We start from the raw sequence: 144,179 nt of genomic DNA, 5'->3' as shown, positions 1-144,179 counted from the left end.
CCTCCGCCCGCGTGGACCCCCGGAGGCGCGAGCGCCCGCCCACACCCACGCGCCATGCGGGGGTCGGGCCCACACGCCCGGAACGACCCCAGAGGTGACTGACCCAGGACCCCATTCCAGGCAGGAAGCACGCCCCCGTCAACCCCCACCCACGAGAAAAGCTCCTTCGAGACTGCTCCTCGCCCGCTCCAGTATTTCCTTGCCCGGGACTGTGGGAGTGGGCCGTGGACTCGGGCTGCCGGTCCAGGCCTCCCGCGCAGGCCAGCCCACGGACAGCACCCACTCGCGCGCGGCGGCGGCTGGCGGGCGGCCGCCCTTTTAAATCCCCGGGCTCATTTGCATGGCCCCGCCCACCCCAGTGACACGGCTGGCGCGGGCGGGCCCGTCCCCCCTGCCCCTGGGTCGCTCTTTTTTAAGCTCCCCTGAGCCGGGGCTGCGCTCCTCTAATTGGGACTCCGAGCCGGGGCTATTTCTGGCGCTGGCGCGGCTCCAAGAAGGCGTGAGTTCGCGGCCGCTCCGGTGGCTTCTTTTTTTTATATCTATAATTTAATTAAATTATTTATTTATTGAGGCCGCGCACGGGCCGTGCCCAGCTTCCTGCCCCTCGCCATCCTCTGGGGGAGGGGGGATATTTTTGTCCCCCCGCCTGGATGTGACATATAAATACCCCGCGGGGGCCTTGGCGGTGAGCACGCGGCGGCGGCGGTCTCTGAGCGCCTCTGCCCTCTCTCCCGGTTTCAGATCCGCATTTGCTAGCAGCGGCGGCGGCGGCGGCGGAGCCAGGCCGGTCCTCAGCGCCCAGCACCGTCGCTCCCGGCAGCCCGGAGCGCGCACCGCAGGCCGGCAGCCGAGCTCGCGGTGAGTCGTCCCCGGGGCCCGCGGCGGCGGCGGCCGAGGGGGGCGCCCGCGCCCCCGCCCGCACGCCGCCCCTCCTGCGAGCCGCCCGGGGCTGCAGCGCGCGCCGCCGGCTTTATTCCCAGGCCCGGGCGGCGCGATCCGCCGGCGGGGAGGGCCGCGCGGCGCGGGGGCGGGCGGCGGGGCCCGGCGGCGCGGGGAGAACGCCCGCACCGGGTCCCCAGCGCCGCGGGCGCCCTGCGGGGGGCGGGGACCCGGGAAAGGCGCGCGGTGGGGGAGGGGGTTGCGCGGCTGCAGCGGGCGCGAGTTGTGCACCCAGCGGAGCCCGGTGCACCTCGCGCGGCCGCCGCTCCCGCCCGGGCCGGGTGGGGGGCGGGGAGAGGCACGGGCTGCGGCGCAGTGGGCGAGCGGGGGGTCGAGCGCCCCCCGCATCCTGGGGAAGTTCTCGAAGTGAGGGGGAGGGGCGGGAGCCCCGAGATTCGGCTCTGCCCTCTCTCGGCCTTTCTCCCCGGGGCCGCTCCGCAGATGAGGCCGGATCGCGGGCCTGAGCTTGGGGCTTCACCCCGACCCTACCTCTGGCCCGGCCAGCGCCTCTTCAGCCCCCAGGGCCCTCCGCCCCCACAAACTGGTTTCTCTGCTTTGCTGGGCTCTGTTGGAACTAGTCCCTTTGACTCCCCGTTTCTGTTTTTTTTTTCTGGGGTTTTATTTTTCGGGAAAGGTAGGGAGGAGAGGGGGTTTTCTTCCTCTAGCGCGCGCCAGGTTTCCTGCCCCAAGGCGGGCTTGGGTGCCCCCTCTGGCAGGAAGTGGGGCCGGGTGCACCCGCGTGGCGGTGCATGCGGTCGGGGTGCGCTGGTTTCCCGCGCCTGCAGGAATGGCCTGCGCCCCTCCCCCCGCGTGCCCTAGCTCCTAGTCCGGCTGGCCGGCGGTTGTAGGCCGGCTGCAGACATTAGCAGAGTCACCCAGGGTCGGTCTGGAGCTGGGGGCAATCGAGTTTTAAGTAGCTGCTAGGCCCTGTACAAAGTGGCGGACTGGAAGGGCCACTGAGAACCTACTCCATCCTTCTCGCCAACTTGCTGTGTGACCTTGGGCCACTCATCGGGCTTCTCTGGGCCACTTTTTTTTTTTCCTGGATAATAATGGAGCTGCCAGATTTTTTCTGAATTATTTTTGCAGAATTCTAATCATTTAAGGGCCACACACACTGCACGTTGTATGGAGGAGATAGGTTTAAGGCTCAGAAGGGCTTATTACAAACGGATTGGTATTGGGCCCGAAATGTGGCTTCTCCAAGCCAGGCCTCCCTGATGTTCAGAAACAGGTGGAAAAGACAAGCCTTCCTTGGCCTCATTATTAATGACAGGGCCTGCCTCCTTCATTCAGTGGGGACCTAACTGAAAGGTGGGAGTGGGTGAATTAAGGGGTCCCTTATAGTCAGAGGTGGGTAGAGAAACCAGACAGCATGAGAGCTTCCAGAGAGACTGGTTCCCCACCTGAACCCCCTCTGAGAGGGCCTGAGGCAGACCTCATGTGAGGTCAGCACTCATTTAGCTGATTAATTTTGATGTTTAGTTTGAGGGGGGACCTGTGGTGTAATGTGAGATCCTAATCACTGCCTGTAATTACAGAGCAGAGCAAGCCACTAATGATGGAGCAGGATAAATCACCAACCACCCTGTTTAAAAGGGTCTCCCAGTCTGAAATATTATAAAATAGAATGATTACCAAAGTCCTGCCATCTGCAGGGTCTCTAAGTGCTCGAGAATGGGGTCGGAGCCCTTCAAAAATCAAGTTTCCAAAAATGTTTTCTTGTCATTGGGTTAAAATTGGAAATTGCCTCAAAATCTGAAAAGAGAAAAGAAACATCTTCAAAAAGTTTAGTTCTCACTGTGGTGAGTGAGATGTCTTTCCATCCAAGTCTCTTTAAATATTGCCTGGTTCAGCCTCAGCAGTCTGGAAAGATCTGGGGGTAGGGTGTTGAGGCAGGTGCTGCCTTGTGCCCATCTTACAGATGGGCAGACTTTCAGAAGTGGGGCCACTTGTGCCCACCCCTAACCAAGGACAGGTTGGTAGAGATACAGGTCTCCCAGGAAGGGTCCATTCTGGAGTCCCACCCCTCCTGTAAGTGAGCCCCATCTGTCTCCAGGTGGGCCAGGTTGGGGGGAGAGGACATCCCCATCTCCTTTCCCTCACCCTCTGCACATTCAGCCATTTCCTCTCTCCCTCAGTTGCCTCCATCTCTGAATCCTTTAGAGTTTGCCCTGGGAGAGAGCAGAGAGAACTGGCTGGTTGACATCCCCACACTCTGATTGGCACTTCTTAGCATCTGGTCCTCAGGCTTGGGGCCTTGCCAGATAGGCAGTGTCAGTGCAGGGGCAGGGGGATGACATTCATGGCTGCAGATACCACGGTTTCTTTTTTTCCACTTGACTTTTTACTCCCCTCAGAACTGCCTAGGCATGGTTTTCACAAGAGAGAGCAGCAGCTGCTGACAAGAGGGAGGGGTCCTTGGCAGTTTGTGGGATCCCATTTTCCCCTCACCTTTGTCCTTGGGCTGCCTTACCAGGTCTGGGCTGGCAGCACCTCATGGCACCACCCCTGTGGCTGCAGGACAACAAAGAACCCTTCTAAAAAAAGATAAGGAGCTGATTAGAACCAACGGCACTGCTCCACCCCTCCACTCATGTATGGTAGCATGTATGGGATGGGCAGCACCTTCTGTCTAGGGTAGGGTCGGAGTCCTGGGGTCCACTGGAAGCAGGCAGTTCCTGCAGTGTGTCCAGGGTGGGGGTGGTGAGAGGAAGAAGATTGCTGAAGCTGATGTTTTGTTTAAGATTTACTTTTTCTGTCTCCAGCATCCCAGCCTTGCTCTTCATCTGCTCCATAGTGAAGGAAGATGAGTGAGTCAAGCTCAAAGTCCAGCCAGCCCTTGGCCTCCAAGCAGGAAAAGGATGGTACTGAGAAGCGAGGCCGGGGCAGGCCGCGCAAGCAGCCTCCGGTGAGTCCCGGGACAGCGCTGGTAGGGAGTCAGGTGGGTGTCCAAAACTTTGCCTCGATTTACCCTTTGGGGCTAGGGAGGTGCTTGGTGGCTCGGTAAGTGTGGACATGGCATGGAAGGGTCCAGAATCATGCCTGCATGTCTGTGTGCTCATAACTTGTACGACGACTGTATAATCAGATCCTTCAGACATCCCAGGAGAGTGTCCTGGGGCCTGAGGAACTCAAGATAAGGTGGTTTTAAAGCCAGTGCCAGAAATCCAGGCCAGAAACAACCCAGTGGTCTACACAGAGGTCAGTGATTTATCTCCCAGGGTTTTAATCATAAGATTCAGTGCATATAAGATTATTCCTTGTCAATTTGCTGTACAAGTTTCTATACACTGTCAATTTTTGTCCATTTCAGGCCCATAATGAATTCCTGGGCCAGCACCTATTCGCAGGCCACAATTTAAGTAGTCCTCAGGTGGGCTTTGTCCCTGGCTCTGAAAACATTAATGAGGCCCAAGAAATTGAAGGTGTTGGGTAATTAGTGGCAGTAACCTTGGTGCTGCTACCCTATAATGTCCCATAGTGGGGTGGGGTGACTGCTTTGGCAGTGTTAGGCACCCTAGGGAATGTGGCCACCTGGTAATGTGGCAGAGATCTTGTCACAGGAAGGAAGCTGTCTCCCAAGCAAGGGATGGTTGTTGAAGCCTAGTTACTTCCTCTTCCTGAGGAACAGAAAAATTGAAGTTGGCCTCGTCCCTTCAGCACGAGGCAGGTTGTTACACCTGCAGGTCTTCCCAGCTGTAGCCAGGGAGTCTCAGGAGACTATGAATTAAGAAAGAGTCTGCTGGGTGCAGTGGCACGCCTATAGTCCCAGTGGCTCGGGAGGCTGAGACAGGAGGATCGAGAGTTCAAAGCCAGCCTTAGCAATAAGGAGGTACTGAGCAACTCAGACCCTGTCTCTAAGTAAAATACAAAATAGGGCTGGGGATGTGGCTCAGTGGCAGAGTGCCCCTGAGTTCAATCCCTGGTACCCAAAGAGAAAGAGTCTTGATTGTGTGGTGAATTCAGCACCTTCAGGACAGGGTGCTGGATTCATCCTCTTAGCCCAGCCCCTTTGCCTCCCTTATTCCACCTTTTGGCAGAGGTCGGGGGTTACAGGGCCATGCTTATAAAGGGCCCCTGGAGCTGCCCCTAAGAGTGTCCTTCTATGTGTTATGCAGAAGCTTTTTATTTTGTCTTGGGCTTTTAAAATTCAGCAACAGTGGTAGGGATCTCTGGAGTCTAGGCATAATTTCTCTAGGAGTCTCCCCAGTTTTCAGCATATCTTATGGGAGAAAGGTGATAATGATCAAGGCCAGTGCCAAATATTTGCCTCATATTGATTTGGTTTTATGGCCTCCTGTAGGGTGGAGGCTGAGGCTCCAACATTAAGTATTTTGCCCAAGATCAGGAGCAGGACCATCTAAGAGTTTCTTCCTGCCCATGGCATCTTTCCCAGAGGTCTTCTGGCTTCTTGTCATTTCATTGTCCCAGAAACCTCCAGGGAAGAAAGTGGTGGTGGTGGTGGGGGGGGGTGGAGGGCTTTGAAAAATGGTCACATTGAGGCCCTGAATCCTGAAGGGCTGGCCTCCGTCTGGCCTCCTGCCAGCCTCCTGCCTTGGTTCTGTTTGACTGGGTCAGGAATTTTCTTGCTAACTTAACCCTGCTGGGTGGGGCACAGGGGTGTCTTCTGAAGGGGCTTGGACAGACAGGTGGTGGCTATGACCCTGACTGCCTCCTTCTATCTCTGCAGAAGGAACCCAGCGAAGTGCCAACACCCAAGAGACCTCGGGGCCGACCAAAGGGGAGCAAAAACAAGGGCGCTGCCAAGACCCGGGTGAGGCTTGAGGGGAAATAGCCCCACCTGGGCCACTGGAGAGAGGCCCCTCTGGTTTTTCATGGGCACATCTATCTGTAGGGAGGCTGGGAAGAGACTGCTTGTCCTGATTCTTCACCCCACCCCATCCTGGTACATAGTGGGTGGTGGGTCTTTGCTAAGCGTGGGAAGCAGGGTCATGACTGAGGTCTCTTCTGTGGCCTTGGCCCTGTCACTGATGGTGGGGAAATCAAGTCAGAAGTTTGGGTGGCTTTCCAGTCTGGAGAAAGGTGGCGATATGGGGAGAGTAAAGGGCTTCTTCCAGCCCCAGGCCAAGAATGTCCCCTTCACCCTTGGGGTCCCTGGAGCCCAAAGAGGTGGGGATAAGCAGGGAAGGCCAGATTCCCAGTGGCATGAGCCTTTCAGAAGGGTTGTTTTGTGTTTTATTTTTTTCTGAGACACGACTCATATCCTCTGAGTCACAGGTGGAGGAGGGGGCAGGGGGTGTGTGTGTATATTGGGTGGGGGGCAAGTGTGGCTGGCCAGTCATCAGCAGCTGGACTTGGGTGGGCCTTTGGGGTGAGTCCTGGGTTGCCCTGAGCACAGTGGGTAGTTCTGTACCTCCCTTTCCTCTCCTCACTAATGGGCACTGGGCACTGAGTGGGGGCTTCCTAGCATTTTTTTACTTACGGGATATTTTCTCTGACCCTCCAGAAAACCACCACAGCTCCAGGGAGGAAACCCAGGGGCAGACCTAAGAAACTGGTAGGTGTTCTTGCTTCAGTGGCTCATTTTGGGGTGGGGGTTAAGAATTCAGTGTCTAGTTTTGTGCACCGACTCTTGTCCCTGACCTGCAGCAACAGGAATGCCAGGACATGACACATGTCCACATAGGTCCAGAGAAGGGAAGGGGTTTGCCAGGGTTTTTATAGGACTGTGCCCATGAGGAGTGGTCGCCCACACATTCTGCAGCCCCTTTGCTCCTAGCACAGACTTTGGGAGTCATCTAGTTGATGCTAAAGAAAAGCCGCGGGGGGGGGGGGGTACTAGGATGTTCTTGGAAAGAGCAAAAATGGCAAAGCAGCTCAGCTCAGCCCTGCTAGTTCCAGGCTGGTTGGGAGTTACACTGTGACCCCACCTCCCCTCATGGGGAGGCACCATTCATTTCTGGGCTCCAGGTAGCTGGTGGCAGGCTGTCCCGAGGAGTGCACAGTCTCCTCTGTTCCTCGCCCTTTCCTACGCTTCACCTGCCCCTCCACTCCCAAGGCACTCATTGCTAGAGCTGGGCCATGGGGTAGGGGAGGCTTAGGGGGCACTCTTGGCTAGGCCCCAGGAGTGAGTAACAGGAAACAAGTTGTTTTGGAGTCTGTGCCTGGCACAGGGGCTGCGGGCCCTGTGGTGTCGCAGCATTCCCGCCCAGTGAGTGAGCCCAGGCAGCCTGCGCTTCCCCTTCCTCCCCACCCTGGGCTGGGGTCAGCCTTTGGCCACTCAGGACTCGGGCCCAGCTCCACAGTTCAGGGCCTGCCCTGTGGGCCAAGGCCATCTTGTTTCTCTGCGCCCACCCCAGGGCTTGCCCTCTGCTGCCCCTTCCTGATTCCTCTCCCTCTCCAGGCTGCCTCTTCTCCCTCCTGGAGAGAGCCAGTCACTTCCTCTGCAGAGCCCTGCCCTCCCCTGGGCCGAGGGGCCTGGCTTTGGCTGTGTGTGAGCAGCATGTGTGTGTTTTTTTTCCCCCTTTTAAATTCTTCATTTTTATGAATGAAACCCAGGGCTGGAGGTTGCTGAGTCACCCACACACTCAGCCCTGACTCATCTCCCTTCTGGAGAGCCTGGGAGTGCAGGGAGGGGTGGGGACGGCCTCTGGGATAGAGGAGGGGTCCAGACCCAGAGCTGCTCTGCCCACTTCTGCAGGAGAAGGAGGAAGAGGAGGGCATCTCGCAGGAGTCCTCTGAAGAGGAGCAGTGACCGCCCGTGCCGCCTGCTCCCTCCCCAAGGAGCAGCTTTCTTCTGGGACTGGACAGCTTCACTCCGCTCCCACCGCCCTCCCCTTCCCCCAGGCCCACTGACACCTCTGGCCCGCCACCCCCCCTGCGCCCTCCCCACTGCACACTACACAGCACACCAGCCGCTGCAGGGCCCCTGTGGTCCCATGGGAAGCAGTTTTCCTCTAGCCTCAATCCCCAGCGACCCTTCCTACCCCTGCCCCATGCACACACACTTGCCCTCCTGGACAAGGCTAACGTCCCACTTAGCCGCACCCTGCGCCTGCTAGTCCTTACCCACTTGGTGGGGACATTGCTATCTGGGCTCTTGGTTTGAGGGCCCCTTCTCTGCTCCACTGTTCCTTCTGACTTCCCATAGAGGGGCCTGGGAGGGCTCCCCTGGCCTTAAGGGGTCCAAACCCCATCTCATTCTGACATGCCCCCCTGCTGGACCTGCACTAGCAGGTGTAGCCAATGGGGAAGGGGTGCTGAGCCCCCAGCCAAACTTGTCAGGTGGAACTCCCCACTCTCTTCCCCACCTGAGCCCTGCACTAGGTTGGACAGCCCCTTTGGGGTATGGGAAAGGGGGCAGGAGTTGGAGCCCCTGTCCCCTATCACAGGCCCTACCACCTTGTTCTCACCCTGGGATCTGAGTATATAGTGCAGGGGTGGAGAAGAGTCATCTACTGCCCAGGTTCCCTGTGGCAGCCACCCAAGGCAGGCCAGGGGCTACTTGCCCATCCTTTGCTTCCACTCTCAGCTGTTGACCTTCCTATGAGGGGGCGCTATCAACAAGGAGCCTGCCCTGCCCAAGCTGCCTCCCCCTCCTTCCCAACCCCCATGGTTCTGGTTCCATCTTTTCCTCTGTTCACAAACTACCTCTGGACAGTTGTGTTGGTTTTTGTTCAATGTTTCATTCTTAGACATCAGTCACCTGCTGCTACCAGCGCCAGACGCTCATCCCCATGCCCTCCCCCCTGTTCCGACCATATTCCCCTCCCCAAGGTGTTCCTCAGGGGGAAGGGGCACTGGGGTGCAGCAGGCTGGGTTACCTACTACCCCAGTCCCAGGGAAGGTGGGGTCCTGCCCCTAGGATGCTGCAGCAGAGTGAGGAGGGGGGTCTGTTGACCGTGAAGGGTGTAGGGGCCACCTTCTCCCCTTGTTCTGTTGGGGAGAGGTTGGCCATTATTTGTCCCAGCCTGGGGCTCCCCTCTGGTTTCCTATTTGCAGTTACTTGAATAAAAAAATATCCTTTTCTGGACTAGAGTCATTCTGTAATGTGTGCCCCTATAGCCAGGGTAGAGGGGTGAGAAGCAAAGTTGGTACTTGGAAGGGCTCTCTCTGCCCTTAGGCCATTTCTGGGAGAAGAAATGGCAATGACAGGAGCTCTAGAGGTAATTTAAACCCTTCTTGAAGTCAAGTCAACCACACCCCTAGCCACAAAACATTTTATTTACAAAATATATATACTGAATACTATACATGTGGGTCCTGTAACCATGGAAACAATTCCAAATCCCTCCTGGGGGTTTGTGCCAAGGCCCAGTTCAGGCAGGTTAGAGAAAGCAAAGCTGTTCCCAGCCACAGTACCCCCAAAATGAGATCTGTCAGTGCCTGGGGGTGGGTGGGGTCAGCCCACAAAGGGCAGAGGGTCTAAAGGGAGCAAGATGATGGAGCAGTGGGGTGGGGTGAAGACCACAGGAGCCTGCAGGACTCTCAAGGCTGGAGGTCAGGGCCTGGAACCAGGTCATGTCTTGACATCAAGCAAGGGCATCCGCTTGTGCTGGTAGCCACTCTGCCAGCCATGTACAACCTGTGGGGGGAGACACTGAGGGCTGTCACGTGGAGGAGGTGCCCCACTGGGGAAGCCCAGGGCAGGATGGGGTCTAGTATCAGGAGTATGAGGGACAGGATTGCTCTCTCATCTCCACCTGATTTCCCCTGCCCAAGAGTGCTCACCTTAGGGTCTCCCACGTCAGAGAGGAGCTCCTGCTCAGCCTCGTGCAGCTCCTCAGCAGGGTCGTAGCTGTACATGGGTAGCAGGTGATGGCGGAGCCGGTCCACCCTGGAGAACAGGGCAGGGGCTCAGCCCAAGCCCCACCTTCACCCCCATCAAATACCTGACTGCCTGGGGCCACTCCCCCTCCCCCAGCCAGGGCACTTAAGTGGGTGTCCTGGACACAATGTGGCTGCAAAGGGGCCTCTCCCGGGTGAGTTGCATGAGGCAAGGAGAACAGACTTTCAGGCTTGGTTCAGGCTGGCCGAGGGCGTTTTACCACTCACACAGACAACTCAGATCCTATGGGAAGAAATATCAGACTGGGGTGGGGACACTCACCGCTTTTTCTTCTGCACATACATTACCTGTAACAGAGACACAGCACTGTGGAGGCTGCTGAGCCCAGGAAGGCCCACAGTGAGGAGGCCCAACTCCACACCCTTCACTCCCTCAGAAGGACAGCTAAGATGCTGTGTGCACCTGACCAGGCCCACCCAGCCCCTGCCTGGGCACAGGTGTGTCTATGTGTGCATGTGGGGGGCTCCTTACCACAGCCACCACCACCCCGACCAGGGTGATGAGGAAGAAAGGCCCCAACACATAGCCCACCATGGAGTCACTGTTGGCCTGGGGAGCATTGGGCACTGTGGTGTTACTCATGACATCAGCAGCAGGAGGGCTGGGTGGTCAGCATGGGCAGTGGTGCCTCGGGAGGGTGCCTCCACAGGGCTCCCTGGGGAGGAGGAAGGGAGGTTATCAATTGCTCCTACAGTGACATCCAAATTCCCAGCCCCTCCCCCAGAGCCCAAGATCTGCAAAAAACGCCCCAGGTCAAACCCTGGGATGAGGCATCCTCTACAAAAACACACTGTGTGTAATCCTCCAATGACTCTTGGCCAATCCTGGGTGGAAAGGGCACCAAAGGAAGGTCCAGATCCAGGATCTGTTTCCTGTCCAGCTCCTATCCCTAAGTCAGGGTGGGGCCCAGCTCAGATGCTGGATGAACATTTGGGAGTCTCAATTGTTGGGGAAAGGGTAGGTGCAGGTTTCCAGGTCCTGTCACAGACCTGGACATTGGGCTGTTAGCACCCATCCAGTGGAGCAAAATGGAGATCAGGTAAACAGGAGGGGTGGACTGCACCTAGAGGTGAGATGGGAGCATCTGAAGGGGCCTGCCTCAGTTCTGGTTCAGTCCCCACACTTCAGGCTACAGGCTCCATGCGTAGGCTCTATGTCCTTCTTACCCCTGGTGTCACAAGAACCCGGACACCCCCTATCACCCCAGTCTCATGTACCAGTGTGTGCACAGTGGATAGGGCTGGACCTTATCTTCGAGATGATGTCATCTCACTCCGTTCCCCACCCGGGACTCCGCCCAGGTCCCTCCCCTCCTGGCCAGGGTTGACAGGCGAAGTGGAGAGGGTCAGTCCCCATACACAGAAGCGAGAAGATCGTCCTGGAGCAGCTGCACCAAGATTGTCCAAGGTCCCTGACCCATGTTTGCCTGGGTCTCTATCAGAGGGCAAGGTAGAGCTCCCTGCCCCGTGTCCGTGGGGTATCAGGCTTGCCCATACCTAGCGACAGGCTCCGCCGTCCCAGACCGAGGAGGCAAGCCAGGATGCGGAGCGCATCAGGCCGCTCCTAGGATGCTGGCCAGCAGCGGCGGGCGGAAGGTAGTTCCCACCGTGCTGGGAGGCTCAGGCCGGGGGCGTGGAGTATTGGGGGAACGTGGAGGGGCCGCCCCGCGCCTCGGCATCTTGGAATCCGGGCACCCTGACGTGTGGACCCGTGCCTGCACTCTGCAGCCCATCCAACCCTGCCATGCCTTACCTCCCGCCGCTGCAGCCCCGACAGGAACACCCAGGGTTGGCTCCCGGGCCCCGGAAGAGCCGGCGGGCGCGTGATCAAAGGACCCGGGGAGGTGGGCGGGGCCTCACCCCGGTGCGCAGCCAATCCGGTAGCGGAAGGCGAACTGCCCGAGCCTTCCGGAGCAGCCAATCCGGAGGCGGGGGTGGGCAGCGAGAAGGCGGGGACAGCGGGGTGTGCAGGGTCCACCCCGCGGCGGCAGGGGGCAGCCGAGGGCTGCGCAGCTGGGGGAGGAGATCACAGGGCTGCAGGCGGCTCGGGTGGTTCCCTCGCTTTCCGCGGGCGGGCCAGGGTTGGGCGCCTCGGTGGCCGAGAGTTGGAGTCGGAACTTGGGGGCGACGCCGGGGTCCGTCGCCCTCACCCTTCTGGTTGGATCCCAGGCCTGGTGTCACGCCACGCGCTAGCCCAGACCCTTCATGACAGGACCCTGCGCCCGGCCCACAAGGCCTCCATCGGTGTTTGTTGACAGGCTCTTGGGCTGTGCTCAGCGGGTAGAGGCGGGGGCGTGGGTTACTTCCTGCCCAGCGGCGGGACTCAGGCCCACCCACCCTTTCTGTGTCCAGTCTTAGTGTCTGTGAAACAGGCTGTCGTGACGATTAAACGATGATTCAGAAAAGGAGCCTGGTTCATAGGCCGTGTCCTGAATGTTACATTCCTCTTGTTCTCCTCTTTCCTTCCTGTGTCTTAGGGGACACAGGCAGCTCAGGAATCTTGGGTTAAAGTTTTCATGGTCTGATGGTACACACTGGAGAAACCTGAGTAAGATTGGTGAAGTGTACCAATGTCAATATCCCAGCAACTCAGAAGGCTGAGGCAGGAGGATGGCAAGTTCAAAGCCAGCCTCAGCAACTTAGCGAGGCCCTAAGCAATCTAGCGAGACCCTAACTATTAAATAGAAAAAAAAGGGCTGGGAGTGTGGTTCCGTGGTTAAGTACCCATGGGTTCAATCCCAAACACCAGAGTCTACATTTACCTCAAATGTGTGTATACATACCTGTACATACCTATAACTAATTTATATATGCATTCAGTTTTGAACCAGAGCCTCCTCTTCTACCCCAAATCACAAGTGATCAGATTATTCTAGGCTTGATGTTGGGGGAGCCACCAAAGAATATCAAATTTTTGGCATCTAAACCAGACTGAAGCCCTCTTTGGTCATCAGGTGGTAATGAGGATAAGGGATGGCCCGTGTCACCCTATTCTTGCCAGGGGAACCCTTAGGAGTGGGTGTGGAGTGCTGGGAACCACTCACCACTGGCTACCTGGCAACAGACATGGTGAGTGACTTGGTCTGAGCTGTCCTAGGTTTATTCAAGCCCCAGACAAGGCTGAATGAGGACAAGTCTTTGAGAGAGGCAGACCCACTGGGAACCACAGGGCAGATGGGCACTTTGACCTCTAGCCTGCCTGCAGACACCACTGTCAGACTCTGGCAGGGAATTGGGTAGAGAGAAAGAATGACAGAAACCCAGGAGCCTGGGGGCTTCCAGAATCTCCTGCTGCTCTCAGGCTTTTGAGTCTGGAAAGAAGGAGGACCACCCACCCAGGGCTTTGTCTTGCAAGGACATGGGAGCAAGTGATGAATTTGAGAACCCAGGCCCTCTTGGCTACCCATATGCCCAGGTTTGTGCTCATCCTCCGGACATCCAGCCATAGTTCCTGAGAGTCCTCCATGAGTCAGTCCAGTGCTCATGTTGTATGTGGAAATGGCCTAGCTTCCATGTCAGACTCAACATGTTTTACTTCCCTCTCTTCTAGGACAGGACACCTGTGCAAGCTACCCAGGGCAGCTTAAGCAACTCCAGTTGGTAACCAAGCAAGCTGACATCCTGAGAAGTGCAATGACATGGCCTGATCATTCAGGAAATGGTGGGATGGGGTGTCAGGTGACAAAAACTCTTCCTGGACAGTTGTTCCTCCAGCGCTGCAGGTGAGGCCCATTTTCTTCTGAACCCAGGCTTTGTATCCCATGAGCAACCAGAGAGCAGTCCAATTCCCCAATGCTCCCCTGACTAACGGTGTTGCTTCAGTCATTGCCTGTACTCATGCATCCCCTTCTCCAACACCTCACTCACCCTTGGGTTCTCCTGCTCCAGACCCCATGAAAACATCATAAAAAAACACTACCTGAAAAGACCAACCTGTTTTCAAGTGACTTAACTAAATTCCAGAACAAAGCTCAAGAAGATGTATAGGAATGCAAATATATTCAGTTCCAAGAGGTAAATTCATCATATCTGGCATCCGTTAAAAATATCCAGAGGTGTGCTGGGGTTGCGGCTTGGTAGTAGGTTGCTTGCTTAGCATATGAAGCACTGGGTTAGATCCTCAGCTCCACATAAAAATAAACCAGTAAGCTGGGCATGGTGATGCATGCCTGTAATCCCAGCAGCTCAGGAAGCTGAGGCAGGAGGATCATGAGTTCAGAGCCAGCCTCAGCAATGTCGAGGCGCTAAGCAACTCAGTGAGAACCTGTCTCTAAATAAAATACAAAATAGGGCTGGGGATGTGGCCCAGTGGTCACCAGTAACTGTTTCACCAGTAACAAAATAAATAAAACAAAGATATTATATCCATTACTTAAAAAACAAAAATCCAGAAGTATTGTAGAGGATCAGGAAAACACAACCAACCCCTATTGAAAATAATAAAAATAAAAACTCATTCAACTGAAATGAACCAAGAACAGATAATACAGATGTTAGGCCTAGCAGAAGATATTAAACATTATCATAACTGCATTCCATAGATACCAAGAGTTAAGTACGAAGTCACAGAATATATTTTAAAAACCCAAACTGAACTGGAGATGAAATCCACAGACTCAACTGAAAGTGTCTACCGAGTGGGATTCCTGGTAGATATTACAGAAAAAAAGAAAATGAACTTGGACACATAACAAGAATAAATCCAAATATAAATACAACAGAGAAAAAATTGCAGAAATAAAGAAAAGGAAGGGAAGGGATAGAAGAAGAAAGAAAAATATGAAAAGGGCACCAGTGAGCTGTGGAACAACTTTAAGGAGCCGCACTCTGGAGAGAGAGCTGGGCGTGGGGCGCACACTCGGGGTCACAGCTACTTGGGGAGGCTGAGGCAGGAGTCACAAAGTAAAGACTACAGGAGACATTTTATATTGATAAAAGGGTCAGTTCATCAAGAAGATCCAGAAATTGCAAACATACATGCTGAAAAACAGGGTCTAAAAATATATAAAAGAGATATTGACAGAAGTTAAGGGAGAAATTCTTTTTTAAAAAAATTTTTAGATGTTAATAAACCTTTATTTTTTTTTATTCATTTATTTGTATGTGGTGCTGAGAATCAAACTCCATGCCTCACACATGCTAGGCAAGGGCTCTACCACTGAGCCACAGCCACAGCCCGAGAAATTGCTCCATATTCTTGGAAATCTGTTTGGAATTTTTTATAAACATGAACCTATTTAAAAGCAAACAAACAAAAACCACACGATCCTATCTAATGATAGATAAGCAGTTTCACTCCCAGAAAAAAAATGAAAATATTTATCCTCAACATATACATACGTGAATGTTCGTAGGAGCATTATTTTATTTACTTATTTTTCATTTAATTTTTTTTTCAGTACTGAAGATCAAACCCAGGGCACCATACAAGCTAGGCAATTGCTGTATCATGGAGCGACACCCCAACTCTTAAAAAATTTTTATTATAATAATTATGATTTTGCTGTACTGGGGCTGGGGATATAGGTCAGTTGGGAGAGTGCTGGCCTCAAATGCACAAGGCCCTGGGTTCAATCCCCAGCATCATCAAAAAAAAAAAAAGATTTTGCTGTATTGGAGTTAAAACCCAGGGACTTTACCATTAAGCTATATCCCCAGCTTATTTTGGGGGATAGGAGGTACTAGGGATTGAATTCAGGGAGCACTTTCCCACCGAGCCACATCCCAGCCCTATTTTGTATTTATTAGAGACAGGGTCTCACTGACTTGCTTAGCGCCTTGCTTTTGCTGAGGCTGGCTTTGAACTTCCCATCCTCCTATCTCAGCCTCCCAGCTGCTGGGGTTACAGGGTTGCGCCCAGCCCTTTAATTTAATTAATTAATGTATTTATTTGGGGCACCAGGGACTGAACTCCGGGCACTCGCACACTGAGCCACATCCCCAGCCCTATTTTGTATTTTATTTAGAGACAGGGTCTCACTGAGTTGCTTAGCACTTCGCTGTTGCTGAGGCTGGCTTTGAGCTTGTGATCCTCCTGTCTCAGCCTCCTGAGCCACTAGGATTACAGGTGTGAGCCACCGCACCTGGCTTCCTTTAATTTTGTTTTGAGACAGGGTCTCACTGAGTTGCTAAGTCTGGCCTCGAATTTGCCATCCTTTTGCCTCAGCTCCCAGGTGACTGCATCTTAGGCCTGTGCTGTTGTACCTGGCTTCAGTGTTTTGTGTTGGTTTCTTTTCAGTGTCAGATTGAACTCAGGACCTCATGCATGCTAAGTATGTACTCTACCACTGGGTTACACCCCTGCCCCTATTTAAGGTTTTTGGTTGTTGTTGAATTCGAATCCTACATAATTATAAGGTACAAAGCAATGTTACATATATATAGTGTGGAAGGACTGAATCAAGCTAGTAACATATCCATCACCTTAAATACTTACCACTTACTCCTCCTTTCTGACTGCAACTTTGTATCTTGTGACCAACATCTCCCCATCTCCCACATCCCAGCCTCTTATAACCACTGTACTATACTCTGCTTCTATGGTTTGATGTTTTTAGATTTCACATACAAGTGAGAACATATTTAGAAATAATTCCACAATTATAGTTTTGGAGACTTCAGTACCCCATTTTCAATAATGGTTAGGAGATCCAGATGGATAAATAATGAAATAGAGAACTTGAAAAACACTACACCAACTGGATCCAATGGTCACATATAGAAGGTTCCACCAAACAACACCAGAGCATGAGTTCTTCTCGAGGCACATGGAACATTCTCCAGACATATGTTCTCCAGAACATGTCAGGCCATATACACAAAAATCTTTTTTTTTTTTTTTTTAGAGGAGGAAAAGTTCATATCAGGGCTCAGGGTTTCAGAGGTCTTAGTCCACAGAAGCCCGCCCCATTCCTCCAGGCTCAAGGGGAAGCAGACATCATGGCCGAAGACTGTGGCAGAGGGAAGCAGCTCCTGTGGTGATTGGGCTGCAGAGTCAGAATCTGCTCACCAGGTACAAATATATACCCAAAGCCACACCCCAGTTCCCACCTCCTCCAGCCACACCCTACCACTTCAGTTACCCCTCAGTTAATCCCAGTCAGGGGATGAATTCACTGACTAGGTTCAGGCTATAACCTAATCATTTCTCTTCTGAACCTTCTTTTTAAAAAAAAAAAAAATTTAAATTTGTTCTAATTAGTTATACATGACAGTAGAATGCATTTTGACACACTGTACACAGATGGCCCACAGCTTCTCCTTCCTCTGGCTGCACATGGTGCAGTCACTCCAGTGGTGTAAGCATACATGTGTAGAGGGTAACAATGTCTGTCACTCCACCTTCCTTGTCATCCCCACAGCCCCACACCTCCCTTCACTCCCCTCAAAAATCTTAATACTAAAAAACCTTCCAACAGCCAGGGACCCGGACATATGCCTGTAATCCCAGTAACTAGGGAGGATGAGACAGGAGGATCACAAGTTCAAGACTAGTCTCAGCAATTTAATGAGGCCCTGTCTCAAAGTAAAAAATAACAGGCCTGGTGGTGTTGCCCAGTGTAGAGCACCAGGTTCATCCCCAGCACTGCAACAAAACAACCAAAGCAAAAAAATAAAATAAAATAAAATAAAAAAAAATCTTCCAACTGTCTCGATGTCTTCTTCACTGGTGAGTTCTACCAAATATCTAAAGGAGAATTAACACTAGTCTTTCTCAGAAATTTTGAGAGGAGGGAATCCTTCCTAACTTTTTCTAACTCAGTATTGCCCTGATATCAAAGCCAAAGAAACATTCAAAAAAAGGACCCTCTGGGCACAGTGGCACTTTCCTGTCATTCCAGCTACACCAGAGGCTGAGGCAGGATGATCACAAGTTTAAAAGCCACACTCTGCAATTTAGTGAGACCCTGTTTCAAAATAAAAAGGGCTGGAAATATGACTCAGTGGTAGAGCACCCCTGTGTTCAATCCCCATCCCCCCACCCCAGAAAACAAACAAACAAACAAACAAAATTAAAGGTCACTATTCCTTGTTAACATAGGTGTTAGCCCACAAAAGCATTCTCAGGGCTGGGGTTTGTGGCTCAGTGGTAGAGCGCTTGCTTAGAATGTGTGAGGCCCTGGGCTTGTTTTCAGCACCTCAAATAAATAAATGAATAAAATAAAGGTTCATCAACAACTACAAAAAATTTTTTAAGGGCTGGGGATGTGGCTCAAGCGGTAGCGCGCTCACCTGGCATGCGTGCAGCCCGGGTTCGATCCTCAGCACCACATACAAACAAAGATGTTGTGTGCGCCGAAAACTAAAAAATAAATAAATATTAAAAATAATTTTTAAAAAACATTCTCAGTAAATTTTCACAATGATTGAAATTTATACAAAGTATCTTCTCTGACTAAAATGAAATGAAACCAGAAGCCAATAGCAGAAGGAAAACTGGAAATTTTGCAAATCTGTAGAAAATAAATACACTCTTCAACAACCAATGGGTCAAAGAAGAAGCCACTATGAAAATTATAATATACTGTAAGACCAATTTAAAACATCCCCAAACTTAAGGGATATTGTAAAAGCAGTACTCAGAGGGAAATTCATATCTGTTAAAGCATAATGATCTCAAATCAGCATTACAATTTAAGAAACTAAAAAAAGTAGATCAGGGCTGAGGCTGTAGCACAGTGGTAGAGTGCTTGCCTAGTGTGTGAGGCACTGGGTTCAATTCTCAGCACCAGATAAAAAGAAAGAAAATACACTTGATCTTAGCCAAAAGGCCGAGAAAAGACATGCTGTCCATCTACAACTACAAAAAAAAATCAAACTGAATTTAAGTCCTGCAGGAAAAAGGAAATAATGGAGCTGGGCCTGGGTATGGTGGCACACACCTATAATTGCAACTACTCTGGAGGCTGAGACAGAGGATCACAAGTTGGAGGCCAGCCTGGGAACTTCGTGAGATTGTGTCTCAAAATACAAAATAAAAAGGGGCTAAGGATGTAGCTCAGTGGTAGAGCACCCTTGAGTTCAAAGTTCAGTCCTTAGTACAAAGGAAGGAAATAAAGAAAAAGAAAATATGGACCAATATTCTCAATGAATATAGACATAAAAGTACTCAACAAAATACTAGCAAAATGAATCTAATAGCACATTAGAAAAAAATTATGCACTATATTCAAAGGAGATTTAACACAGGGATGTCAGCATAGGAAGTCAATGTCATACACCCTACTAATTGGACAATAGGAGAATAGCATATCCCATGTATGTTTTTTCTTTTAATCTACTAATAATCTCCCTCCCCAGCCCCTGGCCTCTCTCCCTCTCCCTTCCTCTTTCTTTTTTTCTTTTGCAGTGCTGGGGATTGAACCCAGTGACTCAGGCATGCTAGGCAAGTACTCTACCACCTTTTTATTATTTTTGTTTTGAGAACTTGAACTTGCGATCCTCCTGCCTCACCTTCCAAGGAGCTGGAATTGCAGGTGTGTGCCATCATGCTGGTCTCAAATTGGACATTTTAAATATGTATAGCCTCTTGTATGTTAATTTGATTCGATTAAACTTTTTAAAATATGGTGGATGAAGATTGTTTTTAAAAAAAATGGAGGGCTGGGGTTGTGGCTCAGTGGTAGAGCCCTTGCCTAGAATGTGTGAGGTACTGGGTTCGAGTCTCAGCACCACATACAAATAAATACATAAAATTTAAAAATTCATCAATAACTAATAAAAATATACAAGGCCATCAACTTCATTTTGGGACTTTCTACTTCATGGTCAGGTGCTTGTGAATATGGGTTTCCAGGAGCTGAGCCACCCGCCACAGGCCCGTCTCTGCTTAGCCCTGAGCTCGCTGTGACTTTGCCCAGCATCCTCCATGCTGGTCCTCCCAGGCCCCCAAGTAGAAAGGATTCCCACCCAAGCTGGTCATTTCTCAATAACAGGACAGTCCATACTCCTTTCAAAGCTGAGCAGTGTCAGGGCTGGGATAGGGCACCCAGGTGTTCCACGCTGGGGCTGCTGGGATATTGAGGAGGGACTGAGTGAGTCCTGCAGGAGTCAGTGGGAAGCCCTCATGGCGTCCCCTGGCAGCACCCGAGGCCTGATTTGCAGCCTCCCTAGCTCTCCTCCTCCCGACCTGGTTCTCCAGGGACCCAGCTCCCTTCTGCCCTCAGGCTCCTCAGGCTCTGGCTCCCTCCAGGAGAACCAAGTCGGGATGGAGGTGCCTGCCCCCGGGGAGAGATGTGAAAGTCCGGGGTCCTGTGCAGGAGCTCTCGGAATTGACAGGAGGGGGTTCTGGAGACTAACCGGGAAGCCCAGAAAACAGTGTCAGCTGTGAGGGTGGCCCTTCAGCTTCCTCAGGAAGTGACCAGCCTCTTGTCGCCTCCTGCCCTAGGTATGGGGAAGTTCACAGGATCCTGGCTGAGTTAGAGGGAGCAGCAGGAACTGGGGGTCTCCTCTCCCTGAAAAAGCACCTCCCCCATGTCCCCCAGACTAAAGGCAGGAAGAGAAAGATGGAGATGGGCTTCAGGGGGAGGCTGGACTCGGTGATGTTGCTGCAGTGGATGGGCAGCACCATGCCCCCAGGGGAGGAGCCTCCCACCTCCCCTGCTCCACATTCCTGCCCCAGGTCCCTCAGGGACCAGGTATTTGCTCCAGGGTTTTGGGGAAATGCACGGTGGGGGTGAGGGGTGGGGGGTGTGGGGTGCAGTGGGGAAGAACTGAGAGGGCAGGACGTCACCGCACACACATTCCTTGTGCTGTGGACACTTTCAAAATGCCAGTTGGCTTTTTGTCTCCTCCAACCAAATTTCCTGGGTACCAGCTCTACATCAGTCAGAGACCAAGACTGGGGAGAGCCTCCCTGTGTGCCTTCAGAGAGCACCTGCAGCCTGGGGGTGGGACTGAGGGGGCAAGATAGTGTAGGGAGAAGGATCTCAAGAGATCTTTCCCCCTAAAGGGCACAGACCCTGTGGGTTTGAACAGTGTGGTAGAGTTGTGGTAGATGATGCATCTGCAGAAAGTTCTGGGACACAGAGTGGCGAGAAAGTGGTCTGACAAGGTGGGCGGGGCCGACTAGCTAAAGGGCTGCTGAGCCAAGGGGTGGAACTTCCCCTGAAAACTACAGTAGGGAGAGAACCAAAGTGTGGCCAAGGACAGGGGGAGGGGGAGCTCAGGAGCTGGGTTCAGAACAGGTGAGTGGCCTTGGACTTGCTAATGCAGCAGTCACTGGCCAATGACAGGCAGCACCAGAGGTTGAATGGAGGGCAAGCATGAGCCCGCGGTGTCCCCTCAAGACACTGTTCTCTGAGCAGGACCAGCTCTTACCCAGGAGGGGAGAGGAATGGATGGATTAATTCAGGGTGATGGACATGGGGTCTGGGCCCCACGCTGGTTGGGCAGTTTGTTGGCCAGAGTAAGACAGATATTTAAAAATGCTTTCCATGACGACAAAGAGCAGCTAGCTGTTCTTTTTCTTCCTTCCTTCTTTCCTTTGTAGTATTAGGGATTGAACCTGGGGTCTACCACTGAGCCACGTCACCAGCCCTTTTTTATACTTTTATTTAGAGATAGGGTCTCACTGGGTTGCTTGGGGCCTTGCTAAGTTGCTGAGGCTGACTTCAAACCTGCAATTCTTCTGCATCAGTCTTCCAAGTATCAGGGGTCACAGGCGTGCCCCACTGCACCTGGTGGCCTCTAGCTACTTATGGAACTTAGGGTTTCAGTCCAGAACACTGGTGAAAAGTCCCTTCCCACTGTGCTGTTTCTAGAACTGTAAAACAGAGGATTGGACTAGACTATCCCTAAAACGTTTCTAACACTGTCAAGCGATGATTCGCTGCAACCATCTTATTTATAGCCTCTTCTACTAAGTGCTGTGACCACACATTCACCCACGGGTGCCTCACAGATGCCTGTCACTGCACCTGTACATCGTCAGTGCCTGCTGCAGTTTTTGATCTGGACTGTCCCCTACGGACTTGTGTGTTAAAGGCCTGGTCCCCACTATGACCCTACAGGGAGGCGGTGGAAGCCTTAGGAGGTGGGTCTTATTCGGGAGGCCTTCAGGTCATTGGGGACATGCCCTTGGTGGGGACAGTGGGATCCCAGCTACTTCCTCTATTTTTTTTCCCCCTCATTTGCTTCCTGGCCACAAGGCAAGTGACTCTGCTTTCCCATGGGCTCCTGCCAGGTTGTTCGGCCTCACCCCAAGCTGGCAGCAGAGTGCCAAGGATCAGGAACAGAAACCTCCAAACCGCAGATCAAAACAGACCTTTTCTTTTCGATATTTATTTGTTTGTTTGTTTATTTATTGGTGGACACAACATCTTTGTTTGTATGTGGTGCTGAGGATCGAACCCGGGCCGCACGCATGCCAGGCGAGCGCGCTACCACTTGAGCCACATCCCCAGCCCCCCAAACAGACCTTTTCTCTAACTTGGTTATTTCAGGCTGTCGATGCCATGGTGGGCGGTGAGTGCGGTGACCAACCTGTTGACTGAGTGATACCCAGGAAGCCCCTCCCTCGGCCTCCCTAGCCACCTTCATATGAGGTGTTTGGGGACAGGATGCCAACCCCATTCTCATTCACCACCTCCCTACTGTCCTGGCCCATCCTGCAGTCTAAGGTGACCATGACCAAGAGAGTACTGCCCATCGCAAAGAGGGTGGGTCCTATGGGGACCCCTCAGCTCGGAGTTCAGTTGTCATCTTGGATGTTACTTCTAGGTTTTCTCCTAAGGGTTTTGTAATTCATTTTTTTCACATTTGTGAACTCATTGCCCTGGATGGTGTGAGGCTGGGATCGGACCTTATTTATTTTTCCCATTTGGCTTGTCTGAGGCCCAAACACTGAGGAGCACGTGTGCTTCCTCTGGCTCTGGCCACGCTCCTGTCACGCAGGGTCTGTTCCTTGGCACCCTGCTGCGTTCTGTTCGACTTCCTAACTTACTTCTCCTGAGTGATCTTCTTTCAGGGCACCGAGTTACCTTTGTGTGTGCTGATAGGACCCAGGATTTCTCTTGCAGTCCAGTTTTTCCAAATTGTCTTAGTTATCCTGGGTATTTTACTCTTGTGATTCCAGAATGAACTTGTCTAGTTGTTTTAAAGTGGTTAGCTCCCCTAAGCCTCCATTTCCTTTCCCATGACCTACACCTCCCACGATGACCAAGACTCCGTGAACGCAAGGCCTGGGACTAAGCCCTGGAGCAGTGTGAGCACTCTGTAGAGAGTGGTATCATTGTCCCCAAATGCCCGAGTCAGTGCAGTCACCACTGCTTTAAAGCCTCGTTGGCTTCCCAGTCATGCGGAGTAAAGTTCAAACGCGGCCAGCCAAGCCACTGACCCCAGCCTACCTTTCCCACGGCATCGCCCGGCCCTCTCTCCTCCCAGCCCACTATGACCATCAAGTTCCAGATACCTGCCCTTCCCCAGGGGTCCCTTCAGCTGGGGATCCCCTCATCCATCCCAAATCCTCTCAGATGATGCCTCTTCTTTTGGGAAGGGGGAAGGGGTCGGTCACCCCCTCGGTCTTCTTTTCTTGCATGTGACTGTGTCGCTGTGACTCTATTTATATAGTAAACTCAGCACGCACAGCCCTGGGCATTTCCCAAGCAGGTGCAGCACATAGTGATCACACCCCAACTTTGGTGCCATATACTCCTTCACTTATTATTAAACACAGCAGTCATGGATGGCAACATGTCAAGATCACGGAGCCTGTCAGCAGTGGAGCTGGGACCCGCACCTGGCTGAACTCCAGCGCCCACACCTGTCACACTAGGCAGCCTTCCCATGAATGTGTCCCTCCCCCTTTTCTGATCTGCTCTCTGCCCATTCCTCCATTATCATCTCAACTGGGCTCTGCAACATCAGCACCCCACCCCCACCCCACCCCCGCCTCCTGCAGCTTATTCTACCCAGGCTGTCACCTCTCCCGTTTCACGCCATCTGTCATCCAAGCAGGTGCCTCTGCGAGGACTGTGTGTCCTGGTTTTAGCACATTGCTGGTATTCAGGACACAGAACATGAGGCCTCATGGCTTCACCTTCGGATGCTGAGATGTTAGCTGGGTGTCACAAGACCAAGGAGAGAAAACAAGCCCTTCACACCCTAAATATGCCTGAAACCAGGAAGCAACCAAGGCCCTGGCTTCCACCGCAGGCTTCAGGTCTGTGCGGAGGGGAGTCAGCCTGAGTGGAGGATGGGCAGGAGTTCTGCCAAATCTGCCTGGGTGGTCAGAGCACCAGCATGACAGCGAAGGCCACAGGAACGCATTGCCTGTCCCTATGGTCAGAGCTGCACTGGTGTCCTTCAAGACCATTTCCTCTCCTCACTCTTGCCCCAAGTTTTTTTGGGGCCACTTTTATGTTTCTCTCTTTAGCCACAAAGTCCTGCAGGCCACAGAATGAGGACTCCACACTCTGCCTTTACCCTGAGAATGGAATGAAAATCAGTTGACATGCAGTAGATGTGACATTGATGAGCCACACACCTGTACAGCGGTCCACGAGGATGTGACATGGGTAAGTGGGGTGTTTCCAGAACACCCCATCTGATTGGAAGTGGCCCTCTGTCAGCACCTACGGTCCCATGCTCACAGACTCAGGCACAAGGAAGACTCCTTTAACCAGAGCAGGGGGGGTGATCATCATGACATGGACAAAGGCAGCCTGCACAGTCAGGATTTACGGGGAGAGGTGCTCCGATGGGCAGAAGCCATCTGTCCCATGTGGAATGAAGTGGAATAAGTTCACCAATTTTCTGTTTTTGGCTATTCACAGACTGTCACTCACCAGCCATTCAACTCGGTTTGACATTTATCACCACAGAGACACTCTGACTTCATCTGGGCCCACACATGAGCCTCTGGGTTAGGTTTGTGTGGCTCTTGTCCTGGATGTGGCCCCCTTCCACTGACCACTCGGCTTTCTTGGCTTATGAACGCTGACCAGTGGTGACCCCAGTTTTGCCTTGAGAAGCCAGCCCGTGCCAGGGGGCACGTGGTGACCTGATGGTGATGAGCTGTTGATTCTTTTCCTCCCCCTCTTCTCCCCAGGTTCCCTCTTTCAGACTGTATCACCTCTTGCACGGTAGGTCACAGTGGCTTCCAGGAGGCCTCTCAAAACCCTCCTGCCGACACTTCCTCAGGGAGCAGCCTGAGGCTGTGAGACTGCCTTGTTCAGGAATATGTCATGTGCATGAAGTCAAATTTGTCCCTGGTTTTTATGGTGTGATTATCTATCAGTCATTTGGGGGGTAGCGCTGAGGCTTGAACCCAGGGCCTTGTACACTAAGAGCAAGAGCTGTACCACTGAGCTACAGCCCCAACTTTTTTTTTTTCAAGATATTTTTTAGTTGTCAATGGATCTTTTATTTATTTTATTTATTTGTGGTGCTGAGGATCGAACCCAGGGCCTCACACATGCCAGGCAAGTGCTCTATCCCTGAGCCACAGCTCCAGCCCCCCAATTCTTATTAAAAAATTTCTTTTGCTTTAAATATATCTTTTTAGTTGGACGTGGACACAATGCCTTTATTTTCATGTGGGACTGAGGATTGAACCCAGGGCCTCACATGTACCAGGCAAGCACTCTACCACTGAGCCACACCCCCAGCCCCCCCCCCCTTTAAAAACATTTTTAAGTTGTAGATGGACACAATATCTTTTATTTATTTTTATGTGGTGCTGAGGATGGAACACAGTACCTCACATGTGAAAAACAAGGCCCTACCACTGAGCCCCAACCCCAGCCCCAACCCCTCTTTATTGAGACAGGGTTTTGCTAAGATGCTGAGATTGGCCTCAAACTTGGCCTCAGCCTCCTGAGTGGCTGGGATTACAGGCATAAGCCACTGTGCCCATCTGTACTATTGACCCCATTGTACTATTTTTCATTATACTTCAAAGTGGTTTTCTTCCTGTCTGGGGCTCAGAGGGACAGCTCACTTACTCGCTCACAATATCGTCTGCCTGTGTCCTCTGCCTACAAGCCTTACCTGCTGTGTATCTTCAAAAAGTGGTACTTGTTAGCCAGGTGCAGTGGTGCACGCCTGTAATCCCATCAGTTAGGGAGGCTGAGACAAGAGGATCACAAGTTCAAAGCCAGCCTCAGCAACTTAGAGAGGCCCTAAGCAACTCAGTGAGACCCTGTCTCTAAAAGAAATATAAAAAAGGGCTGGGGATGTGGCTCAGTGGCAAAGCACCCCGGATTCAATCCCCACTAACAAAAGGTGGGGGCACTTGTCCTTTACTCCACCCCTACACAGGAAAGCTGCTTCTTGCTGTCTCCCTCATCCAGGATGAAGCCTAGCTCTTTCCACTTCCTGCTGACAGGCCCTCCCCAGCCCCAGGCAGCAGTGCTGGCTGACGCTGGCTTGTCCACTGTGTTCTTCAGTTTTCCACAGCTACCCTTGACCTCTGGGGCAATTGTCAAGAACCCCAGAGAAGCAGGGGGTGACATTTAAAGACTGATATGAAGGACTCGTGGTAAATCCTTTAGAGAAGAGACCGGATGCTAACAGAGTGTGAAATACTGGCTTTTATTGGTTGGCACAGGATTACAGCCCATGTCCCATGCCCGCCCTCCCCCATGGCTCACATGGAAGGAACCGGTGGACACAGGGAAGGGCGGCACTCACAGGCTCCAGCGTTTGTTTTTACAAAAAGGAGTGGGATTCGGAGTGGAGGGTGCGGGGAGTACCAGAGCTCTCCCTAGACTTCAGGGGAGGCTTGGTCCCTGTTGCAGGTGCCACATAGGGAGGTATGTTAGTGAAGCAGGGGAGGGCCACACACAGCTGTCCTGCTATGGGGGAGGGGGATGGCATCTGCCACGCACCTGTCTAGGGCTATTTCGGGGTCCGGCCAGCGTCCCTTTCTTCTCTGCTCCCCTCTCCTCCACAGTGACAGCGCGGCTGGCTGCACTGTGGGGGAGGAGACAGGAGGGAAGTGAACAGGAAACTTCACCGTCTCGAGGCCAGTTTCCATCCCCCCAGAGAGCACTGCTGTCCTCAGGAGCGCTGGGCAGACACTGTGGAGGAGGCCAGGCCTGTGGTGGCCATGTGCAGGTGGGAAAGTGCTCTCCATGCAGTGCCAAGCAAGGTTGTTTGGGGGACAGGAAGGAGGAAAAAAAAGAAAAAAACCCACAGGCCGGGCAGCTCATCAGTCCCAAAATGCATCTGGATCAGGGCAAGGGCAGCAGCACCCCAAACCCCCATTTCATCTCTCGCACCAGGTGCCGAGGTTCAGTGGCCACACTACCCTGTCCTTCCCTGAACTGGCTGCTCCTTGGACTCCCCAGTCCTGTTCCACTCCTCTAGGGTCATTCCTGCCCCCAGGACTCAGCCTGCTGGTCGTTCCACTTTCTACAACCATGAAACAGCCTGAGCGGGTGGCCCCTGGCGCTGCGTCTCAGTCCCAGAGACACTGGTGGACTTGGCCGTTTATACCTCAACCAAAATGCCTGAGCACCAGGGAAAGGGACAAGACAGACTTGTGTCTTTTGTGAAAAGTTGAACTCAATATATCTCAGCATCTCTGCCTCGATCCCATGGGTTCCGGGGAGAGGAGGCCACATCTGGACAGCAAGCCTGCGAGGCGGGAAGCGCATCTAGTGCTTCAATGGAATGGTCCCGGACCCTGACCTTTCTGATGCTGAGTGAGGTGCTTGTGGTGAGGAAACCCCTTAGGAGAACCTCTGACCCCACAGCTGTGGTCACACAGAGCTGGGGCCTTGTCGCTCAAAGCCTGTCCCTTACCAAAGTCATGGGACAGGATGGAAGGCAAGGTCCTTGAAATAAAAGCTAGGCTGGCAAAAGCAGGTATAAAGATGCCACTCCCAAGCTTCCACTTCACTCTCTCGGACAGGATAAGTGACACTTACTCATTTTACAATAGTCCCCCAACATCCCCAAACGTGCTGGCACATGGCCAACCAGCAGACATCTTTCTTGAAGTGCACAAACTGAAATTTTACTTATTTTAACTACCAATCTTTTCTTTGATTACAAACCAGCTTGAAATTTTTCAGACATAAAACAGTGAAACAACAGAACAGATTTGGCATTTATAAAACCGTTCCACATATTTCTTTTATGGTAGAGTGATATTTTATGATAGATATTTTATGATAATTTCCGAACTACCGAAGCCAAGCTAAGCCACGCCTCTTGCACCTGCACCTTGAGCCACACATCCAGTCTGTTCAGAGGTGGAAGGCTGAGGCTACGTGAAACAGTGGCGGCAAGTCACATTTCTGAAGGGAGAGTCCCTTTGGAAAACTCTTGAGCAAAAATGCTCCTAGCCACAAGAGAGGAAGTTTCTGTTTGGAAGCTGTGGTTTATTCAGATGCCTGTCATTCCCCTTGGACCGCCTTCAAATTCTCAGGATACAAGCCTCTTGCTCCCTGAGAAAGGTCTCTAAGTCCTCCCTGCATCCAGTGCTCTTCAAGACCCCCGACCCTGACCTAGCCCTGGCTTGGGGAGGCTCTATGTGGAGTAGCAGCCCTGTGCCATCCTGGGTCTTGACAATCTGCATTACTGCAGAACTGCATAACCCAAACTAGATGTCCTTCGGATTATTTTACCTACACATTTTCTCCATGACAAAGGGAGGATAAGGATCAAGGCTCAGGGCTGGGGTTGTGGCTCAGTGGTAGAGCCCTCGTTCCTAGGTAAACATTTTCAATTCAGCTTGGAGAGAGGCCCAAACCAGGATTACTTCCTGAAGGCATTTATAGGCAATCTCACTGGCAAAATGACTTCCCACTGGTGAGCTCCTTCACCCCGCACCATGGGCTGAGGGGCCCCCACTGGGACTGAAGCATCTTCATTGGTTTCTAGGGGTTATGAAGATTTTCATCTAAGTTTTCAAGCCTGAAACAGCTGTTGTACTATTTTTCAGTAGATTGTTGGGATGTTCTCTGCACAGTCCTCCCACAGACGATGAGCGATTTAGCAGGTAATTTATTCCAGACCAGAATGACAAGATGACAACGCGGCTGTTTCCACATCCTTTAACGCACCACGTCCAGGGTTTTAAATGTCTTTTCTGCTGTTGCCTGATAAGAAGTCAAGTGTTTGCTTTACATTCCCAGTTTTGAACACTAAGGAGACCTGAGTGACTGGACACCGCCTGCTGGAGAAATAAGCAGTGACACTCTTGTCACCTTCCAGGTACTGATCTTGGTTTTTTGGCCAAAGCATTTACTTCTTCAGCAGAGCCCCTCTGGCCTGCTGAATTCCAAGTCACTGCTTCTTTTGAGCTCCCTGGCAGAGGACAGTCCCATTCTCTAACACAAGCTCAGGCTCAATGGCCATAACTGTAAGGTGTGTTCCACACAAGAACCTCTTACTTCAAAAGCTTCATGTCAAAATCAGGTGATTGCTAGCCTCACTCAAGGAGTACAGCTAAAACCAACATAAAGTAATCTTCCTTTTGTTTTCTTACTTTTTGTAGTACTAGGGATTGAAAGCAGGGCCTCAGCATGCTAGGCAAGTGCTCTACTGCTGAACTACATCCCCAGCCTTTTTCACTGTTAAGTTTCAGACAGGGTCTGACTAAGCTGTCCAATCTGAGCTCAAACTTGTGATCCTCCTCCCTCAGCCTCCTGAGTGGCTCATTTTTTCTTTTTCTTTTGGTACCAGGGATTGAACCCAGGGGCTCTTATTTACTGAGCCATATCCCCAGCCCTTTTTATTTTTTTATTTTGAGGCAGGGGCTTGCTAAATTGCTGAGACTGACCTCAAACTTGCAATCCTCAGCCTTAGCCCCCTCAGCTGCTGGAATTACAGGTGTGCGCCACCATGGCTGGCTTCATTTATTAACTTTTAAAGGGAGTAAGACAATTTATATGATAATCTGAAGGTGAGAAGCATCATTTTCTCAGATGCCCTGATTAGGCTTCCTGCAGGGTTATTAGCTTATTAGCAAAACACAAGAGACTTTCTGGGGCTCATACAAACACTGGTCAAAATGGGATGCAGCCCTGTCAGAGGCAGGGATGGAAGGCCGTCAGGCCCATGGGGATTCCTCCTCCACCTCAGTGCCCCCAGGACCACAGTCACTCAGATCAACTTCGTGCATGGACTGCAGCATCTTTTACAGCTTGTAAATAATGCTCCCTGGGGCTGGGGATGTGGCTCAAGCGATAGCGCGCTCGCCTGGCGTGTGTGCGGCCCGGGTTCGATCCTCAGCACCACATACAAACAAAGATGTTGTGTCCGCCGATAACTAAAAAATAAATATTAAAATTCTCTCTCTCTCTCTCTAAGAAATTCTTTTAAAAAAAAAAAAAATAATAATGCTCCCTAATTTGCAATATTTTTACCTTAAAATCTCAAATGTCTCACTGGTTTGGATGACACCTAGAGTGACATGGAAAATACAGCCCTCCTGGACAGGGAAGTTCCCATCACAAAGTTCATCCCAGAGCTCAGAATTCGACTCTAGGGAGCTCTCTCGCCTACTCCAAATGAGGCAGGTGCCCTGGTAGGCGGCTGCATGGCCTCCAGGAGACAGGTCCTGCCCAGTAGGGCTCCAAATTGATGCCACCTCAATGGGGCAGTCTGAACTGCAAAGCCTCATGTCTGACCTCTTCCAGTCCTTAAAAGTAAGTACTAGAGGGCTGGGGATGTGGCTCAAGCGGTAGCGCGCTCGCCTGGCATTCGTGCGGCCCCGGGTTCGATCCTCAGCACCACAAACAAAGATGTTGTGTCCGCCGAAAACTAAAAAATAAATATTAAAATTCATTCTCTCTCTCTCTCTTTAAAGTACTAGAAAAGCCACTTTGTATTGCTCAGTCACCATGAAGCAATTTCCCCTCCCCCATAGCTGCAAAAGCTGACCGCCCTTCTGAAATGCAGGTGGGACAGGCCGGAGCTCTACTAACAGTGACAGCCAACTCCCATTTCTCTTACAGCCAAATGTCATATCACTGTGGAGAAGAGACTTCTCCAGATATTTCTTCCAATTCCGAATCAATTTCATTTGATTCAAATCAAAACAGAGGGGCTTAGAAATATGCTTCAGAAATATTAAAATCATATAGTTTTGGCAAAAATCGCATGTGGTTATTAAACCTTTCTTCTGAAGGAGAAGCATAAATGTGGCTCAGACTAAACTATTTTAAAAGTTGATGAAGAGGAGACTCCACCGAAGATGGCCGTACTGCATTGGATGGAAATGAGAAATACGCGAAGTTCAGCTGGCAAAACGCATACCCAGATCGAAAGACTGAGTACATTTCTGTTAGGGAGGCTTAGGAGGGGCCTCCAACAAGCACTGTCTGTGGAGAAGAAAAAGGGGAAGGAAAAAGGGGAGGAGTGGTTTTGCCCAGAACTTTTTTTTTCTTTTAAGTAAAAGCCTTAGGGACTTTACATGGGCCGACTCCTAACATCAAAACAGAATTTTTGCCCTGAAGAACTTGTCATGTAGCAACACATTTACAAAACTGCTGCACAACACCCCCAGAGGGTAGTGAGTGACCTACTCTGCTCCCCAGAGGCCACAGGAAGCAAGGCCTCGGTGCCCCCTGTTCCATGGGGCTGGACAGGCAATGCAGAGGGCAAAGCTCCCTGGGCCTTCTGTGGCCTCAGAGGGAGTGAGACTCCCTCACCCTTTGATCCCGTTAGATGGTCCAGCCCAGGCTCAGCAGTGAGGGAGGCCTCTCCACCAGAGCAGACGGGTGGTGGACACGTGTGAAAACCAAACCCATCAACCCACTAACTGTTCTATCCTGTCATATTTGCTGTTTTATGGCTGCATTTCTTTATTGTGCTGGGGATGGAGGCCCGGGTGTGAGTGTGCTGGGCGAGCGCTCTAGCACTGAGCTACGTCCCTGGCCCTTTTTATTTTATTGTTATTTTTTGGATACAGGAGCTCCCTAAGTTGCCTAGGCTTGCCTCAAACTTGAAATCCTCCTGTCTCTGCCTCTGGAGTGGTGGGATCACAGGCCAGGCTGCTGTGTGCGGGCTGCACTGCTTCTACAGAGAACCTCACATGGTTGACTCCCAAAAGCACCCCCCCCACACACACATACTCACACACAGAATTTTGTCCTGGTTCACAAAGATCACATGACCTCACTGGTGTTTCCCAATGGCTACAATTTATGAAGTAAAGAAATAATAATAATAATAATAAATTCCATTGCTGTGTTTTTTATCGAGCGTGGTGGCCCTGATGGTCGCTCCAGCAGCAGTCCGCCTCTCCGTGTGATTTACTATGAGCCAGAGACTCTGTACTGGCCATAAATATTCAGAACCTGTTTCCATCAAGCCTGCATGAGCCTAGCACTGGTAGAAATAACAGCAAATCAATGCCAACAAAATATTCTGTGTGTAGGACAGTTTTTGAACCTCCTTTTGTTTCTTTTTCCTTTTTTTGGAGAGATAAAGGATGTTGCGACCATGGCTCTAACCAACCTATCAGAAAAGGACTCCAAATATTTATCAGTAAAAACAGCCAGTGTTCATGGTGCCAGGGAGGGGAAAACACCAGCCTTGCTGTCAGAATCCAGTGCAGCAGGAAATAGCACCACTTCAACAATTGTGGAGTGGACAAAGCCTCCCTTTGTCAGTCACAAAAGCCTCAGCACTCTCCCTCTCCAGCTGACTGCATTATAGGACCCATTCATGTCACTGAAAAGTACTTGTTGGCACAGTGCACCTTCTTGATCCAGAGACAACAATCAAAACAGAACTTTTCAGGGTGGTATCTCTTTACACCAGCCATGCTGAAACATTTTCAGATCATTGAAAAATGCAAACTATTATTACCAATGAGGTTCCTTTTTCAGGAGATCTATTTTCCTGTAAAGCACTTTCAATCTGTATCAAAAAGGTAGAATTTTTCTGCAAGAATGTGTCTTTTTGATTCTACTTAGTGCTTAGTTAAATCTATTTTATCTTCCTCTTTTACTTATTTGGATAGAACTTTAGAATGCTCTGAGTCAGGCAATAAGAATCAGTGTTTACTTTTGGGCAGGACCTGTGAACAGCAAGTGGGCTTTTGGACATAAATTTCAAGGTGCTGTGTCTGTCCACTGGGACCCTGTCTGGCATACAATTCTTTCCCCAGAGGTAAGATGGCACCCCAGGAAAACTGCCAGCACTACTTTCTGTCTCTGTGGGTCAAGCCTGGGAAAAAGAATGCAAAACTAATGTCCACAGAAATGCTGAAGGCTAAATGACACAGGCCTACCAGAGGGACACATTTCTTTGAGTGGCAGGGAAGAGCAAAAGCTTTAAGGAGTTTGATGAATTATTAGAATTTTTAAATAAACAGATCTACAATTTTAATTTCACATGTTGGCTACCATCTCCTGTCCTAAGCCAGGGACTAATCCCAACCCACCCCACTCCCATCCCTGATTCTCAAGACCCTTCATGAGACCCTCTCACTTCCCAACAAAACAATACAACTGGCAAAGGAAGCCAGCAAGAACCTGTATCCACACACCAAGACCACCCGCAGCAAGCCAACGCATCACACGGCCAGGCTGGGGCTGACGCATGGCCTAGTGCTGCTCTTGCAGCAGATGGACCTTTCACATCCTGGCAGGGAGCAGGGTGCTCCTGCTGTAGCCAGAGGCTCCACCACATCACAGGACAAGTACACATACTTTCCTCTGGGTACCTTTCAGGACCTCAACAAGGTTACCATGTGTGGAGACAGGACTGAGCAGGGCCGCACTTGCAAAGTTCAGTTGTGGCTGCTCCAAGAGCCCAGGATGATGCCCATTCAGCGCGGTGTGAGGCCCACACAGCGAGAAGAGAGGCTGTTGTGGGCAGGACGTAGCACCGCGGAAAGATCCCCAGCTGGCAGGGCAGAAGCAGGGCTTGATGCTCCAGTTTTCAAGATCGTAATCCCAAGAATCCAGTTCAAAACCTACTGTTGACATGTAGGCCAGAATGCAATTGCTACCATTGTTTCTCTGGGTCTAGGCTGAGGCCATTTGCTCCTGGACTGGTAATTAAAAAAAAGGTTTCTTCCTTAGCATGGAGACGCAGCTTGAAGAGAAGACCGTGAGTCCTGGGAGCGCTATGAAGGTGGCCGAATTCCTCCTGCACCTAGGGAATGACAGTTCCAACTGGGGAATGGAGAGAGGGCAGGGAAATGTACCTAGCCCCTAGCATCAAAAATAAAATGTCAATTAACTATTAGGGTCTCCACACCAGAAACATCCCTAAATCAAAACCCCAAAACCTTGAAAAATTCAATGGTTAAATTCTTTCCAAAAGTCATTTATTTACATATTATATGTCCAGTATATAATGTGTAGATAAATGCAGCCTGCAGTGAAAGTGACCGACCTACTGGACTGAACAGCACATTATAGGACAAATTCTTGAAAAGTTTCATCTCACATTGGTATATTTTAATAAAAAAATTAAAAATCAAAGAAAATGTCTGGCCAGGGCTGGGATGAGACAGGAACACTTCAGAACCCCAAGTGGAGAAAGCTCTTTGCCCCCCTTCAGAGAGTGCCGGGTGTGGAGGGGAGGGACAGGTCATGCACAAAGGTACTTACGATCACACACCCAGCCCCCACCCCCTCAATAAAAAGAAGGAAAAGCCCCATCACTTAACACCAAACAGCAACGTCACCAGCACCCCTGCTCTGCTGCCCATCATGCCACATTGAAAGAGGAGGCCTGTGAGGAGAGGTGAGAAGAGCCGGGGGAGGGGGAGGTCTGCGCTTCAGTCTAGTTTCCACTTTCCATCTCTTACAGGAAGTCTTCAGTCATCTGATGCCTGACATGGAGCTCTGAGCAGAAACCGAGTACGTGGTGGCCACGACCGGGGTGCCGTTGTTGGTGGAGTAGCCTTGCCTCAACGTCTCAAAGTACGACGCCTGCACGGGTTTGTGATACTGAAGCACTTTTATGGCTTCTTCTATTTTAAACCATTCCCTCTTCCTTCCTGTGGAGAGAAATAAGTACAAGAGGGAAGCAACCAGGAGGCTTATGAACCTAGAACTTCTGAGAAAATGAAGAAGAAAACATTAAAGCAATGCTTCTCAACACTTTTGAAATGTGTATTTTATAAAATTTCCCCCTCTTTTCTTTCTTTTTTTTTTTTTTGTACCAGGATTGGACCCAGGGTCGCTTAACCACTGAGCCACATCCTCAGCCCTTGTTTGTATTTTATTTAGAGACAGGGTCTTGCTGAGTTGCTAAGTGCCTTGCTAAATTGCTGAGGCTGGCTTTGAACTTGCGATCCTTCTGCCTCAGCCTCCCGAGTTGCTGGGATTACAGGCATGCGCTGCGGTGCCCAGCTTTATTTTCTTTTCTTACAAAAGAAAAGGAAGCATATTTTATATGCTCCAAATAGTATACAAATGCTTACTGCAGAAAACAGGTACATAATTAAACCTGAGACTAAGAGTGACCATGCCACATGACCTCCAGTGTGCTTCTCTAGGCCCTGGGACTCCCCCTAGCTTGGGTGAAAGGTCCAGTAGTATTTCTACCTTCTGAAAAATTAACATGAGTATCAGCCGGCAGAATACTAGGATTGCTGGCCTATAATCAGTTATTTAATCAAAGACTTAAGTGGTATATCTACTTAATGGGAAATATAAAAGAAGCCAGGCATGGGGGAGCATGCCTCTAATCCCAGCTGCTCAGGGGGCTGAGGTTGGGGGGGCTGTGGTTGGGAGGCTGAGGGGGACTGCAAGTTTGAGAGCAGCCTGAGCAATTTAGTGAGACTGTTTCAAAAAAAGGGAAGGGGTCTGGATGTAGCTCTGTGACAGAGCACCTGCCTGGAGGGTTCGAGGCTCTGGGTCCAATCCATAGCACTAAAAACAAAACAAAACGACAAACAGCAGAACCCAACTCAACACAAGCATTATTATCTTCACAGTCTTTCTTAAATTTTTTTCTTTTGTGGTGCTGGGGACTGAGCCCAGGGCCTTATGCATACTAGGCAAGATACTGTTCTGTGTATGACTTTTAAACTATCAACTGAGGTGGTTAATGGTTGAATCTTTTACCTCTAACGGAAAGTATATTCTGGAAAAGTGTAATATTAGTTTCTGCTATAAACTGGCAGATGGATAAAATTCACCTGCCCAAATCCTTCCCTCTACTGTCAACATGCCTTGTCCCCATGCCCCCTCACCGTTAGTCTGGGTGGTCTGTAGCCCTTCAGTTCTTAATGGCTTTGTATCTCTTAACAGTGCAAGAAACTCATGTCAAAAGGTTCAGTGTGGACTGCTGAAAACTAACTCCTGGACTCCAGTGCTGGGGCCTGAGAACGAGACAGAGGTGAGTGCGCTGCGGCCCCGTCCTCAGCACTCTGTCAGGCAGCAGTTGCACACTTGTGATACTAATTTTTAAGGTGCTCTTGCTCTATTAATGTCCAAAAAAACCCTTTTACACCCACTTATGAGAACTGGTCCTAATGTGAGGGCTGGTCCAAAATGTGAGGAGTAAGTTTGTACTCTTTCCTTTGGATGATCTTAAATGTACATCTCAATGCAGACAAATGAAGGTGCATTTATCTGATGGAATGTTACACAGGTGTTCCCCTGGCTGTGAATCCTAGCAGCAGACCACAGGAAGGTGCTTATGGAATAGTGTTGGTGAAGAGCAGAGCAGGGTGTGAACGCATGTGCGCGGCACACACAAACACACAAACACACTAACTACAGCCACATTAAAATAGGAGGCTGAAATAAAATCTGAAGTGAGATGCAGGGCTTCACCTAAGTAACTGAGAAAGATGAAGAACAGGCAGCAGTGCGTGCTGAGACAGACACTGCAACTGACCCCTATGAGTGACACTGAGGGTTGGAACAGCCTTTCTGGAGAGCAGTTTCAATACACACCATGAACCCTTCAAAGTGTGGATGCTTTACTGAGGTAGTCCTTAGGCTATGGGTCTTTCCCTGGAAGGTTAAAATAGAAAAAAACAAGGCTAAAGATCTTTTTCCTTTTTTTTTTTTTAAATATTTATTTTTTAGTTTTCGGCGGACACAACATCTTTGTTTGTATGTGCTGCTGAGGATTGAACCCGGGCCGCATGCATGCCAGGCGAGCGCGCTACCGCTTGAGCCACTCTTTTTCCTTTTTATTTATTTTCTTGCTACTGGGGATTGAACCCAGGGGCACTTAACCACTGAGCCACATCCTCAGCCTCCTGGGCCACTGGGTTCACAGGTGTGCACCACCACTCCCAGCTCTAAAGATCTTTTTCTAATCATAGCATTATTTATGATAACTAAATTACAGACTGTTGATGGTCAATAATAGAGAATTAGTTAAATGTGATGTCATGCAGCCATTAAATGTCATATTTTTTAAATGATATCTCAGTCTCCCAAGTAGCTGGGGTTACAGGTATGTGCCACTGTGCCCAGCAATTTTTTTCAAATTGATGTTTTAAAATCTTTTATTGTTTTTCTCTTATAAATAAAAGTAATAAAATAGCTGGGAGCAAATCAAAGAAAATGGCTCCCTACAAGGAAGCTGGGTAGTATGAATAAAGCTAAACACTGTCCTCACTACTTTGCATCTATGGAGTGACTCTTTGGGGACAGTTGTATACCACCCAACAGTCTTTTCCAACAATACAAACTTTTTTCCCCCTAACACTGGGAATCCAACCCGGGCCTTTAGCTTGCTGTGTAATCACTCTACCACGGAACTGTATCCTCAGCATAAGTGAGCACCATGAGAAATAAGAAGGTCCTGCTCTCACTTCTGGTCCCCATGGCCAGCAGCAGGCCTCAGTCAGTATCTGCTCAGGAGATACAGATGCATAACCCTTTTGGGGAGGATACAATTTGATTTAAGAAATACCTCTACACTGGGTTCGATCCTCAGCACCACATAAAAATAAAATAAAGATCTTGGGCTGGGGTTGTGGTTCAGCTCGCCTTGCACGTGCGAGACCCTGGGTTCGATCCTCAGCACCATATAAAAATAAATAAGTGAAATAAAGGTATTGTGTCCAACTACAACTAAAAAAAAAATCTTAAAAAAAAAAAAAAAAAAAAAAAAAAGAAATACCTCTAATATGTATGGGCCATGTTTCTACTTGTTGACCCTATACCTGATTTTAGCACGTTTTAATTTTATTTTAAAATTCTGTTTTTTTTTTTCAGCTTGCTTTTAGACAATGCAAAATAATAACTTTCTCAAGTTCAAAATATATGTGCTTATTTTATTAAACACACTCTTTTATGCCAGGCATGGTGGTGCACACCTATAATCCCAGCAAGTAGAGAGGCTGAGGCCAGAGCATCTCAAGTTCAGGTAAGCTTCAGCAATTCTGTGAAGATTCTCAGCAACTTAGCAAGACTGTGTCTCATTAAAAAAAGAAAAGAAAAAGAAAAAAATCACCCTTCTACCATTTATTTTTTTCAACAGGCTCTTTTTTGGTTCTGAGTAATGCCCTAAGGGCAAGTGTCAGTTATGGGGAGCTCTTCCAAGGCAGTCAGGACTTACCAATGTTAACTGAGTCTTCCCAGTCTTCCAGCACTTCTGTGACAACCAGCACATAGACATACGTCCTGTGCTTCCTCTCCTGGTTCTGACAGACAAAAGAGAAGGGTAGAGGGAGAGTTTTTCCTTGGAGAGCGAGATCGCGGAAACACACTCTTATGCACACGTCCAGAGAACTTAGACATAAAGATTCCTTTCACTTTTTCCCATCCTACAATCATGGCCTATTTAAAACAAGTTATACCTGAGTTTTGGTCTATGTTAAGACTTTACACTCACTTTTCCCTCTCTTCCCTTAACTGCAACTTCAAAGGAATGTTGAGACCTCTCAAGAAAAAGGACCATGAGCCAGGCGTGGTACACCCCTGTAATCCCAGCTACTCGGGATGCTGAGCAAGTCTGAGGCCTGCCTCAGCAATTTAGCAAGACTTCGAGGTAGACCCTCAAAATAAAAAAGGAAGAGGGCTGGGGATGTGGCTCAGTGGTTAAGTGCCCCAGGTTCAATACCCAGTACAAAAAAACCCCCAAACAAACAAAAACCATGTAAATGTAACTAAATACAACGCCAGAAAAGAGACTATGGATGGCAGGAACGCCAAAGAGGTCTCAGCTTTGGTGGCCCCATCAGATTGGCTGAGTATGGCAAGCCTCCCCTTTTCCTATGAACTCTGTTCCTCTCTATTCCCATGACATCTCAGGTCCTTCACCTTCTTTCACATACCACAGCCAATTTTCTTGTGTTTCCCTCCTGTATTACAGACACCTAACTCCTATTTTTCTTGTTTTCTCTACACTTATCTCTCCTCCCTCCCACCTTAGGAGAAGAGGAAGAAAGGTAGGTATGGGATAAATAATGCCTAAAATTATTTTAGCTTTTTGGATGAAGACATTAAAGGATTTAAAAAGAAAGAATGGTGCCTGGTTCCGTGGCGCATGCCTGTAATCCCAGCAGCTCAGGAAGCTGAGACAAGAGAATCACAAGTTCAAAGCCAGCCTCAGCAAAAGCAAGGTGCTAAGCAACTCCGTGAGACCCTGTCTCTAAAAGAAATACAAAATAGGGCTGGGGATGTGGCTCAGTGGTTGAGTGCCCTTGAGTTCAATCCCCAGTATCAAAAAAGAAAGAAAGGATGCTATTCTCTGCTGTGCTTTGTTTGAAAATTCAGGAAAGCATAGCTCTTTCCCAGATTAGGAATATGTGGTTATTAATATACCATTTGTACCAAAGAGGTCAAGAGACTTACCTCAAAAATTCCAACTAATCTTCCCAATGTCCCTTTTACTCCAGCCTGAAAAAGGAAAAAGAAAAATTAACACAGACATTTTTACGTTGCTGGTCTCACTGAGTCTTTTTGAGCAGTCTAATAAAAACCAAAAGGACATGCTGGCAGAGACTCCAGGGCTGAGTAGGCTACCCCAAGGTTTCCTACATGTTACATCTAGACTGGTCACACCAGGGTACATTCCGGAGAAGAGGAGTTCCTGTTCCTCTCATCTCTCCTGGTCTCTCTCCCCACTAAATGCTGGCCAAACAAGTAAGATGATTAACCAAGTCAATGAAACTATATAAAAATACAGTGAGGTATTCGCTACTTATTCTTTATGTAACACACATACACTGAATGCCTGAGCTAAGCCAGAGCAGTGTTGTGCCAGAGGTGCACAGAGAACAGGCCGGGCACGACCCTCGAGAGCAAGACCCTCGCTCGGCTGGCTTGTTTGTGGCTCTCTATATACAATATACCAGAAGATAATGCAGGAACCCCCAGGACCTCAGCAAAGCCCAAGCCAACAGACACATAAACATGGTAATCCTAGTGTAGGGTATTGGGCCAGACATGTACTGAGTGATGTGACCAAGAGTGACAGGAAGAGGGACAACCTCAGAGATTATACCTTCCTAAAATATAATTTCCATCTTCCACCAGCCCTTTCAAATTTTAGATTTATGTCTTTCTTCCTCATTCACTCTCTCTCCCTCATCCCCATGCCTTTTTTTAAAATTTAGGATTTTTTAAAATACCTTTGTATTTATTCTTATGTGGTGCTGAGGATCGAATCCAGTGTCTCACATGTGCTAGGCGAGCACTCTACCGCTGAGCCCCAGCCCCAGCCCATCATCCCTATGCCTTTTAACTTCACTTTGATATAGGGTCTAGCCAAGTTGCTAAGGCTGGTCTTGAACTTGTGATTCTCCTATCTCCCTCCTAGGCTAGATTTGTTTCTTTCTGATGCACTGCATGTAGATTTTTTTTTTGGGGGGGGTAATGGGGACTGAACCTAGTTCAGGACAATTTACCACTGAATTAGAACCCCAGTCCTGTGCTGGGGTTGTGGCTCAGTGGTAGAGCACTCGCCTAGCATATATGAAACACTGGGTTCAACCTTCAGCACCACAGAAAAGTAAAATAAAGGTATTGTGTCTATCTACAGCTAAAAAAAAAAAAAAAAAAAAAAGAACCGAAGTCCTTTTTTATTTTTTATTCTGAAACAGGATCTCATTAAGTTGCTGAGGCAGGCCTTGAACTTGCAATCCTCTTGTCTCAGCCTCAGCTGGGATTACAGGTGTATACCACTGTGCCTGGTGACAGGTGAATTTTTCATGAGTATTTTTGAGATAGATAAAAAAACATGTCCCCAGAACAGATGAATTTTTCAGTCTGTTCTAATTCACTAATTTTCTGTTCAACTGTTTTCATTCCAACCTATTTCCATCATGTATACTTTTGTTTCCATGAAGTTACACACATATACTCTCTCTCTTGAGGTGCTAGGAAATTGAACCTAGAGCATCCTAGGCAAGTGTTTATATCTTGCAGTATTGGGGATTGAGCCCAGAGGCACTCTAACACTGAGCTACATCCATAGTACTTTTAATTTTATTTAAAAATATTTGTTTAGTTGTAGATGAATACAATACCTTTATTTTATTTTTCTGTGGTGCTAAGGATCAAACCCAGTGCCCACATGTGCTAAGCAAGTGCTCTGCCACTGAGTCACAACCCCAGCCCAGCACTTTTTATTTTACTGAGATAAGGTGTCACTAAGTTACTGAGGTTGGCCTTGAACTTGTGATCCTCCTGCCTCAGGCTCTGAGTTGCTGGGATTGCAGGAGTGTGCCCCTGTGCTAGGTAAGTGTTTATTCTTTTAAAACGTAAGTTATTCCTTCATTTACTAGTTGAATGTCTTGAATATAAATTTAAGTCACAAGTCATGCTACAAAATCCTCCATCTCTGATTAATTCCTCCTGCACTAGCTGAGGCTGCTTTCCCCACACTCTCCAGGGCCAGATCATGGCACGGTCATCTAGGTGATATGGGGCACTGCAGGGAGAGTCAGGGGTCAGAAGGTGGCATGGCTCTGTCCTTTGCTGGGCAGGGCACCTGTGTTCTCTCTCTGCCTAGGCCCAGGTCTTTCTGAACGTCTCAGCTCCTGGTGTCCTTTCATCCCACATCCCATTTCAGGAGGGGCACTTGGACTCTGCTTACTCCATGTGTTCAACCACGTGCCACCCAAGGCCAGACAGGCTTTGTCTTTTCTTCGCTGTTCTGAAATTCTGTTTGTGATTCATAAGTGTTCACCTTCCTTTTGGATAAGACTATTGTCTTTTTGGCAATGTCTTTTTTTTTTTAATATTTATTTTTTAGCTTTAGGTGGACATAATATCTTTATTTCATTTTTAGGTGGTGCTGAGGATCGAACCCAGTGCCTCACACATGCTAGGCCAGTGCGCTACTACTTGAGCCGTATCCCCAGCCCTGGCAATGTTTTTTTAGCTTTTATGTTTATCTCTATTTTCTGGGAGCAGAAGGGACGAGAGGGAAAGGCGAAGAGCCTCTGGAAGCACCTGGGTAATGCTATAACTTGTTTTCCATTTCTACTGCCACTTTTTTTGGGTAATAAATTAAAAATTAAGACAAAAATACTTTTTCTTTTTTTGGGGGGGCGGTACCGAAGAGTGAACCCAGGGGCGCTTCATTACCGAGTCTCACATCCCAGTCCTTTTGGAGACAGGGTTTCACTAAGTTGCGTGGTGTCTCGCTAAGTTGCTAAGGCTGGCCTTGATCTTGTGATCCTCCTGCCTCAGCCTCCTGAGCTGCTGGGATTACAACTGTGCACCACTGTGCCTGGTACAAAAATACCTTCTAAACACAATACTCAATAAGTTTGTACAGAATGAACAAAATTTTAAATACTCTAAAATTCTTAAGAGATATTTAATAACAAAACAATAAAAATGGATTGAAAGGCCTAAACTGGATGACTTACATTTTGACATTAATTTCTGCTAATTTTGTTCCTCTCTTGCCAACATGCCTGCTTTCTCACTATTTTATATCTGTTCCTTATATCCATGCACCCTGGTGGGTTTTAATCTACCTGAATAAAAACATCTACCTTTCTTTTACTTTAATTGCTTGTCTTACATTTTTAGAAATAATTGTTCTTCAAAGCCAGATAAAACTAGCTTTACCTCAGGAATTAGTCAGTGAGGCTGCCTGAAAGAGGCGGCACAGCTGGCAGGCACTGGACTAGAAAGCCCTTCTCATCACCTCTGGATTCAAGCCACCTGTGCTCTGGCCCCAGGTGTCCAGGGCCTGGGCAGAGAGCTGCTGCCACAGCAGGGGCGGGGGGAGGGGATAGGGGCCGGTGAGGAAAGATGGGTTTATAGAGGCCACCTTCCCCTCTCCCTTCTGGAAAGTGGAATATGTTCGCTGTAGCAGCTGCTGCCCACCTAATTTTTTTTTTTTTATAAAGAAGTAAAAAAATTAGAAAAGGAAACAACGTCCAAATTTTAAGGGCACAATCAAGTTATTATTATGACAACTCAATATATTCAAAACTTTTAATAGTAATTTATGCATTCAACACCAATGATTCTTTGTGTCAGAAGCATTTGGGTGAAATATAAAAGCACCTTTCAGAAGTAAAAATAAGTATATTTTTGTAAAATCTACTGTAAATCAAATAATGTTGCCATCTGTATATGAAAATTTCAGTGGCATTTGTTTACCCTTTACTTTCAACTTGTAGAAACTAATAATAGGTTTTTTATAGGGTGGGGCTCTGAATTGAACCCAGGGCCTCGCACATGCCAGGCAAGTGCTCTACCATGAGGCTACACTCCTAGCCTTCCTTATGACAGTTTTCTTTGTCCTTTAGTCTTTCAGACTTTTAGACTCATACTTAAGGGATTTACTTAGCAGAAATCTATTTAAAGTGATCCTACCACTCAGTCTACAATAAAAAGCAGAGAAATATTCCTACATTTACCGGTTTTCATATTGGGGGATTTGGCAGTTTCCTAAAGGAGAGGTCCCCTTTAGGAAAGAAGATTTCAGGGTCCGGGTTGTGGTTCAGTGATAGAGCGCTTGTCTAGCATGTGTGAGGCACTGGGTTCGATCCCCAGCATCATATGGAAATGAATAAAATAAAGGCATTGTGTCCATCCAGAAATAAAATTTGTATTGTGTGTGTGTGTGTGCATGTGTATGAAAGAAGGTTTCAGAGTAGGAGTGTGGTTCAGAGGAAGGGCTTGTGTCTAGCATGCCTGAACCTCTGGGTCCCCTCCCAGCATGTGGGAGTCAGTGTAGCTATGGCGCTCATCAGGAGCAAGACCCCTTGTGTGCAGGGTCCTCCTAGACAGGGCTCACTTGAATCATTTTACTTTTTCACGATTCTGGACCCTGAGTCCAACTTTTATCTCCTGTTCTTTTTCAAAAGCTGCCATGTGCAACCTGAGAGTGGGTTATTTTTATCTCTCACATGATTCCTACATGCAGGTCAAGATAGGTGTCAGGGTCACGGCTGACAGATATTTGGCTCAGGCATTTGGGGATAAGATTTGATTTAGGGTATGTATAAGTTTGGTCCAGTTAGTCTGCTGGTATGGTCCTGTTTATCTGAAATCATATGAAAGCAGTTAAATTTCAATCTTTATGTTAAAACCCCATAATCCAGAGAAGGGATCTGTATTTAAAAGCTAACAGTGAAAATTCAAAATAATATATTCTATTCGTCATTATTTGATCAAATGGAGGAAGTGCTTTCCCAAACCTCAAACTATAGAGTATGGATTCTAGAATTTTAGATCTAGGTAACAAAAACAATCTCAGCAACTTCCTCCCAAGCTGCTGGGACTATAGGTGTGCGCCACTACACCCAGCCTTTGACAGAGTTTTATACCACCCCTAGGTTCAATCCTCAGTACCAAAAATAAACTCCTGTGTGTTTTTATACTTTTACTACTTAGCTATGTATCCACTATTAACACTATATGGTATATGATACATATAGTTCTAGTTAATTCACTTTAACTGCTAAACAACTATGTTTTATGAAATTACCATGTTTATTAATCCATTTTTTTAGTTCTATCATTAATATGCTTTAAATAAACCTCTTATAGATCTCCTTATCATGTGTGAATTTCTATAAAACCTACATTAAAATTCATATTTCTGAGACACAGGGATAAGAATTCCCAATTTTCCCAGATACTCAGTTGCTCTCTGCAGTATATCAACTACAAAACCAGCCACCATTCTCCACCTCTTCTCACATCTGTGTCCTTTGAAAGGAGATTTTGCAGCTCTTTGTATCAAGAGATAGAATCTACTTACTCACCCCTGATCTAGTCTAATCATGACTTGCTTTGGCCAACAAAATGAGAATGATATACCAGTTCCAAGCCTGGGCCTCGAGAGGCTTTGCACTTTCCGTGATACCTGCACCGGAATTCTGCCACTGGCATGTGAATAGGCTTGAGATAGCCTCTTAAAGCGTGAAAGGCCACGGTGTCTCAGCTGAGCAGCCTACAGCCAGCCAGCCTCCAAACAGAGAGTACAGCCAGTACAGTCAGCAGAGTTGCTTACTTGACCCAGGGCTGGCTGCAGACATCTGAATAGTCCAGCTAACACCAGGAGCTGATCCATGGGCACCTAAGAATTAGTAAATACTTACATTATAAGCCAATGAATTTTGAAATGTTTTGTTATATAGCAAACTGAAACACTCATCAAAATACACATGTAGTGTATGAGCTGCCATCATTTTTTCTACTCCCTTCTGGTACTGGGATTGAACCCAGGCATACTACCACTGAGCCACATTTCCACACATTTCCAACCCTTTTAATTTTATTTTGAGATAGGGGCCTTGCTAAGTTGCTGCAGCTGGCCTTGAAGTTGTGATCCTCCTGCCTCAGCCTCCCAAGTTACTGGGGTTACAGGCATATGCCACCATTCCAATTATTACATTGCTTTTTAATTGAAATTGTGCACCTTAATGTTTAACAAACAGGGGCTGAGGTTGTAGCTCAGTGGTAGAGTATTTGCCTGGCAGGGGTGAGGCCCTGGGTTCAATTCTCAGCACCACATACAAATAAATAAATTAATTAAATAAAGGTCCATCAATAACTAAAAACATATTAAAAAAATGTTCAGCGAACATTCAGATGTTCCCTAATGGTAATTTTACAGTCATATCCTTTTCACACTCCACTACTCAGCTACATACCAAGCCCTGAGAGCTGGATTCCTTGATCTTCAGAAGTAATCTGTCCTGTCTTGATACACATTCTGTGGTAACTATTTTCTGTCACTCTGGTACTGGCACTTGTCTTTGGCCTTTTAAAAAAAATGTTGTGGTATTGGGGATTGAACCCAGGGGTGTTTTACCAATGAGCTATATCCCCACTCCTTTTAATTTTGAGACACGGGTCTCAACTAAGTTGCCAAGGCTGGCCTTGACCTTGCAATCCTTCTGCCTCAACCTCTCAAGTTGCTGGGATTATAGGCCTGTGCCACCATATCCGGTTTAGCCTTATTTTTGATGTACTTGTTGAACGTATTTTATTAGACACAATTGATTTTACTTTTAGTTTTGTGAGTTTAGGATCTTATTTTAAAAACATCCCTATTCCATGGTATGAAGTTAGTCTTCCAATTTTTTTTATAATACTTTTGAGTTTTTTTTTTTTTTTTTGGGGGGGGTACTAAGGATTGAAATCAGAGACACTCAACAATTGAGCTGCATTTCCAGCCCTATTTTGTATTTTATTTAGAAACAGGAACTTGTGATCCTTCTTCCTCAGCCTCCCAAGCTGCTGGGACTATAGGTGTACGCCACTACACCCAGCCTTTGAGAGAGTTTTATACTATGACTCAATTATATTTATTCTCCAGTAGCCAAGGACCTAGAGATTTCAGAATAGAGCCATAGGACATTATTCTTCTTTCCTAACCTAGTTGTTAATTTATGTACTAATAGCACATATTCTTCTTCTTTTTTTTTTTTTGGTGTTAGGGATTAAACCCAGGGGTGCTTTACCACTGAGCTACATCTTCAGAGCTTCCCACCCCTTTTTAAAAAATTTTGAGACAGGGTCTTAACTAAGTTGCTCAAGGCCTCGCTAAGCTGATGAGGCTAGCTTTCAACTTGTGATTCTCCTGCTTTAGCCTCTCAAGTTGCTGGGATTACAGGTGCGTACCACTGTGTCTGGCTTTCTTTTTGTATTAGTCCTCACAGGTTCATCTATTTTATTAAACAAATAATTCTGTTACTTTTGGCTTTGTTGATTCATTTCTATTTTTCCTACGATTTCTGTTCCTTTTCTCCCTGTTTCCATCCTTTTATCCTCTTTGGGCTTACTCCTGTTTTTTTCAGGCCTCTTGAATTGACTGCTTGATATACTTAATGTCTATTTTACTTTCTAATATAATATCTAAGGTACAAAGAACCAACTGAGCTGCATCCCAGAAGTTATGAAAGCAACTGTGTCTGAAAGCTTTTGTAGCTGTTCAGTTACATCTGCTAATTTCTATTATGAATTCTGCTTTCCCTCATGGATTATTTAGAGTATCTTTTTCTTTCCAAACATGTTTCTCTATTAGGTTGGCTTTCTCGTTGATTTCTAATTTTTATTGCACTGTATCAGAGTATATACAGCATATAATGTTGATGCTCTAGATTTTATTTCTTCCCAGTACTGGAGATTAAATCCAGGAGCATTCTAGCATGAGCTACACTCCAATCCCTTTTTTTACTTTTTTGAGACAGGATCTTGCTAAATTGCCCAGGCTGGCCTCGAACCTGACATCTTCCTGCCTAGTTTTCTAAGCAGCTGGAATTAGTTATGTAAGACAGCACTCAGGGGGATGCAATGGAATTTTTAGTACTTCATTACTTTACATAGGATTAGTTTTTATAACCCTTCCATTTGTGCTTAAAAACCTACGTATTCTTCTTCGTTTGGTACAATAGCTCTTGACACACCTAACTTCCTCAGTCTTGTAAATGATGTTATTCAACCACTGGTAGTCTTTTTTTTTTTTTTTTTGGTAATGGGGATTAAACTCAGCAGCACTTAACCACTGAGCCACATACCCAGTCCTATTTTGTATTTTATTTAGAGACAGGGTCTCACTGAGTTGCTGATGCTGGCTTTGAACTTGAGATCCTGTGCCACAGGGATCATAGGTGTGTGCCACTGCGCCCAGATTTCTTTTATGTCCCTCTAATTTCTTCAAATGTTTTTGACTTAAATTCTATTTTCTCTAATATTACAATTACTATCCAAGTTTTCTTTTGGTTACGACTTACCTGATATATCTGTTAATTAACTGTCAACAACTTACATTTACTGTGATTTAACCTGGACACAGTTTTTTAATACTGATCCATGTGAAGTCTCTTCAAGAGGAGAAACAATCTAGTTCTTAAATTTACTTCCAGACTACTTGCATTTGTAAATTTGATGAATTAAGAAGAAGCTGCTAAGTGGCACCTCAGCCAGATTGTCAGACACATCTAAATCCAGCGGCTTCTTGCAGTTTAATAATTGTGGACTTGCTAGAGGCAAGGGCTGTGTGTGATATTTGCTGAAGCCACTGTGAGCTTTATTAGAGTCAATGGAAAGCAGGCTGTGGAGGTGTTTCCTAATGACTAAACATTCTTTCCTGGAATGTGGAGCTGGATGTGGAAAGCAAATACAACTGTTTTGGAAGACTCTTCTGGACTCAATTCGTTTAGCAGAAGGCAATTGGCTCTTATCCCAGTAATTCAACCTCTATTCAGGGTTCCAACAAAAACTAGTTCAAATACAGCAGTATATTCACTAACAGGATAGATTCTAATCTCTACACTTAGCCACTGAATTAACTACTCATCAAGGGGTAGTATTCAATTATGTGTGATAACAGCTAATGTGCATAAAGGACATCATATTTTCTTTTATTCCAGTTTTTAAAATGGTTGAAAGGCAATTTAGGGATAGTTACTTGCACTAAAAATGTTCTAACAGCAAGGTACCTTTAAATTAGGCTCCATTAGTAAGTTTAAGATATCAGTTATTTGACTAAAGAGTGATTCTTTTGTATTTTATTTATTTATTTTTAATAAAAAAAAATCTTTTTTATGTTTTGGGTACTGGGGATTGAACTCCAGGGCAATTGACCATTGAGCCACTTCCCCAAGAGTGATTCTTTTTTAAAAGCCACAAGTGTTCAAGATAAATCCTACATAGAAATGACTGAATTTATAAAAACAAGACCTATTTGCAATCAGGGGATGAGTATCTTATGTCACTATAAGGTATGTCTCTAAGGTAGTGACATAAGATACTATAGTATCTTATGTCACTACCTTAGAGAAACAAAAATACTTCTATCATTACTTCAGAATCAAAAGAAAAGAGGATATGTAATTCTAAAACTTTAAAAAATATGATGGTAGACTGACAATGCATATTATCTCCTCTTTCCAGAACCCCACTAAAATAGGAGAGTAAGAAAGAAAGAAATTCTATCATATAAAATGTTCAATTAAAATCACAAAAGGCCCATAATCCCAGTTACTCAGGAGACCAAGACAGGAGGACTGCAGGCTTGGTGTCAGTGAGACTGTTTCAAAATAAAAATAATAATGGCTGGGATGCAGCTCCATGGCAGAGGGCCTGCCTAGACTACGAGAGGCCCTGGATTCTCCTATAACGAACCAACCAACAAACAGACAGACACAAAAGGCAGACAGAGAAGACAAAATAAAGAACAAAGAACATGGACGGTGACTAGAAAACAGCATCAAACATAGCAGATACTAATTCAGCTATATTAATAATTACCTAAGCAACCATGGATTAAATTCATCAATTAAAAGAGAATGTCAGGGGGCTGGGGTTGTGGCTCAGTGGTAGAGCTCTTGCCTAGCATGCGTGAGGCACTGGGCACTGGGTTCGATCCTCAGCACCACATAAAAATAAGTAAATAAAAAAATAAAGGTATGGTGTCCATCTACAACTAAAAATATTTTGGGAAAAAAAGAGAGAGAGAATGCCAGGGGCTGGGGTTGTGGCTCAGTGGTTGAGCACTTGCTTAACATGTGTGAGGCAATGGATTCAATTCTCACCACTGCATGTAAATAAATAAATAAAATAAAGGTCCACCAACAACTAAAAAAATACATATAACTTAAAAAAAAAAAAGACTGTCAGGGTGGATTAAAAAACAAGACCCACCTATATTCTGTTTATAAGAAACTCATTTTCATTTTTTTTTGAGAGAGAGAGAGAGAGAGAGAGAGAATATTATTTATTTTTTAGTTTTCGGCGGACACAACATCTTTGTTTGTATGTGGTGCTGAGGATCGAACCCGGGCTGCACGCCTGCCAGGCGAGCGCGCTACCGCTTGAGCCACATCCCCAGCCCCAAGAAACTCAATTTAATTATAAAAATACATATACATCAAAAGGAAAGGGATGGAGAAATATATACCATGCTAATACTAGTCAAAAGAAAGCAAGAATAGCTATATTAATTCAGACACAGGAAACTCCAGGGCAAAGAAAGTTATGAGGAATAGAGAGAGGCATTATATAACAACAAAGGAGCCAATTCTCCAAAAAGACATAATAATGCCTTATGTGCATGCACCCGATGATAGACGATCAAAAGATACACGGCGCCAGGCATGGTGGTGTGTGCCTGTAATCCTGGCAAGTTGGGGATTAAATTTAATCAAATTTAAAAGAACAGAAAGCACACAGTGAATGCTCTCAGACCACAATGGAATTAAAATTAAAAATAACAGTTGGAAAATCCAAAAACATTAGGAAATTAAGCAGTCTACTTCTAAATAACACAGCAAAGCAGAAATCAAGAAAAATTTTGAATTAAATGAAAATAAAAATACAACTTATCAAATCGTGAGAATCAGCAAAAGCAGTGCTTAGAGGGAAAGTTATAGTATTAAATACATATGTTAGAAAAGAAGAAAGATCTAAAACAAATAATCTAAGGGTCTAGTGGCACATGCCTATAATTTTAGTTACTTTGGAGGCTGAGGCAGGAGGATTGCAAGGGTTTATTTTATGTCTTTTCTTTTTTGGAACTGGGGATCGAACCCAGGGCTTCACATAAGTAAGGCAAGCACTTTACCACTGAGCTACATTCCAGCCTGGAGAATTGCAATGCAGGCCAGCTTGAGCTACTTAGTAAGACCCTGTCTCAAAATTAAAAAATAAAATAAAAAGGGCTGGGGATATTGCTCAATGGCCCAGTGCAATTGGATTCAACTCCCAGTACCACTCACCAAACAAAACTAAAAAACTTCTACTTTAGGAAACTAGGGGGAAAAAAAAAAAGAGAGCAAAATAAACCCAAAGCAAGCAGAAGAAAAATAATGAAAGCTAGAGCAGTAATCAATGAAATTGAAACAAAATATCAACTAAGATAAGCTGTGGTTCTTTAGAGAATAGACATAATTGATAAGCTGCTAGCCATGCTAATTAAGGAAAAAGAAAAGACACAAATTGCTAGTATCAGAAATAAAAGATGGGATACCACTACAGATCCCATGGACAGCAAATGGAAAATAAAGAAATATTAAGAACAAGTCTGTGCTCACAAATTTGATAACCTAGATGAAACGACCAATTTCATGAAAGACACAATCTGCCAAAACTCATACCAGAAGAAATATAATCTGAAAAAGTCTGTATCTATTACAGAAATTGAGTTTATAATTAATAATCTTTCCAAACAGAAGGTGCCAGATGGGTTCACTGATAAATTCTACCGAAAATTTAAGGAAGGACTTACATCAAGTCTCTACAATTGCCTCTAGAATACAGAAGCAGAAGTAATACTCTCTGGTCACTCAATGAGGCCAGCATTATACTAATACCAAAACGAGACAAAGACTTCACAAGAAAACTAACGACCAATATTATTTTGCAAATCAAATCCAACAATGTATAAGGAAAATCACAGCTATGGCTGAGTGGGATTCATCCCAGGTACGCAAGGCTGGTTCAACATTCAAAAGTGAAATAAAACAATCCATCATATCAAGAGGCTAAATATGAAAATTCACATATCAATAGATGCAGAAAATGATTAAATTAATTAATTTAATTAATTTTAAATAATTTTAATTAATTAGTAACCATTTTAATCATTAATTAAAATTAATTAATCCATGATTTAAAACCCTCAGCAAACTAGAAGAAAGACAATCTACAAAACAAAACCAAAAAAATCCCTATGCTAATATCATACTTAATGGAGAGAAATTAGGTTTCTCACTAGGAATAGGGACAAGGCAAGGATGTTCTCTCTCACCACTCCTTTCCAAAGTCTCACCACTGCTTTTCAACTTCACACTGCAAGTCTTAGGTAATGCAATAAGACAGAAAAAAGAAATAAAGGGTATACATATGGAAAAGGAAGAAATGAAACTATTTTTGTTTAAAGGTGACATAATTGTCATGTTAATAAAACAGAAGTCAACTGTTTTCTTTTATTCCAGAAATGAACAAGTGGAACTTGAAATTAAAAGCAGTATCACTTAATATTAGCACCCCAAAAAGTACATTTAATCTGACAAATTTAAGTACATTTAATCTGACAAAAAATTATGAACCAGATATCTGTATGAAGAAAATGCTGATGAAAGGTATCCAAGAAAAACTGAATAAATGGCAATACTCCATGTGAATGGAAAGAAGACACGACATCAGAAGACGCCAGTTCATCCCAACTTGATCTGTAAATTCAATGCAATCCCAGTTTAATCCCATCAAGTTGTTTTATAAATACTGACAAGTTGATTCTCAAGTTTATAGGGAGGTAAACACTTAGGTAACTCAATGAAGAAGAATAAAGTCAAAGACTGATGTTACCTGACTTCAAGACTTACTGTAAAGCTACAGTAAGCAAGACAGTGTGGTTTGTTCAAAGACACAAGAAATAATGGAACAGAAAGCCCAGAAACAGACCCAAATACACAGAGTCAACTGATCTTTGACAAAGGAGCAAGAGCAATATAAGGGACAAAAAAAAAAAGTCCTTTTGACAAGTGAAGTTGGAACCATGGCATCCACGTTAAAAAAAAAAAAAAAATCTACATACACACATCTTCAAACCTTCAAAAAAATTAAAACCAAATGGATAACAGGCCTAAATGTAAGAAGGTCGGATAACACAGGAGAAAATCTAGGTGACCTTGGGTTTGGTGATGGCCTTTTATTTTTATTTTATTTTTTAATTTATTCTATTTAGTTGTGGATGGACACAATACTTTTCTTTTGTTTTTATTTTTATGTGGTGCTGGGGATCAAACCCAGTGCCTCACACATGCTAGGCAAGTGCTCTACCCCTGAGCCACAATCCCAGCCCCTGGTGACAGTCTTTTAGATATGACACTAAAGGTGTGATTTTTTTTTTAATGTTTATTTTTTTGGAAGTATTTGGAAACAATACCTTTATTTTATTTTATTATTTTTTATGTGGTGCTGAGGATCGAACCCAGGGCTTCGCATGTGCTAGACGAGCGCTCTACCACTGAGCCCCAGCCCCAGCTCAAAGGTGTGATTTTTTTTTTTTAAAGAAAGAACAGCATAGTTCAGTGTAGCAGCAGAGTGCTTGCTTAGCATCATGCAAGGGCCCTGGATTCAATCTATAATATGGCAAAAAAAAAAAAAAAAAAGAGAGAGAGAGAGAGAGAGAGAGCATTATTAAAATAAAAAATTTTGGGCTAAGCTCTTAGTGTTTCCTGCACTTCATGAGGTGAGCAATTTTCCTCTGCCACCCCCCCTTCCACCATGAGGCTCTGCTTCACCTCAGGTCCTGAGTGTGGAGTTGGCTGACCATGGACTGTGACCTCTGAAACCATTAATCGCACTGTCAGAGGAAGACCCAAAATGTCATCGACTAGAGAAGACTAGGAAAATAGGATGACTAAATACAACGTGACACCCTGGATACATCAAAAAAAAAAAAAAAAAAAAAATTAGTGGAAAAACGTGAAATCTGAATGAAATTATAATTTAGTTAATAGTAATGTACCAATACAAAATTTCATAGTTTTGTTTCATGTACCATGGTCATGTAAAATGTTAACATTAGGAAATTCTAATATCTCTGCAACTTTCCTATAAATCTGAAATTATTGAAAAATAAAAATTTTTAAGAAAAAAATGTTGCTTTGTGAAAGACACTGTCAAGAGAATGAAAAGACATAAATTGAGAGAAACTATCTGCAAAACAGATATTTGATACAAAATTATTATCTAAAATGTACAAAGAAAACAGGCATGTTAGCACAGCCTATAATCCCAGCAACTCAGGAGACTGAGACAGGAAAATCCCAAGTTTCACCAACTTTGCAAGACTGTGTCTCAAAAATAAAACAGAAAACTGGGCATGGTGGCCCACTACTATAGTCCTACCAACTTTGGAGGCTGAGGCAGGAGGATCACAATTTTGAGGCCAGCCTAAGCAACTCTGGGAGATCTTGACTCACAATACAATAAAACGGACTGGGGATATAGCTCAGTGGTAGAGTGCCCCTGGGCTCAATCCCTAGTACTGTGCTCAGGGGAATACCGCACAAAGTACTGAGGTTGTAAAAGAGAATAAAATCATGGCATTTACAGGTAAATGGATGGAGTTAGAGAAGATAATACTAAGTGAAGTTAGCCAACCCCCCCCCCAAAAAAAAAAAAAAATGCTGAATGTTTTCTTTGATATAAGGAAGCCGATTCACAGTGGGATAGGGAGCGGGAGCATGGGAGGAATAGACGAACTCTAGATAGGGCAAAGGGGTTGGAGGGGAAGGGATGGGACATGGGGTTATTAATGATGGTGGAATGTGATGGTCACTACTATTCAAAGTACATGTATGAAGACACGAATTGGTGTAAATATACTTTGTATACAACCAGAGAAAAGAAAAATTGTGCTTTCTCTCTATAATAAGTATAGTAATGCATTCTGCTGATATATATAAATAAAAAAAAATTACATAAAAAAGTAACTCATAATTCTTTACTTCTAATCCCTGGTAACCTCTATTCTATTTGTGGCTTCTATGAAACCATATATTCTAGGAACTTATTAAATGGAATAATATTTTTAAAAAAAATAGTGTTGGAGCACTCACCTAGCACATGTGGGGGCCCTGGGTTTGATCCTCAGCACCACATAAAAATAAATAAAATGAGGGTATTATGTCCAACTACAACTAAAAAACAAATATTAAAAAAAAAAAACCCACAGTAACTAAACAACCTGATTAAAAGAGATGGCACATGCTTGTAATCCCAGTGGCTCAGGAGGCTGAGACAGAAGGATCTCGAGTTCAAAGCTATCCTCAGCAATTTAGCAAGGCCTGAGCCTGAGCCCACTGAGCCTGAGCAACTCAGCAAGACCCTGTCCCTAAATAAAATAGAAAAAGTAGTGGGAGGGCACTGGGGATATGGCTCAGTGGGTTAAGCGCCCCTGGGTTCAATCCCCAGTACCAAAAAAAAAAAAAAAAAAAAGGCAAAAGACCTAAAGACACCTCACTAAAGAAGATACACAGATGGGAAATGCGTATAGGATGAACCACTCTGTGCCACACTACAATGTAAATTACACAGAGATTTCACTACAAACCCACTAAGAGGGCCAAAATTCAGAACACTGCTGGGGAAGATGTGGAGCAACAAGAACTCTCATTTACTGCTGGTGGAAATGCAAAACAGTATAGCTACTCTGGAAGATGGTTCCTTTCCTTTCCTTTCCTTCCCCTTCACCCTGCCTCTTGACACAGTCTCTAAGTTGCCCAGGCTCATGATCCTCCAGCCTCAGCCTTCTAAGTAGCCAGTAATATGGGCACATACCACTGTACCTGGCTCTAGAAGAAATTTTTTTTTTTCAAAATTACAATCTAGCAATCATTCCTTGGTATTTCCCCAAAGGGGCTGAAAATATGTCCACAAAAAAACCTGCACACAGATGTTTATAGCACCTTTATTCATAATGACCCAAACTTGTAAGAACCAAGATGCCCTTTAATACATAAATGAATTGTGCTACAACCAGATAATGGAACATTATTCAATGCTCAAAGAAATGATCTATTAAGCCATGAAAAGACATGGAGGAGACTAAAGTGCACACTGTCAAGTGAAAGTTATCTATCTGAAAAGGCTACATACTGGATGATTCCAACTATGTGACATTCTGGAAAGGGAGAAACTATGGAGACAGTAAAAAGTTCAGTGGTTGCCAGAAGTTTATGGGGGCGGGGGGAGGGAGAGAAATGAACAGGCAGAGCACAAAGAATTTTTAGCACAGTGAAAATGTTTCAAATGACAATGGTGGCTACACATTATTATATCTTGACCAAGGATGTCAGCTATGGACTTTGGGTGATAATGTGTCAAAGCTGGTCCACTGACTGCAGCAACTGTACCATGGTGGGGAGGGATGTTGACAATGGGGGAGGTTATGCATGAGTATGGTTAGTGGGTTTATGAGAATTTTCTATACTTTCCACTTGGTTTTTCTGTGAACCTAAAAATGCCTAAAAACTAATGTTAAACAAAACTAAACTACTTTTAAAATAGAATGATTAAACAAACTATGGCATATTCATGATATCCTTCAAAACAATCACATGTATACCAAATAATATGAGTGGATGGTCACAATATAAGCAGTTAATCAAATGCCCAAGTTCCAGGATTAAAAAAAGACTTATTGGTCTGTATGAAATTACCAAAATGTTAAGTTTTTTTTTTTTTTTTTTTTTTTTTTGAGATGGTATTTCACTATGTTGCCCAGGCTGGCCAACTTTTGGTGTCAAATGATGCTCCTGTCTTGGCCTCCCAAGCCTCTGGGATGACAGGTGTGCACCACCAAGCCTGGCTCTGAAACATTTAATAACACATATATTCAATTCACTGAACAGAAAGTTTATTTGAAAGTGGCAATAAACTGCAACTACCTTTCTTACTCTCATTCAGCATCGTTCATTTTATCATGTTAGCTATTCTAATAGGTGTATAGTAGCATCTCACTTGTGGATAAAATTAAAGGTGACTTTTTAAAATTAAAAATTACTTATTAGATACTGTACCAGAGTATTTTTACAAATATGTACTCAAGAGGAAAAAAATGGAGGCTTAAATGTTGTAAAGGTTTGCTTGACTAAAACTAAGATTTAAACAGATAATCTCTTGATGCTCTTTGTAACAATGTGATTCTATGACCTCATAAAAATAGATTCCACTAAACATCACAGTCCCCAAATAGGCAGGCAGGCACCTTCCCTGCTCCTCGCAAGCTTCTCAAGCCTAAGGATCTTCTCAGCAATGTCCTCATTCAGCTCTGTACCCAGAGCGTTGCTGGTCACACAGCCATAAATAGTTGATTGCCATCTTTCAGCTCTTATAAATCTTAGTTAAAGCATGCCACGGAGGAGCTCTGGCTGTCTTGGTTAAAAATGATATGGTTCCACTCTTTAACTGCCTTCCTCTCCATTTTAAAAACCCACTTCAAAAGCTTAGCCCTCTGGAGAGTGGTTTTTTGGCTTACTTTGAAACCAAACCATATCGTTTGAGGGCCTGATGTGGAGCCCTACCAAGTTTCTCACCTGACAGAAGCCGCAGTGCAGACGGTGTACCAGACTGCCCCTTATGGTCCCTCAGCCACGAAATGTAGTGAAAGGAACAAAAATGGAGTGAAATGTTGGTCCTGGTGGTGCACACTTGGAATCCCAGAAACTCAGGAGACTGAGGCAAGGGGACGGCAAGTTCAAGACCAGTTTGGTCAACTTTGGGAGACCCTGCTTCAAAATAAAAAAATAAAAAGGACTGAGGATGTAGCTGAGTGGTATAGAGCCGTGGGTTCAATTCCCAGTTTCATCAAAAAGGGAGGGGGACAGCAAATGCAATGACCGCTTTAGTAGTATTCAAGAAACCTCCTAGAACTCCCACCTGATCTGAAGTCACATAGAAGAACTCTGAATGATCAAGAATGGCAGGGGATGGACTCTGAGTAAAGGTATTTAATATGGCACAGATAAAAATGCTTGGGCCTACCACTTACAATGGGAGCAGTCTGTTGTTGGAAACTGAATTTCCCATCCTCCACACCACAGCGTTTCTTTACCTATAAAGGAACTAATTATAAAACTATTAGGAAAAACCAGCAGGATGGAGTCTCTCTCCTCCAGGCTAAACACCTTAGACAGTATGTTAGACAAAGGAAATGGCAATTACAAAGGCCCTGAGTGGGAAAGGCCTGGTGTTGGAGGAACAGCAAGGAGGTTCAGGGCTGGCTGGAGCTCAGTAAGAAAGATGGAGTGAGAGATGAGGAGGCAGACCACTGGCCAACCTAAGAGCAGCAGGTCAGAAAGCCTGCGAATGACATGACCTGTCATGTCAAGTTGGGGGGAGCCCAGTTGGGCATGGATGATTCACCCACCCTTCTGTTTACCTACCCACCCACGAACTCAACCACTCACCTGCTCTTCTTTTTGCAGTACTGAAGATTGAACACAAGGATGTTTACCACTGAGCTACAATCCCCAGTCCTGTATTTTTTATTTTGAGGCAGGATCTTGCTAAATTGCCAAGGCTGACCTTAAGCCTGCAGTCCTCCTGACTCAGTCTCTCAAGTTGCTGGGTCCACTGCAGCAACCTGGTTCTTTTAAGAGAATCATTTTGGCTGCTGGATCAAAAATAGAAGAGGCGAAAGTTGTGGAGGGAACAGAGGAACTGAGGTAAGAGGCAATGGTGATTTGGACCTCGGTGGTAGAGACGTGTATTTGAAGGAAGAGCCAACCGAGGGACTAAGTATTAGGTAAGAGAAAAGACAGAAAACAAGGATGATTTTAGTTTTTCAGGTGAACCAACCAAAAGGATGGAATTGCCATTCACTAAGATGGAGAAGACTGCTGGAGAAGCAGGTCTGGGAAGGTCGTGGACTTCAGGTTTACATATACTGAGTTTCAGATGCCTGCTGGAGTTCCAAATGGAAATACCAAGCAGGCAAGTTGAGGAGAGCCGCGTTGGGGATGGATGATTCACCCACCCTTCTGTTTACCTACCCACCCACGAACTCAACCACTCACCTGCTGTATTTGCTTTTCTTTCAAGGTTACTGGGGGCTAAACCTTGAGCCTTGCACTAGCTAGCCGAGTGCTCTACTGCTGAGCGACATCCCCAGACCTCACCTACTATATTTAAAGCTCTGAAATCACCAAGAAATAAAGAGGAGGCAGATAAGAAGAAAAAAAAGGCAAAGGACTGAATTTTGGGGTATTCAACATTTAGAGGTGAAGAAATGAAGAGGAATCAGCAAACTTAAATAGATGTACAAGAAAAAAATTATTCGCAAGTCTCCCGGCTCCCAAAGGTCTTCTGCGCTCCGTCTGTGATGCTTCTGGCTGGGATCTGAGGGATTATGGAGCATGGCTTCACCTTGCATGAATTCATGTCTCACAGAAAGCATGAAATAAAAATGCTCATTTGTGTTTTAAGTTTTGGTAGGTAGTAATAGGTAATAGTTTCTAAGTTCATAAGTATCAGCATCACCAACAAAAGGGGTCCCAAATACAACAACATTCTTTAATTCACAGGCTGATTAGCATTTTTGATGATTCTTCAGGGAGTACTTCTGGACAAAATGTCTTTTACCCCTTTAAAAATTAACCTAGACATTAACAGTCTCACAGATTGCATGTGAACTATCCCTTCTCCAACTAACCTAATCGTCAATAAGCATTCTAACTAGGACAAAAAAATAAAAATTCTAAGAATTGGAAGATAAAGTTTTGAAGTTGAAAATAAGCTTGCTTCAAAAGCAAAAACAAAATCCTAACTAAAGTTCTTTGGTTTCATTTCTTTAGATCCAAGAAGACGACAATGTGGGAAAGAACTTCAGCAATTCTAATTTTAACTGTTCTGAGCTCAAAAATATCTCTTTAGAATTCTTGCGGGGAGGGCTATACCATTAAGTACTTTAAATATGAATTTTCACAACTGGATGATGGCTCATATGTCTGCCCTGACTCTAGAAAACACAACAGGATTATAAAAAACTGGTTGTTTTTTTAAGATAAAGCAAAAGTTCCTTAGGTCTTCCTTTGAGTCCACCTCCTTCCCCAAAGGCAATCACTATGATCAGTTTAATAATTTCTCTTTCCAATTCTATAAATATATTTACATATATATGAACACACACATGTATAGGCATTAGTATATTTCAGTTTATACAAATGGGACCACATTTGCCATCTTATTTAACTTCATGTCTTAGAGGATGCTGTGTTAGGATATACAGATTTCCTATCATCTAGTTTATTTTTAAACTAGGTGAAAATATATAATATAAATGTCCATCTCTTATTGATGGACATGTAGATGGTTTCTAATTTTTTGCTTTTACAAACCAAGTTTTGATGAGCCTCTTTACATGCTTCTTTTTTTCTTTTAATTAATTTTTTTTTTTTATTTGGGGATAGATTTAGGTAGAAAAATCGTGATGACTGTACATGCTTCTTTGTGTCCATGAACAAACATTTCTTGGCAGATGCTTAGTGAAAATGCTGGGGTGAGATATAACCAAGAGGCACAGAAAGTTACAAGATTTGGTCAATGTGTCCTTGACTGTGGTAGGAAGAGAGGGCTCCTCTGGGAGAAAAGGAATGGTAGGAAATGACAGCAAAGAGAAGTGCTAGAAAACCCTGTTTCCTCTTATATTTTTATGAAGCTCTCAATTCGTCCCAATATCTGATATTTGAGATTCTCCTTCGGAAGCCTGCAGTTGAGAAGGAACCCTATAGCAGGCTGGGAAAACACAGAATACATCAAAATGTTACAAGGTGGGGTAATAGCTCAGAGGCAGAGTATGTTTGAGGCCCTGTGTGAAATTCCTAGTTTAAAAACAAAACAAAACAAAACAAAAAATCCTAGTGGCAAGAAAAAATTAAATTTTCTTCTTTTTATTTTTCTCTTTTTAAAATGTCCATACTAAATACAAATATTGTAACCAAAAAGAAAAAAAAAAGCAAAATTTAAAGCCTACACTACAATGGGATGGTGAATAAAGCACTTTATACATCAGCCCATAAAGTCATGAAAGTTCCATTAAACGTAGTGACCAAGTTGAAAAGCCAAAGAGGGGGCAGGAGGGAACCATGAATCATGTTGCACGTGTGGCAAGCCATGACATGGAGAGCAGGTGGAATGACCACTTCACAGGGCCCAAGACACAAAGACATTCTTAAGGTTGTTAATATATGATGCCTCCTTCAAACTCACTGACAGAATTTATTTATAAATCTTGGCTAATTTGACAGAAACAAGACACCAGCTTGTTTTACTTTGCATTTACCTGATGATCAGTGAGATGGAATATGTCTTTTTTCAGTTATTATTTCCTCTTCGCTGAGTGGCGAATCCCATGGGAGAACCACCACTCCAGCTGGGTGCTGTGGCCCACGGCTGTAATTCTAGTTACTTGGGAGGCTGAGGCAGGAGGATCAGAAGTTTGAGGTGAGCCTGGAGAACTCAGTGAGACTCTCAAAAAAAAGGAATCACCATTGCTATCTTCCCCAGTCCATCCCATGGATTTGCAAGTCACTGAGCAGAACTATAATCTCACCACCACACCCCGGTCTAAGAACCTCCTCCATTGTGAACTTCTCTGCCGGGCTGCCAGAGCCCTCCGCCACCCTGCTGTACTCGTGACCCTTCTTTTCTTCTACTGTATCTACCATGTTCAGAAGCCCACAGCAAGAGCCTGGCAGAGTTACCAGTTGAGCATGAGTAATTAAGCAACTAGGATCTGAGGACAAAAGGAATTCCCAGATCTGCCAAAATGGCACTTCTCCACAACTGCGACTGCCCCCAAGGGCACTGTGGAAGTGTATGTCTTTTGGTTTTGGTGATGATGGAAGGGAGGCACATAATGAAAGGGACCAGGATTGCTAGATGTCTTGAACTTGGAAGGATGGTCTTACCATTCTGTGGTTCTGTGGGCTGGGCGCAGTGGTGCACACCTGTAATCCAGTGGCAATGGGAGGCTGAGGCAGGAGGATTACAAGTTCAAAGCCAGCCTCAGGAATTTAGCAAGGCCCTAAGCAACTCAGCGAGACCCTGTCTCTATATAAAATACAAAAAAAAAAGGCTAGAAATGTTGCTCAGTGGTTAAGAGCCCTTGGATTCAAACTCTGGTACCAAAAAATAAAAAAAATAAAGATTAGTTCTGTGGGACTTTTTTTTTTAAAGTCTTGCCACACATTTATGCAGATGGGAAACATGGATTTAACTCTTTAAGCCTAGAATAGACCCCTTCTTTTTTTTTTTTTTTTTTTAAAGACAGAGGGAGAGAGAGAGAGAGAGAGAGAGAGAGAGAGAGAGAGAGAGAATTTTAATATTTATTTTTTAGTTCTCGGCGGACACAACATCTTTGTTTGTATGTGGTGCTGAGGATCGAACCTGGGCCGCATGCATGCCAGGCGATCACGCTACCGCTTGAGCCACATCCCCAGCCCCTAGACCCCTTCTTTAGTTGATAAATATTAATACAGAAGAATGTATTAATTACAAAGCATTTATTATAGAAAGGAGGTATCAGGTTTGACAAGATTGAGAACCACTCTGATTTAAGTAATCATTTAGCAAATATACGAAGAGAAGAATGGTAACTGTGTATACAGGAGTCTACCACACAGTAGTACCTTTTTTATCAGCACAATAAGGGTATCTATGGGGCCCAGATCTACACAGAAGAAATTAATAATCTCCCTGCCCAGTTCTCAGATTGTTTCCTAACTTGTTTTATTATTTCTCTGTCTGAAAACAGCTCCCAAATGAGCTGAAGAAGCCACTATACTTAAAATAAATCAAACTAGAATCCAGGTTTAGAAAGAAAAGTTAAGCAACACCTTCCTGCTACTGCCAATTATTTCCTAATATTGTCTTTGTCATTTATCCCCAATTCAAAGCAACCCAGATTCAATTCCTAAATGACACAAAGCTGCACCAAGAGCTATCCAGTCTACTCCTACCAGTGCTCCTCCCTAAAAGCAACATTTTAAACAACCGAGAATCTATTCTCAGGTTCTATGACATTTCTCCTGAAAATCCTAGTGCTTCTGTTCTAATTTATTTAGTTTTGTGTTTTGCAAAACATGTATTACAAGCCAATTAAAATTTTACTGGCAGTTGCTGCTTTACAGCACTAAAATTTACATCTCTCAAGATCCCATGCTTTATGTTAGAACAAACAATGTTTTTAGAAGCCAGTAACAATAATGTTATCAGAATAATGTTATTAAACCAATATTTTAAGAGATACAAACAGAAAATGAAAGAAAAAGGCTTGTAATGTTAAATTTGAAGCAGAAATATTAACATGAGATCATAACTCTTAAAAAATGTTTTTTATTTCTGTCTCCTGAAAGGGCCTAGGAGCAATGGTACCGAGTAGCACCTTAACCTTGATGTCTATATAACATTTCTACACAACATTTTCTACTAAAAGGGAATTCACCAGAGAAATGGCTGATAACAGGTCTGGGTTCAAGAAAGGTCAAGGTGACGGGACTGGGATTGTGGCTCAGTGGTAGAGCACTCGCCTAGCATGCCCAGGGCCCTGGGTTCGATCCTCAGCACCACATAAAAAATAAATAAATGGAATAAAGGTATTGTGTCCAACTACAACTAAAAACATAAATATTAAAAAAAAAAGAAAGGTCAGGGTGAACCTGGAACACAATTCAGGGGTAATATATCATGATTACGACATTTACAACTTTTTTTTTTTGGTACTAAGAATTTAACCCATGAGTGCTTTACCACTGAGACACATTCCCAGTTCTTTGATTTATTTATTTAGAGACAGGGTCCAAGTTGCTTAGGGCCTTGATAAATTGCTTAGGCTGGCCTTGATCTTGCTACCCTCCTATCTCAGCCTCCCAAATTGCTGGGATTATAGGCATGTGCCAACATTCTGGTATCTATAACTTATTTAAATGGCATAGTTACATGCTGAAACAAAATATAGGGAGGTAAATATACAGAGATAAAGCAAAAATATGTAAGATCAAAAGATGTTATATTTAGAAGATAGTAGTTTTAAAAATAGTTTATTTTACTAAAGATTTTCTTGTATGTTTGAAAAGGTTCATGATTGAAAAGAAACAAATAATTAGCAATAGAACTGTAAAAAAAAATGTGCTTTTTGTCTTTTCATTTTTCGATGTATTATTTTTACAATAAGAAAAATGGTAAGCTAAGGTGAGCACCAGCTTAATCAAGGGGTCAACCTTGGCCTGACTAAAAGAATCACTAAGTGCTTTGAAGGAGCACTTAAAACCTCTTAGAATCAGGCTAGGGTTGTAGCTCAGCGGTAGAGTGTTCACCTAGCACGTGTGAGGCCCTGGGTTCAATCCTCAGCACCACATAAAAATAAATAAAATAAAGGTATTGTGTCCAGCTACAACTAAAAAATAAATATTAAAAAAAAACCTCTCAGAATCAGGGCCTTACAAAGATTATAATTTTGGGGGGGGGGTGTTTGTTTGCTGTATGGTGCTGGGGATTGAACCCAGGTCCTTGCTCATGCTACAGAAGCACCCAATTACTGAGTTACATCCCCCTTCCAGCCCTTTTTCTAATTTCATTTGAGACAGTCTTGTTAAGTTGCCCAGGCTGGCACTGAGGTTGCTTCCCTCTTGCCTCAGTCTCTCAAGCAGTTGGGACTACAGGCATATGCCACCACATCCAGCTTTCTCTCTCTCTTTTTTATTTTGGTACTGGAACGGAATCCAGGGTCTCATGCATGCTAAGCAAGTGCTTTACCACTGAGCTACATCCCCAGTCTCAGCTCTATTTTTATTATTTATTTACTTATTTATTATTTATTTTGGCATTGGGGATCGAACTGAGGGGGTCTTAGCCACTGAGCCACATCCTCAGCCCATTTTTATTTTTAGACAAGGTCTTACTAAGTTGCTTAGGGCCTGGCTAAGTTGCCAAGCTGGCTTTGATCCTGTGATTCTCCTGCCTCAGCCTCCCAAATCCCTGGGGTTATAGGCATGTGCCACAGAGGCCAGCTTTCAGTTCTACTTTTTTGTGTGTGGGGAGGCAGGTACCAGGGATTGAACTCAGGGGCACTCGACCACTGAGCCACCTCCCCAGCCCTATTTTGTACTTTATTTAGAAACAGGGTCTCACTGAGTTGCTTAGCACTTTACTTTTGCTGAGGCTGGCTTTGAACTCGAGATCCTCCTACCTCAGTCTCCCAAGCTACTGGGATCACAGGCGGTCAGTTCTATTATTAAAGCGATATTTTTATACATCACTCTAGTGGATATTCCTAGTCAAAATTATCTATATTTTTAAACTAAAATAGTCACTAACACAAATATGTAAGAACATTATGAATATCAGTTTTCATAGAGTCAATAGTGTCTACTAAGAGTTTTTGCAAAAGTCACAATGATAGTCACCAAAACTCAATCTTCCTGAAGATAATTCTAAAAGTAAACATGGAAGGAAGATAGGAGTAGATAGCTGCCATTTTCTATTCCATGTGGAATAGAGGAGTTCCTCTGAAAAAAACAGTATCCCCTGAGCTGAAATTTCACTTGGCCATATGAGCACACAGCAAAAGCTGAGCACAGGGATCTTCACAATTGTACCTCAGCCAGGCCTTTCACTGAGGACGTGTCTATGCCAAGATTTCTTTTCATCCCTGAACTGTAACTGAGAAGCCAGGTCCTTTCTAAGGTCTCAGCTGCTAGAAACAGAAGATTCAATACCGATTCACTCACAGGCCTGAAAGGTCCTGTGGGCTGCAGGATTCATTTTGTTCTCTAATGTAAAATGGCCTCACAACAGCTTGTACATCAAAACGTGGGATGTTTTCTCTGTTCATTTTATGTATTCAAATTTATTTCTTCTAAGAACAAGCTCTTAACTTCTTTGTATATATTTTTGTGTCTCTGCTTTCCTAGAAGGGCAGAATAACGAAGCTTCCTCACCAAAAAAAATCCATGTTTGCCAGGCATAGTGGTGCACGCCTATAAACCCAGTGATGCAGAGGGCTGCAAATTCAAGGCCAGTCCCAGCAATTTAGCAAGATAATGTCTCAAAATAAAAATATTAAAAGGGCTGATAATGTGGCTTAGTACGAAGTGCCCATCGATCAATCGATCAATCAATCAATCTCAAAACAAAACCAAACCCCCCCCCCCAAAAATAAAAATGGCTGGGATGAAATGAGTGACCCATTACTGCAGCCAAAAAAAAAAAAAATCCATGTTAGGTAAACAAAAGCTTTCTTGAAATTTTTATGACTATGCCACAGTTCCTAATAAATCCTTTAAAGAGAATAAATTATTCATGTAAAACTAAAATGTACTAATAAAAACATAAATAAACTCTAGAAAAGATTCTATACAAGAAAAGAAAGAGATGGCATAAAACAGAATAAAGCTATTTCTATCATAAAAAAGAATGAAATCTGACAAAACTTTCCTATGTACACATATGAATGCACTACAGTGAATCTCAACATTATGCATATCCACAGACTGGCATCCTAATTAGAATAAGATATACTCCGTTTTTTAAAAGAATAAAAAATTAAAAAAAAATTATCAGACTAAAATCAGTACATGTAGTGTACTAGGTGGCAGATACTTGTATTTTGTAATGCTGTGACTAAAAGAGCTTAAAATGTCTTTTTCCAAGTAAAAATAAAGTCATGGTGATCCTGATGAACACGCAATTTGCCTTGGGGAAAGCAGCGTCCATCATGTCAGTGCGCTTCAGTTTCCAGCTCAAGATGTTGAATATGGTTGGCATATAAGCATTTATGTCTATTTTGTACCCAGCCATTTTTTTTTTTTTAATGTCAAATAGAAAAATTCTTTGTCGGGCTGGAGTTGTGGCTTAGCAGTAGAGCGCTCACATAGCATCTGCAAGGCCCTGGGTTCAATCCTCAGCACCACATAAAAATAAATAAAAGTATTGTGTCCAACTACAATTAAAAAATAAATATTAAAAAAATTCTTTATATATTTTTGTACCTGTTTTATGTTTGTTTGTTTGTTTGTTTGTTTTTGGTACTAGGGATTGAACCCAGGGGCACTTAACCACTGAACTAGATCCCCAGCCCTTTTTATTTTTTATTTTGACACAGGGTCTTGCTAAGTTGCTGAGGCTGGCTTTGAACTTGCAATCTTCCTGCCTCAGCCTCCTGAGCTAGGGATTACAGGTGTACACCATCTGCCCAACTTATTTTTATACCTATGTTAAAGATAAATCTATAGGTCCAACAGACATACATGTACATTAAAAATTGGTAATTCATATTCATGTATTTAAAATCCTTTAAAAATTAAATAATAAGAATTCAGAGATGGTCATCTTAATAAAGCCTGCTTTTAAACAAACAAATGGGGTTAACTGATGGTCTCTTTTAATTTACAGCAATTTATAACTAGATATGCACTTTCTCATTTAAAATGTTTATTTTTTAGTTATAGGTGGACACAGTATATTTTATTTTATTTTCATGTGGTGCTGAGGATCCGGTGCCTCATGCATGCCAGGCAAGCAGTTTACCTCTGAGACACAACCCAGCCCTATACTTTCTCATTTTAACATTTCTGTTAAATATATTCCAAAGGTTAAAAACCTTCATTGGCTTTCACTTATTACTTAGGAGACTGAAAAAAGGAAAACTATCTTCTTCTAGGAGGCCAGAGTTTCAGTTTGAGCTCGAAATCTGGAACACAGCTGATTCACCTAATTAAGAACAAATTTTAGTTATTTTTCATTATTAGCCTTTCATTATTATTGTTGTTATTGCTTTTTTAATCCAAAAGCAACTTTAACATTTTGAAAAAACATTTTTTTAAATTAGTTGCCTACATTGAAAGATCAGGAGATCTCACTCGAGAACTCATCTTTCAGGATTCCCTGGAGACGGCTGAGGACCTGGCCATGTGACGTTTCCCTCACCTTCCCAACTTTATTAAGGTACAACTGCTGAATAAAATTATATATAGTCATGGTGCAGAACACAATGTTTTGATGGATGGATGTGTATACGCCTGGTCTTAGCTGCCACATGACAGCTGGCGGGGCCTGAGCAGGGGCTGCCGTGAGGTTAGGGCAGGCTCTCCATACTTTGCCAAGCCCACACACACTGCCAACTGCCTGTCCTCCTCCCTATAAGCTGGAGAGTCCTGGTCTATAACTTTACCTCTCCTAATTCCCCAAACTGTTTTACTTATGTTAAAATGATTGAAAATATTCTTAATTCATTCTTTTTTTTTTAAAACTAGAATTCAACTGAGAAGTGCTCTCACCACTGAACTACATCCCAAGTTCTTTTTAAAAAAATTTTTTTAAATTTTTTAGGTGTAGTTGGACACAATGCCTTTATTTTATTTATTTGTTTTTATGTGGTGCTGAGGATCAAACCCAGGGTCTCACACGTGCTAGGAGAGCACTCCACCGCTGAGCTACAACCCTAGCCCCTCCCCAAGTCCTTTATATTTCTGTTTTTTTTTAAAAATATTTTTTAGTTGTTGATAAACCTTTATTTTACTTATTTGTATGTGGTGCTAAGAATCGAACTCAGTGCTTCATGCATGCTAGGCAAGCCCTCTACCACTGAGCCACAACGTCAGCCCCAATTTATTTCTGATTTTGAGACAAGGCCTAAATTGCTGAGGCTGGCCTCAATCTTGAGATCCTCTGCCTCAGTCTCCTGAGTAGTACAGATTATAAGTAAGTATGCACCACTGTGCCTGATTATTATTCATATTTTAAAGTTTGCTACTAAATGACATATATTTTGTGACTAAAGTTCTAGATTTTTAAAATGTTTTTTTTTTTTTTTCTGGTACCAGGGACTGAACTCAGGGGCACTTGACCACCGAGCCACATCCCCAGCCCTATTTTGTAGTTTATTTAGAAACAGAGTCTCACTGAGTTGCTTAGTGCTTCGCAGTTGGCTGAGGCTGGCTTTGAACTCCCAATTCTCCTGTCTCAGCCTCCCAAGCCACTGGAATTACAGGCATGCGCCACCACGCCCGGCTTTAAAATGTTATTTCTTTGATAAATTCTGTGACACCCTACCATCTACCTTCTATTCACAACTGTTTGGGCCTGGTAAAAAGTAAACACATACTGAGCTTACACTGAACCTTCACTTTTTCTCATTCTACATCCAGTTAAACATTTATGAGCTTAAAAGAAAAAAAAAGGTGACAAAAGAATTTCTTAAATTACTACCAAGTAGTCACAGACTTTAAATATTATACTCTTGTGTAACAGGAGACATGAAATTCTGCTTTCCTGTTACAGACAATTCTGAGATACCATATGGACCCTCTTGATTGCTATAATATAAATATAAAACCAACCTTTTTCAGGGACAGGAAATGCATAATAGAGGAATTGGGATTAAATACACACACACACAATACATACATATATATGGGTCTTAACTGGATATATATATATATAGGAGGCAGGGTACTCAGTGATACTGCCTACCACTGAGTCACATCTCTAGCCTATTTTTATTATGAGACAGGATCTCACTAAGTTGCTGAGGCTGGCTTTGAATTTATGATCCACTTGCCTCAGCCTCCCAAACTGCTGAGATTATAGGTGTGTGCCATCTCATCTGGCATCCCCAGCTATTCTAGTTGTTTTTTTTTTTTTTTAGACATAATCTCACTAAGTTACTTAAGGCCTCATTAAATTGCTAAGGCTGACCTTAAATTTGCAACCCTTCTGCCTCCGTCTCCAGAGTTGCTGAGATTATAGGCATATGCTACTGCACCCAGCAAACATACAGATTTTTAAAATAAAGTTCACTATGGCATTTTCTATGTTCTTATCTGAAAATGCAATGAGACCAAGAAGGGTTACAATAAACTCTTGTCAGACTGCCATAAAACAGATTAGGAGGACTGAAGATAATTAAGAAGCAGCTCTGAATTCTTTTTGTGTGGTACTGGGGATTGAACCCAGGGCCTTGCGCATGCTTGGCAAACAATCTACCACTGAGCTACATCCCCAGCCCTTTAAAAAAGCTAAGTTACACAGGGTAGCCTCAAACTTACAATCCGCCCTGCCTTGGCCTCCCAAGTAGCTGGGATTATAGGCATGTACCACAGCAAACAGCAGCTCTGAACTCTTGAGGTCCCATTAGGGAGGTAAACTTGCTTCTTGGCAGTGGTTCACAAGTCCAGTGACCACTGGTCCCAGTGACTACAGTAATTGAGCCCAGGAGTTTTGAGACCAGCCAGGACAACATAACAAGAACTTGTCTAAAGAAGGGAAATGGTCTTAATAATAAATACTACATTAGGTATCAAGACTTTCAAACTTTTTCTTTAATAAGGCTGATTACGTCAAACATGCTGTGAAATTTTTACATACATACATTTTACATAAATTCTGACAGTCTATGAAAAGCTTAAGGGAGGATAGTGAGGTATAGGAAAGATAATGAGACATCACTAACTTGAAAAAATTTCCAAGATGATGAGTTTTATACAGCAAAGTGTATTGTAGTAAGAGAGAAGCACAGAGAAGTGCAACATTAGGGTTACAATTCAGAGACCAAGTACGCATTGTCTTGAGGTGAGCCTATGTCACAGGCTAATTAGGCTGTATACAAATGCTTTATGTACTTAATTTTCTCTTGCTTTGTTTTCAGATGTTCTCTATCTTTGTGATAATGCTCTTGGTTTGACTGAGGTGAGAAGGGGTGAAAGGAATGTAACAAGAACAGAGGCAGAGGGTTTCAGAGCCAGCTTCTCTTTCACCCTGTGATAAGGGTTTTACCTTTCCCATTGAACTTAGCAAGAAAGAACACCTAAGGACCACACAATGAGGTGCCTTTCTTTTGTAACTACAGAGACTATCATATGGATGTTCACACAAGCTTTTGCTGCCCTGGGCTAGGAATGCACTGTTGTAAGGCTCACAGCAGGCCCTGAGAAAAAGTCTGGTCCCTCTAACCCTGTGAGGGTCACTATAATAGGATTTTGATTGTGAGCAGCTAAAATGTGGAGGGCAGTTTATAAAGGAGAACCTTTTAGTTCTTCCTTTAAGTGTTGTTGATGATGTTTCAAATGTAAAAGATTTATGTTTCTGAATTCAACCAACATGCTGAATATTTTAAGCTGAGTTGAACAAGAATAGGGAGAGTTTAGTGATACCTAGGCCTGAACATGCCATGATAAACTACTTAATAATCTCATTCTATTCATGCTTACATAGGATTTTTTTTTTGCGGGGGGGTACTGGGGATTGAACTCAGGGGAACTTGACCAATGAGCCACTTCCCAGTCCTTTTTTGTATTTTATCAAGAGCCAGGGTCTCACTGAATTGCTTAGCACCTTGCTTTTGCTGAGGCTGGCTTTTTAAAATAAATAAATAAATAAATAAAAATAAAACAAACAAACAAAAAATAATAATTTTTTAATTTTTTTTTTAGTTTTTTAGGTGGATACAATATCTTTATTTTATCTTTGTGCTGAGAATCAAACCCAGTGCCTCACGCATGCTAGGTGAGCATGCTACCACTTGAGCCACATCTCCAGCCCGAGGCTGGCTTTGAACTTGTGATCCTCCTGCCTCAGCCTCCCGAGCCACTGGGATTACAGACACGTGCCACCGTACCTGGCAGGAATTTTTTTTTCTAGTAACAAAATTTATGTTCAATGCAGAGAATCTGATAACCTACAAGCTGACCCAAAGATAACCAATGTGAACATTCTGGTAAACATTCTTTCAAGGAGCACAGCATGAGGAGAACAGGTATTCAAGCTAGAGGTCCTGGATTCAAGTCCTACTGTGAGTACAAGGCACAATTTGGGCAGATCATTTAATTTCACTGAACCTTAGTGTTTTTCCCCTTGCCTGTCAAATGTAGATAATAACAGTTACAATGTCACTGCATCATACAAAATGCTTTAGAGCAGACTCACATGCAGTAAGTGTGTAATAAGTGTTAACTATTATGCTGTCTACACAAATGGATATACCCTTTTCTTTCCCACCAAATGGTTCCACATCATAAATCCTGTTTTATCCTGCTTTGATCCCTTAGAAATGTGTTACAAACATTTTTTCTGTATGAATAAACACCTTTACCACATACACAGAAGCCTTGATGAAGTTGCAGCAGTCAGTACTTAAGCAGGGTTGCCTGCTTTTATACCACATGACCTCACCACTGTGAGCACAGCTAAAGAGTAAGAAATCAGCCAGGCGTTGTAGCACACCCCTGTAATCCCAGCGGCTCAGGAGGCTGAGGCAGGAGCATCACCAGTTTAAAGCCAGCCTCAGCAAAAGTGGGGTACTAAGCAATTCAGTGAGACCCTGTCTCTAAATAAAATACAAAATAGGGCTGGGGATGTGGTTCATGTGAGTGCCCCTGAGTTCAATCCCTGGTACCACCCCGCAAAAAAGGAAAGAAAAGAAAAGATCAGTTTTTCTAGTGAGCAAACATCTTTCTTTCTTTCTTTTTTTAAAATTTTTTTTTTTAGTTTTAGGTGAACACAATATCTTTATTTTACATTTATGTGGTGCTGAGGACTGAACCCAGTGCCTCAAGAATGCTAGGCGAGCACTCTACCACTGAGCCACAACCCCAGCCCCTAGCAAACATCTTTACATCCTAGAAATATTATTTTAGAATTAGATATAGAAATGTTTAAGTGAATCGAAATAACAGTAAAATATTTTTTGTGTTAAGGAGACTAGAACATGAATGAGGCCCAGGTTCAGACCCCAGCACCACAAAACAAAACAAAACAAAAAATAAATAAAGGGAAGGAGACTAGACACATTTTATGATTTTGTGATGTTTGTAAGAATCAACCTATTTGTTAGACTGGCGGTCTTAGAATATCACATTAAAAGAGTATTACTGAATAATTTATTTATAACTTGTGATGTTAAGTTAGAAATCTTAACAAGCTTATATACAGTATGGGAATATTTAAAGAAATCTAAGACTTGGCCAGGCAAGAGGGCTCACTCATATCTGTAATCCCAGCAACTCAGGAGACCAAGGCAGGAGAATCACAATTCAAGGACAGCCTCGGCAACTAAATGAGACTCTCAAAAAGACTAGGAATGCTGGCCTGGGGCTGGGGCTCAGGCTCAGCAGTAGCGTGCTTGCCTAGCACGTGCAAGGCCCTGGGTTTGATCCTTGGCACCACATAAAAATAAATAAAAAATAGGGGATGGGGTTGTGGCTCAGTGGTAAAGCGCTCACCTAGCATGTGCGAGATACTGGGTTAGATCCTCAGCACCACATAAAAATGAATAAAATAAAGGTATTGTGTCCAACTACAAATAATAATTAAAAAAAAGACTAAGAATGTAGCTCAGTGGTACAATGTCCCTGGGTTCAATCCCCAGTGCTTAAAAAAGATGAGGAGACTTAGACTTAGACTCATTTGTAAGTTTAAGAGTCACAAGTTTTTGTTTTTGTTTTAATTAAAGAGCTTTGTAAGTTTTCTGTTTAACTCAGACAAATGAAGTTTTTCAAAAGCACATACACTAAATTAATTAATGCCATTTGAAATGTGAAGGTTATCAATTAACTGTTATAGGTATTTATAACAGTTTATAAGGACTTTTGAAAGCAATTATAAAATCTATGCTTAAAAACAAAACAATAAGATCTTCAAGCACACAGAAGAACTTAGGTTTTGAATATATCTTAAAGTAATATTAACATTTTGAAAACTGAATTTCTAAATATTGCTTTCTATTTTACAGGTACATGGTCTTAAAGGACAATAAAAAATACCTATCAAGATCTTCCCTGGGGGCTGGGGATGTGGCTCAAGCGGTAGCGCGCTCGCCTGGCATGCGTGCGGCCCGGGTTCGATCCTCAGCACCACGTACAAAGAAAGATGTTGTGTCTGCCGATAATTAAAAAAATAAAACATTAAAATTCTCTCTCTTTAAAAAAAAAAAAAAAAAAATTCTCTCTAAAAAAAAAAAAAAGATCTTCCCTGGGTCGGGGTTGCGGCTCAGTGGTGGAGCGCTTGCCTAGCATGAGTGAGGCACTGGGTTCAATCCCCTACACCACATAAAAATAAACAAATAAAATACAGGTATTTTGTCCATCTATAACTTAAAAAAAAATTTTTTTTTAAAAGGTCTTTCCTGATTTCAAGTCTAATTCTCTGTTGATGGATGTGGAACTGGAAAAACTACCCTCCATTCTTTTTTTTTTTTTCTTTTTTGGTACTGGGGATTAAACTCAGGGGCACTCAACCTCTGAGCCACATCACATCCCCAGCCCTATTTTGTATTTTATTTTAGAGACAGGGTCTCACTGAGTTGCTAAAGGCCTTGCCATTGATGAGGCTGGCTTTGAACTCGTGATTGTCCTGATTCAGCCTCCCACTCTATTCTATTTTGTTGTAAGCCAAAGAATTGTAATTTTTATTGTGTGTACAACATTTTATTTATTTAGAACTTTATTTGAAGATAAGAGCAGTTAACATTTCTTTATCCTTTCAATGATTCTGAAATAAAGTATGGGGTATGATGAAATGAACTCTCCTTTGTTTTCAGGAGAAAAAAATGTGTAAGGTTAGGCAGGATTCGTAAGGGCTGAGAATGGCAGAGGGGCTTAATCTCAAGATCAGGATTCAGGGCTGGGGATGTGGCTCAAGCCGTAGCGCGCTTGCCTGACATGCGTGCTGCCCGGGTTCGATCCTCAGCACCACATACAAACAAAGATGTTGTGTCCGCCGAAAACTAAAAAATAAATATTAAAATTCTCTCTCTCTCTCTTTTAAAAAAAAAAGATCAGGATTCACTTCAAGATAGGATAATGAATAGCAGGTAAGACATTAAGTATATGAGGAACATAATTTAATGATCTGTGGTGCATATTTCATTTCCTTGTTTCACGAACACTTCATTTCTACTTCTCGCTATCCTTCCGTTTACCTACAGAGGAACGGAATCAAATTTCCAAGGAACAAATGGTAAGCACAGTACCCTATATCCTTCCATACTCACTCACTGCATTTCCTCTTTTTTTTTTTTTTAATCTTATTTTTTTTTGGTGGGGTTCTTTTTTTTTTGTCTTTTTTGGAACTGGGGGTCAAACCCAGGGCTTTGCGAATGCAAGGCAGACGCTTTGCCACTGAGCTACATCCCAGCCCCTGCATTTCCTATTGCAACCAATGACATAGTAACTGTTATTTTCTATTCTACATCTTAGCTGTACTCCTGTAACGCAAGGCAATTCAAATATAACACCAAACCAAACAAAAAACAAACAGCAATAGTAACAACTAAGGCCAGCTTTCCTGAGACAGATGTCAAATCCAAGCAAGTGTTACAAAAATAGAATTGTTGAGAATTCAAATTATACTACAGAACTATAGGAACAAGAACTTCATAGAGGCTGGGGATACAGCTCAGTTGGTAGAGTGCTTGCCTTGCAAGTACAAAATCCTGGGTTCAATCCCCAGCACACACACTCACATTCAAATAAACAAACAAATAAATAAAATAAAAAGTCATGGTACTAATATAAAAGCAGACACATAGAGCAGTGGTACAGAATAGAAGACACACAGACAAACCCAGTCATCTGATCCTTGACAAAGGTGCCAAAAACATACATTGGAGAAAAGTCAGTCTTTTTAATAAATGGTGCTAGGGAAACTGGTTATCCATATGTACAAGAATGAGGCTAGAACCTTCTCTCTCACCCTGCTCAAAAATCAACTCAAAATGGATCAAAGATCTATGAGTTAGACCAGAAACTATGCAACTTCTAGAAGACAATGTAGCGTCAACATTCCAACAACTTTCTCAACAAGACCCCTAAAGCTCAGAAAAAAATGCCAGGAGTTAGTAAATGGGATGGCATCAAATTAAAAATCTTCTGCATAGCAAAGGAAGCAATTAAGAATATAAAAAGAGGGGCTGGGGTTGTGGCTCAGCGTAGAGCGCTAGCCTAGCATGTATGAGGCCCTGGGTTCGATCCTCAGCACCACATAAAAATGAATTAAAAAAAAAAGTACAATACCTTTCTGTCCAACTACAACTAAAAAAATAAAAAAAATTTAAAAAAGAATACAAAAAGACAACTTACAGAATGAGAGAAAAATCTTTGCTAGTCACTCTTCTCAAAGAGGATTATATCCAGAAAATATCATGAATTCAAAAAACTTACCACCAAAAAAACCGTAGACCCAATTAATAAATTGTCAAGATTCTTAACTGTAGGGGCTGGGGATGTGGCTCAAGTGGTAGCGCGCTGGCCTGGCATGTGTGCAGCCCGGGTTCGATCCTCAGCACCACATACAAAGATGTTATGCCCACCAATAAATATTAAAAATTCTCTCTTTCTCTCTCTCTCTCTCTCTCTCCTCTCTCTAAAAAAAAAAAAAAGATTCTTAACTGTAGTCAACAGAAACTAATCTGATTAGTTCAAGAGAAGAATTTGTCAAACAATAAATAAAAACAGCTTACAGAACCATTGGGAGAGCTGAAGAAACAGACTGTTGGGCAAGATGCCAGGAACAATACCCCAAAACACACTGCAGACTGGGCTGCCAAGGGAGCTGCTCCCTCAAGGATGGACCAGGAAGCTGCCAAACAAAAGGCACCAGCCAAATCAGGAAGCTGACACTATAGCTGCCAATCCAGACCACATCTGCTCTGTCAAAATGTGTGTCACCAAAAGGATGGGCCGGCTACCCTCAGAACCTGACCTGCTTCTCTCCTTGTGATTACCTTAAGCAGTCTTGTGCAAGTGCTTTATATAGGGCAAACCTCAGTTCACCAGGGAGACTTAGTTGCGACTGTTAGGGAGAGTGTGGGAAAAGCACTTTTGAGTGTTCTAGTCTCACCATGTCCCAAAGGAACTACAATGGATATGCAGACAGCCAATCAGAATCCAGCCCTCAAAGAGCAAGTTCTCTCCACACCCCATGGAGAGGAATTCTCAGAACACTTCTTTGTACAAATTCAATATTCTAATACAGTGGGTTCTCAAATCATCTGAGGATCTTATTTAAAATCAGATTCTGGGGGCTGGGGATATAGCTCAGTTGGTAGAGTGCTTGCCTCACATGCACAAGGCTGTCGGTTCAATCCCCAGCAAAACACACACACATACACACACACACACAAGTAAAATCAGATTTGGAGACTAGGTCTGGAGTAAAGCCTGAGGTTTTCTGTTTCTAACAAGAAATGGTGACACTGACAGTGCTGGTGGAGCAGCCACACTGAGTATCAAGGGCTCGCACCGTTTCTGTTTTTATTTAAACAAACAACTTTTTAAAAAATCTTTCATCACTGGTTTTATAAATAAAGCTTTACTGGAATGCAGGTCCATTTTGTTATGTATTATGTGTTATCTCTGGCTACTTTTGCCTTACAATGGCAGAGTTAAGTAGTTGCAACAGAGACTGTCTGACCTGCATAATGAATTTTTCTACTCTAAAAGTATATATTATCTGTCCATTCTTTTACACTATAGAATGAGGATATAGTGTCACATTGCAATATAAGTATTTTTAACAAGATAAAGATTTTATCTTCTATTGGTTATGCTTTTAAATTGTTTTATATTCAAGTCTTAAAAGGCTTCTGAAATCCTAGTCAGTAAAGGCTACCAGTTTTTTTCTAATATTTATTTTTTAGTTGTAGGTGGACATAATATATTTCATTTTTATGTGGTGCTGAGGTTTGAACCCAGTGCCTCATGTGGCTAGGCGTTTGTACAAGGAACTGTCATTCCCTTTGCTGGGGCCTAATTTAAGCATGGGCTTATGAAGCAACTCTGGACCACCAAACATGAAGAGTCTACAGGGGTATTCCCAGGGAAGGTTTCTTTCTTCCAAATAAAAAGAGACCCCTAAGGCAAAACTATTTATCCTGTATTTGAAGAGTGTGTGAAGGTAGAGCAGGAGAAGCCACATGGTGACCACAAGGAGAGGAGCCAGGAACAAAAGCCAATGTACCAGGGATGGTGGAACAAAAAGGTGGGAAAGCCCGGGGCTCTTGGTACCACTGAGTCAGCCAACCTGGGACTTGTGATGTGATATGATAAACCTGTTATTGAATAATAAGGACATATTCTTTTCCCCTGCATAAATCCTAACAGATAAGAGTCACATATTATTTACAAAGGACATTCATACTCATGTTCTCATTTGAAACTCACTCTATCTCCCCTCCTCCCATGGTGGAGTAAACAGGAAGATATTCAAGTGAGGGGCCAAGTTCAGAGAGTTTAAAACTATTTTTTTTCCACAGGTCACGAAGCTTTTAACTAACAGAATGAGAAACCAAGATTTCCATGGCTGACTTCCTTTCATCATATACCCTCTGGATTCCATTTGGTTCCACCAGGTTAGTCTCCTCAGTAGCCACTGTGAGAACACCTTCTCATGTCTACTCTGTTGATGTTTATCATTTCCTGTATCTGATCATTTCCATTTTGGGTATTTCTTCAGAATCTGCATTATTCCAGCCACTGTTCCATCTAGCACAGATCTATGTATTAATATTATTGTCTATTTATTTAGTATGTGTATTAGGCTCAGGAAGAGGGGAATTTTATATGGGAAATATGATTTTTGCCTTTGGAGATTACAATCCAGTTACAGATACCAAATACAAGATAAAATGAGTTAGACATAAGCCAATGTAAGCCTGTAGGAGTTTGCAATGAGAAACCTAGGATGTTCTTAGGATACAATTAGTCTAAGGGGACCTCAACAAGAGCTAGACCCAAAACAAATGTAGAATGTAGACTAGCCCTAATGTTACTTTATATGTTAGTCTTAAATGCCCTCTAGAACAAGGAAAGGGATTTTAAGACATACTGCCTATGTGTGCCAGGGTAAGAACATGAGGACAATAAACCTTATACAATTAATTATGAGTCCTAAATGAGATACCATATGCAGAGCAGAGCATGGTGTTGCCACAACAGGCTATGGAGAAACATCAGTTCCTTCCTCTTGATTCTAAATTTCAGTCTGTTTCTCAGTTTCCTCCAGACTGCAAAATTGTGAAATATGGGAACTAAGGGCCCATGACTTGACTTTTTCTGTTTATTTGGAAGACTCTTATATTATGGCCTAGGAACTTACTACATGTATGTTGAATACCATATGACTAAATAAAAAAGAAGATGCTGTCATTTTTTCAGGCTGCACCATTACCAGCTCCGGCTAACAGAACTGTTGCTTTAGCCACCATTTATTTCATGGCTAGGATCCAGGAAGCATGGGAGAAAAGGGTCTCTTCTTCCTCCTCATCCCAAGGTTAATGAGAATGAGCCATTATACTAATGAAGACTGTTTTGTTTCTTAGGGCTGATACTTGATCCTCTGCCACAGGTAACAGGCAGTGTTGGAGGAGATCCATGGAAAGTCACAAAGGACTGTCAGGTATCACTGGATATAGTTACCACTACTATGAGTGTCTGATAAACATTACCATGTCACACCCAATCATTCCTTTAATCAAGAAGACACATGGTAACCATTAGATGGTATCTCTGTGATCTTAAGTATGCTTATTCAGTGGGTGGTGATAAATTAAAGAATCACACAGATAGGACAGGCTCATGGTCACGAGGTACAGCTGCGCCCTTTGCTTCAGTACATACCTCCTCGCAAACTTCACGGACTGCTGCTACACTTGGCTCCTCCTCAGGCTCCATGCCACCTCCAGGGACAATCCATCGGTCTGGATGGCGACTACTGCTCACCAGCAGCACCTGAAGTCACAGAGGTCACACGGAAAGGGTTAAAAATTTAAAAAGACATTTGGACAAATGTAGTTTAAACCCCACAAACGCTGAAGTTATAATTAAGACCCATTCCTTATTTACGCCTCTCCAAATTGCTTTTTTATAAGATAGGTTTCTGTTTCATTTCAAAAGGACACTCTGCCTAGTAAAAACAGAAGGGTACCTGCTTGACCTCTCCTCAGACTCAGTCCTCAGTCTCATCTCCTCCCTGTCCCTTTCTCTAAAGCCCGTTGAACATATACCTGACAAAGTTACCAAAAGACAACTTTAAAAAATGCTACTAAAGGGCTTGTAAGCACCAAGAGAGCTGCCAGAAGGCACCCTTGGCTGTGGTTGCCACCATGGTCCAATGCTTTCCGTCCACAGTTCTCTCTCCTGTGTGTCCAAATTCTTGTTCTATCAGGTGGCCACAGGCCAATGTAACTCACCATCCTAAATTCTCTAAGCCCTAAGGGTGTAATGAGAACCTTCCTCTATGGGAGAAGCAGAATATTATTTTTATCATTCTCTCAGGGGAAATAAATCTGGACTTTTTAAACTAGGAAATGTTATTAATGGAAAGAAAACTAAACAAACCACATAAAAAACACTGTCATAAAATATAGTTTCACTAATTAAAGAAAAAAGAATACAGCTTTAGTAATTGAAACTTAAACCAGTATTCTGATCACAGCTGAAATAAAATTTAAATGTCTCTACTTCCTTTCCCTTCCCATCTTTGGGACAAATGCTAAGTAAAGTCAGCTGGACTCTAATTGGGAGGTAGAGTTGGACTGGCATTATTTCTAAAACTAAAGGAATGCTTAACTATTCCTGAATCTCCTCTCTGATGATGATGACTGGGCCTCCCTGTTCTAAGCCATTTTCCCTGTGAGCTCTTCACTTCTGCTCTGCAGTCATTCTGTTGCCCTCTCTGGCCCATTTACCCCAATGCCTTCTGGTCACTGACCTTCCAGTCACCTGCCTCTCTCCCCCTTGAGGTCTCTCCAATTATGGGCCTTTAGAAATTCTATCCTCATCCTTAATTCCTGTTTCCCTGCCATGGCAGATTCTCCCAGTTCTCACCTACAACACCTGCGATGTGCAGACTGAGTGGAGACCATGAAGTTAGGGAAAGGGCATGAACCCACATCCGTTACAGACTGAAAGAAATAATGTCTTACATGTAGTATTTTGAAAAAACTATGTAAGTTCTGCTTTGATTAATACAATGCAGAATAATTTAACTTTCTATGAAATCCACAGTAGTTTTTTTGTTGTTGTTGGTACGTATGTATGTTCAATTAAAGAATATTCACAATATAACGCAGAGGCTCCATGAAATTTTGCCATTAAAAAAGAGTCCCCTATTCAGATCATATACAAAATTAACTCAAGATGAACCAAGTTAAATTTAAGAACTGAAACTAAAAAAAAAAGAAAACATAAAGGTAAATCTTCATGATTTTGGATTTGGCAAATTCTTGGATATAACACCAAAAGCATGAATAACAAAATAAAAAATGACAAATTGGACTCTATCAAAATTTAAAACTTCTAGGCATCCAAGAACACTGTCAAGAACGTGAAAAGACATGGGGCTGGGCTGTGGCTCAGTGGTAGAGCACTTGCCTAGAATGCATGAGTCAGTGGGTTCGATCCTCAACACCACATAAATATAAAATAAAGATACTATAACCCCCTTAAAAAAAGAATGTGAAAAGACAAAAGAATAGAAGAAAATAACTGCAAATCATGTATCTAATAAAGGCACAGTATCTAAAATATAAAAAGAACTCTTACAATTCAACAAAAGACAACATTTCCAAGAAGACATACAAATGGCTAATAGACACATGAAATGATGCTCAGCATCACTTAGTCATTAGGGAAATGTAAAATCACAATACTTCATACCCATAAGGATAGCCTTAATACAAACAAAAGGGACATAACAAGTGCTGGCAAGGATATGAAGAAACTGTACATTGCCGGTAGAAGGCAAAATGATTCAGCCATTGTGAATCGTTTTGAAAACAGTTCGGTGTTTCCTCAAAAATTCACATAAACTGGGTGCAGTGGTACATATCTATAATCCCAGCAACTTGGAAGGCTGAGGCAGGAGGATCGCATATTTGATGTCATCCTGGGCAACTTAGTGAGATGTTGTCTCAAAAATTAAATGGGCTGAGGGTGCAGCTCAGTGGCACTCCTAGGTTCAATCCCCAGTACCAAAAAAAAAAAAAAAAGTTAACATAAAATTACTGTATAACCAGAACTGGGGATAAGGTTCAGTTGTAGAGCACTTGTCTGCCATGTGGGAAGCCCTAGCTTTATATCCCCAGCACTGAACATACACAAAACTATTACCACATGACCTAGTAATTTCTAGGTATATACACAAAAGAACTAAAAATAAGAACTCAAACAAAAACCCGCACACAAGTGTACAACAGTGCTATTCAGAATAACCCAAATGTCTATCAAAGAGGATGATATCCAAACAAAATATAGCTGGGTATGGTGGTGCATACCTGCAATCCCAGAGACTCAGGAGGCTGAGGCCAGCCTCAGCAATTTAGTGAGGTCCTAAGCAACAGTGAGACCCTGCCCCCTGCCTCAAAATAAAAAATAAAAAGAGTGGGGATGTAGCTCAGTGGTTAGGTGTCCCTGGGCTCAATTCCCAGTATTAAAAAAAAAAAAAAAAGGCAGCATATTCACACAATGGGATATTATTTGGTCATAAAAAGAATGCACTGCTGACACACAACATGAATAAACTTGGAAACACTACACTGCAAGAAGTCAGACACAAAATGGAATATGTGATATGATTCCATTTATATGAAATATGTACAACAAGTAAATTCATAGAGAAAAAAACAGACTGGTTGTTGCCAGGGACTGGGAGGGAGGAGAAATGGTTTGCAAGTGCTTAACTGGCACAGGTTTTATTTTGGGGAGACCAAAGTGTTCTGAAAGTAGATCAGAAGCAGTAAATATCAATGAATTATTTACTTTAAAACGGCTAATGTTGGGACTGGGATTGTGGCTCAGTGGTAGAGCACTCGCCTAGCATGGGCGAGACCCGGGTTCGATCCCCAGCACCACATAAAAATAAAGACATTGTGCTGTGTCCATCTACACCTAAAAAATAAATATTAAAAAAAAAAAGGCTAATGTTATGTTACATGAATTTCATCTCAATTTTTCAAAACCCAGTTTTCAGACGTGAGCTGGGTGTGGTGGTGCACATGCCTGCAATCCCAGCGGCACGCCTGCAATCTAATCGATGAGAAACAGCCAAGAGGAAAACGCAGTAAAATCAATTAATCCTTCACTAATTTGTTATATAAATGACAATAAAGTCCTTCTTCCCCTGTCTCCTAGAAAAATGTTTTCCAGCCTTTCTAAACCTAAGCATGACTTCAAAGGCTGACTAGGTCCATTCAGCCAAGGCTTAGTCCAAATGAAAAATCTTTATGGGAACATTTCAAAGGTAAAGCAAAGAAAAGGAAAACTCTGACATAAAATATAACCAATCAATTTTTAAATTTCAATCATTGTGAAAGAGTAATTGGTAAATCTAGCTTGTGTTATTGCTTCGCACATTCAAAGCTTGACTATGAAGTAAGACTATCTGTAATAACGCCTCATTACTTTTAGTCACACTTCAAAGCAAACACTTTTACTGGTAAATAGCTCTCCTCAGTAAGTTTCCTTGACAACCTGTTGAAAACTTACTGCCCTAAACCCCAAAACAAAAGAGAAAGTTCTTTACTTAGCCAGGGCCTTACTCCTTCCTGCCTTGTAAAATGCTAAAGGGTGTTCTGGTCAGTAATTTATTTGTTGGGGGAGGGGGAAGATGCCGGGGACTGAACCCAGGGCCTTGAACATTAAATTCTTATCATGAAGTTTAATTTTGACACACAAAATACTCTAAAAAATAAATTAAATGACAAAGTTCCTAAAAGATTCTGAAAGTAACGTGCTAAGGGGGGGAATCCTAGAATTTATCATTTGTTCAAAATATATTCAATAGGCACCATCACAAGCCAGGACTGGAGATACAGAAATTAAAACCACTGAAATTTTAAGACAGATCATAGTGGAGTACGGTCAACCAAGAACCAGACCTTTATGAAGCTTTAGTCATTGAGAAAGGTGACAGCACAGAGATGGATAAACACACCGTTAGGCTCATGATATGGTGACTGTATACAGCAGGCAGGAATCAACAAGGCAGGGACAATTTGTTTTCCATGTGGACACAGAGAGGAGATCATCATATCAACTACGACACGCATGTACAATGAAAGAATTAAAAAAAAAAGTAAGAATGATAAATCTAATGGAGGGAGAGAGAAATACAGCAATGTTTTATTTCTTAATTACTTTTCCTTTTTTTTTGGTGGTGGTACTGGCCTTGTACATGCTAGGCAAGTGCTCTCCTACTGAGCAACATCCCCAGTCCTTTTCTCTTTAAATTTTGAGACAGGGTCTTGTTAAGTTGTCCAGACTGCCACCATGTCCAGCAAGTTTTTTAAAGAACATGAAAAGCATATTTCCTGCTCTAAAGGTATCCAGTGGACTAAGAAAAAAAAAAAAAGCATAATTATACAGAGTTGGGAATGCTTTGGTTGAGTTATGAACAGGGTACCACCACGGCATCATGGGAAGAGAAGAGACACCTACTGAGGCTTGCGGGGAGGTGGTGGAGAGATAGTAACAGAAGTGACTTAAGCTGAATCCAAGCTCAAGAACAGTTATTCAACGCCAACAATAACAACAACAAAAATCGTTCAATGGCTACTGTGTGTCCATGTGCTTATAACACAAAACAAAGTGGTTCTAGTCTCAGCCCTTAAGAATTTAAAGTCAGCAACTGCTTACATGTCACTAACTGGCAGAGACCAGAATGCTCACCAGACAGTCCATGTTCTTGCCTACAGTATTTCCACCTCTCTTGCTGTTAGGTGGGGCCATGTGACTAGATTGGCTAATGAAATGTGAGAAGGGACAGGCGTCACCACTGGGCTGTAGCCGCAAGAAGCCCATCCAGTCTCTCTCCTCCTTTGCCCCAGGACCCAAGGACCCTGGGAGGTCCAGTAGGTGCAGCTACAAGCCTGGGCCCCTGTACAGAGGAGTGTGTGTGTGTGTGGAGCAGAGCCTCTTAAAACCCATGACTGACAGGCATTGTAACAAGCAATAAAACTCTTAGTGTGCTAAAACAATGATTTAGGTCAAATTTGTTGCATGTTAACCTCGCCTGCTCTGATTAACTTCGAGAGGCAATGAAATGTCTAAAGATCTGTTCTGGGACTGGGGATGTGGCTCAGTGGTATAGTGTCAGCCTAGCATGTACAAGGCCCTAGGTTCAATCCCCAGCACTACCAAAAAAAAAAAAAAAATCTGTTGCCTGCCTCACAACTAATAATACTGGCAAAGAGTCTGACCCATATAAGCAATCAACAAATGTTTGCTAAACAAATGAAAAGAATGGACCAGTGACAGAAAGAACAAAGAAATGTTTTGAGAAATGAGGGCCAAGGGGCTGGGGCTGTAGCTCAGTGGTAAAGCGCTTGCCTCACAAGTGTGAGGCTCTGAGTTCAAACTCAGCACCACATTTATTTATTTTTATAAATAAAGATACTGTATATTTATCTATATCTATATCTATCTATATATCTATATCTATCTATATATCTATATCTATATATCTATCTATCTAGCTAGCTATATCTATCTATATCTATCTATCTATCTATCTATCTCTCTCTCTCTCTATATATATATATATAGAGAGAGAGAGAGAGACAGAATTAAAAAAAGAAATGAGGGCCAAGAGGTAAAAAAGGCAGGGTCCAATTATAAACACTTTGGATTGAAAGCAACAGGGAAGTCACTGAAGTTTTTTTTTTGTATGTGTGTGTGTGTTTTTAATATTTTTTTTAGATGTTGATGGACCTTTATTTTATTCACTTATTTATATGGGTGCTGAGAATCGAACTTGGTGCCTCACACATGCTAGTCAAGTGCTCTACCACTGAGCCACAACCCCAGCCCAGTCACTGAAGTTTTTGAAGCCTAGAAATGGCAATGTGGGTTTCAGAAAGGTCACTCTGGCACTGAGATGGAAGAGGCCTGGTGATGGAGGTTTCCGTGGTAATTCAAGTTCAGAATGACAAGGGCAGTAGGAAAATAGGAGTTGGAAGGAAGTGACAGATTTTCAGATACATCCCAGGAAGAACCAATAGGACAAGGAGGAGGGCCAGGGCACAGGAGTACTACGTACTGCTCAGGGACTGGCTCAGTGGGGAAACTGCCTCCAAGGAGACCATAGAGAGGAGTATGAAGAAGGGAAGCACAGGAAGGGATGGGGAGGCCGGTCTCTGAGCATGCGCAGTGTGACGACCACCGAGTATTTCAAGTGGTCTATCATATAAGTGTGGAACTGGAACTAAGAAAAGGAAAAGCGACAGTGATTTGGGAAACAAGTTTCAGAATCTTCCAGTCAGGGTGAGGTTGACCAAGGGGCAATACATGCATAGGCAAAGCCCCAGCTCCAGGAGCCTGCCCCATTTTCCCACCCACCCTCTAGGCCCCCGATTCCACTGCTGAGGGGGTAGGTATATTCCAGACACCCCAGGTTAACAATCAGGAGATATTTCCCTTGAAGAGATTAGCCTATGTATGATGACGTGTCGCTAATTTCTGGAGAATGCCACACAGTAATGTACCTAACACAACCTCATTTCCAACAATGCAAAGCCCTAGCCCTCAACAGTCCCCCAGCACTGCCATTATGGCCAGAAAGCTCTGCTGGCACCCAGGTGGCACAAGGACTACATAACCCCATCAAATCTGTGATATGCCCTGTAGACTAGTTCTACAGACAAGCCCTTTTCCATCATGTATGTGTCCCTTCTTAATAAAAGACCAACATCAAAATGAATAATTATTTGTATCTGCTTGGATTCTCAAATAAATGGAGGTCTACTATCTTTTCCAGAATATTTTAAAGAACTGATGTCATACCTGCTTGTGCACAATGATCCATAAAATGTTTAAAAGATGAGTAAATACAGGCGCTCAAAAAACTGCTAAAAGCAAGAACCACTAAATATAAACAGTTTACAAAATGCCTTATAAACATCATTTTTCTTGCCTACATGACTAGGTTGTTTATTTAATAAAAGAATAAATTTCCTAGCTGGCATGGTGGCACATGCCTGTAATCCCAGCAGCTCTGGAAGCTGAGAAAGGAAAATCGCGAATTCAAAGCCAGCCTTAGCAACGAAGCAAGGCCCTAAGCAACTTAGAGAGACCCTGTCTCTAAATAAAATATAAAAGGGCTGGGGATGGGGCTCAGTGGTTAACCGCCCCTGAGTTCAATCCCTGGGAGGGAGGAAGGGAGGGAGGAAGGAATGAATTTATTTCCTGCCTACTTATAGAGAAACACCATACAGTGCAAGTGAACAGATACTCTGTCAGTCTGTCAGTTTCTACCTTGGGAGCAGCAAGAATGATATGAAAAGGTAGTCACAGACACAAACTATTATACACAAATACCATCCTTAAGTATGCAAACCCAGGGTGTGGGATATAACACTAGACAATGACTACCTCTGTACAGTACAATTGGGGGCCCTGAGGAGGAGGTGTGTCACTTTAAAACCTCGGGTACAGCTGCCGTATTTTAGAACAAGCACTGAAGACTTTTATAACTGACCCAAGAAGAATGCCAAGCATTATTTCCTAGGAAATTTCTGAAAGCCAAATGGAGTGAATGGAATATTTAGAATGCTCCAGTTTCTTGGGGTCATTAAAACAAATGAAGGAATGGCATTCCTGACATCCATAAACTGCATTATTTTCCCACACAGGCTTAGAGCTATAGTAAAGTACTGTAAAACTCCTGCTCGTTGATAGGCTGATTTTGCCAAGTCTTGTACTTGATGTCCTCCAAAATACAGGTTCACAAAGGAGACATTCATTATAAACTCAAAGACAGATATTGCATTCAAAAATAGCATCAATGTATTGATCACATTTCAACCCAATTTAAGATGTCAAAGTACATGGTGTCCGCTTTTTAGAAGAGGATAGTCAAGAAACTTGGGAAACCAGTCTGCCTTTAATACACATCCATCACACAAATACAAAGAAAAAAATTTCACCTCCCTAGACTTCAGCTTCTTTAGGTTTGAAATGAGGTGTCTAAAGAATCTCTAAAATCCTTTCAGCACTGGCTTTCTATCATTCTAAACTTACACAGGTGCATGTGTCTAGAATTGTGGTTCCTAATTCCTCTACTTATTTTGCAGTGCTGGGGATCATTTTCAAAAGGCCCCAAAGGACAAAGTGAAAAGAAAGCCTTCTCTCTTACATCTGTCCCCAGAGCACTTCTCGTGAAGACTTCTGGGGACAGTACAGCATATAAGTATAAATAAACATTTATTTATTTTCTTTCCTTTTTGTTAACCGTATAGTAACTCATTATATACATTGTTCTATTTTACTTTTTCACGTAAATCATGGAGACAGTTACATCAACACATACTGAGGTCAATCAGTCAGAGTATCTATTGACAGGGTCTCATTATCCGGCTGGTCTTAAACTCCTGGGCTCAAGTGATCTTCTGGCCTCAGCTTCCCCAATAGCTGGAACTCCAGGTGCACACCACCACACCCAGCTCTTTTTAAAAATATAGTAAAACTTTATTATAGAAAAATTCCAAACATACATAGAGAAAATATAATGAATTCCCTAGTAGTCACCATCACTTCAACATTTATCAACATCTTGCCAATTCTTATTTAACATTCAAATCCAAATACTGTTTTAAGGTCTCATGAAAGAGCTATGTTCTGTATGATTATGCCTCCAGCTTGTGATATAGTTAAATTAGTTATTTCCATTTGGTTTTCATTTTTAGGAACTGTATTTTGTTATAACTGAAATGAAATTCACCTGTTCTGAAAAGCAAAGACTGTCAGGACAGGATTCTGTGAGCCTGACTAATGTACCCACCTGAACTCACACCTCTATAAAGATACATATTTCCATCTCCCCCAGAAAGTGCCTTGTGCTGTCACTGTGGCACATGCCTATAATCCTGGTGACCTGGGAGGCTGAGGCAGGAGGATTCTAAGCTGGAAGCCTGCCTGGGCAAATTAGCTGAAAATAAGAAATAAACAGGCTTGGGGATGAGGTGTGGGGAGCTGCCCTGGAAGAACACACCTTTAAGCCCCCCAGGGTCCTGAACAATTATTGTGTTCCACAGTAACTTGGGCGTTGCCCCAGCTTGATAACAAGGTGTGGCATCACCCGCTGGGGTTGAGTTACACTCACCTGTTCCTTTGTAATCCTACCCCTTCTGCCTTTTTTGGATAGAATGTTCTAAGAAACAGCACCCCCCAAAATAAAAGCACACTTCCTAATTCTCTCTCGTAGGCCTCTTGTGACCTTCTCTTGCCCCCCATCTTGGGAAGCCTGAGGCAAGGAGACAGGGACCATCCTGAAGCTCACATAAAAGGTATTCTGTGTCTATGTGGTATTTTGCGTCACCCCAAATTCACCCAAGTTACTGCGCTGACAGGGATGGCAATGTAGCTCAGTGGTAGAACATCCCTGGGTTCAATCCCCAGATCCACATTAAGAAAGAAAGTTCCTTGTGCCTCTTTCTGTCAGTGTTCTCAGTCCCGAGGTAATCTCTGTTGTGATTTGTACCACCACAGATTATTTTTGCCCATTCTGAACTTTTCATATAAAAGAAATCATACAGTAATCATCAGTAATTTCAATATATAGTTGTACCATAGTTTATTTAACCAGTCCTCTCAATGAACACCTTGGGTATTCCCAATCTTCCACTATTAAAAACAAAGTTACAATTAATAGCCTTATACATGAGCCATTTGCCACATATGAATATACTGGTAAAAACTGTAATTAACTGAATATTCACTGAACATCAACTCAATGCCAGTTAATGTTCTAGGTACTTAGGATACAGCAATGAGCAAAACAAAGGTCTTGCTCTTGTGCTCACAGACCATCTAGTGGGAAAAGAAGACAGACAACAAACAAACAAAAATAGCGTCATCTGTCAATAGCTCCTAAGAGAAATTAAGACTGAGTGAGGAAGCAGAGATTAACGGAGCTCTCTTTAAACAGCATGGGTCAGAGGAGGCCTCTCGTAAGAGGCAATACCCAGAGAGAACTGATAGAAGTGAGGAGGCAAGCCTTGGCGCTCCACAGGAAAGGGCATGTCAGGGAAAGTACCCCCGGGAGCAAAGGTCCTGCGAAGGAGAGAGGGACAGGAGTGGGGCAGGTCACATATTATTTCTCCAAGAGGAGAAGCAAAGATGGCTTCCACTAAGGAGGTAGCAGAGCAGAGGTGAGCAGCAGTGACACTCCTGACCCCACTGCCAAATGGTGGAGGCAAGAGAATTCCCACCGGGGACTGCGATGAGGAAAAAGAAGGAAGCTCAGCTGGACTTGAGTTCCTGCAAGGACAGGCAGGCAGGCAGGCAGGGCAGGGCAGGAGCTGGATTTCACCCAGGTAAAGCCCAGGTGCCAAGGGCAGTGGAGGGCCGAGTCTGTGGTTCAGCAAGGAGGGCAGAGCTGAGGTTCACATCTGGCTGTATGTGGAGCTGGACAGGATACCCAGAGCAGTCCATGGCTCTCTGGACCTGAGCCCTTAGAGGCTCTTCATGTTTTAGAGGAGCCAACAAAGGATCTGAGAACAACAATCAGTGAGAGTAAACAACCCAGCGGAGCACAGGCGAAGTGCCCAAAGGACCTACGGGGCTCAATGCCACAGAAGGGTCAAGTAAGACAAGAACTAAGGACAGACCCCTGGAGCTGGCAAAGTGGAGGTTACTGACATGTGACAAGAGTAGCTTACTGAACCTGAGACAGGAACTGCCATGTCAAAGACAGGCACATTTGTAATTAAATAAATACTGATGTTTTGTCATTCCTGAGGTTTGTGCGAGTCTATGTGCCTCCCAGTAGCCCATGAGACTGACTGTTCCCACAGCCTCTCTAACATTTTGATATTTGCCAATCTGATAGGTGAAATACAGTGTTCCTGTTTTAGTTTCAATTCAAGTTTTTCTTATTATGAGGGGAGTATGGTATCTTTCACATAGTTAAGAGTAAAATGTGTTTCCTTTTTTTATATCTTTAGCTCATTTCTTACTGGGCTACTGATCTTTTTCTTACTAATTTGGAAAAACTCTTTATAAAGGTATTAAGTAAATTAGCCTGGTAATAGTCAACACTTGCTCAGAAACATATACAATGTTTGTACATCAATCTTAAACCTATGCCACATTTAGTTCACTAATTAGTTCTAGTAGCTTTTGGTAGATTCCTTAGGATTTTCTACATAGATGATCATATTGAATGCAAATAAGAGTTTTACTTCTTCCTTCCTAATTTATCCTGATTTCTAAATCCTGCCTTACTGAACTGGCCAAGACTTTCAAAACAGTGATGAGTAGAACAGGGCATTATCACAAAAAGTCACAGAAAAAAACAGGATTAAGATTAAGGTGATACATGTCTATAATCCCAGAGACTCTGGAGGCTGAGGTAGGAGGATGGCCAAGTTTGAGGCCAGCTTCAGCAACTTAGCAAAACCCTGTCTCGAGATAAAAAATAAAAAGGGCTGGGGATGTGGCTAAGTGGTTAAGTGCTCTGGGTTCAATCTCTGGTACCAAAATAAAATAAAACAGGCTCAAGATTTAACTTGGTGGGCTGGGGATACAGCTCAGTTGGTAGAGTACTTGCCTTGCATACACAAGGTCCTGGGTTCTAATCCCAGCACCACAAAAACAAAACAAAACAAAAACAAAGAAAAAAAGAAAAACAAAAGAAAGATACAGCTTGGTGGCAGAACATCCCTAGGTTAAATCCCTAGGACAGGAGGGGGAAAAAAAACAGGATTGAGAATTCCTGGTTAAGTGTTTCTATACTTGTGGTCAGACCACTGCTCAAAGACTCACATGCAAACAGATGTAAATATGGAGAAAAAATTCATTACAGACCAGGAAGTTTTAATTATTCAACATCCAGAAAATTATATATAAATAAATCTTATACAATCAAACATCTATTAAAGGAACCACAGACACTGATGACACTGGTTGTCTATGAGGAAGGAAATGGGGTAACTGGGGAAGACGAGCATGGCAGAATTTTCTCTGTATCTTAAGCCATCTGAATTCTTTTTTTTTGGGGGGGTGGGGTACTGGGGACTGAACTCAGGAGCATTTGACCACTGAGACACATCATCAGCCCTACTTTGTATTTTATTTAGAGATAGGGTCTCATTGATTTGCTTAGCGCCTTGCTTTTGCTGAGGCTGGCTTTGAACTCATGATCCTCCTGCCTCAACCTCCCAGCCACTGGAGTTACAAGTGTGCACCACTGCGCCCACCTGTCATTTGAATTCTGAATGATAGAAACATATTTTTGACCATTGAATTTGTGTGTGTGTGTGTGTGTGCACGCACCAGCGCACTCTATGGACTGAACCAAGGAACACTTCACCACTTAGCTACATGCCTGGTCCTTTTTATTTTTATTTTGAATAGGAATCTCACTAAATTTTTGAGGCAAGCCTAGAATTTACAATCCTCCTGCCTCAGCCTCTTGAGGTGCTGGAATTACAGGTATGGATCACTACATCCAGCATAAATAGATAATTTAAGGAGCTCATTAAACTTTACAAAATGACCAAATGAGGAACAATTTTGAACCTCTATAAACCACATTTCAAGACATCGCCAGTTGAGCACAGTGGCACATGCCTATAATCCTAGCAACTCAGGAAGATGAGGCAGGGGGACCACGAGTTCAAAACTAACCTGGGCAAATTAGCAAGACCTGTCTCAAAATAATTTTAAAAGGCTGGAGATATAGCTCAGTGGTAGAACACCCCTAGGCTCAATCACCAGTAGCACACACACAAATTACCTACATGTGATAATTTCCTCTATAAATGCCTCTTAAAATACAATGTCAGGGGACTGGGATTGTAGCTCAGTGGTAGAGCACTTGCCTAGCATGTACAAAGTACTAGGTTGAATCTTCAGCACCGTGTATAAATAAATATATAAAACAAAGGTAAAATAAATACATATATAAATTACACACATACACACACATATATAAAATGTCAGGGAAAATCAATTTCTATACTAGCATATATGTATCCTTTTACCCACCATTAAAAGTCTTTAGTCCTATCTATCACCTTTTTCCTCTTTCTAATCTTTTTGCTAACCTATAATAGAGCTAGATTTAGTGAAAACTGCCCATTCTTCGAACATTTCCTCCACTGATCTTTTTAATGTTTAGCTGACTTTTTTCGTGTATTTTTTTTAATCTTTAATTAATTTATTTATTGTTATGTGGTGCTGAGGATCGAACCCAGGGCCTCGCCTGTGCTAGGCGAGCGCTCTACTGCTGAGCCACAACCCCTGTCCCTCTTTCGTGTATTTTTAATGAAAGTGCTTGCAAATCTTTTCTTAAAGCAAAGGAAATCAAAATTATAAAATTATTCTTGACTTTTTTTTTCTCAATCATTAAGAGGCCAAAACAAAAATGGCTCTGCCCAACTCTGGAAAAGCATCACTGCTCAACAATTAATTTGACCACATTTCTACATGCCTCTGAAAATTTTAAAAAATTATCTTAAATTTGTTTTTCGATTGTACTTCAAAGCATTTAGAGAATGAAACAGCCTCAAAACACCCACCCAATGAAGTATGCAGAAAACAAAGGCTTTTTCTGCATACAATTATGTCTTAAGTTGCCATTTAGTTCTAACCTAAAAGGAATACTTTTTTAAATAATTTTTTTTAGTTGTAGTTGGACACAATACCTTTATTTTATTTATTTATTTAAAATATTTATTTTATAGTTGTAGGTGGACACAATACCTTTATTTCACTCATTTATTTTTTATGTGGTGCTGAGGATCAAACCCAGGGTCTCGCGCGTGTGAGACGAGCGCTCTACCGCTCAGCCACAATCCCAGCCCTAAAAGGAATACTTTTAAGTGAATACTTTCAAAAATTACTGTGGGTTATGATGAAGCTCAGTGGCAGAGCACTTGCCTAGCACATGTAAGGTCTGGTTCAATCCCTAGCACCACCAAAGGGAAAACTAAGTGGTCTTAAAACCATTTTTTGAGGTGAAACAGACGTAAAATGGAATATTTATTTATTTATTTTTATTTATTTTTTTTTTTTTAAAGAGAGAGAGAGAATTTTTAAAATTTTTATTTTTTAGTTCTTGGCGGACCCAACATCTTTGTATGTGATACTGAGGATCAAACCCAGGCCGCACGCATGCCAGGCGAGTGCACTACCGCTTGAGCCACATCCCCAGCCCCAAAATTAAATATTTAAAAGTGAACAACTGATAGACCCAACCTGATCTTTTCTTAAAATTGGGAGCCATCTTGCCACAAAGCCATGAAAAGATAATTTCGGCATAAATTATATATAAATTACTGCAAATTCTGAACCTGCTTGGAATGCCTGCCCGTGCCTTGAACTCACCCATGCCTGGCTCTCTGACCAGAGAGCAGCCCTCTCTGAAACCTTAGTGACACCTCACAGATCTTGGCCTTCCCTGGCCAGACAATGACCCTCTCTGAGGCTCTAATGGTCCTCATAAATTCTGATGTTGGGGCCAGCAGAAAATGTAAACTACCATTAGTGTGATGCTTGCCAGAGTTCTGTTATCTGTAACCCCCCCCTTGTGTAACTTTCTGGGCTATAAAGCTGGGCTGCAGGAAAGCTGGGGTGGCTGTCTTGTTCCCGCTGTTTTGGGAGGGAGAGGCAGCCCGGCCGGTGGAAATAATAAGCTTGCTTTAATTTGATTTTAATTGGAGTCAGTGGTCTTTTCTTGTGTCCTGGTCTAACATTTTGGAGTTCCCCAGCGAGATGACCCTGCCCGACCAGATCACAAGAGCAGACTGCTGGAAATTCTAAAGCCGGCCTTCGCTCCAGGGCTCCGGGCTGGAGAGCCACTCTAGGGGGTGCGCACCCTGAGACGTTCCAAGGCCTCGGAGTGAGCCTTTGGTCCCTGGAGCACTGCAGTGAACTGCCGCACTAAAACTATCAGCAAGCACCTGGTGGAGGAGGCCTCCATAGGTAAGTGGCGCCTTTATAACATCTGGTATCCGGTTAAGGGAGATCTCTTCTGATGACAGAGAGGTGGCCTGGCGAGGCTTACATATACTCCTGTCCGGACAGTAACGAGAAATCGTTCTGTCCTCTGTTCTGTTCTGTAGGGAATTCCTCTGGAAGGGTAGAGAGGTGCCGACGGGCACGCACGCACTCCTACCCCGGAGCTTTAGCAAGACATTGCATTGCTCCTCTGTTTTTCAGTTTCGGCGCCGGGTTTCTGTTTTCTTGTGTTTTGTTCTGTGTTCTATATGTTTTTGTTTGTTTGTTTTTGTGCCTTTTGTTGTGTGATTTCTGTGGTAAGAACTTAAGGATACTGGACATGAAAATGGGTAATAAAGCAAGTAAGCCTGACACCACTTTGGACTGTGTTTTAAGGAACTGCGATAATGAACTTTACCCCCCTTTGTTAAGCAGGATGAGAGAAGCCCCTAGCTGGCTGCCTGGAGTACACCCACTGCAGAGGGCAATGCCTGCTGGGGATCTAAGAAATGAGTATCTCCCAGATTAAAAAGTGAAATTCCTTTAAAACCCCTTGTCCCTCCAGATCAAGAGAGTCACAACCTTTGGGCAGAGTCCCCTGTGTTTCTCCTTTGTTAGCAAAGCAATAAACCTCCCTTTTTCTTTTTCTCAAAACCCTGTCCTCATTATTAAATTGGCTTCAAGGTCAGGAACCGATTCAGTTACAAATTTTGATACCACCCCCCCCTCCCCCCGGGAACTTTTTGAGAGCTGACCACTGAAATGTTAGGAGATGGAGTACGCCTGGGGTGGAACCGAACCAGAGGAGCTAATCCTGTAAGTAAAAGGAGGGACTGAGGGACTCCCAGCAGCTGCCAAAGCCCTGTTGCTTCGGGGAATTCCCACCTTCCTTCCTTGCACTGTAAGGATTATGCCACCTCTGTCTTCTTAAAAAAAAAAAAAGAGAGAGAGAAAAAGAAAAAGGGGACACTAAATGCAATAAAGTTGCCATGGAGACCCTTGATTTTACATTTCAGGTTGCCCCTCTGTGAAAACGTCTGGTCCCCTTGTGGGGACATCTATGGTGCCACTGGTGTAGGAGATTTTTCTCTTATCTGCTCTGTTTTAAAAGTTTCTGTCTGTCAGCCATAGTCTGGAGCTCCTTTCTGTCTGTCTGTCTTGTGTCTTTGTTTCTGGCCCTTTAAGACATGTGCAATAGTGTGTTGATATTATAAATTGTTTCTTGGGAATGATCTTGGCTGAATGTGTGTCTAAAAGATGATGTTTTATTGTAACAATCTGGTATCTGAATGGGTTTTTGAAGCATTGCACAATCTTGCAGTTAAAAGCTGGGTTTAGGTAATTGTTTAGTTTATGATTTCAGATAATTCATGCCAGAGAACTTAAATACTTAGGATGGAAAACTAAAGAACTCTACATCCAAGTTGGAAAGTAACTCCCAGTGATTCCGTTTTTTTTTTTTTTCCACCAATTTTGAATTGGGTAGCCTGGGAAAATGTCACTGTGTGTACCACTGCATTAATTTGGACAAGGATAGTAAATCATAGTATGGTATCGGCTGGCAAAACAAGATGTAAAGATAAACTTTTGTGAATTGTATCTTAAACTTGTATCATAATTTTCAACATCCAAACCTGAAAATTATGGCTTATGGTTAAAATGCCTTAGGCCTGATGTGTCTGCTCAGAATAGCAATTTTTCCCTGCTCCTTCCAGACCTCAGCCAGGAGTTATGTTGAAATGCAAATGAAAGAAGCCTGCAAGCTCAGTAGGAGACTGATCTGAGGCCCAAGGGGAAAAAAAATAAATTTTATGGTATTTACTAATTACTGGACAGTCATTTTTTCTAGAACTCTTGTTTTTTTCTTAGATTCTGTATTTTCTTGAGCTCATGATTTTGATCTTACAGACCTAGGTTAATTTTTTCTGATCAGTTATATCTTTGATCAATTATGGAGTTTTTAAACATTGCAATGGAGATTTCACCTGCAAAAAGCTACAAGGCCTTTACTATTGTGTTATGTGTGCACACCTGTGTTATGTGTTGTATGTTTGTATGTCCATATGTCCGTATATCATATATATGATATACAAATTAACATATATAATAGCGCTCATAAAAACAAATTTTTAAAAAATACATCCAAAGATCTTTAATTCATGTGATTTAAATGGTTCAATTCAAATTGGATAAACAGATAAAAATAAATGTCTTTACATTTAAGCTTACAAGTTTTTCTAGGTGTTCAAAAAAACTAATAAAATATTAATATCTATAAAATGTCTAATATATCTTGGTTCTAGGACTTTTCCTTCAACAACAACAAAAAAATGGCTAGCACAGTTCAATACACTTGTCTAATATTTTGATAAAATAAGTAAAGTAAATTTAAAATCGGATTACTCATTCCTGAGTACTTTTGTTAAATATCTGATTGATTTACTAAGGTCTGTATAAGTTTGTTTTTACAATGAGTCATGTGTTAAAAAGACAAAAATTTCTTAAAATGTAAGTTTACTCATAACATTGTGTTTATTAAGTTTTATTTTTTTCTAGAGCAAGCAACCATAAAAATTAAACAACTGGTTAAATAAGAACTGTTATTTTAGAGCATTGTACTGTCATTTCTTTAAAAGCTAAACTTGGTTAATATAAAAACATCAATGTAATTGTGATGCTATTAATGTGCTCATATCTTCCAGGTATACAAGTCTGTAAGGTAGAAGCTTTAAAAGATCATTATATCAAGCTGGTGTTCTAAAGTTATATGGTAAAAAAAATATTTTGGGGATTTATTTACCTGTTATCAATAAGATATGTAAAGTTTTATGTTACTTTTTACATTGGGGAACAATTTAAATGTATTTTTAAGTTGATGAGAGCCTAATCTATGTAAAGGTTAATATTGTAAAGCACAAAATATTTTGCTACTTTTCACAAAAAGTTAAAAACTTTCAGCCTTTCTTTAATTCATGTTTTAAATGTGATATCATATGGTGTTAGCTAGTGTTCATGTGACCTGAAACAATTTACGTAAACTTTGTAAAATGATATTTAAAAGGCAAAGATCAGCTTTAGAACTAGAACACTTAAGATTTATAAAGAGCCCTGCCTTCCCTGAGATAAGGCTCTGTGTCCCATCTTACTACATGTGAGAATGACTATGAAAGCCGTAGGCCAGATATTAGTTCATTTAAACATATGTTCAAAAGTTGTTTTTTTTTTTTTTTTGGTCAAGATTACTAGGATCTCAAACAGAGGATATAATGTATACCAAATATACCAAATTCAGGGTAGCTATTACACAAACTAAATGTTTTTACTCTTGTTAATTTTATTTTGTAATTTCCTTATAAGTGATCTAAAGATTCCCTGTTAGTGTTTACAGAAGTGTTGCTTTAAGAACACAAACTGGGTTAATTTAAGATATTAAGCCATCATCTACAAGACAGATAAGATAATACAGATCCCAATTAATAAAAAGATAAATAATTATAAAGTTATAGACATTAAAGCCCAGTACTCTTAATATAAGGCTGTTAAAATTTATTTGCTGGATGTTTAAGATTAAGTTTTAAAATTAAAGTTAAATTAAAAGGGCCAGAAAAACCAATATTTGGCTCTTGCCCTCTGAGTCAGTCTGAATCCAGGGAACAGGGGACTTCTCTAAAGAGCTTTGCAACTCTGGGCCACATAACCTCCCAATCAGGGAGATTAATGAGACCACTGGAGAACAGAAAGCCAATCAGTTCATTTGCTATGAAGAGGAGAGTCATCAGAGAAGGGAGATATCCCTGATGCTTCCGAGGGAAGCGACATGGTCAAGCAAGGCCTGGACCCATCCTAGCACAAATGGCACTAGCAGAACTGAGAAGCTGCTCTCAAGTTTCCCCAGGAATGACTCCCATAAAAACTCAGCTGACTGTTAACAGTAGATAGAAACAAAAGTCAGTTTGACTGCTTCATCTTAAACACTTAGCAAAGACATTAAAACCAAAACACAGCCATTCCTGGGTATTTTAAATAATAATAATAATAATATTTTAAGGTATACACTTTATGTTAGCCTCCCAAAATAAGTAAGACTGGAGGCTACATTTCTCAGACAGAAATGCCTGATAACTATAAAAAGAGACTATCAAGAGGAGCTTCCAGAGACAGAAGTTTTTAGTTTAAGGCCTACAGATATTCCTAACCTACACAGGTAGGCTTGGTGTTTGCTAGTATGGTTATCCAGCCCTGAGTAACAGAATTAAAGGTTTCTCTATTAGACACAGAGGTCATACTAGTAAAAGGATTTTGCAAGATCAGATGACATTAAATTATTAAACTGTATCTTATGGGGAGGGACAACTGTAACACTAAAAGTTAAATGTTATGCTCACAGTCCTGATAACTGGGGATGTTAAAGCCTGGTGAGGGAACTTCTATATAGTGACTTGTTCCAGCTGCTGCAACATTTATTCAGTACTCATGGTTTTTGTTTCTCTCATAGAAGTACCCATCCCCAGATGACTTTACAACCTGTTCTTCCCCAACCAGACTTCAAACCGAACTAAAAGGAAACTCATGTCCCTTACGCCGTGCCCCCTCACACCACCCCCCTCTCAGCTCAGAAGAAGCCAAAACGAGCGACGCCCCTCTTCTTACAACAATGGAGCCAAAAATAGACTGTCAATATAAGTAATTAATTAAGTCAGATCAAATCAGGGAGACGGGTTTTGGGTGAGTTCTAAAAGATTAGAGACTGTTACCTGAGGGATTAAAATTCCCTCAGTGCTCTTCCCCTACCCTATCAAAGATTTGAAAGGGACACATAAGAAAAGGGGGGAATGATAGACCCAACCTGATCTTTTCTTAAAATTGGGAGCCATCTTGCCACAAAGCCATGAAAAGATAATTTCGGCATAAATTATATATAAATTACTGCAAATTCTGAACCTGCTTGGAATGCCTGCCCGTGCCTTGAACTCACCTATGCCTGGCTCTCTGACCAGAGAGCAGCCCTCTCTGAAACCTTAGTGACGCTTCACAGATCTTGGCCTTCCCTGGCCAGACAACGACCCTCTCTGAGGCTCTAATGGTCCTCATAAATTCTGATGTTGGGGCCAGCAGAAAATGTAAACTACCATTAGTGTGATGCTTGCCAGAGTTCTGTTATCTGTAACCCCCCCCCCTTGTGTAACTTTCTGGGCTATAAAGCTGGGCTGCAGGAAAGCTGGGGTGGCTGTCTTGTTCCCGCTGTTTTGGGAGGGAGAGGCAGCCCGGCCGGTGGAAATAATAAGCTTGCTTTAATTTGATTTTAATTGGAGTCAGTGGTCTTTTCTTGCGTCCTGGTCTAACACAACTGGGGCTGGGATTGTGGTTCAGTAGCAGAGCACTTGCCTAGTACAAGTGAAGCACTGGGTTCGATCCTCAGTATCACATATAAATAAATAAATTAATTAAATAAAGGTCCGTTGAAAACTAAAACAATATTTTTTTTAAAGTGAACAATTCAGTGAAATTTAATATGTTCATGGTGTTGTGAAACTACCACCTCTATCTGGTGTCAAAACACTTCTATCATTCCCAGATAAAACCTTACACCAATAAACTGTGTATTCCTATCCCCTCTTCCTTAAGCCCTCAATCTGCTTTCTGTGTCTATGTGTTTACCTATTACTTTTCTTTCATGAGAGGTGTTCCTTAACTTATCAGGAGTACATTCTGATAAGTAAAAAATATCACAGACTGGAAATGCAATTACTAGCTTAGCAACATAGTACAGAGTATCGGTTGTTTATCCTCATGATCACATGGCTGAATAGAAGCTAGACCTTATGCTGCTACCCAGCATTGTGAGAATACTATATTGCATATTGCTAGACTGGGAAAAAGATAAAAATTTAAAGTCCAAAGTAGGATTCTTATAGCATGCACATCATCTTTTTTTTATTTGTTTGGTACTAGGGATTGAACTCAGGGGCACTCAACCACTGAGCCACATCCCCAGCCCTATTTGTATTTTATTTAGATACAGGGTATCAATGAATTGCTTAGCACTTTGCCATTGCTGAGGCTGCCTTTGAACTCATGATCCTCCTATCACAGCCTCCCGAGCCGCTTGGGATAACAGATGTGTGCCATTGTGCCTGGCATGCACATCATCTTGCCATCATAAAGTCAAAAATACTTGGGCACAGTGGCACATGCCTGCCATCCCAGAGGATAGGGAGGCCAAAGCAGGAGGATCAAGAGTTCAAAACCAGCCTCAGAGACTTAGTGAGGCCTTAAGCAACTCATTGAGACCCTGTATCTAAATAAAATATAAAAAAGGGTTGGGATGTGGCTCAGTATGTAAGCACCTCTAGGTTCCATCCCCTGTCCTGCCCTCCCTCACAAAAAAGTTGAAAAATACCATATGTTGAACCAAGGTAACAGGAAGGCTATCTGTAAATGGAATCATACAATATATATAATACATATATATATGTAATATATACATATATATATATGTAATTTTATGCCTAGCTTCTTAAACTTTGCATGAGGTTTTCAAGGTACATCTCCACATTCAACCTGTATAAGTATTTTATTCCTTTTTATGTCAGAATAACACTCCTATGCATGTACAAGCCATATACCACATTTGATATTCACGCATCCACTAATTTGGCTCTTTTCACTTTTTGGTTATTGTGAATAGTGTTGAACACTCCTATACAAATATCTGAACACTTGTTTTCAATTCTTTTGGGTATAAACCTAGCAGTGGAATTGAGGAGTCAAACATAATTCTCTAAGTTTTTGAGAATCCCCCATTAACTTTTCCATAGCAGCTGAACCATTTCATATTCCCACCAACAATATATGAGGTATCTAGTTCCTCCCCATATTCACTAAAACTTACAATTACCTAACTTCTAAAGAAAGATGAAATGCCTGGATTAATAAGACTGGGAAATATTAAAATCCTTCTCTCTCTCTTTCCGTCTCCCTCCCTCTCATATACATATGTGTGTGCACCATATAACTAGACTTTCCCCCAGAAGATGTGTAAACGCATATTGAATATCAAGAGAATAAGAAGACAAGGGGCTGGGAATGCGGTTCAGTAGTAGAGTGCTAACCTAGCATGCGTGAGGCACTAGGTTCAATTCTCAGTACCACATAAAAATGAATAAATACAATAAAGGTATTGTGTCCATCTACAATTAAAAAGAGAGAGAAAAAAAGAAGACAAGCCAATGTTAGTGAGAAAATATTTGCAAAAGACGTTTAATGAAGGTCTTATTTTGGATAAGATATATAAAGAACAAAATATACAAAGAATATTTTAAATTCAATAAGAAAACAAATAATCTGATTTTAAAAAGCCAAAGACCTGAATAGACACCTCATGAAAGAACAGTTACAGATGGTAAATAAGCATTAAGAGAAGATGCTCCACATCATGTCACCAAGGAAATGCAAATTAAAATGAAACATCACTAAATACCTCTTAGGAAGGCCAAAATCCAGAATACTGATGACAATACAGGTCATTCACTCCTGGCAGGAATGCAGAACAGGACAGCCACTTCCAAAAACAGTTTGCCAGTATTATTATTATTTATTATTTTTGGTCCAGGGATTGAAACCAGGGATGCTTAACCACTGAGCCACATCCCAACCCATTTTTACATTTTAGAGACAGGGTCTCTAAGTTGTTTAGGGGGCCTCATTAAGTTGCTGAGTCTGGCTTTGAACTTTTGATCCTCCTGCCTAAGACTCCTGAGCTGCTGGGATTACAGGTGTGTGCCACCGTGCCCGGCTCAGTTTGGCATTTTTTAACAAAGCTAAATGTACTTTTACCATAAGATTCAGCAGTCATGCTCATTAGTATTTACCCAAAGGACCTGAAAAGGGATGTACAAAGAAAAACCTGTGCCTTACTTTTGCTGAGGCTGGCAGTGAAATCTAAGCTCACAGAATTATTAGTAACAGCTATGACTAATATTTCTATAGCAATTTATAATGTTCCAAGTTCTATTGATATAAATATAATCTGAGTTAATTCTCAAAATAACAGTAGGATTTAGATGTTGTTAGTGGACATACTTCTATTTCACACTTGAAGAAACTGTGGTTAAAGAGGGCAACTTGAACCTGAGGGCCAGATCTGACTCGAAAGCCATGTTCTTTCGGCCACACCACTCGACTCCATTTGCCTGCTGCAGCACTATCCACCGTGAGCTAACACTCACCGTGACTGTCCTGAATAAAGAGCAGGTTGTTTGTAGCTTCTGCTCTATAGCACATGAATTCTAACAGTTTACATTAGCAAAACATGCTCAGTGTACATAGCAACAATTCAGTACAACACTCAAACCAGCAAGGATGAGGTCTTACCCTTCACTTTTTTGGGTGACCAAAAGTTGTCAGACATTTATTGCTGATTTATGAACTCAAAGACTGCATAACGTGCTAGCAATCATATCTAAATTCACTGGGTGCTAGCCCAGCAGAACCTGGGAATCCACCAGGCCTCCAGATCCCCATCTCACCTTCAGAAAGATAAACAGTTACTTGGGTCCCTTTGCAAGTTAACTTTGATTATAAATATTTCAACAATCTAATGGTATTTAGTAACTTCCACCAGGGGAAGGAAACTATGCAAAAGAGATTCCCCAAAATGGCAAATAACCAAAGAGAAAGAAAAAGGGCAGACTAAACTCCTCATTTACCCATTGCATTAGAAAATAAATGAATTTATATCTTAGCCTCTGAAGAAGAGGGAGGCAGCCTGTCATTTAAGGGTGAGAAGCATACTCAGCAGTTGTAGGAGATTAGTAAGTCTTGGCAGTGGGGAAAGAAGGCCCAAAATAGATGCATTAAACAGAGTTAGGTGAGAGTTCTGATCAACACATATTTTTAGAAATTGCACATTTATAACTTTCACATGTCTTATTCAACATTAATCCAACTGAAGTCTTTAGAAATGCCAGAAAAGAGGGCAGGGATGTGGCTCAGTGGTAGTGTACTTGTCTAGAAACGCCAGAAAAGCCCGCTCTCACAGCCCCTATCCCCCATTACAATGGAAATAGTCACAACGGAAGCTCAGCACTGATTCTGGCCCTGCCCTGCAGCCTGGCAGAGCTTTTACTCCCACCATGCAGCTTCCCCACCCTGCACCCCGGCTGCAGTACTGCTCCTACGTTCCACAGTTGAGCTGGGGGTGGGTGTGATGTGCATGGCCTAAGGAAAGCAGTGAGGAAAGGAAGACATAAAGAGAACCTTTGTATGTCTCCCATATTCTGTTCCCTCTTTATCCATAAAATGCTAAACAAGGAAGTTATTTGCTAACTGACCAGACTGAATCAAGTTCAAGTTAAAATTAAACCTGGGGCTGGGGATGTGGCTCAGTGGTAGAGCACTTGCCAGGCACATCTGAGGCACTGGGTTTGAACCTCAGCACCACATAAAAATAAATAAAATAAAGGTATTGTGTCCATCTATGGCTTAAATAAAAAGATTAAGAATATTAAACCTAACCACACTGTTTTAATAAAAAATTCCTCTGCTGGGTTTTTAAAAAAATTATTATTATTATTATTAGTAGTAGTAGTAGTAGTAGTAATATTGATGGACAAAATACCTTGTTTTATTTATTTTTTATTTTTATGTGGTGCTGAGTATGAAACCCAGCACCTCTTGTGCGCCAGGCAAGCACACTACCATTGAGCTACAAACCCAACCTCTTGTTTTTAATTGCTTTCAAGTTCTTTTACTACAAGGATTTAAAAATTCCTTCCTTCCTTCCTCCCTCCCTCCCTCCCTTCCTCTGCACCTGGCACAAGGACTTTTTTAAACCTACTTCTACTGAACATCAAGAATCAAGGAATGTTTCAGATTATTATAAAAAGTCAGAAAAATGATTGGTAGAGGAAACAAGAATAATTGGTATGTTGTATTATTGTCATTTACTATAAATATTATAACTGAATCTAAATGACTTTACTAAGGTTCTGTCTTTGTCTAGGAATTTAGCTCCCATAGCTCTCTTTTTTTTTTTAGGTACCAGGGATTGATCCAAGGGTGCTTAACCACTGAGCCACATCCTCAGCCCTTTTTATTTTGAGATAGGATTTTGCTGGGTTGTTCACAGACTCACTAAGTTGCTGAGGCTGGGTCCAAACCTGCAATCTTCCTGCTTCAACCTCCCAAACTGCTGGGATTACGGGAGTTTACCACCACTGCCAGTTCTTCTTTCATTTCTAATATTTCCAACAGCAGTTCAACCTATTGCTTTCCTTTTATAGTTGCTTTTTTAAAATATATTTTTAAAACTTTTCAATGGACCTTTATTTTATTAATTTATTTATATGTGGTGCTGAGAATCGAACCCAGTGCCTTGCACATCCTAGGCAAGTGCTTTTCCACTGAGCCACAACCCCAGCCCACAATACCTTCATTTTATATATTTATTTTTATGTGGTACCGAGGATCGAACTCAGTGCCTTGCACATGCTAAGCGAGCGCTCTACCACTGAGCCACAACCCCAACACAGATGCTTTTATTTTTAATAAGTACACTTAAAAATATAAATGCTAATGATAGTTTCTAAGTGTAAATCATGGGAAGCCAATATACAAATCCTACCATCCTTTAAAACTTAAAACAAATGCTGAATACAGTGTGCATTTGTAATCCCAATAACTCAAAAGGCTAAACAAGAGAATCAGAAGTTTGAGGACAGCCTCAGCAACTTAATGTGACCTGATCTCAAAAAATAAAAAGGGTTGGGGGTGTAGTTTGGTGGCAAGGCACCAGTAGGTTTAATACACTGTACCACAAGAAGAGAAGTTCAACACCAATCTTCTGTTCAACCTTTACTTTGTAAGTGAAAGTTTCCCTGCCCTAGAAATTACAAGCCCATTCAGGAAGGCCTAAACCTTGATAATTTTTGTGTCACTGACTGCATCCAGCATAGTATGTGTAAGGTATAACAAATACTTATTAAATAATAACCAATCAGTGAAATATCAGTCCACTCAGGGCATGATGTTGGTAATGAGTTTCAGACTTTTAAAACCTCATTAATAAGTAAGTTTTTAAAAAATAAATAAGGTACTAGAACATTACTTAGTCTTAAAATGAAATGAAATTCTGAAACATGCTACAACATGGATAAGCCTTGAAGACATTATGCTAAGTGAAATAAGTTAGTCACAAAAAGGCAAAAATTGTATGTTTCACTTACATGAGGTATCTGTAGCCAAATTCAAATTCATAGAGACACAAAGATTGGTGGTTTTGGCCAAGGCTGGGAAAGTGAGGAATGGGACTTATTGTTTAAAGGGCACAGAGTTTCAGCTTGGGAAGATAAAAAAGTTCTGGAGATGGAAGGAGGTAATGGTTGTAGAACAATGTGAATATGCTTAATGCCATAAACTGCACACTTAGTAAAAGTTAACATTGCAAAATTTGTTATGTATACTTTACCACAATTTAAAAAAAAATGTTTTAATAAGGAACTTATACTTGCTACCACCATATTTTGCCAGTAAGTAAATAGAAGATTAAATATAAGTATCATCCAGAATGACCATCAGTTCAAAAGGAAAGAACATTTTATTATAAAAAATACTGACATGATATATCTAAAAGGACCAAATAAAATTTAAAAATATATACTGGCATGAATAGCTGGGGATATAGCTCAGTGGTATTATGCCCCTGGATTCAATCCCCAGTACAGCCAAAACCAAAACAAAACAATAAAACTGTATCTTTCATGAGGAATGTCTTTTTTGGATGTCCTTTTAAAAGATATTTTACTTCTAGGACTGCCTGAAGCTGCTTTTTCACTTCTCCCTCTTCCCTATCAAGTGCTTGGGGATGGACAGGGCTCCTTACAAGTTGAGAAGGGACCTAACTCTTGGAGGGATGACTAATCTGGCCAGAGGACCTCAGACAGCAAGGAAGCATCAGCAGTTTACAACCTCTCAACTCCAGGACTTGGAGAGAAAGTCTTGTTTATTTGGCCCTCATCAAATCACATCACCAAATCACACATGGAATGGAGAAAGAAAAAAAGAAAAAAACCAGTATGGATCATGGAGAGCAATTCCCGATTTATTGCTCAAAAACTCCCAAGTTTGATGGGTAATTCAGTGGTGGAGTGCCTGCCTAGCATGCATGTGGTCCTGGGCTCCATTCCCAGCAAAACAAAACACAACTTCCCAGATTTAAGCACCTGGGAAACAGTAGCTCAATCTGTTGTTTCTATTTTGCAATTTTGTTTTTAATGGACACATAGTATTCCTTGTAGAGAGTGAAGAGTTCCTTGAAGCTCAACCCCTGGGCAGCCTTGGGGATTTTGACTGTTTTAGATCTATTCTGTTTTTTGTGTACCTATAATAAATAGGTCATTGGCTAAATACAAGATACAGATGGAAGACTAATATAGTTAGCAAAGAACACAATTCTGCTAATTTTTTTTTTAATATTTATTTTTTAACTTTCAGCGGACACAACATCTTTGTTTGTATGTGGTGCTGAGGATCGAACCTGGGCCACACGCATGCCAGGCGAGCGCTACCACTTGAGCCACATCCCCAGCTCTCTGCTAATTTCTTTCAAAATGATTTCTACCAGACCTGCCATTTGAAGCCAACTGATCAAAATGACTATATAAGAGTACACTCACATACTCAGAAGTTAATAACAAAGAAAAAGTATATAATGAAGACAATCATTGAATGTTTATTTATGAGAATTAAGTTACTCATAGCTTCAACTTCACTTACTAAATAAAATTTGTTAAAAGAATCCTGAAATTTCCATCATTTAGAAAAATAATTAGTTTTTAAAATATGAAATAAACTACTAGGTTTTTAGAAGACAAGGCAAAAATTCCAAACATTATCACATGTAATCATCTTTTGTATACTTTGTAAATCATTACATTTCAATGTAACACTTTAACTTGTATTAAGTACCAAACTATTTATCAATTTATCTGTTGACAAATAACTTCTTTCTTTGGGGAGGGGTGTTGGGGATTGAGCTCAGGGTACTTTACCACTGAGATACATCCCTAGCACCCTCCATCCCTTTTTAATTATACACAGACACAATATCTTTATTTTGTTTATTTTTATGTGGTGCTGAGAATCAAACCCAGGGCCTCACATGTGCAAGGCAAGTGCTCTGCTACTGAGCCACAACCCCAGCCCTCCCAGCCTTTTTTGAGACAGGATCTCACTAAGTTATTTAGGGACTCGCTAATTTGCTGAGGCAAGTTGGCCTCCAACTTGCAATCCTCCTCTCAGACTCCTAAATCACTGGGATTACAAGCATGCACCACCATGCTCAGCTCAAGCAACACTTTTCTTACATGATTATTTTAGACTAAATTCAACAATGTGAATTATGTGATAAATGAGAGCAGAGGAAGAAATCTATTTACATTTTCATATTGATTCAAAAATTATCTATTGGATATGTTCTGGTTCTGTTTAGATCTTATGAATCTTTCAACTTTTTAAAAAAGATTTTTGTGGAAAGGAATAATTCTGAGTCATAAATTAAGTTTTTCAGCCAGCAGGGCTAGGAAAAAAATATCTGCTGGGATGTGTATGTATATCTAATCTAGGTACTGGTGAGCAAGACAAAAGAGACCACTGCTCTGATGGAGTCACCACAAAGGAGGGAGAGTCATACAAAAAGGTGAAGAAGATAATATCAAATAGTGGGAGGTGCTAAGAGGGAAATTAAAGAACATGATGCAATAGTGCATGACTTGAAGGGCAATATCCGAAAGGTTTCTCTAGAAAAGCAATATACTGATCCAGAGCAATTCAACTTTCTTAAAAATATTTGTAGTTGTAGATGAACATAATACCTTTATCTTGTTGATTTAGTTTTATGCGGTGCTGGGAAATGAACCCAGGGCCTCACACTTGCTAGGCAAACACTCTACCACTGAGCCACAATCCCAGCCCCAGTAATTCGTCTTTTACTTAAAATCATTTATCACATGCCACTCAGAACAGTGAAAGGATTTTTAAAAATTCTTACAGAGAATTATATCTAGCCATGACCAGGGCAGGTACCTGGGGATCTTCTCAGGAATGTTATGGAGTTATCAGAGATCAGCAGCCTCAGAGACCCTTCTCTTGACCTCTTGGTATTATGACTGACACAATGCACATGCATAAGGCATATGATATTCATATTCTTGTAGACAAAGCTAAGATTTCCTAGAGGCAGTTTAAAATCTATTTAATCAAAAAGATTAAAGAAGAAATAACACTTGAATAAGGCTTTCAAAAATATTTTGAAAGTGTAACACTTTTCCTGGTTCGTTTTTAAGACTGGTGACTCTTCAAAGAAAATGGCAAGTATTACTCAAAATCCAGACAGATTAGCCATAAAACATTTTTGACAATTTACACCTGTCCCAATGGATAAACCTTTTGCTACCGTCTTTGGACCATTCTACCAGCCATCTCTATAATGTTATTTGAATCTAGATACAATGATAACCTCTGTTCTGGAGATAGGTTATGTGAATACAGCTCAAATTCAGATTAGTTCAGTGAAACTGGCTGACTTCCTTCTTTCTGTGCTTGGTCTTCACACTGTGGCACCATCAACCACCCAGGTGTTCAGGTTATAAACTTAGGAATCACCTGAGGAATCTTCTCCCCTCTCCTTTCCTCCTCTATTTGACCTGTTACCTAGTTCAAAGAATCTCCCCGACCCCAGTACATATCTGAAATCTTTCTTTCTGCTTCAATGCCACTAACCTAACTCAAGATGTTTACTTAGCTGAACTTTTATAATAAACTATCTGGTCTCCCAATATATGTGCTCTCCCCCTTCCAATTTACTCTATTCTACAGCCCAAATAATCTTTTTTTGGTACTGGAGAGGGAATCCGGGGGTGCTTAACCACTGAGCCACATCCCCAGCCCTTTTCAATTTTTTTTAGAGACAGGGCCTCACTGACTTACTTTGGGCCTTGCTGAGTTGCTGAGGCTGGCTTTGAACTTGAGATCCTCCTGCCTGAGCCTCTTGAGCTGCTGGGATTACAGAACTGTGCCACCATTCCTGGCCCAAATAATCTTTTAAAACAAAATTCTGATCACATTTCTTACCTGGTTCTGCTTTTATTAAAAACACTTCAAATGCCTCTATTGCTTTTAAAATCAGGACTATGATCAGAAGAGTGAAAATACGGATGAAACAGGATTGTCCAAGTGCTGACTAAAGCTGGAGGATGAGGACGCTGAGCTCATCATACTGTTCTCCCTTTTGTGTCCTTCCCAATGCCTGGCTAACACTCCTCAGAGATGAGAGCAGCCTGCCCTAAGATATCCCTGCCCCAGGAAGTTCATATCAAGGCCTTTTGTCAAATGCCCTCACTGACTTGATCTTCTTTTCCTGGACAATGTCACTTCAGTCTGCGATGAAGCATTTTGAGTGTGACTGTCAGCTTCCTAAGAGTAGAGCCCCTGTTTTTGCTCATCAGTACTCCTCTTTCCAAGCACTCAGCCTAGGACCTGGCAGGGAGCCAGTGCTTTAAAAATAGTTGTTGAAGGATCTATTGCTATCTTAAAGACTTCCAAGGGAACTACTTTCAATTTTTTATAACAAAACAAAGTCCAATTTTTTAAAAAACTACTTGCCATCTTGGTCTTAGTTTCTCTCAAATTGCTACAGAGAAATCATTCTTACTCCATTTGGAAAGCCTTTCCTCTGATTTATGGGAGTCTCCAGCATTCCTGTGATGGCAGTATTATGATTACCCCAACCAAAACAACCATATAAATCCACATCCTGGTCTCCTTTCACTCTTCTTTATAGTTGCTCCTTTCTCCCTCGTCCAAAGCAACATCAAAGGACCGAAAGACAGGGATAAATTCCCTGCCAGGCCCCAGGAATTTCCAACAGCTCCTGCTCCTGATGACTGGCAAGCAGATCTCTGTTAGAGATGCTTCAGCAGAGGCTCCTGGACTTTGCTCTGCTTCTCCTGTAATCATCATGAACACTCTTTCTACAGTTCAGTCCAGGCACCAACATCACGCAGCTTAATGTGTATCATGTAGTAAATGGATATTAAGGGGCTTATCTTTTGTTTAGAACTTCTGGGTGATAAAAAATGGAAAAGACCAGAAATTAAATAATTTTGGTTATTTTCTCATGTTTAATATTCAGTGTAAAAATTATCTAGAGAGGGATATCTTGCACATTAATTTCAATACTTAGAGCAACAGTGCAATTAAGAGCCTGAGAAATAAACAGTCATTCAGGAGACTAAGTTTATTAAAATACCTTCTAAATCAAAAAAACAGCATGAAGCATCTGGTTACAGGATACACCAATTAATTCAGACATAATTATAAAATTATAACTGATGAAAGGATTAAAATATTAACTTTTATCAAATCTATGATGTTAAATAATTTTATAGTCAAAAAAATGTGCACATCAAATGCCTCATTATGTGAAAACATTCCATGCTAACCACAAATCTCTCTCATCAGTTACTTAACACTAGTCAGTGAGGACCTTCATTAGAAATAATCTAACACTACCTATGAATCAAAAAGAAAGTTCCACAACATAGACTTCTGACTATTAAATGGTATTTTGTCATATAAACTTGAATTAAGAAGACTCTATTTAAAGAGAAAAAAGATCATATTTTTAAACAAAAAAAATGGCTTCTAACAGCAGTGCAGAGTAAACACACCTTCAAAATTTCATTTCAAACATTTTGAGCAACCATTTCTCAAACATTTTAATTTCTAAATTAAAAGTTGAATGTGAGCAATGAAAAAGGTTTTTGTTTTTGTTTTTGTTTTTTGGTAGAGGGGAGACAGGGTCTTGCTAAATTGCCCAGGCTGTCTGAACCTGTGACTGTGATCCTTCCACCTCAGCTTTCCTGAGTAGCTGGGATTGATTCTAGACAAGCATGTGCCATCATGTCTGGCTCCTCATACATTTTTTAGAAACTATTTTTTGCCAAGCTCAATAAAAAGATTCAACACATCTAGTAAGGAGAGTTCTTAAGACTGTCTTACCATTTGCTAGTTAAAAAACCAAAGCTAAAGGGTAGGCCTTCTGAAACCCTGATCCCTCTACTTATAGGCAAGGCTGCATTTCGATTTCAGATACAGCCTATCTTTAGGAAAAGACTTGAAAGTCTATGTAATGTTTAATTGCTTACTCTTGCTGGTTTCAGGCATTTGCCCTTAAGTCTAATTCCTCCTGTTCTTGGTAGTCTTATCTGGTGTTTATCAGAGGTTGAGCTAGCTGCTTACATATGCCAAACAACTAATTAAGTAAATCTCTTTCATGTTATTCTCTTTCAGAAGCATGGATTTTTATCTAACAGTTACTAAGAGACTTTTACTTGGAAATTTGTATTGCCAATTAACATTATGTGGGGCTCCTGGGCATCACTGGCCAAATGCTTAAAAGTAAGCCACTCAGCATATGTATACCAGCCCCAGGTACCAGGACCCTTTGGGAGGCTATTCATATCTATTGTTCCCCCAAACTAACTTCTTTCAGTCTAAAACTCAATGTCATGTCATTCTACAATTTATCGGCTAATTTCTTAAAATATCTATAGAATTCTTAATCAGTTTTCTATTTCTTGTGTAGCATACTGTTTACAGGTGGAATCAGATGACAGTTTCTAGGCCTTCTGTACTCCCATTTGCCTGTATGAATAATTCTTTGGTAAATCTGGTCTAACTCCAGCTGTCTTCAGGATTACTGCCAGTCTACAGCACAGAACTGATTCTACAGAATGGCTGAGATCTTCCTATGCACAACCAAGGCAATTATTATCAAGAAGCTCCTGGGTATCATCCATTGTATAAAAGAACCACAGGAAGGGCCCCAAAATTCAACCTACAGCAAGAGTTGTGAGATGCAGAGAAACAGCTGCTTCAGTAATCAGCTAATCAGTCTGAACACATCAGCAGGTGCAAGCAGGTCTTTCCTGTCATGGTCACTGTGTCACCAACAAAGAGGCGACCCATCAACCAAGATGAGCTCCATAAATCCTGGACTTAACTACATAGCAACATATTCGCTCCAAATAAGATTGAGAAAAAGGCTAATCACTTATATGTTGTTTTTCAAATATACATGAAATAACATTAGTCTACACCATCTTTTTTTTCTTCTTTTTTTTTTTGGGGGGGGGGGGTGTAGGGGTATTTTTGTTTTTCAGTACTTGGACTACCACTGAGCTATATCCCCAGCCCTTTAATTTTTTTATTCTGAAGCAGGATCTTGATAAATTGTCCAGGCTGGCCTTGGCCTTTCAAACCTCCTGCCTCAGCCTCTCAAGTAGCTAGGCCCACATCACCATTCCCAGTACATCATTGCTAAATAAATAAAACACAACAACCCACAAGACTATATATGAATGATACACTAAGGATCAAAAGCAAGGAAAGAGAATGACAAAAGTATGAATGATGCAAGTTTTCTGGATTTGATTGTGTTGTTTGTTTCTCTCAAAACTATTTAAAGGTTTTTGCTCTGACCATATACTTATGTAAAGAAGATGAATTTGGATTTTGCACAAAAGACTAATTATTAAGCAACATATTTTCAAATTCATGATAACTCACTCTGATTAGGCAGTGCATAAACAATCCTAGGAATGGATGATTAGACAAAAGTGTAATGTATTTATTTGCTTTTCTTCCTTCACTGAAACCCAGTTGTCCACTGGTTTTATGGATGTGTCTTACACCAATGGGAAATTTGATGCCAGGCTCAGCAATCCTGTCTCAAAAAAAACAAGAAAGAAAAATTTTAAAAAGGCTAAAGGGCTGGGGATGTATCTCAGTGGCAGAGTGAGTGCCTGACTAGTGTGAAAGGCCCTAGGTTTAATCCCTAGTACCTCAAAAACCAACCAACTGAAAAACTGTTTTTTTGGTGGCTGTTTTCATTAGCTATTACCACATAAGAAACCTGAAATGATGAACTATTGCTAGCCTTTTATTTTCAAGTTAATAAATTTTTCTAATGCCTTTGTATATTATTTACAGTAGAATAATAAAGTACAATGTGACCATTAATATGAAGATGAATCTAACGTAAAACACGACTGTGAAAAATAATCATCTGAACACATATATCATGCCTAATTAATCAGGATACTAAAAATATCCCTTGATATGAAACTAAGATTTAAGAAATTTAATAATGAAGAAAATTAAGTATACATCATTTAGTAAGACTTCAGAACCAAAGTGGAAGATCTGTGCACTTATTCACTTAAGATAACCAGATATGAAATTCACAAGCCTCACTTGTCTGACAGAGGCCCTGGGGGAAATCAGTTCCATCACATCACTCCAGACTGTTTCTTCTTTGGGTCTTCTTTGCCAGTGTAGAGCTACACCTAATGTTGTATATTACTTTCATCTCCCCACCCTCACTCTCAATTTTTGTTTTGCTGAGAATACAGAAGCAATCCACAGAGAACACCCACCATTTTTCATCTCTATCTACATACATTCCTGTACAACTTACCTCTCTTCTGGTACCATGGAGGCACTATATGTGCTCCAAGAAAAAACTAACCCCTCAGTTTGCCAGATGTTATGCCATACACCTGTAATCCCAGTGGCTCAGGAGGCTGAAGCAGGAGGATCACAAGTTGGAGACCAGCCTCAGCAACTTACCAAGACCCTGTCTCAAAATAAAATATGAAAGGGCTGGGGATGTGGCTCAGTGGTTAAGTGACTCTGGGTTCAATCTTCAGTACAAAAAACAAACAAAAAAAAAAAAAAAAAAAACACAAGTAAATAAATCACCCCTTTGTGCATGTGGATCTTCTTTCTATTCTACTAAGAGACATTGCTCCAAATTCCCCCCACCTCTTATCTGTATCATAATATTTTACCTATCGTATCAGATAATCTCCATCAGTACAAAATTGATGCAATTTCTCTCAAGAAAAAAAATAAAACTATCTCTTAACTCAACATCCTTTTCCATCTACTACCTCATTTCTGTTTGTTTTTTGCCTTTGCAATACTGGGGACAGAATCCAGGGCTTGTACACGCCAGGCAAGCACTGTACCACTACCAACCCCTCCTACCTGAAACTTTAAAAGGCCAAGCCTGATCTTTAATTTGCAATCCTCCTGCCTCAGCCTCCTGAGTAGCTAGGATTATGTGCCACCTCGCCCAGCTCTGCTACTTGTCATAGCAAAGATTCTTCAATAAAGTTGACTATTATAGGCTGAGCATACTTAATCAAAAAATCCAAAATATGAAATGCTCCAAAATCCAAAATTTTTTGAGCACAACATGATGTCACGAATGGCACAAAAAAATCCACACATGACATGTAACAGCTTAAAGTCAAAATGGAGGTGCACTATTCTACTGGTCTTCCTTTCATTCATTTATTTAATTATTTTAAATTGGTGCTTTACAGATATAAAGGTGGACATCTCGGATTATGTCCCTCCTCTGCTAAAAACCTTTCAATGGCTCTCCATCTCATTCCTGGTCCAAGTCTTTACATTTTAAGGCCAAAGTCCTTACACAGACCTCCACCAAGTATCTTATAAAGCCTCTACTCCAGGGTTTGGCACCCAAAGTACTAGGCTGGGTCCTTCCTCCCACCAGGTTCCCCACCAGGCTACAGTTAAGACTCAGACTCCTCTCCCCTCCTTCCTCTCCTCTCTATTTTTTGTGGTACCAGGAACAGAACCCAGGGGTACCCAACCTTTTTTTTTTTTTCTTTTGGTAGCTGTAGATGGATAGCTTGGCTTTATTTTATTTGTTTATTTTTATGTGGTGCTGAAGACCGAACCTAGTGCCTCACATGCTAGGCAAGTGCTCTACCACTGAGCTACAGCCTCAGCCCAGCCCCCGCTTTTAATATTTCTTTTTTTAGTTGTAGTTGGACACAATACCTTTATTTCATTTATTTATTTATTTATTTATTTTTGATATTTTATTTTTTAGTTTCAGGTGGACACAATATCTTTATTTTTATGTGGTACTGAGAATTGAACCCAGTGCTTCACGCATGCCAGGCGAGTGCGCTACCACTTGAGCCACATTCCCAGCCCTCACTTATTTATTTTCATGTGGTACTGAGGATCGACCCCAGGGTCTTGCACACGCAAGGTGAGCGCTCTACCACTGAGCCACAACCCCAGCCCCTGCCTAGCCCTTTTTTGTTGTTGTTGTTGTCGTCATCCAGAATGGCCTCAAATATGCTATTCTCCTGACTCAGCCTCCAAGGGCTGGTATTACAGGCATGGACCACAGCATTGGTTCTGGTCTCAGACTCTTTATACCTTTGCATTCCCACATCCCTCCTTATGATTGTCACCACATGGTCTCAAATATCACTTCAATGTTCAAGACAAAAAATAGTGCCAGTCACATCTGTTCTTCAGCAAACTTCTGCTTCTAGGTCACACAGCATCCCTGATTGCAAAGAAAACTGGAAAAGTGGAAAGGGAGGTAAGGATGAGCATGGGGTCAGCCAAGCAACAACGTCTGTCACGCACTAAGTGAACCAGAATGGGGGACATCGATGTCCAACTTGATTCCCTAGGCAGGACTTGGTACTTGATTAGATATTAATTTTAGACTGAGTTGACTATCAAGTCAGTGATAACTAGCACTACTGGGTAAATTCTTATGTATTTTCTCGGCTAAAACAAAATACAATTTTTTAAAATCGTTGTTCTGTTGACAAACACCAACAAAGAAAAGATGCATTAAAAATGTTTATTACCACTTTGTTGTGTTTTTGAAAGGCAATTTTATGACTACTGCCAAATGCTTTGAAGAGAGTAAGTCTTGTACCCAGTAGACAAGAAGCAACAAGACAAACAAGAAGGTCTAACTGTTACTAAACATGTTATTGATTTCTTACTGCAAATAAACCTGCACTTGATCATTTCTGAAATCATCAGAGATGACTCTAAACTTAACAAATCACATTGACACACATAAAAATGTCTGGCACTCTTTCTCTATCCTATCAATCACAGTTTATGTGGTTCTCAGATTAAATGAATAGAGTATCACATTTATTGCTTATTCTTTTTTTAAATTTTAATTGTTATATATGACAGCAGAATGCATCACAATTCCTTTTATACACATAGAGCACAATTTTTCATATATATGGCTGTGAACAAAGTAAAATCACACCATTCGTGTCTTCATACATGTACTTAGGGTTTACTTCTTATTCTTATTTTTGTTTTTTTTCCAGTACTGAGGATTGAATCCAGAGGAAATCTACTACTAAGCTACATCCCCAGTCTTTTTTATTTTGAGATAGGGCCTTGTTTAATGTCCCAGGCTGGCCTTGAACTTGAGATCCTCCTGTCTCAGCCTCTCCTGTTGCAGGGGTTTCAGGTCTGTGCCTCCATACCTGGCCTGCTTGGTTTCTGTCAGCAAGCACTGGGGAAGAGAGTGGCAAGCAGAGGACAGCTTTGTTAAGATGGCTGGTTAAGTGTCATATATTTTTTAAAATGTGTAACTTTGTGAAATGGGACAAAAATAAAGTAATTATTACTGGAGTCACTAATACTATCATCTTTTGTGATTTAACAATGTATCTACAACATGAGAGGGACATTTAAATAAATTCTTTCATCTGTATAGTGGACATGTAGCCATTAAATACATGTATGGGGTTGGGGTGCATCTCAGTGGTAGAGCGCTTGATTAGCATACATAAGTCCTTGGGTTTGACCTCCAGCACTGCAAAAAATAAAGTTAAAAAATAAAAATGTTGGGCTGGAGTTGTGGCTCAGTGGTACAAGCAAGCTTGAGGCCCTGGGTTCAATCCTCAGCACCACATAAAAACAAATAAAGGTATTGTGTCTAACCACAACTAAAAAATAAATAAATAGATAGATAGATAGATAGGAGTTGATTTAAAAAATATGTACAGAAGCCAGGCTAGGAAAAAATGCTTATATGTGCTAAAAAAGATCATAAAATTATAAACCAAATCAATCACAATGTTGTAAAACTAAACCATTACTGATTAAAGAAAATAATGACTTTTATATGCTTTGGAGGAAATTATTTCGAGGCTTAATGGTATTTATCTTCACAAACAACTGTGGGTCTCCTGTGCATACAGCACCATGCAGTGCCACAGACGATAAACTATGAGCAGAAGACATTTTAAACTCTGGTTTCCAGGCGTGTTGGCGCAGATCTATACTACCAGCTACCTAAGAGGCTGAGGCAGGAGGATCTCAAGTTCAAGGCCAGCCTGGGCAGCTGGAGGCACAGCTCAGTGGGAATGTCTTTGGGTTAAGTCTCTAGAACCACACACACACAAAATAAAAATAAAAAATAAAAAAAGAACAAGAACTCTGGTAATTTATAACTTACTAGACTCAAAGGCTACTTTCCAAAGTTGCTATACAGTGAGTGTAAATCATCCTCACAAAGAAAGAAATACCACTAAAATGGTCAAAAGTATTATTCTGCATCCAAAATTTACCCAAAATATCCATCTTTCTGATAAATTCAGCTTCTTCCCACAATACACAAGCACTGGTGCCAGGACTCGTGATCAACTACAGCAAACTAACAACAGAACAGCAGATGCTGCTGGAGTTGGTAGAGACTACATTTCTATAATTATACGAGAGCCTCTCATTCCACCAGTTTACTGGGTTTTTTTTTTAATATATCTTTTTTAATTGTAGGCGGAAAAAATACCTTTATTTTAATTATAGATTCTCATGTGGTGCTGAGGATCAAATCCAGTGCCTCACATGTGCTAGGCAAGTGCTCTATCACTGAGCCACAACCTCAGCCCTAGGTTTTTTGTTTTAAATGCTGGTGCTATGAATCAGTCTTAGAAATATATTTTTATTCAAAATTTTTCCATTCTACTTGTTTAACTCCCTCTTGTGGATTTGTCAGATGAAATGAATGTCCTATCTTTGCACAGATTATTTTACCAGAAATATCACAGTAGACAGATTTGTACACCCTTTTACTTCTTTCACTGAGGTAGAAGGATAAATCATGCCTAAGACTACTTCCAGACTGACAAATTTAAAGATTCTATAGCCTCAGGTCTTACCTACTGCCATAAGGCCCTTTAAATCTTTCCTTTTGGACTGGGGTTGTGGCTCAGCAATGGAGCGCTTGCCTAACACGTGCAAGGCCCTGGGTTCGATCCTCAGCACCACATACAAATAAAATAAATAAAGGTATTATGTCCAACTACAACTTAAAACAAAACAAAAACTTAAAAAAATTAAAAATTAAAAAATCTTTCTTTTCTGTATTTTTGAATCACATACCACACTGAAGTCTATCTTTGTGCAACTGTGTGAAGCTGTTATACATTTTGTGTGTGTATGTGTATGTAGAATTGGGGATGGAGCCCAGAGGCACTCTATCACTAAGGTATACCCCCAGCCCGTTCAAATTTTTATTCTGAGACAGGGTCTCCCTAAATTGCTTGGGACCTCACTAAGTTGCTGAAACTGGTCTTGAACTTGGGATCCCCCTGCTTCAGCTTTCCAAATCACTGGGATTATAGATGTGTGTCACTATACTTGGCTTGTGAAGCCACTATCATCAAGACATGCACACTCATTTTCCCCCCAGGGTGCTTGAGATAGAACCCAGGGCCCCATATACTCTGGGCAAGTGCTCACCACTAAGCTATACCCCAAGTCCCAGAATCTTTTTTTATCTTATTTTATTATTATTTTTTAATGCCTACACATTCTACAGTGGAGTAGCAGCAAACTTCTACCCTTTGACACTCAGATCTTCTCCTTTCCCACTGTTTCTTCTCGATCTAGCATGTGTTACTGCTCCATGCCTAAATCATATGGACAGGTTTCTTTTGCAGCTCCTATTATCCTCTATATATCATAATTACTGGTTGACCAGTGGGATTCCTCTTGTATCTCAATAACAACACCTAACATTTTCTGAGCATTTACTACATATCTCAGAAGCACTTTATTTCTCTTTCCTCATTCAAGTCTCACAACAACTTCATGAATTAGGTACGACTTATTCCATTCCACATATAAAGCAACTAATTTTCAATTTCCTGATTCCTTTGACCTTATCTGATGTTCTTGAATCAGTCTCTATCCAACCTTAAAACATCTCTACTGTTCCCTTTCCCCTCTCTAGCTCCTATAAGCAAAGGAATAAAAAAATATACAAAACTTCAACACTGAAAGTCCTTCTCCTTTTTTAAGCCTAGATTATAAAATCTGAAACTGTCTCTCCTGCTTGTAGTTTATCGTCTGTGCTGCCTACATGGTTCCCCATGCCCAACAGGCCCATGACTGTGTGAAGATAAGCACCACTCAACCTCCACTTTCACCCCTTATAGAACCATCACTTCGATCATGACTACACCACAGCAACTCTGTCCAATTTTTCTTGCCTCTTAAACTCCTATCACCAGACCACTTCCAGAAATATGTTTAACTTCTCCCCAGAATGAGGTCATCTAGAAGAGACTTTCTCAAATCCACATCAATATTAATCTGGGTTCTAGGTTTTTTTTCTTTCATGTGCCCTCCAACGGCAGAAAAAAAAGGGGGGGGGACTTCCTTCCCAAAGCCTGATTTAGCCACCCCAAGTCCACATGTCATCTTAACATTCTACTGGAACCACTTTCCAAAGTCATCACTAACATTGCTGCTACACCCCACCTTCGCGGCATTTGACTGCTCCAGGTCTGACACTATTGCCTGGCATAATTTTCCAAAAGGTTCTCTTCCCTCAGCTTTCACCATCCCGCCTCCCTGAGCACCTCCCTGAGCACCTGGATGCTGCACTCCACTGTTCCCCCTGCCCACTTTCTCTTGTGCTCACTTTCCACCCTCTCCCTGAGGTCCCTGATGCCCAACTCTGGCTGCGGTCCTGACTTTTCGCTACACCTCTAGCCACACGTCTCCAACTACTGTCAGTTCAATTCCTATGATTACTTCAAATTGGACATGAAAAAACTGAAGTCCCATCTTCTCTCCAAGACCAATCTCTCTTCTCAATTTTCATCTTTCCTATTACCCAGGTCATTTATAAGTCATTGTCACCCATAGGCTTCTTTTTTTGTTAATATTTTTTAAGTTATACATGGACACAATATCTTTATTTTATCTATTTATTTTTATGTGGTGCTAAGTGCCTCACATGTGCGAGGCAAGCGCTCTGCCACTGAGCCACAACCCCAGCCCAGGCTCCTTATTTCATCTTTAACTTACCATCTGTCACCCAATCTGTCTGCTCCTTTGACTGCAACATCACTTAAGTCACTCCTTCACTCCTCTGGGGAGAAGCCTGTGGAGTTAATCCTGCAGAGCCTTTACACAACAACCCTGTGAGGGACAACTGTGGTCCCCAGTGTGAGGTCAACCCAAACTCCTCATTCTCTTAAACCAAGGCTCTATACCCCCAAACTGCCTCTCTGTCAACACCCCCATTTTATTGCCCTGCCACCCCACCAAGCCACTCAGGTGCTCTGGGTCTCTGGTGTTCACTAACTCATTCCCACCCTCTGTCGTGCTGGGCTCCCTCCTCTTAACTACCCTCTCCTCTTCCTTCTAACTATGCATTTCTTAGAGCCCAAGGCTGACCACTTGTGTATTTTGCCTCCAAAATTAAGTACTTCCAAACAGTGTCTCTTCTCCGTTTTCTTTATTGCTCCATATACTTTTTAAGTCCTGCTTCTTTTAATTTTCCTGTCTGACCCCACACAAGACACTTGTTCAACTGAACTGAAATGGCTGAAGGTCATTTAATCAATTTAAAAAGCATTCTTCCTGGAGAGCAGGGAACATATCCATAGTTTTAAAATTATCACTACACCTAGAGAAATAAAGACATCAATTCTTAGCCAAGATAGAACTTGCAAAGTACAGATATGTATTTTAAAAGCATCCTACGGTCTTTTTAATCTTGGATTGTTAAAATTGATTTTTAAAATCTTGTCCTTGACAACCAAATGATTTAAAACTTTAAAAACCTCACACATTCTTGAACAGTTTTTAGAACAGTTCTAAAAACTAAGTATCGATGGTAGGGAGGGCATAAGTATGCTGGTAAGCATTTCATAAAAATAATCAAGAGTTCAAGCCACTGTCAGTTACATTTGCTCTAATTTCTGGATTATTTTTTCACCATTTGAAATCAATTTTATGGGGCTGAGACTGGGGCTCAGCGGCAGCACACTTGCCTGGCATGTGTGAGGCACTGGGTTCAATTCTCAGCACCACATATAAATAAATAAAATAAAGGCCTATCATCTCTGTGTGTGTGTGTGTGTGTGTGTATAAATTTAAAATAAAATCAATTTTAAGGCCATTAGCATGAACACATTTTTTTACTTCAAAAAATTTAAAAATTTAAAGCCTGCTTCAGAAGTAAAATGAAAAAGATCTCTCCCAAAAATATAAATTAAAAATTTCTGAGTCAATACATATAAATTTCTTCTGCTGTAATGGACTACTAAGGAGGTTAGGTTAAAAACTACTCAGCTAGTGTATTATAATTCTTGGTTGCAAGCAACAGAAACCAAGCCTGGTGGTATGAAGCCAAAAGGAATTTACTGGAAGAAAATCAAAGGCTCAGAAAACTGAAGTAGCAGGGACCGTAGGCCAGGACTGGAAGATTGGCGTCATACCACAGGCACTCCAGGGCTGGCAGCAAAAGCCACAGCCCGGGTCTTCAGCACAAGCATCTGGTCAGTACACAGCCAATGCCCTCCCTGGGATTCCACACAGCCTCTTCAGGAGCCAGACACCAAGCACTGAAAAGCCAACTACTGAAGCCTTAGTACTGCATTCATGTAGGCACACCAGAAAAGGGACGTAGCATAATGGCCCATTCAGTTTATGCACTAAAAGATGGGCCCTTCGTCCCCTTCAGGATGGGCTTTCTCCAAAAAGGAGACAAGAGTATTCTGAGGAAGGAGAGGTTGGCCAGAAATTCTAGAAATAATAAACATCCCTGTTCCCAGAGACACAGATACTTCCAAAATGATTTACAGAACAATTCTTTACATACTATATTCCATGATTTCTGATTTTATGCCAGAAAAAAAAAATCATCCAATACATACTACATCCCTCCCTGCACAGCTACCCAAGCTCTTCTAAAGAGGTGGTGCTACATAAGCTATTGCCCCTACTGACCTTGACCTCTTCTGCCTAATCTGGCCACAGCACACCCTTCTCTAAATCCCTCAAGTCCTTTGCCAAGTCCTCATTCACAAACTTAATCAAATGCAAGAAGAATCTCTCTTCCTTTTTCTTCCACAGCACTGTACTTCAAGTTTAAAAAAAAAAAAAAAAAAGATGTGGTGTCATTTCCCTGTAATTCCAACCACTAGGCCAGGGCTGGGGTTGTAGCTCTGTGATAGAGCACTTGCCTAGCACATGTGAGGCACTGGGTTCGGCTCTCAACACCACAAAAAAATATAAACAAAATAAAGTTTAAAAAAATAAGTTCAAGGCCAGCCTCAGCAACTTAGTGAGATCCTAAGCAACTTAGTGAGAAAAAAACGAAAAGGGCTTGGGTGTGGCTCAGTGTCGAAGCACCTCTGGGTTCACTCCCTGGTAATCCCTCCCCCCCAAAAAAGAAAGCTTTCTTTAAATAAAAGACTTTTTAAAAAGTCTTATTATAATAATAATCCATAGGCATTATTTTAAATAAAAAATACATACTAATTATTTAAATATAAATATAAAATTATTTTAAGCATTTAAAATAATTTCTTAGACATGCAATCAAGTACAGTCATCTCTGAGAACTGGCAGGGCATCAACTCCAGGGCTAAGCATACTCAGCTAATGGTCTAGCAAGTAAGTCATTTCTGCAAAGAGAAAGCAAGTGAAAATATTAAATAATCAAATTTCCAAGAACTATTATAATAACCACATATTTAAGATGTATTAATTCAAGTTATACATACAAAAAAAGTGTTTCATAAAAGCAACTTCTTATTGCATGTTTTCTTAGAATTCCTAAATATTCAAAGAAAAATCACTATCCTTCCTCTTCTTAATAGAAGCATAAGCACTGTATGTCTGAGTTCATGTCCACTTCTGTCTATCAGTGCAATGCTGCTCTTATAAAGCTTATCCAAAAGGTGTTAAATAAATAACCCAGAGAAAAGAAAACTACCTTTCTGTTTTATGAACAAAGAGACTGATTAATTGTATAAAAAAAAAGTCTATTTAAGGGATCGTTTTTCTGTTTATAATATTCCTTTTCTCTTTATTTCTACTTGCTGTACATTTCAATTTTTATTCCTTTTAAATAAAAGTTTTCATTCTCTCTGATACTGAACTAAAAATTCACTTTCTTTATTTCGTCTTAGAAGTGCTCAAAAAATACACCATAAAATAAGGCTTTGTGACACTCAAGTTGTCAATTTCCCATTTAAAATACAGAAAAAGTGTTCTAAACTAAGAATTTTTAAAAGTGTATTTGGATGAAACACACAACAGACTTGCAGAAACAGTTGACTTCTGATTAAATGCATTAAAAAGCACAAGCATACCCTGAAAGGGATGAGATGTCCAAAAGAGAAAAAAATAAAACCACTTACTCTGCTTTGCAAATACTTTGCAATTACATTTTAATATGGGTGTATCTTTTAGCAATTTTTTCCTATTTCAAATTAAATAAGGAGATTAAATTGCAATGATCTTTTTCAAGTCAAGTTTTTCCACACCCAGCTCTGTTGGCATTTTGGGGGACTGGTGGGAAGAAGAAACAAAAGTAGTTTAAGACATGGCCTCTTGCCTCAGAAGGAGCTGAAAAACCACAATTCCACCCATAATTCTACAGGTTCCCATTTCACAGCCAGGGATTAAGCATGTGGCTAAAGTGAACTGCTTCCTAACAGGTGTAGGCTCATACATTACCTTGAAAAGAAAGGTTCTTTAAGCTTACAAGGTTCCTTTTTTCAGTTCTTCTAAGTAGTCTAAACAATGAGACAGTCTAGGAGTTAGCAAGCCCAGTCTGACCCAGACAACTGCTAAGCTGCTTCTTAGGACTTGAAGGTCAGTTAGAAAACTGACTTCCACACTCCAGCTCTCTCCTGCCTGCCTCACAAGAACTGACCCCATGTCCACACACACTAGTCTTAGCACTTTATGTAAACAAACCTCAAAAAACTAGGCAAGTGATGAAAAAGTATAGGTATTCAACTGATATGGGTTCTAATAAATTTCTAAGAAAATTTGGCAAATCTTTATTCTATTAAGCAAAAACTGTCCCCCAATCTTTTATGTATGCATGTATGTATTTTTTTATTCAGGGTCTCTGTGTTGCCCAGGCAGACCTCAAACTCATGGGCTCAAGTGACCACCCATCTCAATCTCCCAAGTAGCTCGGACTACAGGTATGCACCACTGCACCTGCCTTGATTCCAGATCTTTCATTTGCAATATCAGTTCTAACTACCTGACTGACCAGTGTGCAAGAGCTTGACATGCACATGCACATACATACACTATATATATATATATATGTATGTATATATATATATATATATATATGAACTAGTAGCAGTGGTAGAATCTAGGGCAAGGCAAGGAACTGGTGGCAAAGGAAGACATGAAAGGAGAATCACCTTTCACTCCACACCCTTTTTAAATTTTGTACTGCATGCCTGTATTACCAATTTCCAACAAGTCTTTCTGACTAAATTGTCTTAAGAAGAGTTGAAGAAATGTTAGGTCATCACACAGTATTCCCTTATTTTTCATGAAGTTTCTTCTCCCCTTTGTCATCTTCCTTTTTTCCCTCATGTCTTAAATTTTTGGAGGGAGATGGAGTCCTTTCAGATTAACTTCTTAAAAAACTATAGAACTTCCTTTTATCTCCATTCTTACATTATTTTAATACAGCTTTTTCTAATAAACTCTCACCATCCCATTCATTTCTACCCCTCACATTCAAAGGAAGAAGCTGGTTTCACTGGATGCTCCTGGTGGTGGAGGCAGGAAAGGGTCAAGGAGAAGCCCCACCCCAGCTGGCTGCCTCCCACCTCTCCCACCATGCTCCCCCAGCTCTGGCTTCCAGCCACACTGGCCTGCTTCCTGTATTTTCTCCAGACCAAGTCATTTCCACGTTGGAGTGTAACTATTTTTCCCTCTGCCTTGTCATTCAGAGGGGACCACCCAACCAAAATATGCTAAAACCCCCACTCTCACACTTACTTTCTGCTAGCACTCCCTGCTGCCTAAGTTCATCATGTGCAACGATTTCTTTGCTCAATACTATCTCCCTGCATTTTATCTGATGTTCCACAAGAGTAAGGACTTTTGTTCTGACACTAGTGTCCCCAGAATAGCATCCAGCCTGGACATAGGCACTCAATAAATTAAGTTCAGAAAGGAAGAAGTTAGTGAATGGGTGAACAGTTTTCACTATTCAAAGGGTCAAGAAACAAAGGCTTCATTCAGGAAGGCTATGGAAAAGATTGCAGGCATGTTACATTAAGGCAAAAATTCTCAAAGTGGGTTCAAGGAAGTTTTCTTGGGTATTGAGAGGACTTTACTCAGAGAAACTGATTTGGGGTATGTTTCTTTATTAAATTTTAAGTTTGAGGATTTTATTTCCAAACTCAACTCCTTACTCTTCTTTTATCCTGTTACCTGTTCCACCTGAGAAAGTTCCTTTGTTCTGTCACTAACATTAACCACCATAAATCAAATGTGTCAGGACAGCACCCACAAATTTTGCATCATGTTTCTTAAACCTTGACCTAGATAAAGAACAAGATCATGGGAACATTTTATGACCATCCCTATCAACCTCCATCTCCAAATGACCCATTCTAATATTAATTAATTTTAGAATTCAGATCTGACATACATTATTAACTAGGAACCACTATCAACAAGCCATTAAAATAGCAACTATCTCGATTGTGGTTTTCTGGAATATTTATGTATTAATAAAAGGTTCTAGGATATCAGCAAAATGAAAAAATCTTTTGCCCTCAGGTACTTGTGCCACTAGAAATAGGGATCTAGTTTATGTATCAATCACCCAACACAAATTCTGCAAGATGGGGCTGGGGTTGTGGCTTGGTGGCAGAGCGCTTGCCTAGCATGTGTGAGGCACTGGGTTCGATTCTCAGCACCACATATAAATAAATAAAATAAAGGTCCATTGACAACCAAAAATTTTTTTTTAAATTATGCAAGATGACACAGACTCACAATATTCAATGTCTGAAAGAAATCCTGAGTGTCCTATTATAGTACTATCCAGTAAGCCTCAGAAAAGATTTACAACCTAAAGCACATTCACTGGAATCGGGCTGATACTCATGATTATCAAATACCCTGTCACTAAAATACTGGAAATAAGCAAAGAGCTGGGAGAATTCTCTGGAACACGGTTATCAATGTATTACTGGTAGACACTAGCATTCAGTGTGTTTTGGCTATCAGTTCCTCCACTAGACATAAGTGTGTGGGTGTGGATGTGGGTAGGTCTGATCAAACCCAGGACCTTAAGCTTGGGAGTCAAGCGCTTTCCCACTAAGCCACATCCCAGTGCAAACAGTAAGCTTCTTGAAAGCAGGGACTATACAGAGTCATTCATTCAATCACACATTCAACAACTGGATATTTCTACATTCTAAGTACTGAAGACAGAGAAGTGAAAACAGATAAAAACACAAAAATCTTCAAAAACTAGCTTACATTCTAGTGGAGGAAATAAGACAATAAATAAATAAATATATGTCTGGTGGTGGTATGTGCTGTCTAATAATAACAAGCACTGGAGACACATGTTGACAAGAGACCATCCATATTTTAAACAGTGTGATCATTAAAGACGTGTCTGATAAAGTACATTAAGCAAAGACCTAATGTGAGGGAGTGATTCAGGCAGACAATATGGGGGAAAAATGACCCTGAGGCCAGTATGTCTAGAAAAGAGGCATGAGTAAGAGGGAGAGTGGGAAGAGATGTTATCACAGCCGTGCGTGGCAAGGGATCTGATCATCTAGGACCTTAGAAGTCACAGTTAAGACTCTGGATGTACTCTGCAGGTGTTGTGATCTGACCTCTGTGTTGATGAATCACCCTTGCAGTGATGGTAGAGTCGGCTAGAAGGAGGGCAGAAACAGGCAGAGTGGTTAGGAAGACACAGCACCGGTCAGGCAGGAGGCAAGGACGGGCCAGGGAGGAACAGCACAGTGAATGCTGGGAGACGCTAGAGTTGTGATTTCTGCTAGATGACATGTGGGATGAGAAGGGGAAGACGCAAAGACAATTTCCAAGGTTTCCCATCTGAGCAACTGATATTATCAAGATTTCTTTTACCGCAGGAAAAGCAGGAGTTTGTTGCTGTTTGTTTTTTCGGTGGATGGAATAAAGAATTCAGTTGGGGCTGGGGCTGGGGCTGAGTGGTGGAGCGCTTGCCTAGTACTCGTGAGGCACTGGGTTCCATCCCCAGCACCACATTAAAAAAAAAAAAAAAAAAAAAAAGACCTAAAGGTATTGTGTCTATCCACAACTAAAAAATATTTTTTAAAAAATTCAATTGGGAGGGGCTGGGGATGTGGCTCAAGCGGTAGCGCACTCGCCTGGCATGCGTGCAGCCCGGGTTCGATCCTCAGCACCACATACAAACAAAGATGTTGTGTCCGCTGAGAACTGAAAAATAAATATTAAAAAATTCTCTCTCTCCATTAAAAAAAAAATTCAATTGGGGATTAGGGGTGTAACTTAGTGGTAGAATATGCAAACCTTTAGGTTCAATTTCCAACCCCCCCCCAAAAAAAGAAATCAGTTTAGGCTTTGGAATTTATCATATTTCCAAATGGAAATATCAAGTAGATTGCTGGCCATTCAAGTCTTGATTTCAGGAGAAAAAAATAGACATTTAAAAGTAATCAGTGTACACCAATGTGGTGGCATAGCTCAGAAGTCCCAGCCACACAGAAAGCTGAGACAGGAAAGATCACTCGAGCCCAGGAATTAAGAGACCAGGCTGGGCAAAGCAGGGATACCCCATATTTCAAAGGAAAAAAAAAAAAAAAAAGCCAAGTATGATGGCCCAAGCTATAACCCCAACAACTTGGGAGGCTAAAGCAGGAGGATCATTCAAAGTCAGCCTTTCTCAAAATTTAAAAAAAGGCTGGGGCTCAGTGGCAGAGCACTGCCTAGCACATGTGAGGCACTGGGTTCCATCTTTAGCACCACATTAAAAAAAATAAAATAAGCGGGGCTGGGGATATAGCTCAATTGGTAGAGTGCTTGCCTAGCATGCACAAAGCCCTGGGTTCAACCCCCAGCACCACCAAAAGTAAACAATAAAGGCATGCTGCCCCATCTGAAACTACAAAAAAGAATTTTTTTTTAAATTTTAAAAAGGGGTGGAGGTGACTAGGAATATAGCTGAGAGGTAGGGCCCTTGTCTAGAATACGCAAGACCCTGCATTCAATACCTACTACTACCAAAAAACAAAAACAAAGTGTAAAAATGGTGTTTAAAGATGGGGTGAGACTGTTTACTGTAAGAGTCCAAGGAAAAGAAAGGGCTCAAAGATTGTGTCCTCACACACCGGAATGAAGAGAAGTCAGGAAATGTGGAGGAATCTACAACAATACTAGGAAGGAACAATCAGAAAGGAAGAAGAACTAGGGAGATCATCTAGAAGCCTGATGAAGAAAGTGTGTCAAGAAGAAAGGAACAGGGGCTGGGATGTGGCTCAGAGGTAGAGCGCTCGCCAAACACGTGTGAGGCACTGGGTTCAATCCTCAGCACCACATAAAAATAAAATAAAGATACTGTGTCCACCTATAACTAAAAAATAAATATTTAAAAAAAGAAGAGGGGCCTGGGGATGTGGCTCAAGTAGTAGCACGCTCGCCTGGTATGTATAAGGCACTGGGTTCGATCCTCAGCACCACATACAAATAAAATAAAGATATTGTGTCCACCTAAAAAGCTAAATATATACATACATATATATTTTTAATAAAATAAAAAAAGAAGAAAGGAAAAATCAAAAAACACAAGAATTAAGAGCTGGCCATTGGGTTAATAACTTGTAAATTATCGTGAAGAGGAATTCAGCAAACAGAAGAAAGTGCCTACGTGGAATGAGTTCAGGAAAGGATGGATGGGTGGAGGGGAAGCAGAGAGAGCAATGACAAGAAAACTTATCATGAAAGGGAAGAGAGAACTAGGATGGTAGCTGGAGGGAATATGGCACAGAGAGAACTTTTTCTCCCCTTGTTTTTCTTAAAATGAGAAATATAATAGCCTCTTTTCCCTGGAATGATAAAGTTGAGAAAGAAAGGATGCAGGAGAGATGAGACACTGCAGGAATGAGGCTGCTGAATCAGCAGGAGGGATGGGGGGGACAGGGACCAGCCACAGCTGGGCTGAGGAGATGAGTAAACAAAGGTATTCCTGAGCAAGCCCCTTCTCTTTTGTACTAGGCTGTAAAGAAAAATTAAAGACTGCTTCACACACAGTAGATAAGCAACCGTGTAAGAGTGTGTGTGTGCGCGTGTGTGTGTGTGCGCGGGTGTTTTACTGGAAATTGAACCCAGGGCCTCCCACATGCTAGGCAAGCACTCTACCACTGAAACATGTCCCCAGCGCCTTTTATTTTATTCTGTGACAGGATATCGCTAAGTTACTGGGACTGGTTTTGAACTTGTGATCCTCTTACCTCATCCTCCCAAGTAGCCGATATTACAGGCAAGCACTGCTGAGTCTAGCATACCTCACTATTTTTACAGAGAAATGAGAATCACCTTAAAGCAAGAGTAGGGCACAGAGTTGTTAAAAAAAAAAAAAAGTGCAGTGAGGAGGATTGCAGTAGGACTTCAGCCCAGAAGTCACATCTGGAAAAGGGGGAAGAAAAGTATATAATGGGAGAAATGAGTAACTGACTGGTATTGGACAGGCAGAAGGGAAAACAAAAAACACCAAGCCAGCCCGGTGCACACACCTATAATCCCAGCAGCTCAGGAGGCTGAGGCAAGAGGATTGCAGGTTCAAGACCAGCCTCAGCAATTTAGCAAGGCCCTAAGCAACTCAGCCAGAGCCTGTCTCAGAATAAAAACAATAATAATGATAATAAAAAGGACTGGAGATGTGGCTCAGTGGTCAAATGCCCCTGGGTTCAATCCCCGTTAAAAAAAAAAAAAAAAAAAAAAGCCAACAATATAAAACAAAAAACAGACTCTGGGAAAGATTTTGAAAAATGAAGAGCAGAAATGTCCAATGAATATCAGAACACCCATCCTGATCTTAGAACGATGTAACACTGGACAATGAGATACTCCCCAGCCAGCCTGGGATCTACTGGAAGCCCTTCGTCATGGTTATTACCCCTGGGATTGCCACCTGTGCCTTACTCCCCTCTCTAGAGCCTGCTGGAAGGTGTGGTCTGCAGTGACGTCCTTCCCCTTGCTCCTCTGGGGCATTTTATAGACAAACACTCAGGCCACCAGAGTCTCTGCTTACTGAGGATCTTCAGTGTCAGTCATCTCCCTAACCAACCTGGTGAGCTCCAGGATCTAAGAAAATGCAGAAGCACTCCCCCAGCCAAGAGTTGTAGGGCTGCTGGTGGAAAAGTTTAAAATTTAAATTTCATCCTTTTGGTGTTTACTTATTTATTTTTTGGTGGTGTGTGGGGGGAGACATTACTGTGGAACTGAACCCAAGGGTGCTTTACCCTGAGCCACATTCCCAGCCCTTTTTACTTTTATTTTTTTACTTTGAGACAGGGTCTTACTAGGTTGTTTAGAGTCTCACTTAGTTGCTGAGGCTGGCCTCAAACTTGTGATCCTCCTGCCTCAGCCTCCTGACTCACTGGGATTACAGGCATGAAACCACCACACCCAGCATTATCCTTTCTTTTTGAAAACAGCTCTAATACACAAGGAATTCTAACTGACACAATTTTGTTAGTCTTCATTTTTTTTCTCCTTATAGTGCTAGCTTTTTAGGAAGGTGAGGTGGGAGGATCACTTCAGTCCAAGAATTTGAAACCACACCAGACAATAGTGAGACCCTGTCTAACAAAAAAAAAAGAAAGAAAGAAAGAAAGAAAGAAAGACCTTCAGGAGCAGCTTTAACTCTCCCAGGCACCGTGACATTATCTTCATATATTCCGTATCACTGGCTCTTCTAAGAGTATTTCATAGTCCTAGATATTTCAACTGTATGGAATGCCTGTGTTACATTCTTCATCCCTCCTCCAGAGAGGGTAGACAGAGTACAAATTCTTATAAGACTGTCCCTTCCCCCTCATTATAGAGGCTGAAAATAAATAAATAAATAAATGAAAAAGAAAGAAAGGAAAAAGAAAAGGGAGAGAGGGCTTGGGAGGCTGAGGCAGGAGAATCACAAGTTCAAAGCCAGTCTCAGCAACTTAGTGAGGAGGTACTAAGCAACTGAGAGATGCTATCTCAAAATAAAACATAAAAAGGGCTGGGAATGTGGCTCCATGTTTAAGGACCCCTCGATTCAATTCCCAGTACCAAAACAAAACAAAATCCTAAAAACATTCATAAAGTAATACAGAAGCAAAGTCCTTCTAAAATTTCAAGATTTCTTCCCAATCTCTTCCAGTCTGTTCTGCCATATATAATTGAGCAGTAATTTTATTTTAGTGACTTGCATTTATAGACTTTTCCCAAAGCATTTAAAATATTCCTCATAAACTATTCCTTTTTGAACTCAAATTTCACTGACCTATGGCATATTTAATTAAGTCGCATAATTACAACAACAAATATGATGAGCATGAACAGATACAAGAATAAGTACACGTGACTCCTTATAAGCACACAATTTCACTTCTGGGAGACCATGCCTGGGGTACAGGGAACCCAGTGGCCTGATGAGTAACCAATGTTCACTGAGCCAAGCTGACTGGAGTGGGGGCTGGTTAAGAGCACGTCCCCTGTACATTAGGTTCACAGGACTAAGGAAATGTGTTCATAATCACAAATACCCCAAACTCAAGATTTTATCAAAATGTTAATGACATTAGTAAGAGATGGGGGTGCAGCTCAGAGGCAGAGCACTGGCCTAGCATGTATTGTTTGATGTCCAGCATCAAAACATCAAATAATTAGTAGAACTTGTTATGGAGAATTTTTCTGGTTAACTTTAGTTTATCAACAGGAAAAGAAGCCAGAAGTCTGGAAGACAGAGAACTCCTTTTCATCTTGTGTTTGGGCCTCTTTTTCTATTTCTCCCACTAACCCCAGAGCCCCCTCCTTTCATGCCTGTCTCCTTCACTCCCAACATTCAATGAGCACTCAGTAAACATTCCATGTGCACACATCCTAACCTGGATCTGAATTTCAGCTGTTCTCACTACTGGCCTATAAGTAAAGTTTTCTGAGGCTGAAAAAAACACAATGCTAGAGGGTTTTATTCAATGGTCAATTATCTTCTAATAGTTCCATCTTTTTCCTCACATTTGTTTTTGTTTCTTGACACTAGCTAATTAAATTTATGAATCAAGGTTCATGTTTATACTTACATTAGAACTATATTATGCTAATAATATTCTGTAAACTATTTATCTTGATTAAAGCCATTAGTTCCCATTAAAAAATAAAATTGGGTTGAATGTCCTGTTAAGTTTGAATTTCACTTTCCCACAATGTGTGGCGGCTAATACTTCCAGTCTCTGGCACATCTATTGAGAACATAAAAGTTCTTCTGGAACTAACAAATCACTTCCCTTCCAACACAATTATATAATTTGAAAGTTGAACAGTGTTCTGGAGATTATTTTGTGGTCCAAAATCCCTCTCAATTAAGAAACCCCATCTAAAACTACTTTTGGATAAGAAGGAATGCTTTTCTTTAAATCTCACATGACAGAAAGCTGCACCCATAGTAGGTTCTTTATTTAAAACATACTTGCTTAAATGAACTGAATAAGTCTAAAATGGGCCCACTTCATTATTTTTCTTGTTCTTCACAGGCTTTAGCTATAACACCCACTGAATCTGTAATTAAAGATTTACATGATTCTTCTGCTCATTAACCAATGTTCAAAAAGAAATCACTAAAGGAAACTCCATGATCAGGCAAATCTTTTAATCCATTCAAGAAACTTCTTTCAACAGGTTAAGATCTTAAGCTCTTAAAAACGCAGGTCCTATGGCTAGTCTAATTTGCAAGCAGCAGCTGGACAGCCTAAACATTCAAGTAAACATGCAACATTAACTCTGCTAATATCAGTACATGATAAAACTTCTAACAGAAAATAGAAAATCAAGTTTTTATTAGTTTGCTTATGATCTACACAAGGTCTCCAATTCATCCCAAATACTCACATGCTTTCAATTTCAAGTATGATTTGAAAAAAAAAAAAAAAAGTCTTGTATCATTCATGACAAAATTATACACCCTTCTACTTATAATTAGGGTGCTCTCAGACTTAAGCATAGTGTAGAAAAACGTTATTATGCTAATTTGCTTTCCCTCCAGTTAACAACCTATGATACCATCTGATTTCCCATAATATGATATGATAATGAAGAGATCAAAACCTCTGAAACAGGAACCACCACCAATAATTTCACTTTACTCAAGTATGTATTCCAAAACAGTACATAATTTACAAAATGGCCCTGATTAGTATCACTCTTACAAGCATCTCTTTGAGGGACGTTTTTAATATAGGCTAGGTCACAAAGTATACATTTCCATATCTTTTCTTCTATTTTGCGGGAAAAGGGCACATATGGGATCCCTCAAGAGCACAATTAATGCTTCCTTGATTTTCTTCAGGCAGTAATTTAAATTCCCACTTCCTCCTAAATATCTCTGGACAGCAGCAACTCCTGGCAGTCCGTCCGTCTCTTTCATCACAGCTTCTTTTCATAACTAACGGGTCAAGTTCCTTTTCCCCCCCATTTCAACACTTACACTGTACTGCAACCCTGCCACCCTAGCCCACTGCTGATCGTTGGAATATAACATATTGAATTTCACCGTCCTTCATTGTTTCCAGCCTAACTGCCATTTTACCACCATGCACAAGAGAAAAATGTGTTCCCACAGGCATCTTATGAATTTCCAAAGCAGCTATTCTTTGTGGATTTACAAAACATGTGCCTTCCCTGAATTCCCTTCATCACCACAGAAACGGCTTTGGGGAAACGAGATTTCTTTCTTTCTTTCTTTCTTTTTTTTTTTTTTTAAGTACCCGAAGCAAAAAGACACAGATTCTAAAACATTTCTATTTTCCTGGCAAATTTAACCCTAAGGGTCTTGCTAGAGGTCAGTGGAGGAACCGCAGAGATCTTAAGTGCCACTTTTGGTCTTCCCAATTAAAACGAAAAAAAAAAAATCATTCCCCAGAAATTATTTTTTCAAGTGTCCTTTCTTCTCAGGCTACACCATAGGGCTAACCAGCGCACTGTAAAATAAACAGCTGGCTTTGGCTTGTGCACAACGTCCAAAATCTTCCTAATGCAACCCCGGTCCCTGGCGTGGGCTCACACAGAATCCCTCACAAACCCCAAACCTGCCAACGAAGCCGACAAAATTAATTCTCTGCCACAAAGGCCGGCCTGCGCCTCGTGCACGGCGGCCTCTGCACACATGTGCTGGGCTGACAAGCGCGGAGCTGCCCTTCCTGGGTCAGAGCTGGGGGTCCGGACCGGGGACCGGCCCTCCCGGCCGCTGCCTGCTCCCCGCGGGCGCTCCCCGGTGGCTCAGCGGCCGCCCCCAGAGCCCCGGCGGCAGCCTGGCATCCCCCCGGGCGGGCGCGTCCACCCCGGCCCCGCTCACAGCCGCTTCCCCTCCGCCCCGCCAGCCCTTTTGTGTCCCCCTCTTCCCCGCCTCAGGAATTCCGTCGGAACTTCTGTCGCGCGGAGCGGGGCGGCCCAGTCCGCTGCCCGCGCACACCCCGCCGGGCGGCCGCGCCCCCCGCGCCGTGGCCGCCAGCCGCCCGCGACCCCGACCCCGACCCCGCCGCGCCCAGCGCCTCACCTCCTCCTCGCTCTCACTGCGGAAACACAGGCACGCGGCCCGCTTCTTGTAGCCGTCGCCGTCATAGGTGCGGGTCTGGTTCGACTTGAGCTTCATCATCCTCCGAGCCCGGGTGGGGGTGCGGTGCGGGTCGCGGGAGTGGAGGGGTGGAGAGCCCGCTCCTGACGGCCGCGCGCGCGCGTCCCCGGCTCGGCCACGGGAAGCAGGGAGGGGAAGGCGCTTCTCTGCTACACGGCTCCGCCGCTCGCCCGCCGCGGCCGCCTCATTCCCCCCGGCCCAGGTCCCGCGCTGCCACCGCAGCCGTCACGGCTGTCGTCGCCGCTGCCGCCACGGCCGCCGCCCCCTCTGCCGCCGCCACCCCCGACGACGACTGCGCCGCCATCTTGGGCGCGCTGCGTCAGCAGCGTAAGACTGTGCCAGCCTGTGGGACGGCCGGGAGCCCCTGGCGCAGGCCGCTTTTGGGAATCGCGCCCTCCCATTCTGCGCGGCGTAAACGAGCGTCTGGAATGAGAGGGCCGCACGACTCCAGGCAGCCGCTACGCTGGCAGCGTAGGCCTGGGGACCCTGGGCTGCGAGCAGAGGGAGATAGGAAAGAGAGGGGCGTGGGCGCCTGGCCCGGACCCAGGGGTCCAGCTACGCGGGTCAGCGGAAAGCGGGGACTTGCCCAAGGTCACCCCGCGCGTCTGCGGACGAGGATGACCCAAGGTCATGCCGCCGGGCCCTTGGCCCTGGGGGAGGGGGGGACGTCTGGAGGAGAAAGTGGGTACAATTAAATGCATCCGAGAGTGCCACCCGAAGTGTGTGGGATTAGGAACTGCATGGAAATGAGGCGGGGAATTGTGCACGTTGTTTCGATAGCCTGAAGCTCGAAAGTCTTGTAGGCTGGGACATATTGTCCATTAGAAGGAATAAATATTTATTCTGCAATTCTTTATTGATGCACAAAGCAAATACTGGGCTGCGTATGTAGCTTGACTAGCATGCACGAGCCCTTGGGTTGGATCCCAGCACTGAAGCCAGGTTGTGGGGAGGCGAATACCAGAGGGAAGATGTAAGGGACACACGCAATGTAAATCATGCAACATCGGTTCTGTCAATACACAAGGGGTATATATTGTGGATGTTAAACATATTCTTCAGAAAAAGATAATACATGCTCTCCAGGAAGAAAAACTAAAAACAAAAAAATGGAGTATGAGCTGTGAATGTTTCTGGCTGCCCCGACCAAGCTAGTACCATTACAATATCCTAAACATTTGAAAAATTTTGTGCAGGATTTGTGAATTGCTTATTACCCTTTTTTAATCTGCTTGTACTTTATATAATAATTTTAAAAATCAGGATTTTATGTCTGGTGTGATGGTGTACACCTGTAATCCCAACAGGGGAGGCTGAGGCAGGAGGATCTCAAGTTCAAGGCTAGCCTTGGGAAAAAATTTAAGAATCATAAAAAGGGTTCAGTGATGAAAAGCCTAGTACAATGGCTTGGGGAGATCAGGAGTTGAAACCAGACAAACCAAACCTAGTTGGAACCTCAGTTTCCTCCCCACTACACACACACACACTTTTTTTTTTGGGGGGGGGGTATTTTATATATATACATGACAATAGAGTGTATTTTGACATATTATACATCTTATTCTAATTAGGATTACCCAAATTTTTTTAACTTCCATAAAATAGGGAGTGATTGTAGTACATACTAGGCACTCAGTACATTGTAGCTAATATTGACATTTCTCTCAACCATTGCCACAGTAGGTATGAAATTTCAGTTCACTTTAGTCAATCCTCATGTGACAATTCCTAAACTAGGTCGTTTTGGTTGTCTTTCTTGCTTTCTCCTCTGCCACTCTGATTTAAAAGAAAGGAATAAAAAACTGAAAGTTTATAGACATAGTACACTGTCAAAAATTTGGAAGACACAAAGAGCATAAAAACTAAATTATGGTGTATCTTTGAGATCTGTATCCTGCATTTTTTTTCCTGGTCATTCCCCTGTGTTTGTTCTTTGGCTGGTTGGTTGTTTTTTTGCCAGTACTGGGGGTCAAACCCGGGGCCTCACACATGATAGGCAAGTGCTTTACCAATGAGCTTAATCCCCTCCCCAGCCTGTTTTTTAAATACTGATTGTATCTTTATTTAAAATTTTACTGTTTTACTCATTGTATAATTTTTTCTGCATTGATTTGGTGTTTTCTTTCTCTATCACTCTCCCTTTCATATTTATTTATTATTTAATTACTGAGTATCTTTTTTTTTAAAATTTTTATTATTGGTTGTTCAAAACATTACATAGTTCTTGGGGCTGGGGATGTGGCTCAAGTGGTAGGGCGCTCGCCTGGCATGCCTGCGGCCCAAGTTCGATCCTCAGCACCACATACAAACAAAGATGTTATGTCCGCCAAAAACTAAAAAATAAATATTAAAAAAAAAATTACATAGTTCTTGACATATCATATTCCACACATTTGATTCAAGTGGGTTATGAACTCCCATTTTTACCCCGTATACAGATTGCAGAATCACATCGGTTACACATCCACTGTTTTACATATTGCCATACTAGTGTCTGTTGTATTCTGCTGCCCTTCCTATCCTCTACTATCCCCCCTCCCCTCCCATCTTCTCTCTCTACCCCATCTACTGTAATTCATTTCTTCCCCTTGTTTTTTTTTCCCCTTTCCCCTCACTTCCTCTTGTATGTAATTTTGTATAACAATGAGGGTCTCCTTCCATTTCCATGCAATCACCCTTCTTTCTCCCTTTCCCTCCCCACTCTCCTCCCTGTTTAATGTTAATCTTCTTCTCATGCTCTTCCTCCCTACTCTGTTCTTAGTTGCTCTCCTTATATCAAAGAAGACATTTGGCATTTGTTTTTTAGGGATTGGCTAGCTTCACTTAGCATAATCTGCTCTAATGCCATCCATTTCCCTGCAAATTCCATGATTTTGTCATTTTTTAGTGCAGAGTAATACTCCATTGTGTATAAATGCCACATTTTTTTTTATCCATTCATCTATTGAAGGGCATCTAGGTTGGTTCCACAGTCTAGCTATTGTGAATTGTGCACCCAGCCTGTTTTTATATTATTTTGAGAGGGTCTCACTAAGTTGCCCAGACTGGCCTAAAAATTTGGAAAACCTCCTGCCTCAGCCTCCCAAGTTGCTGGGATTATAAGCATGCAGCACCATGCCCGTATGTTGTTTCCTAGGTCCATATCAGAGTAAGGTATTTATTCAGTTTCCTAAGCCAGAGACCCAGGAGTCATTGTTGCTGTATCTCTTACTTTGTATCTAATTAATCATGAACTTGATTGCTTCTGTCTTCTTGACATCCTCAGTCCCAGGTTCTTCCTGCCTTTACCTTAGTTATTACTTTATTTGGACTCTCCCTTTTACCTGACAAGAGGTCTTGACTCTCAACTAGTCCCCTTCAATCACATGCACTCATTGCAGTAAGAGGAATTCTTCCAAAATGCAAATTTAGTGAAGACGTGTCACTAATTAAAGCCCTAAAATTGCTCCTCATTGCTTTGACAATAAAAATTCAAAGGCTTCCAGGAAATATGAGACCCTGTAAGAGCTGGACCTTTGCCAGCCTTACCCTTTCCCTTATTTCCTATATTATAGTCATTCTGAACTAACTAGTTTTTTTAATCCTCTAGACAACCTTCTGGGTCTTTGCACGTGCTTTACCTGCCATCTGGAAGGCTCCCTCACATTCTCCATTGCCTCTTCCCTCAGGCCAAGTAATATTTGTTCTTCAAAATGAAGATAACATGTCACCTCTTCCAGGAAGCCCTCCCTAACTACTTCGGTGGCTCCTAGTAGCCTGGGTTTGTCCTAATTTATCACATCATGTGTTACATAGTGTTGTCATTATTTTTCTTGCCTTTCTCGTCCTCCACATTTCAGTCTTTTTTTTTTTTTTCCCAGAGAGAGAGAGAGAGAATTTTAATATTTATTTTTTAGTCTTCGGCGGACACAACATCTTTGTTTGTATATGGTGCTAAGGATTGAACCCGGGCCTCACACATGCCAGGAGAGCGTGCTACCGCTTGAGCCCCATCCCCAGCCCACATTTAAGTCTTCTTAAAGGCAGGGTCTGTGTCTCATTTATAATTGCTTATCTGATTCAGTAATTATCCCAGGGTCTGGTATAGAACACAGTTCAAAAAATCGTTAGCAAGGCTTGGTGGCGCATGCCTGTAATCCCTGTGACTTGGGGGACTGAGGCAGGAGAATCACAAATCTGAGGCCAGCCTCAACAATTTAATAAGGCCCTGTCTCAAAGTAAAAAGTGAATAAATAAAAAGGAATGGGGGTGGGCTGTGATTGTGGCTCAGTGGGCTGCTTGCCTAGCACATGTGAGGCACTTGGTTCAATCCTCAGCACCACATAAAAATAAATAAAGGTATTGTGTCCATTTATAACTAAAAATAGTTTGTTTTTTGTTTTTATTTTAAAAAAGGAGTGGGAATGTAGCTCAGAGGTAGAGAACCCCTAGATTCAATCCCTAGTAATTAAAAAAAAATATTGTTAAATGAAAAATCAGCCCTTCTAGAATGTGACCATTATTTGTAGAGTGTAGTCATTCCAGATGGAATGAGATGAACTTGTCTGGAGGAACACACCACCCACCACATCTAAAATCCATCTTCTGAATGAAGATCACAGCATTCTGTTGATCTCATATCAGGGACCACCTGAAGTAACTTCTTAGGACCAATTCTACATGGAATGGTGAATAAAATCCAGAAGAGGGGCTGATACTGGGTTCGATCCTCAGCATCACATAAAAATAAAATAAAGATGTTGTGTCCACCGAAAACTAAAAATAAATAAATATTTAAAATTTCTCTCTCTCTCTCTAGAGAGAGAGAGAGAGAGAGAGAGAGAGAGAAATCCCATTAAAAAAAAAATTCCAGAAGATTGATTTTCACAGATTCCTTACTCCCCTTGCTTCCTGAACATGCTGCTTATTCTTCCTACCTTGCCAGGGTCACCTTGTCTGCCAGGGTCACCTTGTGTGTCAGGGTCACCTTGTCATATCCCATTAAATCCTCCAGGGGCACCTTTTGTTTCTGACCTCTTCTTTTGTATCAGTTACTTACTGCTGGATAACAAATACCCACAGATCTCAGAGGCTTAAAACATGAATCAGGGCCAGGCATGGTGGCACATGCCTGTAATCCCAGTGGTTTGGAGGTAGGAGAATTGTGAGTTCGAAGCCAGCCTCAGCAATGGCCAGGAACTTAGCAACTCAGTGAGACCCTGTCTCTAAATAAAATACAAAATAGAGCTGGGGGTGTGACTCAGTGGGAAGTGCCCCTGAATTCAATCCCCAGTACTGCTTTAGTTGAACCCCACAAATATTCCTATCAGTTAAAAATGTTATGATCTCCTGTTTGTTTCATGTATTATTTAGAACTAGACTATTAATCTACAAAATTTGGGATTTGCCAAATATCTTCTTTTTCTTTTTCTTAACCCCAGGCCTTATATGCACTAGACAAGCACTTTATCATTCAGCTAAATCCCAGCCCTTTTGAAAAAAAATTTTTTGAGACAGGATCTTGCTAAATTGCCTAGGCTAGCTTTGAACTTGGTAATGCTCCTTCCTCAACCTTATGAGTTGCTGGGACTATAGTCATGCCTTTTTATTACTAGTTTAAGTCCTTTTTTTCCCTAAGAACATATTCTGTAAGATTTCTTTTTTTGCTGGGTGTGGTGGCACACACTGTAATCCCAGTGATTGGGAGGCTGAGGCAGGAGGATCATGAGTTCAAAGCCAGCCTTAGCAACTTAGTGAGGCCCTGGGCAGTTTAGTGAGACACTGTCTTAAAATTAAACATAAAAAGGGTTGGGGATATGGCACAGTGGTTAAGCACCCCTGGGTTCAATTCCTGGTACAAAAAAAAAATTTTTTTTTCTTTTTTGTTATTTCATGTTTGAATTTAATTGTATGTGTTCAAACAATTTTATTGCTGTTTCTTTGTATTTTGTTTTGGTACTGGAGATTTAACCCAGGGACATTTTACCACTGAGCTACATGCCCAGCCCCCCCCCCTTTTTAAATATGTATCGTTTTAGTTGTCGATGGACACAATACCTTTATTTATTTATGTGGTGCTGAGAATTGAGTGTTAGGCAAATGCTCTACCACTCAGCCCCAGCCCCAGCCCCAGGCCTTTTTGCTTTTTATTTTGAGATAGGATCTCACCAAGTTGCCTGGGGCCTCCTTAGCTGAGGCTGGCCTTGAACTTGGGATCTTCTGGTCTCAGCTTCCCAAACTCCTGGGGTTAGGGGTGTGCACGGCCATGCCCAGCTTTATTGCTGTTTTTTTAATTTCTCAGAAAAAAAAAATGAAACAGTATGCTGAAAAAAAGAAAAAGAAACACCAAGTTTCCATGCGGTAGTATTCACTGAATATCCACAGCGTCCTAAGAATTAATGTTGACTTTTTATCTTTTCTTAAATAAAATGTTCTTTTATCATTTACTACCCTGTTGTGTCCATAACAACATTTTTGTTTTTTCCGCTGTGCTGGGGCTTGAACCCAGGGCCACTCTCCCACTGAGCTATATCCCTCGCCCTTTTTAATTTTATTTTGAGACAACTTTCTAAGTTGCCCAGGTTGGTCTTGAGCTTTGCCATTATATACTTGTTGGGTATAGTGCTTTATAAATATCAATTAAGTTAAATTAATTGATAATATTGTTCTTGCTGATTTTTTGTTGAGTTGCTCTATCAAGTACTGAGGGAAAGGTAATAAAATCTTCATCTAAGCTTGTAGATTTGTGTATTTCTCCCTTTAGTTCTGTTTTTACTTCATATATTTTGAAGTTCTATTATTAGGTGGATATATATTTATAATTATTGCATCTTCCTGAAATGTCTCTCTGGTAGTCTGTCTTTCTTTTTGTGGTGCTGAGGTTTGAACTCAGGGCTTTGTATATGCTATGTAAGTGCTCTACCACTGAGCTACATCCCCAGCTCTATTCCATTTTTGAATGACAGTATTCATATATCATTAAATATTGGGCATCAAAGTAGAGGGAGGCATGGGTCAGAACTTGTGACTGACATGTGGAAGGGATGAGTAAACATGAACTTCCCAATTCTGTTAAAAAAAAAAAAATCTCCCTTCAGATATGTCCTGGGACTTGAAATATATTAATTAGTGTTTTACTTTTCAGGACTTTTAAAAAATTGAACATACTTAGTGTTGGGTGCAGAGCAGGCTGAACTGTGTTGTCTGCAGGGCAGGCTGAACAGATGTTGGCTGCAAGATAGCCCACGCACTCAAACCCCCCTCTACCTGGTCCTTTATCACCTGTTTGCCTCAAGTCTGAACATTCAACCCTGCTCAAGGCTGAACACTTAACCCCCCCTTGGGCCAACAAGGCAGCTTGCAGACCCAGAGGCCCCATTAGATTTGGGCTATAAAAACTCCCTCCTGCCAGGTCCCCCTCTCTCTTGCTCTTTCTCTCTTGCTCTCTCTCTCTTGCTCTTTATCTTTCTTACGCGCGCTCTCTATCTCTCTCTTGCTCTTGCTCTCTCCCTGTTCATCTCTTCTCTTTTCTCTCTCTCTCTTTCCTTCTTTCCTTTCTCTTTGTTGCACTGCTGCAATAAAGATCTTTTGGTTGCTCCGAGTGTTGTGGTCACTTTCCTTTCACTTAGTAGAATGACATATATATTGGGATTTTTTTTAAATTTAAATCTATTATCAGCCAGACAGTAGTGCACACCTATAATCACAGTGACTCAGGAGGCTAAGGCAGGAGGGTCACAAGTTCAAATCCAGCCTTAGCAATTTAGTGAGGCCCTGAGCAACTCAGCAAGACCCTGTCTGTAATAAAATAATGTTTTTTAAAAAGGCTGGGGATGTGGCTCTGTGGTTAAGTGCCCCTGGGTTCAATCCCTGGTACAAAAAAAAACAAAAAACAAAAAACGATGACACTATCATCTATGGAAGGATAATTATTTCTTCTCTCAAGAGTTATCTTCTTTACTTCTGTTAAGCACTCTGCCTGAATTTTATAGGCAGAGAGTAAATGAAGCACAGACAAAGTAACCATTTTTTTTTTTATTAGGAAGAAAGGGTTTAAAAGAAATTCAGTGTCCACTTTAAGAAGCTAGACAAGGGCTGGGGAATGTGGCTCAAGCGGTAGCGCGCTTGCCTGGCATGCGTGCGGCCCGGGTTCGATCCTCAGCACCACATAAAAATAAACAAATAAAGGCTACAAAAAATAAAAAATAAAGAAGCTAGGGAAAAAACCTAGTAGGGCTGGAGACATAGCTCAGTTGGTAGAGTGCTTGTCTCCCATGCACAAGGATCTGGGTTCAATCCCCAGCACCCAAATAAATAAATAAATAAATAAAGTAAATCAAATCTAAATTGAGTAGAGGTGGAAATTAATAAAGAGAAGAAACCAATGAAATAGAAAGTAAACAAGATAAAATTAACAAAGCCACCAGGCATGGTGATATATACCTATAATCACAGCAAACAAGGTGGCTGAGGAAAAAAGATTTCAAGTTCAAGGCTAGTCTCAGCAACATAGTGGGGCCCTAAACCCAATTTATTGAGATCTGTCTCAAAATAAAAAATTAAGAAAGGGCAGGGGATGTAGCTCAGTGGTTAAGCACCCCAGGGTTCAATTCCTGG

General features: G+C 42.4%; 3 protein-coding genes across 6 annotated transcripts; 1 reads left to right on the top strand and 2 right to left on the bottom strand.

The window, feature by feature from the left end:
• The first annotated feature begins 379 nt into the window (after positions 1-379).
• Positions 380-8,935, top strand: Hmga1 (high mobility group AT-hook 1). Of its 2 annotated transcripts, none has more exons than XM_046464547.2 (6): positions 380-499; positions 742-858; positions 3,708-3,850; positions 5,633-5,716; positions 6,410-6,460; positions 7,604-8,935. In XM_046464547.2, exons 3-6 carry the CDS (start codon positions 3,749-3,751, stop codon positions 7,655-7,657), a joined length of 291 nt encoding a protein of 96 aa, XP_046320503.1. In that variant the 5' UTR covers positions 380-499; positions 742-858; positions 3,708-3,748; the 3' UTR covers positions 7,658-8,935. The 2 variants fall into 2 exon arrangements, with proteins under 2 accessions (XP_046320503.1, XP_046320502.1); XM_046464546.2 differs by having other exon boundaries at positions 3,708-3,883.
• Positions 8,936-9,108: 173 nt separating this feature from the next.
• Smim29 (small integral membrane protein 29) lies at positions 9,109-11,649 on the bottom strand. 3 transcript variants are annotated; one of them, XM_046464489.2, is made up of 5 exons: positions 11,504-11,649; positions 10,223-10,406; positions 10,013-10,038; positions 9,634-9,739; positions 9,109-9,487 (listed from the first exon to the last, which is right to left on the bottom strand). In XM_046464489.2, exons 2-5 carry the CDS (start codon positions 10,331-10,333, stop codon positions 9,422-9,424), a joined length of 309 nt encoding a protein of 102 aa, XP_046320445.1. In that variant the 5' UTR covers positions 10,334-10,406; positions 11,504-11,649; the 3' UTR covers positions 9,109-9,421. The 3 variants fall into 3 exon arrangements, with proteins under 3 accessions (XP_046320445.1, XP_046320447.1, XP_058441573.1); XM_046464491.2 differs by having other exon boundaries at positions 10,283-10,406; XM_058585590.1 differs by lacking the exon at positions 10,013-10,038.
• Positions 11,650-26,264: 14,615 nt separating this feature from the next.
• Positions 26,265-135,747, bottom strand: Nudt3 (nudix hydrolase 3). Its single transcript, XM_046464390.2, has 5 exons — positions 135,507-135,747; positions 79,181-79,291; positions 39,432-39,476; positions 38,194-38,278; positions 26,265-34,663 (listed from the first exon to the last, which is right to left on the bottom strand). Exons 1-5 carry the CDS (start codon positions 135,603-135,605, stop codon positions 34,485-34,487), a joined length of 519 nt encoding a protein of 172 aa, XP_046320346.1. The 5' UTR covers positions 135,606-135,747; the 3' UTR covers positions 26,265-34,484.
• Positions 135,748-144,179: the final 8,432 nt, after the last annotated feature.

Source organism: Marmota monax, unplaced genomic scaffold (genome assembly GCF_021218885.2).
Source record: "Marmota monax isolate L192 unplaced genomic scaffold, Marmota_monax_Labrador192_F-V1.1 WCK01_AAM20220418_F8-fsc00211, whole genome shotgun sequence".
Classification (NCBI taxonomy): Eukaryota; Metazoa; Chordata; class Mammalia; order Rodentia; family Sciuridae; genus Marmota; species Marmota monax.
Note: the sequence above shows the minus strand (reverse complement) of the source record. Positions and strands in the feature narration are given on the sequence as shown.

What these genes read in the sequence shown, in the direction of transcription:
- Hmga1 (XM_046464546.2), top strand. Translation starts at nt 3,749, where the DNA reads ATGAGTGAGTCAAGCTCAAAGTCCAGCCAGCCCTTGGCCTCCAAGCAG. An exon ending in CAGCGCTGGTAGGGAGTCAG is followed by an intron (nt 3,884 to 5,632) that starts GTGGGTGTCCAA and finishes CTATCTCTGCAG; the next exon opens with AAGGAACCCAGCGAAGTGCC. An exon ending in GGGGCAGACCTAAGAAACTG is followed by an intron (nt 6,461 to 7,603) that starts GTAGGTGTTCTT and finishes CCACTTCTGCAG; the next exon opens with GAGAAGGAGGAAGAGGAGGG.
- Smim29 (XM_046464489.2), bottom strand. Translation starts at nt 10,333, where the DNA reads ATGAGTAACACCACAGTGCCCAATGCTCCCCAGGCCAACAGTGACTCC. An exon ending in TCGGGGTGGTGGTGGCTGTG is followed by an intron (nt 10,039 to 10,222) that starts GTAAGGAGCCCC and finishes TCTCTGTTACAG; the next exon opens with GTAATGTATGTGCAGAAGAA. An exon ending in CTGACGTGGGAGACCCTAAG is followed by an intron (nt 9,488 to 9,633) that starts GTGAGCACTCTT and finishes CTCCCCCCACAG; the next exon opens with GTTGTACATGGCTGGCAGAG.
- Nudt3 (XM_046464390.2), bottom strand. Translation starts at nt 135,605, where the DNA reads ATGATGAAGCTCAAGTCGAACCAGACCCGCACCTATGACGGCGACGGC. An exon ending in GCAGTGAGAGCGAGGAGGAG is followed by an intron (nt 79,292 to 135,506) that starts GTGAGGCGCTGG and finishes CTGTGACTTCAG; the next exon opens with GTGCTGCTGGTGAGCAGTAG. An exon ending in GGAAGACTCAGTTAACATTG is followed by an intron (nt 34,664 to 38,193) that starts GTAAGTCCTGAC and finishes TTCTCTCCACAG; the next exon opens with GAAGGAAGAGGGAATGGTTT.